Source organism: Strongylocentrotus purpuratus, unplaced genomic scaffold, assembly GCF_000002235.5.
Source record: "Strongylocentrotus purpuratus isolate Spur 01 unplaced genomic scaffold, Spur_5.0 spur5_scaffold_13, whole genome shotgun sequence".
In the NCBI taxonomy this organism is placed as follows: Eukaryota; Metazoa; Echinodermata; class Echinoidea; order Camarodonta; family Strongylocentrotidae; genus Strongylocentrotus; species Strongylocentrotus purpuratus.
The window spans coordinates 24,296,058-24,415,676 of NW_022145598.1; the positions used below are offsets into that span (position 1 = coordinate 24,296,058).

Sequence of the window (119,619 nt, forward strand, 5' to 3'; positions counted from 1 at the left end):
ATAATGACTGACAAGAGATAATAACACTGCATAATATATATTTTATATACAGAATTCATCAATAGCATGGTTACTCTGAAATACTGTACAGGAATAGAAGATGTTTAAAAGAGAAAACTTGATCATGAACAAATTGAGGCATTTTTTTCTACTCAAAAGAACAAACGAGTAAGACAAACATTCTGAAAAAAGTTCGCTCATTCAATGATACTGACTTGCTAGAAATCACATTTGCCATAATCTATATGAACATTTGTAGCGTATAGTTCAATTTGCATTTTACAAAAATGAGATATATGTACAAATTTGTTTCAATGATATTTGAATACTATCATTGCTGTACATTCAAAGACACTAGCATGTACATTTTTGTTTATATACCATCATCAAAATAGGTACATGAATGAATGATAAAAATAAAGCTTGAGGCATCATTACCTGGTTTTCATGCAATCAAGAGAATGCAATCAAGAGATTGATTGCATCAAGTTGCGAATGCAAGCTACAATGTACAATCATGATTAGCCAATCAAGCAAGATCCACCTTATTATTTACATCACACTCCTGATTGGCTCATATATGAAAAGTCATTCTTGATTGCAACTTTGCATTCAAAGAGAGCTTTAATGCAACATTTCCTACCGAAAATGTCACTGTTGATGGCAAGTCATCTGGAAATACCATCATTATAGAGAATGCTAGATTTTGAGTGGCTGATGCTTTGCAGATTATCGATAGCAAATTATGCAATGCATTCTAAAAGAAATATTTCAACAGTCCTGTCGCAATGGTCCAGGTGCATGGTCCTTAAAGTGAGTTTTCATGCATCTGTAAAAACACAAATTGCTATGTTTCTATCTACCGGTATACCTTACCAATGCTTACTGAAGTAAACGGTGGTGGAGGTATACAGGACATTACAAAGCAATGGCAATGTTTGAATGACTGGTCACACCGAATGTTGAAGTAAATCTGCGTATTTGGCCATATTTCTTTTTTTAAAGTAGCTTTGAAATACTATCATTAAAGTTCAGTACGAATTAAAGCAGAGAATGTCATAGAATTTATCTTTGCATGTTCAACTCAATTCCTTTTTTTTTTAAATGTAACTCAAATACAAACAAATTCCATCCCATGAAAAAAGAATGAGATCAAATCATTGAGGATTTAATAATGATAAATTATATAAAATTAACTGTCATGTTATCATTTTTTACATCGTGTGCAGCACCCGGTTATTGCAAACATCAGATTAAAATGATCTAAAGATCGTAAGAAAAAATATTTTGTATGAAGTTTTATGAGCTCTCATCAATACAGTAAAAATGGCTTTTGCTTTTTCAAATTTTAGAACCATTCCATCTGTAGACATGGCTTAAAATAAACATGAATGAGCTTATCAAAGAAACATACACAAAAATAAGAAGAGGGATGAAAATTAAAACTACATGTTTATGAAATTGGAAAAGAAAAGGAAATACGTACATGTATGCCTACAATGGAAATACAAGACTTTAATGTTAGAAGTAAAAGAAAAAAAATGAACATGAAAATGATTTGTTCCATCAAAATATACCGACAAGCTATCAGTGTTTAGAGACATCTATATTGCAAAAAAACAAACTAAGATAATTGGTATTCTATGGTAAAAGCTGGTTATTTTGTCAACTAAAATATAAAAGAAGTTATTTACTGTTTCAAAATCAAAAACATATTGCTCTGAATTACTGCAAACATGTAAAAGAGGCAGTAAATGATCAAACTCCTGAAGAAAATAAAGAAAGCAAACTCATCAAAATGTCTGAGACTTTGAAAGCAAATCTCTTGTCAATTAAGGAGGCGATGAAGCACTAAACGCTTGTCAAATTGGCAGTAGAACGTTACGACAATTCTTGATCTATTCTTCATCTTGATACATGTATGCAACATACATTACCAGTAATAAAGGTGGGATCGAAATGAACAACAGCAAAAAAAGATGCAAAGTTTTGTTCTTAAGCTGTATCTGTAAAATTAAGCAGCTTAAAATTTAATTTCTTTTTTTCTTCAAATCATAAGAACAAAATCAGAGCGGGTGGTTAGAAATCATTACACTTGTACATTCTGAAATATTTCATAAGTAATGCATTTAAAAAATATCAAAACATGTGAAGAAACATCAACTTAATATATAATTCAAATTCCCTGCATAATTAATGAGATTTTGTAGTTCACCTTCATTACGTATATAGCAAAATCAATTATGGCAACTAAAAATTAATTTATGCATAGAACCTTTAATAGCTTGTACAAATTATGAGCCTGGACGAAAATGTCTTCATGCAGAGCGTGATGGGAATGCATAAAGTCCGCAGATTACTTGATTTTGCTTTCATAGGATATTTCAAGAAAAAATTACATGACTCAGATTAAAAGCAGCATTTGCAATATAAGATATTTTAAAGATGGTGGATGATAAAATGTTCTCTCCAAAACAATGTACAATGTACAACAAGAATGCATATGTATAGGCACCAACATAAGAATTTGAATACATTAATTTACAAGACATGATAATACCACAATTGTATTTCTGCTCTGTATTTCTTTCATCTAATTGAATCATGTACATGTACATATTTACAAAATTTTACAAGATGCCCTGAAACACTTAAAGTATGTTCATCTTTTCATTTACATCGCGTTCCTTTAATTAAAAACAAAACATCTCTCAATCTTTGCATTCGTTCCTATTCTAAGTATTGTCTTAAAGCTTTTGAATTGTCCACTAATAAAACACTTTCCTAACCGAAAGTGTATGAGAAAGATGAAGAAAAATAAGAGAGGATTCTATAACAGGAAATATGACAACATTCTTGGAAAGAGAAGTCTTACTCTCAAAATCGTTTCCCCTCTTCGCTTTCCAGTCTAAGAAAGGAAATTTTAGATTTCAAATCTGCATGAGATTTTGAAAGAGATTTAGAAAGCAAGAAGTCTAATGTTTGAAGGCACACATGCTAAAATAACTCTACAGGCAAGCAAAAAATCTACAGATATTCGAGAGGAGGAAAAACTGATATCATAGGTTCTGTGGGAAAAAAGCTTTGATTTTACAAGTAAGGGAGACAATCATTGTTTGAATAAAACATAAGGGAGGTAGAAGAAACAGTAGCAAAGCAGTAGAGAGAAGGGGCGACAGATCAAAGCAAACAGTTTATTCATATTCAATTTTTTCCAAAGAACGTTTAGATGTCGTGGAGCTCAAAGATATATTTCTGGGATAAAATTTTTGGTGTACATATATAACATGTCCCGCATGTTAGCTTTTAAATGATGATAAGAAAGAAAGAGCGAAGAAAAGAGACGAAAGACAAGAAGAGAGGAACAAGGAAAGGTGACATCTTCAGAAAATAGATTCATCTCCTTGATCATAAGAAATAATCACATGCATGATTTAGAACAGACTGCATGTTTTTTTCATACAAAACTAAACATCATTTCTGATAATTTCTGGGAAATTAGCATGGTTTCAGAATAAAATTCCACACAAGCTACACGTATTATACTATCCATCGCTTCAAACTGAAACTGATTTGGATTATATATATTCGACAGTTATATCACGAGATGCTATAAGGGGCAAGAAAATAATCAATCTTGGCAATCTGTATTAAAAGAGCATGAGTTGAAACTCTCCGCTACACATTCTTCTCTTATTTTTGCAAGAACTACATCAACTATTTAAAACGACGTCATTCTACGGCCGTCTCAATCGATCCAGTTGAGTGATAGGCAAGGCTAAAAAACTTTAAAATCTGTAGAATTTATCTCTCAAAAGACACTTATAAGGAACACTCTCTTTTTACATGTACTTCATCACTTGGTTTATCATCACCCTCCGCGGAGAGCCAGCAGGGCATTATCAATAATAGATCGCTTTCGCAAACACGATGGAAAGCAAGATGATGGTAAAGCGAGCGAAAAAAAAATCTGCGCATGCGCGAATCAGAATTTCTGTCTTGTTGATTTTCACGACCGTACGCGGCCATGATAGCGTCAGTTCCCTAAACACGACGGAAGAGCTGTATTGCCGTAATTCTTCCATCGCCTTTGATCCGTCGTGTTTGCGAAAGCACTCTAATATGCCTCAGACGGAATCACCGCCTTCCTGGTTCTTGGGCACAACGGCCCGTATTCTTGAAATCCGCCTACCTTTAGGGATGGCTTAAACCCGGCTAAGTGCGCTGATTTCGTCCACCAATTTATGGAGCGCCAAATGTTAACTTTTTCATCCTGTATAAATGGGCATAGTTCTGCAACTTTAATAGAATACACAGAAACGTGTAACTCTGAAATAAGATTCTGGTGTAACCAACTGGTTGTGGGAGCCGAGTCTTTCCTGTATTTAGCATGTAGCGCATCAGATAAGTCAGTTCCCAACATCTTAATTTCATGAGTTTGCATCAGTTTATCAATTCCATTACACAATGACAATAATCAATGTAGAACTTTGAGGTTGACACTTGGCGTTCGCATACATCAGAAGACTATGTTACGCCGGTTTCAATTTTTGGCTGCTTTCGAGAATATGGGCAAATGTGATTAAAAATGGCCTCCCATCTCATCAGACATTAAACAATGAGAAAAAGGAGGAGGTAACTCAATGAATAAGAAATCTTTTGTGTCTGTGCCTAAGGATCGTCCAATCCAACGGTGGGAGGGACGTACGTGAAGCCTTCAAAGACGTTGTCTGCGTCCTGCACGCTTGCGCTCACGGTGTTGGGGTCGACCGACTTGCCGACAGAGTTTGGAACGGGCTCCCTGACGAACTCTGGATCGATGTTCTTCACGTCCATGCTATCGCTCTGCAAAGAAACATAATATCAGTATAATTCATACTGTAATGATACTTGTGAATAATAATAACAATGATAATGATACCGGTAGTGGGTTCTTGCATAGCGCTTACGTCTGTCAGACTGGCGCTCCGCAATTATCACCCTGGCTTTACCATGGCTGCCATTACGGCGCTCTAGCATTTCAGGAATTAATTCCTGCCAGGTACCCATTTACATCACCTGGGTCGAGTGTGGCAAATGTAGATTAATGTCTTGCCAAAGGACATTAGTGTCGCGGTGGGACTCGAACCGCGGACCTTGTGATCCACAGTCCGGTGACGTATCCACTCGACCACGACACCTCGAGCACAAAAGCAAATTAAATACTTTTGAAATACTTGATCCAACTGAGAGAATGAATATTTACAAACGATGAGTAAAGTGGGATATACTGTGTGTGATTGCATAGCATTACAAGTTGTTACGAAATGGTAAAATTTAACAGAATATACAACACAAGAAATGTACATAACCAAAGTGACAGAAGTGGGCAGAACTGTTAGAAAGGAGCGACCAGATGCGGTAAATATCTGTGGAAAGTCATACATGTAGGTTCATAATTCTTTAAGTTAGCGGTTTTGGAGATTCGTATGTCTGCAGATGAAACTATATGTTTATGTAGTTTGTAGATTTACAATGACATTGCTTGAGACAGACTAACGCTGGAATATAAATAGTCCTTGTACTTTTTTGACTGCCTTGGATTCATAATGTAATACCAGCAACTATGAATTAAATACTCTATCCAATACAACTTTTTATGAGACATTAATGAAAACAACCAGGCAAAAAAAGCTCAACCGATTTTAGCTAATTTAGATTGATCTAGTTCTTGTTTCCTGAACATCAACTCTGGAAAATAAGTAAGAATATTCTCTCTCCATCGAGCAACTATTGGATTACAGTATAAACCCCTCTCTGTCCCTCTCAGGAATGTAAAGAGACACCCCCTTACATTATTTTCTCTCTTTCTCAGATAATATCTTCTACTAAGCCTTTACCACCCCCTCCCATTCCCCCCTCTAAGCCACTCTGCCTAGCTGTACTGTATCTCTCCCTCCTCCTCCCCCCCTAAATGAGATCAAGCAGAAAATCAAGCTTACTGCTCATGATGGCGGTCTCCTGCGTTGTAAATTATCTTTTTTCATTGAAAAATATTGGTATTTGTATGTATTTTACTTAAATTTAAATGCAGAAATAAAACGAAATAAACAAACAGACAAACTCTAGGATTGTAAGGTGGAGTTATCTTCTTGGCATCAAGGTCTGACCAACTGATGGAGGAGAAGAACTCACTTTCCCCTCCCCCTCCCCCCCCCCCCCCACACAGGTAAACGACCTTTCAGTACTTACCACTCTAAGATTGAAAGGAGGGGTTATCTCCTTGGCATCCAGGCCTGACCAACTGATGGAGGAGAAGAACTCACTTTCCTCTCCCTCTCCGCCCCCTCCCTCTCCGCCCCCTCCCTCTCTGTCCCCCCTCTCTCTCCTTCCCCCCTCCCTCTCCCTCCCTCCCTTCCCCCATAAGCTAGTGCTGGTTATTTTACATGACTGCTATTAAAGAAAGCATAAATGCTTGTTGTTGTTAGTAAGCAACCAGAGGACCAATGGCTCAAGGTCCTCTCCGAGGGACCACCCCAACAGGGAAGTGACCTTTCAGTACTTACCACTCTAGGATTGAAAGGAGGGGTCATCTCTTTGACATCGAGGTCTGACCAACTGATGGAGCTGAAGAACTCACTTTCCTCTCCCTCTCCCTCCCCCCAAACTCCCCCTCCTCACCCCAACAGGGAAACAATCTTTCAGTACTTACCACTCTAGGATTGTAAGGTGGAGTTATCTTCTTGCCGTCGAGGTCTGACCAACTGATGGAGCTGAAGAACTCATGATGCTTGACGGCCTTGAAGCCCTTGTCTCCTGCACCCAGTCTCTTGGCTCTCTCCTTGTGTAACAGCTACAGGTTAAACAGAGTACAATGTGGTGTGAATATAAATCTGATTGAGAGAAAGGCTTAAAGGTACTATGTCCCTTTTGCAGCCAACCTCAAATTCTGTAGAAATTTGCAGGAATTATGAATATGTCATGTATGTCCTATCTGTGAAATCTAAACGTTAGCAGTGTCCTCATATTCAAATTATGCAAGGAAACCTGTTTACTTGCTAGACTTCACTGTCAGACACTATTGAGTGACTGACTGGCTTTTTTTCTTCTTTGGTAATAACATACATGAAAAGAGTTGTAAAGGGTACATGAGCATTTGTCTACATGTACATCAATAACCCACTTCTTGTGATGGCCAAGATTAAACTGATTGAATCTTTGCGCAGCATAAAACATATGACCATTCGGTACAATTGTCTGAAAATCAAGACTATAACTTTTGGGCTCTATAGCCCTAAAGTCGATTTGACAACTAATAGTCGTTATTTTTCCACTTGAAGACATTTTCAAGCCCCACCTTTTTTAGGGAAGTTCTAAATTAGTATTATCTTTCAAATGCAGTTGGAATTTAACTTTTTCATTTTTTTGGCCTGCAAATGGGACATAGTACTTTTAAAGGGATAGTACACTCGATATTAAAGTGACTTGGTAACATTGCCTCAGGTTCTGAAACAAAATCCTGGATTTAGCCCTTGCTGCAATGATAATTATAAATCTTTAGGTCAGTCAGAAATCTCAAGACTTTTACAAGCCAATCGCCTGTCTGATTATCAAGATATTTATGATTAGAATTCGAAATTTCAAAAAACGTTTCCCCAACGTTTTTTTTATAACACTACAGTCTATTGAGGAAAATGAGTATGATAAAACTGGTCACTCAAAGATTTTAACTTTTTTGAAGCACTTCATGATCATTTTGAAGCATAATTTTTTCTAATATGGGCCACTGGGCCACTGGGCCACTCTATTTCAAACAAAGCAGAATGAAGCAGACATGAACGGTCTTGGCTTACCCCTTCGAGGAGACCCTTGGCACTTGGTGAGAAAACAGAGCTCCTCATTCGGAGTGGCTTGTTGAGAATGTTATCATACATCTCAGCTGTGTCTCTGCTGTAGAATGGAGGCTGTAGGAAGAGAAATAGGAGAACCAGTCTCAGTGGTTTATTAAGAATGTTAACATTCATGTACAAGTCAATCTCGACTGTGTCTCTGTAGTAGGGAGGGGGGGGGGGGGGGGGATGTCACCATTCTAGCTTGCGTTGAACTGAGAATGATTCAATTATAATTAAAATCATGAAGCAGCATCTAATATTGGAAACTCAGAGTAAATTTACATTCATCTTTTCACAGCTGATAATAAGTGACATTCCCCCTTTTTCATCACATATTACACATTCTAAATCTCCCATATCTATCTATCTATCCCTCCTCCCCCCTCCTCCCCCCTCCCCCTCCCCTCCCCCCTCCTCCCTCCTCCTCCTCCTCCTTCTTCTTTTACTTCCTTTTTTCCTCCTCCTGTCGTCACAATATTTGCCATGATCTCTTCCCTCATCTCCAAAGTCTCTCTCTCTCTCCCCCCCCCCCCCCCCCCCCCCCCCCCCCCCCCCCCCCCCCGGTTCTACCTCTCCCCCCTCTCTCTCTCTCTTTCTCTGTCTGTCTCTCCCTCTCTCTTTTGGTAGATACTTACCAATCCTGACATCATCTCAAAGAGAACAGCTCCAAGACACCACCAATCCACACTTCGGTCATACTCCTGCTTTCTTAATACTTCTGGTGCCAGATACTGCATAAAAAAACACAGCCATAATTACGCAATCAACCAATGAAATACCGGTACATACAATATAAGTAATTCAATAGAAGTGTTGGGCTTCTCAATGATTCAGCTTTTCAAGGGTTTTCTCTCTAACTCCTATTAAATATAGAGATGCGTACAATTCCCCCCCCCCCCCCAAAAAAAAAAAAAAAAAAAATGTGCTCTCACCCCCACCCCCTCCCGCTTATTCAGCGGCTAGCCAAGTCAAAAACTAATAAAAACCTCTCTCCGAGCAGTTTCACAAAGTTGACAGCCCTGGATTACCGACCCTTGTCCCTTTTTTTTTTGCGCGTTCCTGACAAACCCGCTTATGATATATTACAAAGTCTCTGGGGAATTACTTACCTCTGGTGTACCACAGAAGGTTGAGGTGGTTTTCTTGGCTGCGATCCCCTCCTTGCACAAACCAAAGTCTGTCAGTCTAACATGGCCATCGTGATCCAAGAGAATGTTCTCAGGTTTCAAATCTCTGAAAGCAATCAAATCATGGTTGTAGAGTTTGTTATTATATCAAAGAATGGTATTTTTCTTTTCAATTGAAAGTAATTACAACTAATTCTCAGGGGCTTTTGAATGGGGAAGGGAGGGAAGGGGGAAATCCCCATTCTCTCTCTAAAAAAAGTTTTGTAATACTTACATACAACAAAATTATATGCTTAGCTCCCCCTCCCCCAAAGTAAAGTTTGTTATCATAGCAAAGGATTTTCTTTAAATTGAAAGTAATTATAACTAATTCTCAGGGTCTTTTGAAGGGGGATGGGAAGGAAAGGGGAAAATCCCCATTCTTTAAATTTAAATTACAAAATGATAACAAAATTGAATGCTCAGCTCCCCTCCCCCCCCCCCCCCCCCCCCCCCTCCGCACACAGCCTGCTTCTAATTCCATACAAGCCCCAATTTACATATATATACATGTATGCAGTATTTTTTGTCTCTCCTAATTGTAGTAGAGATGTGAGTTGGGCAAACAGTAGGTACAGACAGCGTGTTGCTTTCTGACACCGCCTGCAAACCAAATCCATGGGCTTCCCATTTCGTCTGATTTTGCCATTTCTTTTTGCCACTTTCCCATTCAAGTACGATTGATATGTGTCTTATGTTGCTGAACAAGTATATGGTTTAGGTTAAAAACCCTGCTGACTACTGACTCTCAAAGGCTATGTAGAGCAGGAACAATCCAATTCCCATAGGCAATGCAATACTAAGGACGTCATCCACTACCACACCTTCTCAATCATACAACACTCACCTGTAGATGATATCCAAGGAATGCAGGTACCCGATGGCGCTGGCGATCTCCGCTGCGTAGAACTTGGCCCTGACCTCTGGGAAGGACTTCTCCCTCTGCAGATGAAAGAAGAGCTCCCCGCCATTGACGTAATCCAGGACAAAGTAAAGTTTGTCGGCCGTCTGGAAGGAGTAGTGGAGACTGACCAGGAAAGGATGCTTGAGGTTCTTCAGGAGGACGCTCCTCTCGGCCATGATGTGTTTCGCCTGGTGTGGAGAATCGGTGGAATAGAGATAAATGGCCGTTAGGAAATTTCCTTTAAAATAGCAAAAAGTGAGCCTTCCCTCTATACATGTATCTGGTTGAATCTGAATCATATGTGACCCGCTACGGCAAAACCCGACGCTTCTCGGCAAATCCCATTGTGCTGTAGGCCCGTTTGAACATGAAATTTCGAATTTAGGGATCAACTGAGATTTTTGCATGATCAGAAAGTCTATTTTTTATAAATTGATTTAGAGAAAAAATGAACTCAAAAAACGATCTAGAAGTATTTTTAATTATATTTTGTATCTAATCATGTGCTCCATTGTCCAGTGAAATTAGTTGAAACAATGCGGTCAAAAGAAGGGAAAGTTCGCGATTCATCGCTTGTTGTTTTCCCTCTCAGTTGACCACGTTTGAGTCGATCCCTGACGTATTTGGTACGAAAATAACGAGTAAGGATCGGTTATTCCAAATATGGTTATATTGGGCGGTCCTAAATAAAATTGCCCAATGAAAAATGCCATGAAAGATGACATCATTTCGATGAGCTGTCAAGCAGGCCGTAAACAAATGCCTGTTGCCAGCCACGTGATCCAAATCCAGACACTTGATTCGCCAATATTCGCACATGACGTCATTGCCTTGTTGTTGTGATTGCTCAGCGGTCAAATTCTCGCATCGAAACACCAGCTTTTTTCTTCGAAAACTTGTTCAGAAGTTTGTTTTTAATGAGCTAGAGTTTCATATATCAAGTAAAATACGTGTATTCATCGAGTGGCTAGAACAATGTCGAGGAAAAAGAGGAATTTAACGGATAAAACCGTCGCTTCTTTGTTGAATGATGCATCGGCGTGCGGTATGCCGTGCATGGCTTGACCGAACACCTGGCTGACTACTTCGCGAACCCGACCGGGCCGAGCCCCCGGCCGCTGGCGAGAGAGGAACTCCTTCGTCTCCTAGCTCCGACTCTGATTCTGGTAGGTTTATTAATATTATCATTATTAAAAAGGTATTCAAGTTACTTAGTTAGGTCTACGCCCATATTATTTATTAAAGACTTGTTTCGCCAAAATGTTCGAGCAACAAAAGCTAGATTAGACATTTTAAGTGCACTATTATTTAAATTAAAATTTATTATTAAATTAGATTATGATTTATGAAGCATCTCATACCTATAGTATACAAAAATCTCTGCGGAGTCTAGACTACTTGTTGATATTAGTTTTTGAATCTCTATTTTATAATTATACTTAACAGAGTCTGATGAGTTCGAGGAGGCAGGTCCATGACCAGCAGAGCCATGTGAAAGCGGCGATGAAAGCGATTGCGTCGATGAGGCAGATGCATGCAGAGGAGCCTATGGATTTGTCAAGTGACAATGAAAGCGTCATACTGGGACCGGGTCCTGTCATTGATGACGAGGAGGAGGCGGCAGCAGCTACAAATCTGGCCCAACAAATACATGTAGATCTTGATCTGGAACCGCTGAAGGACCGCGTGAATAAATGCAACTGCCGTATCTTCAATCGAAGACGCTGTATCAAACAATTCTCTGTAGCCGAACAAGAGTCCATAAGGTATAATTGGATCTGTCACTATTTACTTGTATTTCTTTATAATAATGTCTAAGGACTGGATGTTTATGTACAAGCTGCAGTTTAATGCAAAATATACTTACATTTATTCTAAGCTAATTATATTTTCTCCTATTTTGCAGCATTAATCAGTAGACCCTAACGTATGCTTTAAAAAAAATACTTCACCACTAAACTGTACCAAGCATAATAAATATTATAATTGAGATCCTTAGGAAAACGTTGCAAAGCTCTGTCCAAATTTCAAGTGTTTTAATGAAATGAAATTTGCTACAATACATTTACTCTTTTCTTCTTCCAAGTCAACCAACTTTTACTTTATTGTGAGCTGGTGTTTTCCATTTGAGAATGATCTACTATTGTAGTGTAACAAAAAATATTTACTTTGTAAAGAAAAATAGTAGATGCGAAAATTTGACTAATCAGGAGATTTTTGTTTCGTTTTGCTTTTTCCCTCATGTCTGCAGGTCAATGTTCCTGAAGAACAGAAGACAGAGGCACTCAGGAGGCAGGAGGAGCATCTTCTACAGGACAGCCTGTCAAGCCTTACAGGCAGTCGCGATAGAGCTCTCCATCAAGAAGCTAGGGAAGAAGACTGCGAACTCCAAGCCTGTAGTTTTTCATTACAGATTCGACTTTGCACAGCAAGTGCATTATCCAGTTGACCCCCAACAACCTGGCCCTTCGTATTTCCGTACACAAAGAAAGTGCCACATCTTTGGCATGTCTTATCCTATGTACATACTATTGATCTCTTCGGCTGTGAATTTTGTATGAAACAAGATAACTCAAGAGATTCGAAACTGTTCATCATTAATTCTTGGGCACTAATGCATAATAGTTTATGATTAGTGTAGTCACTAGTCAGATTGCATTTGTTATGGGATTCGTTATTGTTTTTTCTTTACTTTGATAATGAAAGAATATATTTTATATCTGATACTGATTGACTGAAATTAATATTTTTGCATTATTAATCTCTATCTCAAGAAGACAACAGCTCTGTCAAATGGTCTCAACTGTTACTTTATTGTACATTCCTAAATGAACCAGGATATTTTTACAATACATGTATTATAGGTTATCTGTTGTCGAGTGACTTACACGATATCTTTTTTTTTCTCAAATAGTCTTGATTAAGACTAATGCTTTATATCATAGCCTTTATTAAATATGACAAAATATCAATCATTTTGAACTCGCTTTATTTGTTCCAGTAATTATCATTTGAAAAATAGATTCTGACGGGTTTCAAGTTCAACGCAATTCGTTATTTCACTTTATTGCAATCTTATTTTTAATATATTTTTTTAAAATCATTTTTATTACATCTGGTTTTGTAATAGGCCTATTATTAAGCATAAATTTTAAGAAAATGCACTATTACATTTTATTATTGCAACATTGATGTAACCTGCTACTATTTTGTGTACAAGAACAAATTCTGTACTGATGAAACATAATAAACCGTGGAATCGTTTTCCCATCAACTTTGCCTAGGATAACAAAAACTTTGAAATTCTTTTGTTTTCTATTGTTTTTAAAAATTATCATAACTTTATTAATATTTTTCCAAATCTAATGGTTTTAACAGAAATGTAAGTTGGGTATGTGTCTAGTATGCCTGTAAAATAACAAGACTTTAGCTTGTTTGGTTGATGCCGTTGCTATGAAGTGAATGTATGCATGTTTTTTGTGTGAAAATTGAACCAAATTCTTAACTTTAAACCTCAATATCTCATAATCAACTTCCGGTGATTGAAATCACAAAAATCACAATAACTTTGTCAAATTTCAATCAATTTTTTTAAATGAGGTATCATCTTAAAGGTCATACTTTACTCTTTCCAATGATACCAAGAACTCAATTTTTATTTTTACCATGAAGTGTTGGGTTTTGCCATAGCAGGTCACATATATTTTGCTTTGATTTTTTGTCCTCTATTATTATCAGAAATTCCGCATAATTCAGTTTGCAGATTCAATTAATATGAGGTATTGAACTTTCAGCATTAGTTTTGCTTTGGAATGTCTTTCTCTACTATTATCAGAACAACGCATTACATGTATCTTTGAATAAAAACTGAAAGTACATCTTTTCAATTAACTGTAAATCTAAGCATATCAGGAGCTCTTATATAGTGCAGTAGAATATATACTTAGTGCTGGATAGTTTCTGCGCTCTATAAATGTACAGTCAAACCTGCTTTAGTGACCACCTGTCTACAACGACCACATTTTTTGTTTCCCTTGAAAATGGTTTCTCATTGAAACATGCACTAAAGGAATCTGTCTACAAAGACCACTTTTTGTGTTTCCCTTGGGCGGTTGCTGTAGACAGGTTTGACTGTATTATTATTATTATTATTTTTATTATTATCATCCTCCTACCTCGTTCCTCTTGACGATGGCTGCCTTCTGTAGCACTTTGACTGCATACACCTTGCCATCGATCTTGTGTTTGGCCAACAGGACCTTGCCAAAGCTGCCCTTGCCAATCACCTTCAGGAAATCAAAGTCACTTGGTCTTGCTCTGTAGATTAGAGAAAAAACAAGGAATGGAAATAGAAGAATTAAAGGGGGTGAAGCATGGCAAATGCTGGTTAACGCCATATACGACTTCTTTTGGACAACAGCATGTAAACGAATGGACTTAATCAACGGTCAGCGTGTGCTAGCGTTCGTGAAACGGACCGAAATTCTCCTCACGCCTCGTCCGTAGTCGTATTATACCCGATTGGCCCTGAGTCAGGCCACAGGAAAGACACATAGTCTCATCATGCTACATCTCCTTTAAATGCAACAAAATTACGGTTAATAGTATTTTTATCATAATTTAGAACCTAAATAAAGAATATGAAATTTGTCAAGATTTCCTATCTAATATAAATGAGATTTCTTTGTAAATTAGATCGTAGGACGATCCTATAGACAGGCTGTTGTCACAAACGCCACATTAAATTTAATGCTGCATTTAAGTACTAAATTGTCTGGCTCTTCCATTAAGCACTTGACAATAAACAAATGAATACTCTTGCTGGTCCAAAACCTTACATATGGTAGTTACAATTTACAGTTATAGGAGGTGTTCTCCGTTTCTTCCATCAAAGGTCACCCTATTCACCTGGATATCAACCAGCTAGACAGCCAATGGTTTGGAAATGCTATGGTTAACAACTGTATTATTCCTACCCGTCGTCACTTTGATGTTTCTTAAAGATAAACTCCAGTACTGGTAAAAAAAAAAAAAATTCTCACAGAATCAAACGAAACTTACACTGAATGTTCAAGATTACAAATAAATGATATGTGCCAAACAATTTTGGAAGAAAATGTATACTGGCTGAGTAATGAGCATAGAAAGACAAGGAAATCAAGATAGTACTAGCCCCGACACCATGTGTGTAGTCTCATATATAGCTTTCTATGTGAGTGCTTGTTACTTTACCAAGACTCGGTCAAATTTATTATGATTTTGATAACTCCAGAACCTTGCAGTGCACACCAATACTTACATGCTACATGATCAACTGTTTCTGATCCTTTCCACACCTTTTCTTTCACAATGCAATCGCATTACCAGTACTAAAGTTTATCTTTAATTGTGACTCAAGATTGAAAGGTGGACTGGTTGAATAAGGGCCTTTGTTGAATATTTTTTTAGATGTAAGCTTTAGTATGTCACATTCCCAAGGAACATATACAAATTGGAACAAATCCATTTTTCACATACTTAAAAAATTATAAAAACTTTGTAAGGGTGTGAACAATTTAGTTGCAAACGGTATGTACACTTACGCCTCAGTCACACATTTGCGTATTTGGCTTGCGTATTGCTGCGTATTTATGGCAAGCCGTTTTAACATTTATTCCTATTTCTTGATATTAAGAAATCATTTTCTGTTGTAAAGCAATGGTAATTCTTGAAATAGGAATAAATGTTAAAATGGCTTGCCATAAATACGCAGCAACATGCTGGCCAAATACGCATCGGGGTGACTGAGGCATTTACTCAGTCATCTAATTTTGCTGAGCTCTAATACATTGCAGCTCGGAGATCGATTGATTTAACCATTCTTTACAATGTGCTTAAGTATATTCTGCTTAAGCAAAAACATTTGTATCTTAACCAGGCTTTTAACAAGTTTTTCCTTTGAGTGATCTTTTTAGAAGGACTACTTTATCGAAAAAAACAACGGTCAAATTTGTATTCTTCAACCTGGTGATAGGAAGAGGAAAAATGCCCCCAATTCACACCCCCCAAAATGATTGTCCCTATAAACACAACCTGAAGAAAGCAAGGTACATGTAATCATGCATGCATTTCTGGGATTAAAGTACAGGCACACTATTGCATGTGCTCCAAGCAATTTGGGGACTATTACGACTTGCTTTTATGGGAATCTGCCAGACCCGCGCCATTCTTGCATGATTTAATAGCCCTGTATCAGGTGCTTATAGACTTTTATTTCTCACCGACGTGTTATAAAATTTAATAACATGCGCCCTGACCTGAATGCACATGACTTGCTCGAACTCTTTACAGAGAACACCTTCTCCAAGTATTGAATAATTTAATCTAAATAGAGATAAAGGCTTATCATAAACAAATACTTGTTAGTATGAACCCTAATGGATTCTTGCTTTATGCTGTCAATTGCTTGTCTTTTTGTGCCAATGCGCATACGGATTAACAGGCACTTGGCATGGAACTGGCTGTCAACTTTACTTATATATAAAAAAGAGAGACTTTGCCACCTGTTGCAAATAAGGTAAAGATAATAATGAACTTTTTAAGAAAAAAAGAGAGAAATGTTCAACAAACAAATAAAACAAAAAACACCAGGGTAGCAACTCCACGTAACTCTCTTCATCTATAGCTACATGAATAAAATAGCCCAGTCCAAATTTTGTGCGACCAAAAAAGGAACTATAATGGCATAGTAGGACGTATAGTTTATTTACAAGGAGGTATTTTTTGTTGTTATTTTGGTTTTATTGGCGTTGCCTTCTTTTTGAGAATATTTTTCTCTTCAAGTACGTTTTAACCTTAGTTTTCTATTGAATTTGTGATCAAATCAACATCTTAGGGCAGTTGTTTGACGGGCGGTAGGTTAAAAAAATATTTAAAAAAATAAAAAATAAAAAAAATGTACTTCCGTAATTCTGAGAAAAAAAAACAGAATAATTTCGGGAAAAACGTAATAGCGGTAATAATAATAATAAAAAAATTACTTATAAAGCGCTTACCACCAAAGTATCTAAGCGCTATAACAAACAAAATAGACTGATAAACAATTACATATTAAACAAAACAAAAAAAGTGTAAATAAACCTACAACTTATAATACATATGAAATACACATCAATGTGAACAGAGTTAGTTAATCATCAAAAGCAATGGTTGGCAGCTCTGTGTGTAACTATTACTAAAGGTGTTTTCTTCGCAGAAAATGATGGTTGGACAGTTCTACTTACGATGGATTAGCCGATGGTCCCAGGTTGATGGTGTTCGGGTCGTTGGGGTCACTGAAGAAGTCTGTGTTGTTCTCGTCCGCCACGCTGTTATCAGGGTTATTCCTCGGATTATCGAGAGACAAGAAGTTCTGAACTTCGCCACTGAAAAATAGAAAGGGATAACAAAAAATAGAGAATAATTTCACAGAAGAATGAGGTGCACACCGTCTTATTTCTTGTTTGACCTCATGTATGTTTGATCTCACTTTTATTTTTATTATTATATATGCATGATTTATTGAATAAAGAACAGATTTATAAGTTGTGTGTTTATTATAAAGTTTGGTAAATAATTTTTTAGTCAGACTAGGTATGCTCAGAGATACCAGTATTAAGCGCCTAATAAGTATTGTGTATTATTATTATTATTAAGAATAATTTCATTGAAGAAGTTTGTTTAGTTCTCGTCCATCACGCTGTTATCAGGGTTATTCCTCGGATTATCGAGAGGTCTTCTTTCCAAAATATCCCGCTATTTGGAAATAGCGGGCTAATTTGCGCCCATCCGAGATAGTTAGTGATGAGCGTATCATATCAGTCTCGTTATGACGCAATTTCAAGCTTCGGAATAATATCCAGAGTCTGAAAGTAGCGGATTGTTTGGCAAACTCGAGCTTATGAAGACAAAACTTCATGAGAAAGGGGAAAATCCCTTTTGCTGAAAGAATCCATGTATTCGGCAAAAGTAGGTAATGTTTTTCTTAACGAGCAGTTATATTACCTCTGAGAAATTTGCCTTGGATCTGATTTCTTTGTCTACAAGTAATCAGGGAAAACCCAAAGGTGTCTAGCAACCCGATGACTACTGAATTCTCTAGTTCCTATAGGCTTAATACTGGGACCACCTGGTTGCAGTAGGAAATGGGTTAAATAGATGAGGTCATGATGGGCTACTTTTTCATTAGCTCTAGCTTAGGGGTTTAAGACTCAATTCCAAAAATAAAGGAGAGGATCTACATGTAGAAAGGTCAGCAGAATTACAGAGATAATATGGTTATATTGACATTTACTTGTAGCAAAACAAACAAAAACAGAAGAAAAGAAACAAGCACGCAAAACGATGAAGAAGAAATGACGAAGGAAGGTCCTAGCAATGACGGTGCTAGTTGACTCGTTAATTCAATAGAATTAGAGAAATGAAACAAACAAGTCACTGAAAGTCTGAGAAAAATATGATGAATACACACTGAGAGTTTGGAATATTGTTTTAAGTTTTGAAGATCAATATATTTAAAAAATTGGCAACTTGGAAACCTGCCTTTGTGAAAATATTTAAAACCAAGACAAATATCTTAAATATTGACTTTGGATATCAAAGAGCGAGTATACCTATGAAAACATTGTTCAAAATATTTTAGGGAAAAGAAATTATTCTTTGAGAAGACAAAGTTTGGGGGGAAAATGATATTATGAAATCCTCATCATAACACACAAACTGGAGAATAGCAACAGACAGACCCAGTAATAAGCAGGCATGCATATTTTGATCTTTCCGAAGACCTTAGGCAGCACACATGTGGCTATTTGAAAGAAGGCTATTATGGTGAAATTATAAAATCCCATCCACCATCGTGTGCAAAATGGATGTCGCATAAAAAAGATGATCTGATTTGCACAGAAACATGTGAGCCTCCATAACAGCCATTTAATTGTAGAAGTTATCGATTTCTCCTTCATTTTCCTCGGCAAATTAAGTCTATTTCTGGCAAACATCTACCAGGATACTTGACAGATCATTAAAACACAAGGCTTGATTTCCACTTATGAACGTCCAAGCACAAACACTAAGCTGCGACATAGAGAAGGAAAGAAAACAAAATATCAATTCCTTGTCTTTTTTGTTTGGTATTCCTTCGCTACTCCAAGTAAAGGAGATTCAGTTATCTAACGCAAAGAAAACATGGCGATGTGAAAAATTATGTGGTGTTTGTTACATATTCAAGTTTCATAAGGCAGTCTGATAAAAGGCAATATCTGAGACTTATTGCAGTCTGGGGTCTATAAAGTTAAATAAAAGAGAAGGGGCTTCTTGCATGAAACATGATAGTTCAAAGGTCAATTTGAATTTAACCCATTGAGTAATGAATCCTCTTATTCCCCTAGGCTAATATAGTATCCACCTAAAAGACAGGTTAAAGATAAACTTGAGTTGAAGTTGAGATCTGGTAAAAAAAAAGAACATAAATTCTCACAGAATCAAACAAAACTTACAATGAATGTTCAAGATTGCAAATAAATGTCATTTGCCAAACACTTTTGGTAGAAAATGTATATTGGCTGAGTAATGAGCATAGAAAGATAAGGGAATCAAGGTACATGTAAGTAGCCCGACACCATTTGTGTAGTCCCATATACATCTTCCTGTGTACAGTGCTTGTTACTTTACCAAGACTGGGCCAAATTTATTATGATTTTGATGACTCCCGATTCCCGAACCTTGCAGTACACACTAATATGTACATGCTACATGATCAACTTTCTCTCTTCCATTCCACACCTTATCTTTCACAATGCATTCGCATGACTAGACCAGAACTCAACTATTTCTTTAACCAACAGATTCAAATCGTATGCATACTTTTTAAACAAAGGTCATTCTTGGCGACCTAAAAGCTTGCCCGAGGCAGTACTATATGCAGACTGGATTGGAGTTCATTCGTTAATAACGGGTTAATGGAATAACTCGTCAGAAGGTCCCGAGGGGAGGAGGATCCATAAATTTGAATATGTTGGTAAACCAAAAAATCTATTTCCAGAGGCATAGAGTTCATCCAAAGGATGAGGGTGACCTTACCAGACCTTAAAGGGATTGGGTATCTCTGTCTCGGATTCTGAAATAAAATCCTGGGTTTAGCTCATGCTGCAATCATAATTATAAACCTTTAGGTCAGTCAGGAATTCCATGACTTTTACAAGCCCATCACCTGTCTGATTATTAAGATATTTATGATTAGAAATCAAAATTTCAAAAACCGTTTTTTATAACACTACAGCCTACTGGGAAAAAAAGTATGGTAAAACCTGTCGCTCCAAGATTTTTACGCTTTTGAGGCACTTCATGATCATTTTGATGTACAGTTTTGTTAGGGCTTCAATATTACACCATATCGCAGACACTGATAACACATTGGGCCATTCATCTCAGTTTTGTAAAACTACCATGGAAACATTGTTAAACAATGCCTTTAATTATGCAAAGTCAAAAGTTATGTAATAATTTCCACTCTGCATGCATGTGCATTGAAACAAATGCGGTATACAGTGTATACTCTGCACAAAAACTGAGTATTGCCATGGAAGGTTTAACAGCATTTTTCTTACTACATCAATTACTAACCCCTACCACAAGGGGGGGGGGGGGGGGGGGGGGGAGGGGGGGACAGATTGTAAGAATCAGATTATTCAATTCCTTCCTCGAATGACTCAGGATGCAGGATGGTTTCACTTTGTATGATGTTATGAACAAATGAACAATTTCCTTTCATGTACTATTGTATACCTGCATTAGTATCATTTCTTTTTCTATGAAAGGATAGTCAAAATAGGGTGGTCAAAGGAATTTCCCCCTTTTTTGTCCAGTACCAGCACCCTTGCTTAATACAGACATGTTTGATTGACCAAGAAATTGTTAATACAAAATAATAATAAAACAAGGGAAACGCTTTCGGCAGTCTCGCCTGCATTACGCGATTCGATATGATGAAAAATTGAGGGTGGAACATTATTTATAGGCAGGGTGGCCCATTAGCAGGCCCCCCAAAATGAAATCCTCTGAATATAATCAGCAAAATTTTGAAGTGCATATTAAGAATCATGGACAAATAAAAAAAATTGATTCATTTATCCTCATATTAAATTGTGAGAACATAATCCAAGTTTGTTGACCTAAAATGACCTTTGACCTTAACTTAGTGACCTTTGACCTTAACTTAGTGACCTGAATTCTGCTCACATGATTGGGGATACTTGATAACCCTATAGTCCAAGTTTCATTGACTAAGGACTTATACTTTCAAAATTATATCAAAAATTCAAAAACTTAACCTTAGGTTAAGTTTTTGATGTTGACGCCGCCGCCGCCGCCGCCGTCACCGGAAAAGCGGCGCCTATGTCTCGCTTTTTTGCTACGCAGGCGAGACAAAAAACCTTACTCCCACATTTTGAACTGAGTAGAAACGAGTTCGGAAGTATTAACATTAATATAGCCAGCATCTTTTTAACTGCAGGCATATCTAATAGTACTTCATTTAATGATTCTGATGGAGGAAAAAAAAACCTTGCTTGATACCACAATTTCCACCCACGCCATAATCAGAGAGAAAATATCAGAGAAATCTGATTTCGGAGATAGCGGGCTAATTTGCGCCCGTCCAAGCTTCGGGATAATATCCTGCGTCTGAAAATAGCGGGTTACTTGGCAAACCTGAGCTGATGAAGTCTGGCCTATAGTGGACTATTTCGCCCTTGAAACTAAAGATATTAATCACTTCTACTATTCCAAACCAACCTAAGGCTCATTCTCGAAATAGTAATGTCTTTTACCAATGCTTGTGAAGACGCACTTGCACTAAAATATGCTTTGTAACTGAAGATCATCCCTAGAGGGAACTGGATTGCTTGACTCAAGCCTACGGAGACGAGGAAATGAAAACTCAAAGATTATGTTTTTGTTTAATTTAAAAAGGGAGTTCTGACTTGCATAATTTCACAAGTTTGTGCTTAATTGTTCTGCCTAATGGAAATTACCCTATATACTATGTGTTACTTATTAACAGTGAACATGTATTGTGTTCCAGTAAACTATTTACAAAAAAAATGTGAGTTTTAGAATATAAAGTCAAGCTTAAAAAACACTAAGCAAGCAATTTTAATACGGGCTAATGGGTAATAAGGAGTATGAAGAAAACAAAGGATAGCATCATGGTGAAAGAGAGATAGCATACACCCCTGCAAAACAGTACACAAGTTGGACTCGGTTCCATACAGGCCATATTGTATGAAAACGTGCAAAGGTACGTTGAGTGGTTTCCTTACAAGTAGCTCCAACGTGAAAATCGTGAGTGGGCTTGAACTTGCAAAATCTCTTTACAGACTGCAGTAATATTTGAAGCTCATATTTTGAGTACCGGTATAATATAGTCACAAGAAACCTTTTAAGATACAGAGTAAAATATTTTTAGGTGATCGGTACACTTTAATCGCGATCTTTTGTGGGGGCAACAGATTTTGAAATTCACCAACATCTTGAGAAATAAAAGGTTGCAGAGGAGTAGACAAGACCAAGCCATCATAAATCCATTTGATCTTCTTCTGACTTGCTATTAATCGCGAGTGGGCTTGAACTTACAAAATATCTTTACAGACTGCAGTAATATTCTAAGCTCATATTTTGACAATGGTATAGTCACCAGGAACCCCTAATACAGATTTAAATATTTCAAAAGGTGATCGGTACACTAAATCGCGTTCTTTCGTGGGGGCGACGTTATCACAGATCTCGAAATTTACCCACATCTTCAAAATAAGAGGAGGCAAAGGAGTAGACAAGACCATGCCATCATAAATCCTTTTGATCTTCTTCTGACTTGCTATTATGGAAATTTGACATTTAAGCCTACACATAATTCGGAGCGAGGGATTTAGACGCTGCATCCTCGTTAATTGGTCGTCGTTGTTTAATAAAAAAGAAGCGAGTGAGTGGAGGTTTTCTTTCCATAAATTTTATCCTCCCTCTTAACCCTTGCTCTCCTACACAAACCCCTGTTCAACTTATCAAAATATTACTGCATGGCTTTACAAAAATTGTATAGCTATACTAAATTTTGTCCTCGTCTGAATGAATATCGCAAAAAAAAAATGTGTAGCGTAACAAAATTTTGAGCGTCGTTTTGAATGAAAATTAAGAAAAGAATGAACATTGTTTCATACAAAAACCATGAAAGGGGGTGGGGCGTATCGTAAGCAAACCCCAATGATTGGTCTGATGTCATGTCAACTCTCCAAAGTCCAAAACTAGTTTCTTTATAGTGCACGTCTCGTTTTGCTACATGATGGTTCTTTAAGTTTCTAGTTTATAAATGTTTCATATAAATTTCCTCTCATCTGAGCACGCTATAAATTATACCACCTCTTCCTAGTCTCTTTCAACCTGTGACCTATCTCTATCGCTCCCACGTGTTCTCCATCTAACTGTATAATTGTCTCAAATTGACTTTCTTGCTCATAACAAACTTGGTAAGTTGGTAATGGTTTTTATATGAAACTGTAGGAATGAACTACATGTACATGAAGCCTACGCTAAATTTAATAGCATTCACCCACGTGATACTTTAAACTTTATTATTGTCTCAAAATTGACTTTCTTGCACATAAATTAACGAACTTGATAATGGTATTTATTAAAACTGTATGAATGAACTACATGAAGTCTACTCTAAATTGAATAGCATTCACCCACGTGATACTTTAAACTTTATTATTGTCTCAAATTGACTTTCTTGCTCATAACGATCTTGGTAATGGTATTTATTAAAACTGTAGGAATGAACTACATGAAATCTACACTAAATGTAATAGCATTCACCTACGTGATACTTCTAATTTTATTCCAAATTGTCAATTAACATTCTACACGTCGTGTATCCCCAGAGTATAAGATACCAAAATTCTGTTTCAAAACCGAAAGTTCTCAATTATCGTACAGTGTAACATTTCTCTTGAGAGTTCGATTTTTTTTTAATTTCCTGAATTAATTGGTTTTCCCTCCTCAAAATGGCAACAATTAATCTAATTTTTTTTTAAATTTATATTTTACTTCTTCAGAGTTTGATCAAATTCAAAAATGTTAATTAAATGGTCCAATGCGGAAGAAAATTGCAAACTTTAACCCCCAAAATGGCAATTTGTACACAAAGTTAATGAATTTATAGTTTACACTTTGTTGCCGATTTAGAGACTTGATTAGTTGCAATAAAATTGCTATTATTCGAGAACGGAACAACGCACTGCATTGGGAATTGACTCAAAATTAGAATAAAGATATGATTCTCATGATTGTCAAGGTCTTTAAAAGTAGCTTTAAAGGTACTATGTCCCATTTGCAGGCCCAAAAAATGAAAAAGTTAAATTCCAACTGCATTTGAAAGATAATACTTATTTAGAACTTCCCTAAAAAAGGTGGGGCTTGAAAATGTCTTCAAGTGGGAAAATAATGACTATTAGTTGTCAAATCGACTTTAGGGCTGTAGAGCCCAAAAGTAATAGTCTTGATTTTCAGACAATTGTACCGAATGGTCGTACGTTTTATACTGCGCAAAGATTCAATCAGTTTAATCTTGACCATCACAAGAAGTGGGTTATTGATGTAGACAAATGCTCATGTACCCTTTACAACTCTTTTCACGTATGTTATTACCAAAGAAGAAAAAAAGCCAGTCAGTCACTCAATAGAGTCTGACAGTGAAGTCTAGCAAGTTAACGGGTTTCCTTGCATAATTTGAATATGAGGACACTGCTAACGTTTAAATTTCACAGATAGGACATACATGACATATTCATAATTCCTGAAAAGTTCTACAGAATTTGAGGTTGGCTGCAAAAGGGACATAGTACCTTTAAGTGAATGTGGAAGAAACTACATGTGCATAAATTCTATGCTATTGAGACTGTGTTTAAAAGCCATTTCATGCTATTAAAAAACTCACGATTTATTTACCGGTACAAAATGATTGGACCCTCGGGGAATGATATAATTTGCTTTCGCTACAAGCCTAATGAAATGTAGTCACAGTGGAGAGTGATGATATGAATGGCCTTGCAATACCCAATTATCACAGATTGGACAATATGCCTTAAAGTTATGTAGTCTAATCAAATGAGAAGGGGAAAGTGTGAAGTGTGGAAAGCTGGATATGAAGAAGGCAGAGAGCAAGAGAGTGTGTGTTTGCATGTGTGTGTGTGAGAGAGAGAGAGAGAAAGAGAGGGAGAGAGAGAGAGAGAGAGAGATAGGTGGGTGAGAGATAGATAGAAGAGAGATAGGCTGCATTCATGCTTAAATTTTGAAGGCAGAATGAGCGATCTGAAACGCTCATCGTAAACGCTCATCGTGATCACAGTTCCACGATGTAGTGTTCATGCTTACTTCTCTGGCTCCCCAGGCAATTCTCCGTGTGTGGCCTTAATTGGCCTTCCAGCTGGATTCGCAAACCTTCACTGTGCATGCTACGTAGACCCACTAGAGGTCAGTGCGTTGACCCCATTTAAACGCGTTTACAAATTGTAAACGCATCTTTTTGTGAGTTTACGATCGGTGATCGTGATCGCCGTTTTTCGGTGAGTCTACAAAAGTGAGCATGAACGCAATCGTGTTTTAAACTAAACGCGTAACAGATGCCTGATTCTGGCCGTCAAAATCAAGCATGAACGCGCCCATAGAGAGGCAGTGGGAGAGGCAGAAAAGGAGAGGGGGAGAGAGAGAGAGAGAGAGAGAGAGAGAGAGTGTAAAAGAAATGGAGAGTGAGGGGCAGAGAGAGAGAGAGAGAGAGAGAAGAGAGGCAGTGAAACGGGCAAAAAGAGAGAGAATTAGAGATAGAGAGAATTAGAGATAGAGAGAAAGAAGTGGCGAGAAAGAAGATCGAAGGAGGGACAGAGAGCGAACAATTTAAAGAGGCAAAGACTACACAGGCTTCAAGGCAAAGTCATTATTTCATCCTTATATGAATGGGCTTTTCACTCAATCTTGAAATAAGATTATTTCATATCTTTAATATATTGCTCTAAGCAGGGATGAGATAGCCAGACGGCTTCTTTTCATATGACAAACAATATTGGCATTGAAATAAAGCTTAAATAAATATGCAATTATAAATTTCATTTCCTGTAGCTGCAGCTAGGAGCAGCTTACAAATCCTTCTTTCACAGTTCCATTCATAGCTCATAATTTGTTGTCCATTTTTTCACAACCTGGGATAAATACTTGACATCAACATAGCCTTGACTTACTTTTGTTTGGGACTTAATTCATTGTAAATACCCCAAAAGTGATTTGAATGTATGGATATAGGATGATAGATAGATAGATGAAGATAGATAGATAGATGGCAGGTCAATTCAATTTCTGTTGCTCTTATGGCTTCATCATCTGTAACGAGAAAAGCAGCATCTCAATTATAGGGCCCTGTTTCACAAAACTTGTCATCAGTGATAAATGACGGTTTATGTTATAAGCTAGTGAAATCCTTGCTTCGGATTGGTTATCAGCAGATGTGTCACTGATTTTTGTCATTTGTCATTGAATAAAGCCTTTGTGAAACAGGTCCCAGGATCTAATGCCCTTCTGGCTCTCTATGGGTGCGTTCAATCGAATTTTCGAAGCTAGAATCACAAACATGAATCACAAATCAAAACGCCGTTACAAAAAACAAGGTCACTGCGGTTAGCGTTCAAGCGATTTTTCATCAACGCTGATTCTAGCTCATTTCGAGCCCAGCCACTCCGCATCACACTCGCAGTTTGACCCAGGAAGTATAGGTCAACTTCGGCGCGCGCTTTTTGGAATTGTTTACGGCCGACTGTCGACTGCTGTTTTGAGCATAGATCGCAATAATAAAACAAAGAATGAGAAGGTGATGGAAGGAAGAAACAAAAAATAACATAAGGAAAGACAGAAAGAGAAAGTGATAGAGTTATTAAAACGAAGAATAACGTAAGAGAAGGTGATATAGGGATATAAGGAAGAAACAAAGAATGACATAAGGAAAGGCAGAAAGAGAAAGTGATAGAATTATAAAAACAAAGAATAACATAAGAGAAAGTGATAGAAGGAAGAAACAAAGAATAACATAAGGAAAGACAGAAAGAGAAAGTGATATAATGATTGAAACAAAGAATAACATAAGAGAAAGTGATAGAATTATAAAAACAAAGAATAATATAAGAGAAGGTGATAGAAGGAAGGAACAAAGAATAACATAAGGAAAGACAGAAAGAGAAAGTGATAGAATGCTTAAAACAGAGAATTACATAAAACAAAGCTGATAGAAGGAAAAAACAAAGATTAACATAAGAATAGAAGGAAAAAACAAAGAATAACATAAGAATAAAAGGAAGAAACAAAGAATAACATAAGGAAAGACAGAAAGAGAAAGTGATAGAATGATTAAAACAAAGAATAACATAAGAGAATGTGAGTGAAGGGAAAAAACAAAGATTAACATAAGAATAGAAAGAAGAAACAAAGAATAACAAAAGAGAAAGTGATAGAATTATAAAAACAAAGAATTACATAAGAAAAGCTGATAGAAGGAAAAAAAACTAAGAATGAGAAGGTGATGGAAGGAAGAAACAAAAAATAACATAAGGAAAGGCAGAAAGAGAAAGTGATAGAATTATAAAAACAAAGAATAACATAAGAGAAAGTGATAGAAGGAAGGAACAAAGAATAACATAAGGAAAGACAGAAAGAGAAAGTGATAGAATGCTTAAAACAGAGAATTACATAAAACAAAGCTGATAGAAGGAAAAAACAAAGATTAACATAAGAATAGAAGGAAAAAACAAAGAATAACATAAGAATAAAAGGAAGAAACAAAGAATAACATAAGGAAAGACAGAAAGAGAAAGTGATAGAATGATTAAAACAAAGAATAACATAAGAGAATGTGAGTGAAGGGAAAAAACAAAGATTAACATAAGAATAGAAAGAAGAAACAAAGAATAACAAAAGAGAAAGTGATAGAATTATAAAAACAAAGAATTACATAAGAAAAGCTGATAGAAGGAAAAAAAACTAAGAATAACATAAGAATAGAAAGAAGAAACAAAAAATAACAAAAAGAGAATGTGATACAAGGAAGAAACAAAGAATAACATAAGGAAAGACAGAAAGAGAAAGTGATACTAATGATTAAAACAAAGAATAACATAAGAGAATGTGAGTGAAGGGAAAAAACAAAGATTAACATAAGAATAGAAGGAAAAAACAAAGAATAACATAAGAATAAAAGGAAGAAACAAAGAATAACATAAGGAAAGACAGAAAGAGAAAGTGATAGAATGATTAAAACAAAGAATAACATAAGAGAATGTGAGTGAAGGGAAAAAACAAAGATTAACATAAGAATAGAAAGAAGAAACAAAGAATAACAAAAGAGAAAGTGATAGAATTATAAAAACAAAGAATTACATAAGAAAAGCTGATAGAAGGAAAAAAAACTAAGAATAACATAAGAATAGAAAGAAGAAACAAAAAATAACAAAAAGAGAATGTGATACAAGGAAGAAACAAAGAATAACATAAGGAAAGACAGAAAGAGAAAGTGATACTAATGATTAAAACAAAGAATAACATAAGAGAATGTGAGTGAAGGGAAAAAACAAAGATTAACATAAGAATAGAAAGAAGAAACAAAGAATAACAAAAGAGAAAGTGATAGAATTATAAAAACAAAGAATTACATAAGAAAAGCTGATAGAAGGAAAAAAAACTAAGAATAACATAAGAATAGAAAGAAGAAACAAAAAATAACAAAAAGAGAATGTGATACAAGGAAGAAACAAAGAATAACATAAGGAAAGACAGAAAGAGAAAGTGATACTAATGATTAAAACAAAGAATAACATAAGAGAATGTGAGTGAAGGGAAAAAACAAAGATTAACATAAGAATAGAAAGAAGAAACAAAAAATAACAAAAGAGAAAGTGATAGAATTATAAAAACAAGGAATTACATAAGAAAAGCTGATAGAAGGAAAAAAAACAAAGAATAACATAAGAATAGAAGGAAGAAACAAAGAATAACATAAGGAAAGACAGAAAGAGAAAAAGATAGAAGGAAAACAAGGTATAACATAACGGAAAAGGCCACGATAAAGAGCATGGTATAGTAAACGCAAATTGCATGAAAAGCAGGCGCGCGGTTTTTGCCCAAACCGGAACAGGCTCCGTCATACAATCATGATTGAAAACTCCGTCCGTTCAATCGAATTTTAGCGACCGTGATTCTGCAGAATCATGATACAAAACGCATCTTTTTCAGCGTTTCATGTTTGTGTTTTCAAACACGTTTATTTTTACGACCGACCAAAAAATCGCTTGAACGCATTGCGTTTTAAACTAAACGTCTTTAGAAACCGTGATTCTAGGGTGAAAAAGTGTCGATTAAACGCACCCTATATATGACATTCAGTAATTTGAACTTTGACCTCAAGTTACGTTTATCATGGATTATATTTATCATGTAACAAACAAGTCGAGAGCTACAAGTTGAGAATTTCAACATACCCCTAATATCGAGAGCTAGACAGGTTTTACTAAGGGCGCGTTCATGCTTGATTTTGAAGGCAGAATGAGCGATTTGTAACGCTCATCGTAAACGCTCATCGTAATCGCTGCACTGTTCATGCTCACTTCTCCAGGCAATTCTCCTTGGGTGGCCTTCAGCTGGATTCGCAAACCTGTGTGCGCAAGCTACGTAGACCCACTAGAGGTCAGTGCGTTGACCCCATTTAAACGCGTTTACAAATTGTAAACGCATCTTTTTGTGAGTTTACGATCGGCGATCGTGATCGCCGTTTTTCTGTGATTCTACAAAAGTGAGCATGAATGCAATCGTGTTTTAAACTAAACGCGTAACAGATGCCTGATTCTGGCCGTCAAAATCAAGCATGAACGCGCCCTTATATAATATTGACTGGCCTTGAGGGAGCGGATATCCGGAAATATTGCCCTTACTGAAATCATAGGTGGATTTTATCAATTTGCTGGTACAGTAGTTGCTTAACAACTTCCGACAAAACACTGAAATTTTAGAAAACTAAGGAAAAATATGATGGTAATATCATCGCTGTTTTCACGAAGTGACGGTAGTGAAAAAAAAAAGCATTCACTTTGCGTGACGATTTTCCTCACTACCGTCACTTCGTGAAAACAAGGACGATATAATGAACATCATCACAGGCAGACTAAAAAGTTATATAAATTCAATGTTGCCTCCCTGCAATATTGATTAAAACTATACCGGTGTCTGAAAGTGCCTAGAAAGGTGTTATAATTTAAGAAACGGAAGAGAGAGATGGGATTGTCATTTTCTTGAGACAAAGATGATAATCGATGTTGGGTGGGGAAAAATTCATTTACCCTGAACTTAAATTACAAAAACATAAAGAGTAAATAACATTTCACAAAGAAAAACAAGCAAGCAGAATAATAAGTAATCACTAAAGACAGAGGTGGGTGTCCTACGTAATCTGTATACGTGTGCTGAAAGGAAATTGTAAATAAAGTGAAAAGAAAAAGGAGGAAAAAATATCTTGAAGCTCAGTAAATGTCATTTTGCCTCAAACCTTGAATATGGATTTGTAACATTTTTAAATATATTAAAGTATTGATGGATAGTTGAATCATAATATAATTTTTCATTTAAATATTGTGGGAGATTCTAGTAACATGTAGATCAAAGAGGGTAGCAGGCAGAAGGGAGGGAGGAAAGAGCTGGGGGAGGGAGGGCGGGAAGAGATGATGAGGGGAGAGATGATGAGGGGAGAGAAAGGGAGAGGAGGGGTGAGGAGGGGAGTGGAAGGGAGAGGAGGGGAGAGGATGGGAGATGAGGGGAGAGGAGGGGAGTGGAGGGGGGAGGAGGGAAAGAGGAGGGAAAGAGGAGGGAAGGAGGGAAAGAGGAAGGAAGGAGGGAAAGAGGGAGGGGGAAGGATGAGAGAGGAGGGAAGGAGGGAAGGAGGGAAGGAGGGGAAAGGAGGGGAGAGAAAGGGAGAGGAGGGGAGAGGAAAGGAGATGAGGGGAGAAGAGGGGGAGGATGGGAAGTGCAGGGGGGAAGAGGATGGGAAGTGCAGGGGGAAAGGAGGGGAAGGGGGAAGAAGGGGAAGGGGGAAGGGGGAAGAAGGGGAAGGGGGAAGGGGGGAAGGAGGGGAAGGGGGAAGGAGGGGAGAAGGGAAGAACAGGAAAGAAGGGAAGAGCAGGAGGAAAGGGGAAAAGGATGGGAAGAGGGAAGGAGAGGAGGAGTAAACAGCAGGAGGAGAAGGGGAGAAGGACAAAGGGATGAAAGGGATCGAGAGGGAGAAGGAGGGAGGGGAGGGAGAGTGAGGTTGACAGAGGGGAGGGATATATATACTCACTGCTGTAATATCTGCTGATTGTTGATGATTTTCTGGATGAAATCATGGAGGCCTTCTCTTCTCTGACGGATGAATTCTGGGTCAAAGTTGTTGCCAAAGAGCTTCTTGCCCGGCAGCTTGAGGTCTGCACCGGGAAACTTCTTCTTCAGCTGTATAATGGAGTGAATAAGGGAGAGATGGAGGAAGAGAGAGAAAGAAAGAGGATGAGAAAGAGAGAGAGAGAGGTCCAGACAGTGACAAATAAAGAGAGAGAGGGGAGGGAGGAAGAGAAAGAGAAAGAGAAAGAGAAAGAGAAAGAGAAAGAGAAAGAGAAAGAGAAAGAGAAAGAGAAAGAGAAAGAGAGAAAGAGAAAGAGAAAGAAAGAAAAAGAGAAAGAGAAAGAGAAAGAGAAAGAGAGAGAGAGAGAGACAGGCAGACAGATACAGATAAAGAGAGAGAGAGAGAGAGAGAGAGAGAGACACACACACAGACAGAAACAGAGAGGGAGAGTGATTGAGAGGAAAGGAGAGATTGAGAGGAAGATATATAATGCAGACATGCACAGCGAGAAAAGGAAAGAGGGAAAAGGAAAGAGGGAAAAGGAAAGAGGGAAAGAAAAAGAACATGAGATGGTAAAAATTAATAGAGAAATCAAAAACAAAACCAAGTTTATTTTGGTCTAGCATCATATACAGTGGGTGGATTATTCAATAGATGTTGAGAACAACAACATGTCAGAGGCCAAAAATGATAAATCACATTGAAGGTGTATATATATAGAACATTGCAATATTATATGACCATGAATATATCAAAGTGTGAATCCAATGCATCCAGCTTTCACAAGAGGCCTGTTTTCATCAGACCGAAGTTGCAAAATAAACCCGCTATTTTCAGACTCGGGATATTTCCCCTAAGCTCGAAACTGCATCTTCACCAGCCCGATACGCTCATCACAAACTAGATGAAGTCTGGTGCAAATCAGCCCGCTATTTCCTAAACAGCGGGTTATTTTGGAAACAAGACCAAGATTTCTCAGGATATTTTATCAACCAAATATCTCTCTAATTGCAACTGCGGGCTGATGAGGGCACAGATTAGCTGGCTATTCGGAGATCGGGCTAGTTAAAATAGCAGGTTCTTTTGCAAATTTGGTCTGATGAGGACAGACCTAAGGATGAATGTCTCAGAGAGAATGAAAATAACACGTCTTGTCTAGAGGACATGCTGTCTGGGATTTGAACTTGCAACCTTCCACGACAAGAAGATTTATTACAGACATCCGGTCAAACCATCTCCCAGGCACTGTAAAAGATCAACGCAACAAGAATAGGCAATGGCTTTGGCTTTGATTGAATTACAGCCCTTCTATACATTATTTTTTCTTTCCACACATTTCACATTATAAAGGCATTGTTTAAAGATAAAGACCAGTTATGGTCATGCGATTGCATTGTGAAAGAAACGTTGTGAAATCGATCAGAAAAGGTTGATCATCTAGCATAGATGTACGGCAAGGTTCTGGAATCATCAAAATGATTAAGAAATTTGGCCCAGTCTTCATAAAGTTACAAGCACTGTACACAGAAAGATGTATATGGTACCACGCACGCATGCGCAACATGTGCGTTTTTATCTCTCACATCCCAATAGATAAACTAATTTACTAAATATATCAATTTGTAGGCGGTTTCCCGGGAAAATTGTTATCATCATGTATTATTCAAAACATATTCTTTCACATGATTGGTAATAAGAGCTTCCATTTCATTTTTTGAAATTGGGGCGTTCCCAATACTGGTCTTTACCTTTAACAATGTTTCCAGTTTTACAAATCTAAGATGCATGGCCCTATGTGTTATCAGTGTCTGTGATATGGTGTAATATGATGATACAATGTACTCTAGAGTCGATTGTGGACTGCTGAGATTATTTCTAGATGAAACATAAATGCTGGATCATCCCAGGGTCTATTTCAGAATGTGCTGTCATCAGCATTAATTCAGCAATACAAGATGGCATCACATTCGATTCTATTATCACAAACAATTCTATTATCATGAGCGATTCTATATCATGAGCGATGAATCAAGAATTGAACTTCAACATAACATTGAACCGCTCAATATAGAACTGTCATTTATTACTATACACTTGATTTATGAGTTCCTACATGTACCTAATACCTTAGAAGTTCATACACAGTTTGTCCAAACAAAAACAAAATCTGTTGTGCAAGCATCATCCACAATACATTTATTGCAGACATGTTGCGGCACACCTGTATGGCAGGGGAAAAACCCAAACATAACATAAAGAAGTTCTTTTCTGACTCGGGTTTTTGTTAATGCTGAATAAACTTTGACATACAGGTACGTGTACAACTATGAGTATCATACATGTATGAAAAGCATTTTGACATTAAACAGTAAATGCACAGATTCAGATAGATCATCTTTAAAGGCATTTGTTTTCAGTAACAAAGGCTAAATTGTCTACGTCAAAATTGCTCTCGGCCAATCAAATGCCCAATTTCAGTAGCTTGTAACAGTTCCTGAAACTTGTTACTGATAACAAGTTTGATGAAACTAGCTGGCCCTGATGTACTTTTGCACTCTGTATCAATGTACTCTCTGATATTATCTTACCATATCCTACTGCAAATGTCTAATCTTAGATTATTAATAGAGCAATAAGATATGAGAAATGGTTTAAACTAGCTTAAGTAGAAATTCCCAGTAACTGTCATCAGAAAACAATTAAAATTAACATGACCCATGTATGACCCATGGCTGATATAAAAAACTGTTGAGCTTTTGTAATTTTCTTTTTCAGAGAAAGTCACATTTTTTCTTATATCAAGTCATTAGCAGGGGCTAGAGTGCTACAAAAGTAGAGAGAGATCATTAAAATAAGATCATACAGTACTACATGTACCAGTATATCTTGATCAAAGGTGGTTTTGAGGCCGCCATCCTAGTCAAGCATCGCTTATGATTGCAGTCTCCTGCACTTTTTCACAGATAGTTCGGATGATACTTTAAATTTATAATAATATGATATAGAAATATTAAGTTTGTTATCATACATTTTGACATGAAGTTATTGTTTGCATATTTTATATTATAATACTAGGACACTGCTAGCGTTTAAATTGCACAGATAGGACATATTCTATGTCGTGTGACATATTCTATGTGACATATTCATAATTCCGGCACAGTTCTACACAATTTGATGTTGGCTGCAAAAGGAATACACTACCTTTAATGCCCTTCAAACAAAACAAACACATTATAATAATAAACCAATCAAGAGCCTGAGCAATTTATGTACATGTAGCTATATTAAATTAAATACCTATTAATAAAAGCAATGTTGTAGGCGTACATACTGTACATGTTAACTATAACGGAGGTGTCGAAATGATTTATTTTACGAGGCTTTTATTTGCACAGTATATCGAAGGGCACAAGTTATCAAATCAAAATCTCGTTCTAAACACTTGCACATTCACATGCAAGTTATGATGATGGTGCAAGTGAACACAATGTACATAACATTGTATGTCACAGTACATATACTTTTATTAGCATGTGTTTTTCACATACATGGACCGTTAGGTACAATACAAATTTGTACAATAAAATATTACATGACGTGTATATGCCTGTTCCCCCATGTATAATAACAAAAGGATATCATCCTTTTGACTCTAAACAGACGATACACAGTTCTCATTAATAATATTTTTAAAATTAAAGTTTACATTTTTAATGAAAATATTTGACTTTGAAGAAGACTACTCTGAAGTGGGTAGCAAAACGTATGCACATCATTAAAAGGTGTATTTACTTAAAATTCTAAGATATTTTTGACTTGAGTTTCAAAGTTCACATTACACGTGTTACACAGCGAGCAACTTGCTTACCGGTACGGTCACAGATAATTAGGGTAAAGTTTCTCCATTTATTTTCTCTGAACAAAGGTTGAAGTGGGTGTGCTACCAGTATAAGTATCTTACCCCATTCAGACTCTGGATTTCATTGTATAACTATACGATGCATGGTATACATTGTCCTTATTACATTTTTCCAGTCCGAATGTCGTATCTAACGAAAAGTCATATGTAATACACATATGTACACGTAGCATCATTGAGCATCATTTCAATCGAAAACTTAATCGAAAACTTGATCGAGAATCAGGGTCCCGTTCTAGTCTAAAAGTTGCATTGCACTTAAACTTTTCAATTGGGTGGGGCTTATCGTGAACACTCCTTGATTATTGGCCAGCCGACCTCTTTAAAACAACATTCTCTTTACGAAAGTTTCACTTTGTGTATACCGGTATGCCCCCTTTCACAACATGATGATTCTTTATACAACGTTTCTTTATACAATTTTTGTATAGATTTCTCCAGTTTGAACAGGCTTTTTAAAATAGTGTTTCTTATCTCATACAACGATTCTTTATACGATTTTTGTGTAGATTTCTCCAGTTTGAACAGGCTTTTTAAAATAGTGTTTCTTATCTTATACAACGATTCTTTATACGATTTTTGTGTAGATTTCTCCAGTTTGAACAGGCTTTTTTAAATAGTGTTTCTTATCTGCAGCATATGATTCACAATTACAAACATCAAACGCTTTGTAAGATGTTGTTGTTTCAAGAACTAGAATGCTTTCAGAATAGTAAGACAACATGTTTGTTTACAGAACATGTAGTACCAGTAACCCCTTTTCATGACAAAGGCATGTTCACTGTTTGTTCACAGTTACTGGTAGATATATTTCTTCAGTCATAATATCTCGCCTTGGTCTAGCATAATGAAGCCATACGTTGAATATTGTATTGTAACCATATTTTCATGTGTGTAAAACAACATGTTTTTTTTTAAAGTGTATATATTTTGGTTCAATTTTGTTTACACTATTCAATTTCATTGTAAATCAACTATCACGACTTCCTGAACTTTGAGTGTTGATGGTTTTTAAACCGAATAAATATTAAATAAATAAATAAAATTTAGTGAAATACATGTTCATTGACAATGTGTGCACTACATCTGGAGCAAAGGGAAAGATATAAATCTTTAAAGAAACATGTATGCCTACAATCATGTGAATGCTGATACTTCATTTATAACACTTTTTGGTCGGATGTTGTTAATTGATTGTTTCATCTCTCATTATATATAACATTAAAGAGAAGGTTGAGTTCTGGGGAGAGGTGAAAAATACTTTGTGAGCATCATCATTGTTATTATGCAAGTGTGGAAGAACATCAGATAAAAAATGTTCCCTGAAAAGCATGGATCTTCAAATGCCTTCATATTCAGTATACATGTAGTATACAAATCGGGACATATATTTATGCCACATGTTTGTGGAGTCCCATATATATTTTTCTGTGTACAGTGCTTGTAAATTTACCAAGGCTGGGCCAAATTTATGATTATTTTGATGATTCCAGAACCTTGCAGTACACACCAATACTTACATGTATATGCTAGGCGATCAACCTTTTCTGATCGATATCGAGAAATTATAGTATAGTATTAATGACTGCTTTGAGAGAAATAGTTGTTTTATTACGCTCAAGGGAAGGTTAGAATTGTGCTATTCCCCGAGGCTTGCCGAGGGGAATAGCCCAATTGTAACCTTCCCGAGAGCGTATGAAAACAACTATTTCTCGAATATTAAAGCAGTCATTAATACTTTTATATGCCGAAAAAAAATAGACTAAAAAATGAAAAATTAAAAATATTTATCATTTTTGTCGAAGACGGGATTCGAACTCTTGCGTACAACAAGAGGTGTACCGAAAACCAACGCTTAGACCACTCGGCTATGGCCCGCCGTTAACATGCTTGGCAGTTTTCTCCGATATATACATTAAAATGGATTGAAACCGGCTTCGCGTGTGATGAATGCTTCGCAAAAGCTCCATATACGGACTCTTCTTTTACTTTTGCAATGCATATTGGCACGAACTTAGATCAAGATCTATCGGCAGATGTTGTTTTTTTGTTTTTGGAAGTTTATTTTCGTCTTCATGTCAACAATGCAAGATAATATTGTCGGTAAGATCGATCGAGATTCAATTGTATTGAAATTACCGACCAATCCTTCGCACACATACGGCATCCTCCATCGCTCAAACCATTTTTTAACATGTAAACCTATGGGGTAACCATGGAGGCTGACCAACTATTTTTAATAACCATGGTTATTAAAAATATTGAAATGTTTTAAGCATGGTTACCGAGAATTTTACAGGAACAGTTGAAGTTTATGAATGCAATTCGACCAATCAGATGGCTGGATTTCTTAAGTGAGGTATATAAATATCTATAATAAATCTCTCGTCTCAGGAATATTTCCTAACAAACTTAAAGTGGCCAAAGTTATTCCGTTATACAAAAAAGGACCAGTAGGTAATATAGAAAATTACAGGCCAATTGCACTGTTGTCAACTTTTTCAAAATTACTCGAAAAGATTATGTTTAAAAGACTTTATACATTTTTGTTAAAAAATAATTCCTTAGCTTCAGAGCAATTTGGTTTCCGGAAAAATCATTCCACGTCTTTAAGCATATTTAACATTACAAATTATATAGCGAGTGCATTTGATGAAGGGAAATTTTGTTGTGGAGTATTTATGGATCTCTCCAAAGCATTTGATACCATCGACCATCACATCCTGCTAAAAAAATTGCATTATTATGGTATAAGAGGTGTTCCTCTAGAATGGTTTAGGAGTTATTTATTAGGAAGAAAACAGTATGTGATGGCCGATGGTACAGAATCTGATTGTTTGTGTATTAATACGGGTGTCCCACAGGGATCTGTGCTCGGGCCACTGTTATTTCTGTTGTACATTAATGATATTTTAAATTCCTCAAGTATTTTAAAATTTTCATTATTTGCTGATGACACTGCTGTTATTTCTTCTCATAAAGATATTAATTTACTAATTAGTAATATAAATTATGAATTAAGGAAAATAAGTGAGTGGTATATTTGTAATAAGTTGTTTCTTAATGCCGAAAAAACCCACTATGTAATTTTTCATTCTAAACAAAAAAGGATTCCTAGTCATGTTGCCCCGGTGCGTATTAAAGATGATGTTCTTAAGAAAACTGATATTGTTGAATTTTTAGGTATCAAACTTCATGAATCACTTGACTGGTGCCACCATATTACCCATATTTGTTCAAAAATTTCAAGGGGGGTTGGTATCATGTCATTCTTTAAAAAGACGTTGCCGAAACATATATTATTAACTATTTACAACAGTATTGTTTTACCGCATATCAACTACTGTAATATTATTTGGGGTAATACTTACAAGACTCATTTATATAAAATTCATATTCTTCAGAAACGTGCTGTTCGTATAATTTCTAATTCTAACTATTTGACTTCAAGTGCTCCTTTGTTTTATGATTTAAAATGTTTGCCAGTCTTTGACCTCATAAAATTAAACAATTTAGTCTTCATGTTCAAATTTCATAAACAAGAGCTCCCATTAATATTTAATAACATGTTTAAAACAAATTCTTTTTACCATTCTTACGAAACCAGAAACAAATCAAACTATCATTACCCCTTTGTACGTACTTCCTTGACCCAACACACTTTAAGATTCCAGGGTATACATGATTGGAATTCCTTACCTTATCATTTAAAAAGTAGTTCAACCCTATCAAAGTTTAAATATTCATGTAAACAGTTCTTGTTTAAATCAAATAAAGTGCACTGAGTAAATTTTTTTTTTTTTTTTTTTCTTCTTTTTTTTTTCTTCTTTTTTTCTGTACAATGTTCTGCCTGCGGTGTGTTGGTGTGTCTGTATGCATGTGAATGAATGAGGGTGGGTGTATGTTTGTTTTGATAAGTTTTACAATATTTGTTATAATAATTTGCTTGTATGATTACTTTTGTACAGGGCCCCATTCTCACAAGCTTTGCTTTTCTTGGGGTCCTGCCGATTTTGCTGTTAATTTGATATGTATTTTATTTTGAATTTTAATGGAAAATAAATGAAATGAAATGAATGAAATATATGTATGGACGTATTGCAAAAAGTTTTTAACATATTATTGACCAGTTCATTCAGAATCAAGATGGCTACTTACAACTTCATAGAGTTTGTGGAATTCATTGTATCTTCTGAAGATGAACCAGGTCTTCCCTGCAGCCACGACAACCACCTTGTAAACCTGTGACAAAGGCAAGAAAAATAGTGGCACATTTTAGTAAAATTACTTAAAATAAAGGATATTACACATTGTACAAAAACACAAAGTAAAGCTGTGGAGAAAATGGAGAAAAGGGATTTTGGGGATTTTGTTCTGCTTAAGTTACAAATTTCAAGCAAATTAATGACGTCCTGTACATGTGTATGTAGGTTTGATAATACAGTGCTGAAAACCACTCACAGTCACACACAAATTCTCTCTCTCTCTCTGTCCTCCTCCTTTCCTTCCCCTCCTCCTCCCCTCCCTCCCCCCCCCCCCCCCCCCCCCCCCCCCCCCTCTCTCTCTCTCTCTCTCTCTCTCTCTCTCTCTCTCTCCTCCTCCTCCTCCTCCTCCTCCTCCTCCTCCTCCTCCTCCTCCTCCTCCTCCTCCCCCTCCCCCTCCCCCTCCCCCTCCCCCTCCTCCCCCTCCTCCCCTCCTCCCCCCTCCTCCCCCCTCCTCCCCCCTCCTCCTCCTCCTCCTCCTCCTCCTCCTCCTCCTCCTCCTCCTTCTTCTTCTTCTTCCTCTCTTTTCCCTGTCATCCCACTGTACTCCACGTGGAAGAGCTTGGTGTTGATTGACATCACTTGCTGCTGGTTGACATCAACACAAACAAGGCAGTAATATAAAGAAAACAGCAGAAAAAGGTTGTGAAAACAAGAGGCAAGTCAACCTTGCACGTAATGTGCATAGATCTGCATGTGACAAGAACTATTGTATAAAAATAAAGTCATGCACCGCGACACGTAACCCACATGAGCAAAGATGTAGTCATTTTCTATTAACGCAATTATTGTCATCTTACCACTTTGAAAAGCAACATTTGCATGGACCATTAATCAGCTCAAGCCCAAGGCCTTTCTTATAATGTTCTCCTTTTCTTTGTATGTCTTTATGATTTATCATAATGCAGGGGGAAAAATACACAGGGGCTCGGGGCAAATTAGCCTGGAAATGCCAAAAACAGCTCCCAAAGTCATAAAAGAGCCCCCCAATATTTGTATAGAGTTCAACACAAAACAAATTAAATAGTGTTATTTTCATACTAGCAAGCTTGAAAAATAGCCCCCCAAATTTTTAAATATTTTTTCCCTGATAATGTGTCAGTTCATTTATTGCTGAAGTATCAATAAAGTGATGGACCAACAACAACAAAAATAATAATAAAAAGTAACCGGTAATGCAAAAGTACACATACAAATCAATAGGTTTATTTCTCTATCTTTTGTAATATATATTATTTTGACATGCAATGTGCAAGACACGCGCCCAAACCGCTTTCTCAATCCACTTTCCTAAACAAACAATCGCTGTTTTCAAATTCCCTCATCAAGTCATAAATCCTGAGATTCTTATCTTGACAGATTGTCTCAGGACATAACATCTCTCCATTTATCTTGACTTACAATCCTGTCATCTTCATATCATCCTTTCATCCTCCTCCTCCTCCTCTATCCCTCCTTCGCACTTTACATTTGTTTTGTATATATATATATATATATATATATATATATATATATATATATATATATATATATTTCTGCCTCACATATCCCCTTTTCTCCCTCCTTTCTCCTCCTCCTCCTCTCTCCCTGTAGCCATCTCTCCTCCTTTCCCTCTCTCTATCCCCCATCTCCCTTCTCTCTCTCTCTCTCTCTCTCTCTCTCTCTCTCTTCCTCCCTCCTCCACCTCTCTCTCTTCCTCTCTCCCTGTCTCTGTAACCCTTTCCCCTCCTCCCTGTGCTCTACTCCCAGAGTCCTACTCTCACCTCCTCTCTCTCTCTCTCCCTCTCTTTCTCTCTCTCTCCCTCCCTCCCTTCCTCCTCTCTCTATATCTTTCTCTTTCTGTCTCTCTCCATCTCTCTATCTCAAATATACATGTAGCTCTCATAGGTCCATGATCTCTCTATAATATTCAACCACCCTACAATTCATCTCACTCTATCTCTCTCTCACTCTCTCTCTCTCTCTCTCTCTCTACCTCTGTCTCTCGATAACTTAATAGATCGACTTTAATCCAACAAAGGCCTCTGGAATTAGTCTTTCGTCAGCATATGCGGTTTGAGAGCACTGAAAGTGAATATTTGAATATTTATGTGGGAGGGGATGATTGTAGAGTCCGTATAAAGGCTACAAATTGGCATGCATGTCAAGTGATAGTGAAGTGGGCATAATTTCCCTTGTCTCGATGCTCTTCGGCAGAGGTTTACATTTACAATTACAACAACCTTAATGCAAATGATGGTTCAATCAGAGTGGTGTACTAGCATATCCTCATCAGAGATGGAAACTTTTCTTGCATTTTTTCTCTTGAAAAAAATAATCAGGTTGCCTTGGATTTTATGTAAGGTATATTGGCCTTTCCTCCTACTCCTAACAAAGTAACCATTGCCATCCTTCAAAATAAAAGCAAGAGCCCAGAGGTTCTGAATTTGAGCCACGATTCCTGCATACAGTACATGTAGGACCCAGGGGGGGGGGGGGGGGGGGGGGGGGGCCTTTCACAAAACTTGTCATCAGTGACAAATGACAATTTTTGTTATAAGCAACTGAAATCCTTGCTTCTGATTGGTTATCAGCAGATATGTCACTGATTTTTGTCATTTGTCATTGAAAAAGGCTTTGTGAAAAAAGGCTTTGTGAAAAAAGGCTTTGTGAAAAAGGCTTTGTGAAACAGGCCTCAGGAGATGATGGATGCAGCGATTCTTAATACGATACATAATTAATTTCTCCCTCTCTCCCTTAATTTCTTCTTCTCCAGCAAAAAGAAACTGCCCTCTTTTAAAACTGCGTGAGCTAGTAGTGTGCGATACACTTTAGAAAAGGAAATACTGGACAGATACATGTATCATATGGAGGCCAAATTACAAGTACATACATCCTAGCCTTAAAGCTAAACTTTAGTACTGGTAATGCGATTGCATTGTGAAAGAAAAGGTGTGAAAGGATCAGAAACAGTTGATCATGTAGCATGTAAGTATTGGTGTGCACTGCAAGGTTCTGGAGTCATCAAAATCATAATAAATTTGACCGAGTCTTGGTAAAGTAACAAACACTCACATAGAAAGCTATATATGGGACAACACACATGGTGTCGGGGATGGTACTACCTTGGTTTCCTTGTCTTTCTATGCTCATTACTCAGCCAGTATACATTTTCTTCCAAAATTGTTTGGCACATGTCACTTATTTGTAATCTTGAACATTCAGTGTAAGTTTCGTTTGATTCTGTGAGAATTAAATTTTTTTTTTTACCAGTACTGGAGTTTATCTTTAAAGAGAAGGTTGAGTTCTGGGAAGAGGTGAAAAATAATTTGTGAGCGTTATCATTCTTATTATGCAAGTGTGGAAGAACATCAGATAAGAAATGTTCCCTGAAAAGCATGGCTCTTTAAATGCCTTCATATTCTAAATATGTCATGTTCATCGTAAAACTCGGGGGTAGGTTTTTTACGCCACGTGTTCGTGTAGTCCCATATACATCTTTCTGTGTACAGTGTTTGTAACTTTACCAAAACTTGGCCAAATTTCTTATCATTTTGATGATTCCAGAACCTTGCAATACACACAAATTCTTATATGCTAAATGATCAACCTTTTCAGGTCGATTCCACACCGTTTCTTTCACAATGCAATCGCATGACCAGAACTCAACTTCATCTTTAAAATTACTTTTACATGTACTTTGAGTCTGAACTCTGAAGTAATATGATTCCAGTCATGAAGGACATTCAGAATTTTGATGGGTAGTTATATGAAATCTATATCAGCGAAACATTTTATGTGTATGCTGTTGTCCTGTGTATGATGATTGTGATCTACATGTATATCAAATTGAAGACTTCAAGCTTTTCAAGTTTATTTGTTTTACATTTCACAAAACAGAATTCACCTAATGACAAAATTTTAACACAATATGAAATATACTCAAAGTATGACATTATATAATCAAGTCTTTGTAAAGACGTCAAAATCAATTGTTTTAAATGGTAGGTTATACAGGGTGAAATGTGAGGAACAGTATTAATAAACAAGACAACAAGACTTTGCCATTTTAAATTTGATATATAGACCGTCACTCATTTCCCACTCTGCACTCTTTAAAATGTACCTGCTAACAAAATTAATGACAATCATTTCATATTCTATTAAAGATGTGCAATTACATGTAACTCAATCAAACTGATAGATTCTCTTAATCTCTACTATTTTAAAACTGATCGAAAACTGTAACAAAAAAGTTTTTCTTCTTTCGTCTTCCTCATGTCTAACAGGCGCTTCCTTAATCTGCATCATTTCGACAACCATCATCACCATGATCTCTCTAACTCTCTCATAAAGCCCCTTTTAAGTACTGACTTGCAATTTAATGAAATGGATTTATTGGCGGCCAGGGTAGACAACGATTGCAAACGAGGAATCGCCGCATTGGCATTCATGTCACGTTTAGAAGACGACACGGCGCACGCGACCTCCCAGGCCCGACTCCATCCGTCTCAAATTCTTCCAGGGAAATTCATTTTCCTCGCCTACATGTACATGTATTTTTTTTTCTCTCTGCTTCTTTTGCAACACACACAAAGTCCTGATTAGGGTACTCCATGTAGTAGTGTATTGTGTGAATTTTTTGGAAGAGATGGAGGCAGAGTTTTCGAACTGCTTGGAGAATGAATGTACATGTATAGATCTACAATGTATGGTAGTGGGGATGAAGGAATAGGAGGGAAAGGCGTTTAAAGGGATTGGGCATCTTTGTCTCAGATTCTAATGAAAATCCTGGATTGAGCTCATGCTGTAATGATAATTATTTACCCTTAGGTCAGTCAGGAATCCCATGACTTTTACAAGCCGATGCGTGTCTGATTATCAAGATATTTATGATTGGAAATCGAAATTTCAAAATTTGTTATCGTAAACTTTTTTATAACACTACAGTCTATTGGGGGGGGGGGGGTACAGTAAGAACGGTCACTCAAAGTTTTTTTCTTTTTTGAGGCACTTCATGACCATTTTGAAGAGCAATTTTTTTAGGGCTTCAATACAACACCATATCATAGACACTGAAAACAGGTAGGGCTATGCATCTCATATTTAACGATGCCTTTTAAGTATGGAGAGAAAGAGGGATGTTTTGATAAATTATTTAGGATGAGTTCACAGCAGAATAGAAGACATAAACCCTCAGCTAGGCGCCAGAAGGGTGTTCGTGAAACGGGTCCCCGACGTGTTCAAACACAGAGCTAACAACACGTCGGGACCAGTTTCACGAAGCCTTTTTTCAACGACAAATGACAAATATCAGTGACGAATCTGCTAATTTACCAATCAGAAGCAAGGATTTCACTAGCTTATTAAAAAAACTGTCATTTGTCACCAATGAAATGTTTTTTTAAATGAGCCCCTGTTCTCGCCCTTAATTCTGGCTCCTAACAAATAAAGTACAAGGGAGAGAAATAGAGAGAGAGAGAAGGAAATAGAGTCAAATAAAAATGTATGTATTCTAAACATCAAAATATGTAAAACACTAGAAAATCCTCTTGTATAGGAAAAACTAATTTTCATCTGGCATACATTTACATATCGTCTGTTTGCAGTCTCCTATCTCTTACATTTACCGGTATGTAAATAGTTTAATTGCAAATGTTTATAAGATCAAACTGGTCAAACTATTCCAAGGGACACTGTTAAGATGGGGCTTTATGCAAGTCCAAATGCTGTAACTACTGAATTCTCTCCTTCACATAGACAGGAGTCACCCGATCCCATAGGCGAGGGGTTAAAGATAAACTCCAGTTCTGGTAAAAAAAAGATAATTAATTCTCAGAGAATCAAACGAAACTTACACTGAATGTTCAAGATTACAAATAAATGACATGTGCCAAACAATTTTGGAAGAAAATGTATACTGGCTGAGTAATGAGCATAGAAAGATAAGGAAATCAGGGTAGTACTAGCCCCAACACCATATGTGTTGTCCCATATATAATTTCTGTGTACAGTGCTTGTTACTTTACCAAGACTCGGTCATATTTATTATGATTTTGATGACTCCAGAACCTTGCAGTGCACACCAATACTTACATGTACATGCTACATGATCAACTGATTCTGATCCTTTCCACACCTTTTCTTTCACAATGCAATCGCATTACCAGTACTAAAGTTTATCTTTAATATTCTATGGTTGATAATCCGCTATTAAATTACACTACATATGGACCTTTTGCTTAAATATCGATCTGCTTATTCCCATAATGCAGGCAAAGCCTTCTTTATTACAAGATTATAATCATCCATGCAGAAGTGAGGGGTCAGTGTGACGCAGCAAGCCGATGCATTTAATGGACATTTCAAAGCTAAGCATCTCTAAAAGGCCTGTCCTCAACAGCTTGAGTTAGCCAAATAACCCGCTATTTTATGACTCAGGATATTATCACAAAGTAGCTCGGACGGGCGCAAATTAACCCACTATTTCCCCAATAGCGGGATATTTTGGAAACAAGATCAAGATTTCTCAGGATATTTTCTTGACCAAATATCCCGCTAATTGCAACTGCGGGCTGATGTAGACGCAGATTAGCTGGAAAATTTGCGATGGGGGTAGTTACAATAGCGTGTTATTTGGCAAACTCGAGCTGATGAATACAGGCCTTTTGATGGACGTTTCGAAGTTAAGCATCTCTAAATGTGACGTCCATGAAGAGCGGCTTGTCTCTAGGGACCCAGCTGTGTCTACATGCACATATCGAGGGGTCAGTGACACAAAGACGTAACTCCCTTTTGAGGAAAAGTGGTTAATGTGTCACTGAGCCCTTTGGCCTTAAGGAGTTAAATCTGTGTTTCACTAGCCATCGACTTCAATGGAGTGTTGGTGGAGGTAAGTCTTTGTGTTTCCTAGAAAGCCCACATTTTCCCGAACTTTTTGATATCTAATACTCTTTTTGACAAAATATGGAGTTACGACTTTGTGTCACTGAACCCTCGACATGTTCATGTATTCTATCAAGTTCTCCCACACATGCATACAAGAGCAGTTGACGCAGGTCAAGACTACATGTAGAGGAAGCACCAAACAAATACACGCAAATCTGCCACAACCACACATGACAAGGTTCTACTGTGAGGATGTACGGGTTGACAGGAAAAGGATCTCCATTTTAAAGTGCTCCTTTTTATAATCTGATAGTTTGTGTAGGAAACAGTTAAAGCCCCACTGCACTACTTGTAGCTACTGCACCCTCTATATATCAAACAATGCCTAATAGGTAACGTTGGTCCCCCATGGTCCCTTTGTTTCTTATGTTAAATGAGAGCTTATTTGATGAGATAACCACCTGTCAGTGGCCACGCTTGGAGGTACATGTTGTATAATCCCTCCTGGCCAAACTAGTGTAGACAGGCTTTAAATAATCTTGAAGCCTTTACTTTATCTATCCTAAATATTTGCAGGGAGATAGTTTGAGTGAATATGATGAGTTAAATAAGATAGGAAAAGAACTGTTGCAAGAGAAAAACGGTACGGTACCTACATAAACACACTCCTTCCACATCTTCCCTAGATGTAAAAATATACATTGGAAATACACCATGGAAGTAGGCATTTAAAATTTTAAAAAAATGATTTGCCTTTCGTTGACATTAGGATGAAGAATCCATATTGGGACACATGTTTAGGGGCACTGTACAGCAGTTGACGAACATGGACAAGGGAAGGACTCTTCTGGGTCAAATTGATCTTTTCTTGACGGCCAAAATTTCGACAAATTGGATTTAAAGCTATTTGGTGACGTGCTCTCCACAACTACAGAAGAAAGATTGTTCCATTCATTGATACATCTCTGAGAAAAGGAGCCATGTCTATTAAGCTTTGAGTAGACTTGCTGCTTATGAGATGCATTATGAGATAGAAAGGACATAAATTTCTGCACGCACAGCATCCGTTTTGTTGCATGAAGATGCTGCATTTGATTCTATAAATTTTAATCTGGAAAATAAGCTTTAAAATCTTTAAATTTGCAACACATTAAAAAGTTCAAAATTAATGTAATTAAACAGGAATTGGTGATTTTTTTTCAACTTTTCAACTAAGTTCAACTTCCCACCCATATATATTTGTTTTCAGAGACATTACATTTATCACTACATTGTAGCAATAAAAAAAAAAGAGAATAAAAGAAATATATTAATTTTGCCTATTTGAAGAACAGTATATGATCAATTTATCCCTTTAAATAAATGCTCTCCTGGAAGGGTTAAAATGGAAAGGGAGTACAGTCTACAAATACAGGTAAATATAGATACTTTGTTTACATCTACTATGGATAACCTCATTAAACTTGAAGAAGTCATCTCCCTTGCATGTTCACTTCAATATATAATATGCCAGATTGATACTGATAAGATATTTGTATGCATGGAAGCTCTTTAGATGCTCCTTAGTTTTACAGAAAGGGTGTCTCTGTCTCATACATGTACATGTACATGTATAATTCTTTCTTCCATGGAGAGGTACAAATGTATATCACCGCCAATGTCTGTGCATTTTAAAAAGAAATTACTGCATGTTGTAATTGCTGATTAATCATGACCTTTAAAGGTTTCAATAAATCAACTTCAAAAACAAAATTAGCAGCCCTGCTACATTTATCTATGCATTATCATAAACCATTCATTAATTACATGTATACAGCAGAGTAATGTAATTTAGGATTCTGACGGTTGTTCGGCGGAAATCGGATCAGACTTTCTATTGGGGGTACTTGCGTAATTCTTGGCCTTCTGTATAAAAGCAGCACAATTATCATTTTCATACTGGCATTGCTCTATTAAACATGATCCTGGTAGTATAAAGTCAGTTGCATCCTAGCAACTCGACACAAAGGCTTTTGTCTGTAGGTCTGTATTTTGATTAACTCGGATCGAAGAGTGAGCATTCAGTCGCTTAAAAATAGATTGGAGCCCAGGTCTTCAGACCGCTCCGTCTTTTGATTTGTTCTTTGAGCCGCGCTTGCACAGCCAGCGTCCCTCCGAAGTACATAGCCTCGGTGTGGATTTCACGCTGACTGGACCGCAACGTACGTCATTATCCCATTCAAATATATATGAGGAGAATTATAGCCCCGAGGAGCTGATATCTAATATCCAGTAACAAGACGAGACACTGGGATGGGAATTGATGAAATGCAAAGAGAAGCAAACGAGATGAAAAGTATGCATGGTGTAGAAAGCAGAGAGGAGCAAATGACTATAAGATAGAGAAGGAGATAGAGAGAGGGATAGGGAGAAAGAGGGAGAGAGAGAGGGAGAGAGAAAAGGAGCTTTGAAATATGGAGAAACTGGGAATGCCAATTTGGAAGAAACACAAGCCATGCATCTGAAATCAAAGATTATATGGAGAAAAAGAGATAGACAGATATAGGAGATAGATAGAGGGAAAGAGAGAAAGAAAGAATGCATGAATGGGAGAGAAAGAGTTTAAAAATAGAGGGAAAGTTAGAATGCCAATTTGGACGGAGCACCAATCACACATCAGAAATAAAAGAGTAGGTGCATATTAACAAAATACTGTAGGAGAAAAAGGGTGTAAAAATAGGGGGAAACTGATGTCAATTTGGAAAGGTAAAACCCTGCATACTTGGAATAAGAAAAAATCTTTACTCTAGATGTATTTAGAAGATAAATCCGAGAAAATAAATCTGAGCAGAACCATTAAGAGCTGCAGGACTTGCATGTGATTTTTCTTATTTACATTCTGTTTATAAAAAAAACAATCATTTTGTAACATGGTGGAATATTGGTCATGTAGTCCTTCTCTCTTCTTCTTGTATTCTCTCTCTCTCTCTCTCTCTTTATCTTTGTCTCTTTCAGCTGTATCTTTCTTTGTCTTAATTGGTTATAGATGTATTTATACAATGTGCTGGCATGTCTAGTTGAAGCTATCCTGTTCCCACACTGGGGTATAGCCTTTATGACCCTATTGCCATTCACAGGATCCTGTTCGATACAATACTGATTACTAGTGTACTAGACCCTAATGCCATTCATAAATATGTAATAATAGAGATTAAGCTCTATGAAAGGGGATTTAGATATCAGACGGGCTCTTTGTGGTCATTCATGCTTTGTGACTATTCTTTGAAACGTGCTCTTTGAAGAACACCTCATAGGACTGTGTCTTTGGCCATGAGTGGTGACCTTGAACCAATAAGAGTAGAGTTTTAGATTAGACCCCTTCCCCCTTTTTAAAGTAATGACCAATAAGATGATCGGAGGAAAAGTCAAGTATGAATGTTTAATGAGGTATAAAAGTAGTTTGCATGGATATTTTGATCACTTGGCTCCACCCCGACTTGGTCTCCTCTACCTGTACCCCTGTCCTCCCATCTCCCTCAAGCTGTCCCTGAACTAACAACTAATTGCTGCATGTGAAAATCAACAAGTTCTGGACTCACAAAGTTATCGAAGTACAGCGTTGTTCCAGAATCGTTCAAGAAAGCCAAGTCACTTCAATCACCAAGTCGGGAATATTCAACTAAATTATACAACATACTTCAAGGGAACTTAATCTGAAAGTGTCAGGAACTGATTCATAAGGAGGAACATTGATAGGAGGAACACTGATTGCAGAAACGTCGGTAAATAGGTACCATTAACCCTATGCCAATTTGATGCTGTGTTCCTGATTTTGATCCTGAGTTCCTGAATTTGATCCTGTCGTCCTGATCCCGCAACTGTGTTCCCGATTCCGTTCCCGTCTTCGACGTCGTCATCTTTCCTGTTCCCATACCCGTAGCATCGTTGTCCATCTCTTCATCTCGTCTGCAACGGCCGAATCGGTACATCCACTCGAATCGCGAATAGTCTACCGCGCTGTATGTAAGTGGCCACAGTACTAACAATTTCTAACTAACCTCCTTCTTCCCAACCCTTAATGTCCCATTTATTTAGATTAACAAGTTAAGGCTTTTAAAGTGTATTTTAGCTTAAGGTGTATTTTGATATGAATGTATGTTGAAGAGAAGACAGAGATCTTCTGGATTATTGATACTATTTTTGATGACATTGTTTGATAATAAATACTGTTAGAAGAATAGTTGATACAAGTCAGTGATTGGTAAATAAACATATATGACACCTTAAATACTATATCGTGTCCCAGCGCTCTTATTCTTTGACTTTATTTTAAATCGGTGGTTTATTTGAACTAACCCCTCCCCCGAGTGAAAGTCATAGCTAGCGGACCAATACAAAAACCTGATTTCACTCGGAGCTCGATTCTACTATTTCATTATAATAGAAGACGGCGTGGGGTGGGCGGTTAGACGGAACCCACAACCTTATTTCCGCGTTATCAGCACGATTTTAAAAGCTCTCCAAATTCATAAGAAACTTTTTTTTAAATAATAATAATTGCAGGTTTCCAGAAAGACTGGTATGATTTTCCTGGTCAAGTTCAGCGCTTGGGCATGAAGTTTAGCTTTTACGTACATTCCCTAATAGTGACCTTGTTTCCTTTTAGTTGATAATATTTTATATCATTTGAATTGTGTTATTATATTTCATGTGTGCAGAGGAATAGTTAATTGGTTCGGAAATTAATGATATCCCATTATGATATATTGCAAATCATTTTCTAATTAGATGCTAACCTTGTTCTCTATTTATTTGGGAAGAAATTACATTCTGATCATCTGATATCACCACACTATCTGACGAATGGTTGAATATTTTGGGTGACTGGACTTGAGTGTATGTGTTGCTGAAACAGATTTGCTTGCTAGTGATTGGCAGAGTGTTATATTTTCCGCTTAGCGTTGGTTTATACGATTTTGTTAAGTCACTATTCTTGTGTTTACATATACCGTAGTCAATATCGCAGATAGGGACTAGACTGTTCTTGTTTCTGTTGTAGCTTTAATAATCTTATAGTTGTTTTTCCTAAGATCTATTCCTTTTCTACCTCTTTATTTTTCTTTCATACTTTTTTCCCCCCTCCTTACTTCTTTAAACAATGGCTTCTGTTAAGGGAGATTGTGTTGTTCTGGTGAAGGGATTGAGTCCTTCAACTACTGAGGGCAGTCTCAGAGAATTTTTAGAGAAGATTGGGGAAGTGTCCCACTTAAACTTTGGCAAAGATTCTTTAACCGGCGAGAGCACCGGTAATGCTCACTGTGCTTTCGCTAGTAGTACCCTTGCTTTACGTGCAATAACGGAACTAAATAAACAAACATTAGATGACAATGTAATTGAGGTATTGGTAGTACCCACATCTAATCTCGTACAAGTTAAGGCTTTTAAAGTGTATTTTAGCTTAAGGTGTATTTTGATATGAATGTATGTTGAAGAGAAGACAGAGATCTTCTGGATTATTGATACTATTTTTGATGACATTGTTTGATAATAAATACTGTTAGAAGAATAGTTGATACAAGTCAGTGATTGGTAAATAAACATATATGACACCTTAAATACTATATCGTGTCCCAGCGCTCTTATTCTTTGACTTTATTTTAAATCGGTGGTTTATTTGAACTAACCCCTCCCCCGAGTGAAAGTCATAGCTAGCGGACCAATACAAAAACCTGATTTCACTCGGAGCTCGATTCTACTATTTCATTATAATAGAAGACGGCGTGGGGTGGGCGGTTAGAATTTATTTGAAAAGAATCTGTGCTCTTTTCAGGAATAAATTGTTCTAATAAATTCAAGGCAGCTTTTACGAGCCCCAAGTATTTTGCCCTTCTTTCGAGTACAAGTTTGATCTCTCTCTCCCTCCCTTCCCCCTAAACCTGTCCCTCTCTCTATTTCTCTACCTCCTTCTCCCTATCTCTCTCTCTCTCTCTATCTGTCTCTCTGTCTTTTCTTCTCCATCTCTCCCTTCTTCCCTCTCTCCCTTCTTCCCTCTCTCCCTCCTTCCTCCCCTCCCTTCATCCCTCTCCCTCTCACTCCCTTCCCCCTCCCTTCCTCCCTCTCTCTCTCTTTTGTTCTCTCTCTCTCTCTCTCTCTGAGTTGACAGGGATACAGTGGCATGGCCTTGGGGATGTTCTTGCACGAGGCAGTGAACATTTAATGACATTAACTCGCACAAAATTAAATCAAGAGCCCGAGGTTGATGCCATTCGTGTGAATACATTTAAAGCAAAGAATGAGTTCCAGTACAGGTGACAATATTTTGTAAGCTTTCTTCTTATTTTTCAAATGTCAGTTTAGACTTTTAATAGAAGAAACATAAAAGCAGCAATGTCCCCTGAAAAGGATTGCTCTTTATATGCCCTCACATTCTACATGTGATGAACATCACAGCTCTATGAATTCTTGACGGAACTTTTATGCTACAAGTGAGTATCATCCCATATAACCAATTCTAAATGTGCAGTACATTGATTTTCAGCAAAATTAAGTAAATTTCTTATAAGTTTGATGATTTTGATTCCCAAATATCACATTGTACACCTCTTCTACACGTATGTACACGTATGTACTGAATAATCAACCTTCCTCATTTGCTTTAAATTTCTTTCACAGTGCAACAGATCGCACGACCAAAACTCCACTTCATCTTTAAGATGAAGTGCGATGCTTGATGAGGCCAAGATTCTCCATATATTTCTCTCTCTTCAATTCAAGAGTCGGAGGCGCGGATCGAGAAGGCCATGTCGCCTCCGAGATTATGATGCAGTCAAGTATTTTGCATGTTTCTCTGCCCCTAATCTCGTCATCACGGGGACCTGTGGTTTAATTGGAGCCCTGGGTGTGAAATTTCATCGGTCAGACGGTGTCGGAAATGGCACAAAGCCCCTCCGTCGTCGTCGATGCTTACTTTACGATCAAAAAATAGAATAAAATAAAATAAAAAGAACATTTCTGTCGATGGAAGCACGAACAGGGGAAATTCTGGCTTGAGAGAATCTTTGAGCATTTGCGAGCAAAATAGACCGGTTTACTTAAACATATTCAAATTTATGGATATTTCTTTCCTGGGGACCTAGTGACAACTTCTTCCGTTAACCCGTTATTAATGAATGAACTAAAATAAATTGGAATCCAGTCGGGAAAGACTATGGCAAGCTTTTGGGTTGTCAAGACCAAACATTATTTTTAAAAGTATACATTATAAGCTTTAATAAATAGTAAATCTGTCTATTACCGTAGGCAATCTGCTTAAACAAGTTCATGCTCATGAACCCCATAGCAGCACCTTTCCTTTTGTTAGCAGAATTTCTATTTTTTTTATATTTTTCTGGAAAGATGTGTATATTGTTAAGTACATGTACACATACAAAACAAAAGCCATGCTCTTGAACATTAAACAAGCCCAGTTTCTTAGTTTAAAGGATGCATACCCTTGGGAATGTTTATTACCCATACTGTACATACTCAAACACTAGGCCTTTTACCTGGGCAAAGGCACTCATAACAGGCCAGCAAAATATATACATGGACAGTTTGCTCATGTTTAAAGCTAAATGTGATATCTTGGTGTATATAATTGAGCCATCACATCAACTGAACTGCATACATGTAAATGATGACGAGAGGCCTGTACTGCAGAAGGGGGCGGTAGGTGAGGATGGACGGACAAGGGACAAACTGGGTTAAGGGCATGAATGCAGCAGTCACGACTGTAATGTGTTACCCAAGACCTCTCACGCCGAGGGACGTCCTCGCATCACATAATGGGTTTGACAGACTATGGGTGCGTTTATCATCCCTTTTCTGGCCTAGAATCAGCGTTTTCAAACGTGTTTCAGGGAAAATTTGCATGGCGATATAAAACGCAAGCTTGTTTTGACCTCCGAGCAACTCTCTTCTTCCCGGGTCAAACGGCGCAAAAGCGCAAAGCAGTTTCGCAGAGACAAGGCCTTTATTTTGAATCGTGACGAGTTGATAAACGTGACATCCCGCAAGTCTCGTTCGTCTACAGTGTACTTGAAGTAGGGTTCTATATGTATGAATAGAAATGCTGTTTCTGAGTGGTAAAAGATGCACCCTATACTGACAGAGATGCCAACTCATCCTAATGGACACCCCGTCGTCGTTGGGAGAGGATGAGCTTTGGTGGTAGGCCTGGGTGGTGTTTCACTAAGACTAAGATCAACTTTAAGCTGGACTTAACTATGACAGGCCGTTCATGCCACTGTTTTCTCTCACCATTAACAACTTTCGATAATGTTATTTCCTTCAATAATGCATTATCAAAAAATATAAATTCTGTAGACTTGTGACCATAATTTGTATGTCCTTTGAAAGACCAATGCCAGTAAACGATGAGAGCAAACAGTGGCATGAACGGCCTGCCATAGTTAAGTCCAACTTGAAGTCGATCTTAGTCTTTGTGAAACACTCCCCTGATGCCACTGTTGATGCTAGCCATGTACATGTAACTCTAGAGGATAGAGTGTCTAATCTATGTCCAGTGTTATTATGCAGTTGTACATTCAGCCCGCCCCATGTGGGCATTCATCCTGTGGCTACAGAGTCACTGCAAGCAAGCTTGGCACCAGAGTGTAAGTGTATTTGGAACATACTGTATTGATGTGGGAAACGCATCTACAACTCAATAACATGACATACAGTACTTGTAGCTATTGTACATGCACATTATGTTTACATGATATACATGTATGTATATAATTGAAATCCAACCAGTACATTGTAAGTACTTGTATTTACTTAAATATTTAGACTTTATCAATTATTTCAGTTTTGCCTCCATGTACTTGCAAATGTACATCTAAATTCTTTTTGAAAATTATTTCTTTGATATATTTTTCTTTGTTTGCAAGAGTGCAGAGATGACTCGTAAACCTGGAAGCGGTGAAAATCACTTTTTGTTCAGCTTCTGAACGCTTGCAGCACTGTATTGTTTTGAACAATATTCTCTTTCCATCTAGGATTGTTCATCTTTCTCCATCTTAAAGATAACGGTGAGTTCTGGTCACCCGATTGCATTGTGAGAGAAAAAGTGTGGAATGGATCAGAAAAGTTGATCATGTAGCAGTCAGTATTGGTGTGTACTGCAAAGTTCTGGAGTTATCAAATTAAATAATAAATCTGGCCCAGTCTTGGTAAAGTAACAAGCACTGCACACAGAAGGATGTATATGGGACTACACAAATGGTGTCGGGGCTACTCACCTTGATTTCCTAATCTTTCTATGCTCATTACTCAGCCAGTATACATTTTCTAACAAAATTGTTTGGCAAATGACATTTATTTGTCATCTTGAACATTCAGTGTAAGTTTCGTTTGATTCTGTGAGAATTCATTTTCTTTTCTAAAACCACAACTCACCTTTATCTTTAATACATTTACAGCGCTAGCTCTTACCGTGTATTTCTTGTTCCTCTCCCACGTCTGGGTGTCTGAGACGTGGACGCTGGTATGACCGTTCTGTGTTGCCATGGCAACTCCTGGTTCTTCACAGACAGTTCAAATACTCTTCACTTTCTTCAAGAGCCCTTGCTGTCTTCCTCAATTTCTCCTTTCTTCTCTCCCACTCTTTATATCTCTCCTGCCGTTTCCTATTTGGCTTCTGTTCTTTTCTCCGCGTGCATGCACCTCCAAGAACCCGACGTCTCTGGTTTTGGATGCCTGGTGATCAATTTCACCTGCAGCTTCCGGCCACGCACAGGGTGGACGCGAATGGAGGGGGGTAGGGCTGAGAATGATTACCGGTCTCTCCTTGTGATGATAGGGCCGTTGGAGGAGGATGTTCTGGCCGAGGAAATGAACAGAGTAGTGGCGGTGGGCTGAGCAGACTCGATGGTGATTGCTATCTCATCACAATGCCCATGTCTGTGGATAACAAAATAAAAAGGATAAAACAAATAATTAAGTGAATTACACAGTCAAAGAAAAATATAATTGTACAAGTCAGAGAAATAAGAAGGCAATTTGTCTTAAACAACTTAAAAATTTGATTTTAAATTCCAAGTAGCAGATACATTGAGGAGGCACGATAGCTCAGTCGGTAGAGTAGTGGTCTCATATTATGCGATGACCCTAGTTCGAAACCAAGTCGATGCGCTAGTGCCCTTTGGTAAGGCATTAATCCTCATTACCAGGTCACTCAAAGAGGACCTAAAGCCGTCGGCCGTCTGGTTGCTTTTACTTCCAAGCATTTATGCTCTCTTAGCAGTCAGGTAAAATAACCACCACAATCAATGTTATTCAGTTTATTTCCACGTTTCATCCACAGCTTGGAGCATTTAATACAGCATGACATAACAATATTTACATGCATATTTTTGTAATAGTCCGCACACAATAACAAGCAGCTGACGAAGTATATTAGGATCATAGTCTGAATTGACTTAGCTCGATGATAGGTGAATCTTAACACCATCATCGGGACTGCTCAATTAGCGCCAATTATCTCTCATTACCACAGCCCCCTTTGTTTTGATTCTTTCCGAAAGACTTCCAAAACAACAACACTGTATCATACAGAGTAGGCTTACGGTTGCACCATGTGAGAGAGGGGGGAGGATTGGGGAGCCCCTTTCTCAAATGGTGCATCCGTAAGCCTACTGTGTATCGTCCCTATTTTCACGAAGTGACGGTAGTGAGGAAAATCGTCACGCAAATTGTCCTCATTTTCCTCATTACAGTCACTTCGTGAAAATAGAGACGGTATGTCTACATCACCATGCAAGCCGATACTTACAAATGTACATGTTAAAGCAGCATCTATTAAACCATTGACCTACTATTCTAACACAGTTTTACTGTGCAATGTATTGCATATTCAGATACGGTAGGGGGGGGGGGGTGGAGAGGGGTTGTGTGTCCTCATGCTTATAACAAAAATAAAGTCAACACTTTTGCCTTTGAATTTGACGAAATGTATCCACATCAAATAGCACTAACCATCATCAAATGTATCTTTCATAATATTGTCTAACAAACATGTATGTCTTATAAGAGATTTATGGAATATTGTGTGTAAACTTCTTCAAATTATAGTTTTAAATCACGTCTCCTGACACACAACGTCTGGGTACACATGTACATCTGTCATATGTACATGAGAATATTATCTGTGACAAATGGTGGTTTATCTCAAACTTTATAGTAATAATTCTCAAATATAGATAGATACAGTATGTACAATGTACTTTGGAAAGCTCAAAAGTGAAGATATACATGTATATGAACTCTATTTACACTAGATACTGTGCACATCTCTTGATACACCAGTACAACAACAACTAAATACCCACAACTTTTTTTTCTTTTTACCTCAAACCGCAAATATTTATTTGAGCAAGTTTGGAATGACATTGCAATATGACGTGAAGCTCGGATTACAATATAACAATTTCATGGCTGAATAAATATACCGTGTCAGCTGATTCTTCTGTGTGTATGCTTAAACGTGACCTCTAGGCGATTGTCAAAATTGACTTAATTCAGCTTTTTTAAAGGGTAAGCATATTTGAGGGATTCTGTACAATGTGTCTCGACATGATTCATCCAAAAATAAAGAATGTCTTGATACGCCCATTAATGATTCTTTCTGGTATTTTGAGCTTCAAGTAACACCTGGCTGATATTGCTCCCCAGGGAGTGGCGATAGAGCACACAGTGTGGGCAGGGAAGTATTAAATCCAATGACCGGGGTAAAATAGTATATCTGTAAAGTGCTTAGACACAATGTAGATGTACATGTACATGTAAAGTGGAATATATTATTATTATCACTTTAAAATGGTCTTTTTTTTTCATCCTAAAATGAAAATCACTTGATAGGGCCATTGACTAAAGCTTCTTTCTCAGATCACTAACAAATAAATGGTCATGTCAATTAAGAGATCTTTCATTTTTGGATGGAAATAAATACAAAATATGACATGTCGTACATGATACATTGCATAGAATCACCTATTTGATGACTTGAATGTCCAAATGTATACACTGTAGGATAATCAGCAGAATTCTGTAAGATACATGTACATGTACATGTACATTATTCACACTGTACATGTATATGGTCTGTTTACGGCCGGAAGAGATAAAATAACAAGAGATAATATAGATCATTTGTTGGGGTATGTGAACGGAATTCATTGAATTGAAGGAGGCGAGTTGGCTCAGTCGGTAAAGCGTCTGCCTGTCGAACCAAAGATCCCGGGTTCGACTCCCATCCAGGCGGATGACTGAAGTCTGCGTTGTGCCCCTTCCCTTGTTCATAGACGCAGGTTATGTCAAGTGGAAAACACTCCGTCCCTCGGATAGGACGTTAAATGGAGGCCCCGTGTACAGGAGAGTCACCACCCTTGCACGTTAAGAACCCATTGCACTATTCGTGTAAGAGAAGGGGGAAACCCCGGTGTAATGGTCCACCTGCACACCCCAATCAGGCCGAGTATACGGCATCTGCAAGAATCTTCAGTATTGAAGGAGGCAGATTATCTTGAAGAAGAAGAAGAAGAATTCATTCCTTTAATAGATCCTGTACTACAATTACCAGATTTAAATCAATGAACAAATAAAGGTATTTTTCAAAGAATGATATATCCATGGCTGAGTAGGTACATGTACATGCACTTCTTTTTTCTTTTTCTTTTCTACTTTCATTTCTTTCTACTCTATTTTTCTCTCATTTGTGTGTGTTGGTGTGTAAATGTAAATGTATGTGTGTGATACTGTGCTTGTACGTGTACTAAAAGATTTGAATTGAGATATAGAAACAGTAATACATGTACATGTACAAACATGAAGATATAATCTTAAAATATCACTTGAAGCAGCACGCGATTTAGCTCTGAAAGTATCAAGCGTAGATGAAATAAATACCTGTATGCAAAAAAAAATTTTAAAGAAAATATCTGATATAACAACTGCACCATGGGAAATGGGAAATGGCAAAATTGATTAATGCTTCTATTAACAACAAAAAAGTCTGTTTTAAGTGAGCACAACAAGTACATTGCAAGTTCATAGTACATCCTTTCTTTAGCTCAAGTAAACGGTATGAAAATTGGAGTTACAGTATGCCGAATATACACGTGTACATCACTGTAGACTTAAATGCCATCCCTATTGGAAAAATCCTTCATTAAAGCTTTGGGCCTTACGAACAATAGTTACATGTACATGTACATCTCGTTTATAATTCTGCCCTTTAAAACACTTTGCAAGCAATGCCAAGCATACAAAACCATGAACAAGGAGAACTGTCATTTTACCGAACCTCTCTGGCCTATTTCCATGGAAATCGCTCACCCACGAGAAATGGCTGAATTGCCACCCTGAATTAAATCGAGTCGCATGAAAAGGTTTCTGGCCTGAAAAAGTAGTTCAACTAAGGCAGCCTTTGAGTCCTGCCACCCACGTAAACCTTTCACGTACTGTGGGATGAAAATCGAGCGAGGTTAAAATGAAAGACCTCATTAAAATGGAGTCATTACGATGGGTTCGTTCATTATCAATTTGAAAATCTGTTGGGTTACTTGTGTCTTTAGCAATACCCATTTTATATACTCAATCCAGTTTTCATAATAAGTCATAATACAGTATACAATGTACACAAAGTGTAGGGGCGATGATGGTACCGTTGATTTGAAAAAAAAAGATGTTCTCCCAGATTCACGGTCTATTTCTTTATCAATATTTGATTTTGTTATTGTGATTGAATACATGTACATTGTAAGTGGGACATGTAGTAGTAGTAGAATGGTTTTATTAGAACAACTGCAAAATGCCAGCCCGAAAGAAAAATTACATTACAAGTTTTGTAGATGTACTGTATGATCACAATGGCACTGTGATCGCTCATGAAGTTTTTGTATAGTACAGTCAAACCTGCCTTTAGTGGCCACCTTTGTATAAAGGCCACCTGTCTTATAGTGGTCACAGGTAGTGGCTCCCTCTACATTTTGTAGAAGGAAATGTATGTTGTAGAACCTGTCTATAAAGGCCACCTGTCTACAGTGGCCACTTTCTGTGTTTCCCTTGGGTGGCCTCAGTAGACAGGTTTGTGTGTACATGTACATATATTATAGGCCTACAAAACATTCTCCATGAGGGCCTTACATTTAGGAAGAGTCAAATTTGAATAATTTTTCAAAAGCTTACTACTGTCAAAAAAATTTACGTTCACAATTTTCACATCCATACAAAATGTAAATTTGGATCACATAAACAAAAATTGAAAATTGATCGCACTTAATACATGTACATGTAAGAGATACAAAATTTAGCATCATGCACCTTTCAAAAAATCAACCATATGTATAGGCCCTACCGCATTAGAAGATCTATCTCATCTTCACAAGCAATTAATATTTCAACTCTTGGACAGATTTTTTTCTTTAATAAAACATCAATATTAATATCTCCATGTAGCCAAGGTACATGTACATGCACCTTCCTCCCTCCATCCCGCAGTAAAAAACTCCTACCATCTGCCCATGCAGGTAGAGTTTGAAGAGCTTTCTTGACAATCAATAGAGATCGGTTGTCCTTGTCCGATGGCTAAAATCTCTTCCTCCCGCCCACTCTTTAGGCCTGTCCTCATCAGCTCGAGTTTGTCAAATAACCCGCTATTTTAACTATCCCGATCGCAAAGTATCGAGCTAGTTTGCGTCCTCATCAGCCTGGAGTTGCAATTAGCGGGATATTTGGTCCAGAAGATATCCCGAGAAATATTAGTTGTTTCCAAAGTATCTGCTATTTGGGAAACAGCGGGCTAGACTGCGCCTGTCCGGGCCAAATTGCGCCCACCTGAGCTAGTTTGTGATGAGCGTATCGGTTAGGTGAAGAAGCAATTTCGAGCTTTGGGATAATATCCAGGGTCTGAAAATAGCGGGTTATATTTGGCAAACTCGAGCTGATGAAGCCAGACCTTTTAACATCTTGCAGGAAACCTTGGACGCTCCTGCTGTACCGTCCGATATAGATAAAACAGTTGTAACTAGGGGCAACCATTAGTCAATATCATCATGGTTGCTTTAATAGCCTCCCCCCTCGCCCGCTCCGTCTTTTCTTCCCCTTCTCCTCATCTCAGCTTTCTCATTCTATCAGACGTTCCCTTCCGATCAACTTTCTTGCACATACAGTTCACTGTACATTCTCTTTTTCTCTACCGGTATATTATTTTAATACATTTATGTTTAAATATTCATTGGTTCTTTCCCTGAAACTCCTCACTAACCTTATTCCGGCCTCATATTCTTTCCACATGCATGCCTTTCTAGGCCTATACATGGCCCCCAAACAAGAACACAAATCCTATTTTCTCCTCTCGCTTTCGATCTTATTTCTCTGAAAATTCATTCCACGTTTCCTCTGCCCGGCTGGCCGACCTGCCAAAGCGACCGACCTTCAAGAGCTGCTCAACCTTTGGTATTTGATTGTGGAGTCGATCTGCCGATTATCCAAGACATTGTTTAGCAGTGAGTGATTAGGTACATGTAGGAATTTAGTTTAAGAACTAGAACTTAATGCGGCTTTCCTCGTTCATCCCCATCACGAGTTGAAGTAAAAGCAGGTAATTCTTTCAATTCTGTATGTCACATGAAGATACTTCTTCGTGTCATAAGCAAATAGGTTAGCCTTTTCAAGGTTGTTAATACATGTATATTGAAAAACATTTTTACTTGCCTGAAAATCAGTAATACGGTTCTTTTAATACCTTGGCTCATTTTTAAAACATTTCCTTGAACTCTTTCAAACATGTATGTAGCTTTCCACAACCAGATGTAGATTACTCACCTCTCGTCTCACATTTACTGCTTGTGCATCGAGATTGTGCAATGGTCTTCCCAAAATCCTTCGCTCTTGTCACCAGTTATCAACTTTCAAACCTCAACTGAAGACATAGATGTACATGTACCTATTTCAGATAGCTTACAATTAGTCACTTCTTTTTTGTCTTTCCCAGGTAGAATCATGAACAGACATTTTGGGTAGTTTTTCAGTCTCATCAGCGCCTTTGATTAGGCAAATACAGTAGATATTGGCGCTTTATAAATTCCTCGATAGGATTGGATTGGAATTTAATTTTTTGCTGCACCCCACCTTTCATATACATGTGATGTACCTAAACATACCACCGCACCATCTGCATTCTTGTCAGCTTATCCCATATCTTACCCTATTTCTTACCCTACTTCTCTCCCGCTATCACCCCTCCCTCCATACACACCATCCCTGGATCAGGAATTGGGTCAGGATGTTGGAAATGCAAAACCAGCTCAACATACTTTATACATACAGCTCGAGGTGGAAATGAGCAGAAGATCGACGAACCAAAATAGACCCAGATATATGACATTAATGACATGACAAGCTACATGTAGAGGAAATGGAGGCTGTGGTAGCTTGTAATGTGAAAACCTTACTATCCTCCCCCATTATTAAGCTTAATACATTAAACACATCCTTAAAGGCATTGTTTGTTTAACAAAGTTTTCGGTTTTACAAATTTGAGATGCATGGCCCTATGTGTAATCAGTATCTGTGATATGGTGTAATATCGAAGCCCTTAAAAAAAACTGCGCTACAAAATGATCATGAAGTGCTTCAAAAAAGTAAAAATCTTTGAGTGACCGGTTTTATCATATTCATTTTCCCCAATAGACTGTATTAATATATAAAAACATGTATCCGATAATCACTGGGCGATCAGCTTGTAAAAGTCATGGGATTCCATATAATATTTTGTCTTTAAATTGTGTAATTAAGGTACATTTCTCATCTACAGTGTACAGTACTATTAAAGCCTTTTATATTAACAGATGCCTGGATGGTACCAGACAAAATTGACTACATCTGTATGAGGACAAGACAAAATGTTTGGTTTGTTATCAGCAGTAGATTTGAACATGTCAAATAATAAAACATGTACTGAATATGTACTCCACAAACGTATAGATACCGGTAGATGGATTTCGACTTGAATCATGATTGCATGTCCAGAAGCACCTTGTCAAGTCACGGTCAAAATTCGTCCAGATGTATTCAGGTGAAAGCTAGGAATTTAAAAGAATTACATTTACATCTGTACACCAGCTCAGTTGAGAATGAAACTCAGAAAAACATGGACCCCTTTAATAATCACCGAATGTACCGCACACAACCAAAAGTGTTTGAAATTGTTATATACAACATCAGAAATATTCACTAATGTCAACTGAACCACATGTACAATGTACCTGCACATGTACAGGGGTATATCAGTACATATACAACTGGTTTTGTAAGCCAGCTTGCGCCCATGGGGTTAAAGGTACTATACAGTCATGTAAAACATTTTGGCAAAGTCTGGTTTGGTCCTGAAAAGTGCTAAGAACAAAATATTATTATTATCATAAAATTAATTCTAATAACAGGAGCCTATTACAACTATAAAGAGTACTGTACAGATACATGTATGTATTTTATAGATACGGTATCTATAAAATACAGATCTGCACAGTACTGTTTGTATCATCTTTAATAACAAAAAGAGGAATTTGGAAGAAAAGAAAAAAAATCTTTTTCATCATTAATTTAAACCTGAGCACTTAATACCTTCGGACTAATTTTTCAACCAAAATATCAATAATGGTCAGAAATGCTGAATCTGAAGGTACTATAATTATGATGAACTGCATCAACTAACTTTCTTCACATTAGTTAAAAATGCAACACAGGGAGAAAAATACTGTAATCTGAATGACCCTTTACCTTTTCAAATAATTGTATTCCTTTATAGCGATGTGAAATCCTTATGAGTAGCAAGATCCATTATGAGTCATTTTTTAATGTTGTAGTCTACAAGCATCCATGTAAATGTTATCCGAATGACCCTTTACCATTTCAAATAATTGTATTCCTTTATAGTGCTGCAAAATCCTTATTACTAGCAAGTTCAATTATAAGTCGTTTTTTAATGTTGTACAAGCATCCATGTAAATCTACTTCAGTATAAGACTGTAATCCAAATGACCCTTTACCTTTTCAAATAATTGTATTCCTTTATAGCGTTAGCGATGTGGAATCCTCATTACTAGCAAGTTCCATGATGAGTCATTTTTAAGGGGTCTATTCGCTATTCATAAGGACAGCTATTCATAAGGTCCGCTATTCATAAGGACCGCTATTCATAACGTGCAAATTCCCGTACTTCCGGGTCCGCTATTCATAATGGCAAAAGAGGGTCACTATTCATAATGAAATAAGGTTCGTTAATCATAAGGACCGCTATTCATAACGTGAGATAAGGGTCGCTAATCATAATTCATATTAAGGGTCATTAATCATAAGGACCGCTATTCATAATATGAAATCAGGGTCGCTATTCATAATACGACGAGAGGGTCGCTATTCATAATACGAAATAAGGTTCATTACTTATAAGGGTCGCTATTCATAACACGGGAAGAGGGTCGCTATTCATAATAGGAAATGAGGGTCGCTATTCATAATAGGAGAAGAGGGTCGCTATTCATAATAGGAGAAGAGGGTCGCTATTCATAATAGGAAATGAGGGTCGCTATTCATAATAGGAGAAGAGGGTCGCTATTCATAATAGGAAATGAGGGTCGCTATTCATAATAGGAGAAGAGGGTCGCTATTTATAATAGGAGAAGAGGGTCGCTATTCATAATAGGAAATGAGGGTCGCTATTCATAATAGGAGAAGAGGGTTGCTATTCATAATAGGAGAAGAGGGTCGCTATTCATAAAAGGAGAAGAGGGTCGCTATTCATAATAGGAGAAGAGGGTCGCTATTCATAATACGAAATGAGGTTCGCTATTCATAATAGGAGAAGAGGGTCGCTATTCATAATAGGAGAAGAGGGTCGCTATTCATAATAGGAAATGAGGGTCGCTATTCATAATAGGAGAAGAGGGTCGCTATTCATAATAGGAAATGAGGGTCGCTATTCATAATAGGAGAAGAGGGTCGCTATTCATAAAAGGAGAAGAGGGTCGCTATTCATAATAGGAGAAGAGGGTCGCTATTCATAATATGAAATGAGGGTCGCTATTCATAATAGGAGTAAGGGGTCGCTATTCATATCATATATTCATTTCTCTTCAAATCCTCTTCTTTCTCCAATAATTTAATGAAACATCAAAGCTTCCACGTTTTGCGCGGGAGGGGGGAAACTGAATTCAGACAAGGATTAAGAGTCGAGAATGGAACAACGAATCATCTTCTTTCTCTAATAATTGCATTAAACAATGAAAGGTCAAAGCTTACGCGCTTTGCGCAAGAGGGGGGATTAGAATTCAGACAATTATTAAGAGTCGAGAACGGTACAACAAATCGTCTTCTTTTTCTAATAATTAATAAAAGTTCAAAGCTTTCGCGCGTAATGGGTGGGGGAGGGGAGGGGGGGGGGACAGCAAGCTGCCCGAATATGAATTTTTGATATCTTTTCTCGTTTATCTTGGTGATAAATAACACTTTCACAAAAAACATATAATGCTCAAATTTTTGCTCGCTCGTTTCGCTCACAAGCAGAATTGTGAACTAGAAAATTATCGGGCAAGAGGCTTTAGCCCCCCCCCCCCCCCTCCCAGATGAAAATGTCAAAAAAATGTATATCTTAAAAACGGGGAATGTTGATATCGGACAAGAGACGTGAAGTGAGCTTGCACCCCTTTCCAAAATTGTTCCTGCTTCTAGGTACCCGTATCGTGCTTCTAATATGACCTTGTCAGTATTGGTATGTTGAGTTGAAAAAACGGTCTGCGCATTTTTCAAATTTCCGTCCCCCCCCCCCCCCATTGGAAAATTCTGGATCCGCGCCGGGGCGTACTGATGGGGGGGGGGGGGGGCTCGGGGATCGGTAGATACTGGGCTTAGGTCCAATTGTCAGGTCCAATTCCGCTCAGTAATTTGTAGGTCCATAAGTCCTAATAAAAATTACTTTCTACAAAAACATTATTGTCGTATAAACAATTACTAGTTTCTTAAATAGCAAGCTAAAATGGATAATGGGCCTGCTTGGCGTACTTAATATCTCAGTGGCGTAGCCTGGATAAGATCAGTCGGGGGCAGGGTGATGGGGCAAGATTTCCAACAAGGAGGAAAATTTACGATAGGATTACATGTGTGTTATGTTTTACTTTTTTTTCGTCACCACATGAGCGGGGGTTGGCTCTATATAATTATCAAAGATAACAGATAAAATATAGTTACTTTAAAAAGAGACAACTATTCAGGGCTATATATCGCCCCCCCCCCCCTACAGGACCAGGAACGTAGCCGAGGGGGGGGGGGGTATTATGAATAGCGAACCTCATTTCGTATCATGAATAGCGACCGTCTACTCCTATTATGAATAGCGACCCACATTTCTTATTATGAATAGCAACCCTCATTTCGTATTATGAATGGCAACCCTCATTTCATATTATGAATAGCGACCCTTATTTCTTATTATGAATAGCGACCCCCTACTCCTATTATGAATAGCGACCCTCTTCTCCTATTGTGAATAGCGACCCTCTTCTTCTATTATGAATAGCGACCCTCATTTCTTATTATGAATAGCGACCCTCTACTCCTATTATGAATAGCGACCCTCTTCTTCTATTATGAATAGCGACCCTCTTCTCCTTTTATGAATAGCGACCCTATTCTCCTATTATGACTAGCGACCCTCTTCTTCTATTATGAATAGCGACCCTCTTCTCCTATTATGAATAGCGACCCTCATTTCTTATCATGAATAGCGACCCTCTACTCCTATTATGAATAGCGACCCTCTTCTTCTATTATGAATAGCGATCCTCTTCTCCTATTATGAATAGCGACCCTCATTTTTATTTATGAATAGCGACCCTCTACTCCTATTATGAATAGCGACCCTCTTCTTCTATTATGAATAGCGACCCTCTACTCCTATTATGAATAGCGACCCTCTTCTTCTATTATGAATAGCGACCCCCTTCTTCTATTATGAATAGCGACACTCATTTCTTATTATGAATAGCGACCGTTATTTCTTATTATGAATAGCGACCCCTACTCCTATTATGAATAGCGACCCTCTTCTCCTATTATGAATAGCGACCCTCTTCTTCTATTATGAATAGCGACCCTCATTTCTTATTATGAATAGCGACCCTCTACTCCTATTATGAATAGCGACCCTCTTCTTCTATTATGAATAGCGACCCTCTTCTCCTTTTATGAATAGCGACCCTCTACTCCTATTATGAATAGCGACCCTCTTCTTCTATTATGAATAGCGACCCCCTTCTTCTATTATGAATAGCGACACTCATTTCTTATTATGAATAGCGACCGTTATTTCTTATTATGAATAGCGACCCCATACTCCTATTATGAATAGCGACCCTCTTCTCCTATTATGAATCGCGACCCTCTTCTTCTATTATGAATAGCGACCCTCATTTCTTATTATGAATAGCGACCCTCTACTCCTATTATGAATAGCGACCCTTTTCTTCTATTATGAATAGCGACCCTCTTCTCCTTTTATGAATAGCGACCCTATTCTCCTATTATGAATAGCGACCCTCTTCTTCTATTATGAATAGCGACCCTCTTCTCCTATTATGAATAGCGACCCTCATTTCTTATCATGAATAGCGACCCTCTACTCCTATTATGAATAGCGACCCTCTTCTTCTATTATGAATAGCGATCCTCTTCTCCTATTATGAATAGCGACCCTCATTTCTTTTTATGAATAGCGACCCTCTACTCCTATTATGAATAGCGACCCTCTTCTTCTATTATAAATAGCGACCCTCTACTCCTATTATGAATAGCGACCCTCTTCTCCTATTATGAATAGCGACCCTCTTCTTCTATTATGAATAGCGACCCTCTTCTCCTTTTATGAATAGCGACCCTCATTTCTTATTATGAATAATGACCCTTATGAATAATAACCCTTATGAATAACGACCCTCATTTTGCATTATGAATAGCGACCCTCATTTTGTATTATGAATAGCGACCCTCATTTCGTATTATGAATAGCGACCCTCTTTCTGTGTTATGAATACCGACCCTTTTGTAATATTATGAATAGGGACCCTTATGAATAACGACCCCGTTTTCCTATTATGAATAGCGACCCTCTTCTAATATTATGAATACCGACCCTCTTCTTTGATTATGAATAGCGGTCCTTATGAATAATGACCCTTATGAATAATGACCCTTTTCTCCAATTATGAAAAGCGGACCTTATGAATAGCGGTCCTTATGAATAATGGACCTTATGAATAGCGGACCTTATGAATAGCGGTCCTTATGAATAGCGACATTGACCCATTTTTAATGTTGTACAAGCATCCATGTAAATCTACTTCAGTATAAGACTGTAATCCAAATGACCCTTTACCTTTTCAAATAATTGTATTCCTTTACAGCGACGAGAAATCCTTATTACTAGCAAGTTCCATAATAAGTCATTTTTAATGTTGTAATCTACAAACATCGATGTAAATGTACAAGCATCCATGTAATCTACTTGAGTATAAGAATGTCTCTCTACAGCACAGAGACGGATCAATCCATGATGATGAGCGAGCAAATCATTAGCTTGAGCCACATCCGCTTCGACCTCCTATTTAACATTCCTCCTTGCACTGGACAATCTACTACCACGACGCGGCTTAGCAATTTGTCAGCGTGCGTCCAACGCTCGCTCGGCTGCCTCGGCACACCACCGTCGCAACTGCAGACCCGGGGAGAAAACTAGCGGCCGTGTGTTTGTTCAACGTAAATTGCTCATGACGTTAGCACAGTAGGCATCTGTGGGGGAGGATGGGTGAGTCGAGTGGAGTAGGGGGGGGGGGTGTTGGAAGAATATGACATGTATGCCTGTCTGCCTGGTTGACGGTTTACACTGCAGGGCTGAAAGCGAGCAGTAAGTCGATGCAGTGTCGTAGCGCTAGCGTAGGAGAAGAAGTCATTATCCAGTCCGAGGTTTGCTATAGTAGTGCCAGCTGGGATTAGCGCTGCATACCCGTTGGCAGGTTTCCCGTGATAAGCTGCTCATAATTTGCAAATAGATTAAAGGAAAATCTAATACTGCAGCCGAGACGTGCACGCATTCTTATGAAATTCTTATGAAATCCACCTGGATGGGTGACACTGCACATGCATATTAGATAAGATGCTTTTATAAGAATTTGAATTTAAAGATTTGAAAACCTTTACAAACAAATATTTTCACTTCCCTTTTTTGATTTTATACACCTTGCAAAATGCATTTTTTAAACAAGCCTTGAGAATTGCCTCTCTTAAAAGATAATATGTGTAGATTCTAAAGAAATGTTTACTTTGAACAATATCTAAAATATACATACATACAGGTATATGCAAATGGGTACATGTACATGCAGCTAGAAATATTTCAATATTTCCAATGTCTTATCAATTTCAAAAATGTCTGAATTCTTGGACTGAAGGAGAGGGGGGGGGGGGGGGAGGGGAGGTGAAATCCTTGAACACTTTTTTGTTGTTGCAATCATAGTACAATGCCACATTTCAAATGATTTTTACCTTCCAGCTGTCTGTCTCCCTCTTTTGCTCCGACTGACAGTGTTGACTTAATCTATAGCACTTTCCATGATCAACAAATGTAGCACAGTTGACAGCCCATAATCTTTTGCTCCACACACTTCTTCTCCTTATTTTTGTTGGGGTGGTGGTTTTTTTTCTCTCGAAGCAGTCACATCTTCCCGCTTTCTTAAAGGTCAGCCAGCCTTGGATCGTGCAAACTCTTCAAGGAAAAGGCACTACCGCACCGACCGCTTTGAGGGGGAATCGTGTGGGGTTTTGTGTATCTATGACGCACTACACGTAGGTAGGCCCTATATATGTAGGTTCGACCAAGGAGAGCAAATTAATGATGGAAGATGATAACAAAAAAAAAAAGGGGGGGGGGGTATTGTGAACATTGGCGCCTTGGAGATGTTTCAGATAAATTGTTTGCCATTCTGAATCCATTGGTAGGCGTATTGTACCAAATGATGAGAGATAATTTACAATAAAAGGATGGGGGCAGTAGTTAGGGACATTATTGTTATTTTAGGGACGTTAGGGACCGTATTGGTATATTTTACAAGTTGCATATTAATATGCAGATTATTTTGATTAAATATTGGGAATCCAAAAGTTAAAATGCTAGAATTTTCTTAGAAAAGAAAATGTAGAAAAAAAGTGACATTTCAGTATGTCTAGGTTTTTGTTTGTTGGTGTAGTTAAAAGGTTTGTTTCATTTCTCAAACATTATTTCTTAAATGATAATTTCTTCAATGATTGGTACATTACACTTAAAATACACCTACAGTGTACACAGTCACTGTACTACAAACGAAAATCCTACCGACCAGTAATTTTTTCAGTACATGACCTTTTGCTTGAGACCTAAATTATGCAATGGAATACCATAAAATCACTCGCTTTACACTTTAATACATGTACGGTGCAAATGTCACGGATAAAAATGAGTGCTGCTCATCTAGCTATATAGCTACATGTAGCTAGCAGCGTGACCTATTTGCAATCTCCCCATATAAGGTCACAATCAGTTAGCCGGGCATGAGCTGGTCTCCTCTCTTTCTTCTCAGCCTCCTCGGAGAGTATTCTGTCTCTCTGTTTAAGTGCCTCGTCTGAATGTCAAGAACCAGATGGATTTCTCTTAATTTTTTCTACTTCTCTCTAGGCCTGTCCTCATCAGCTTCAGTTTGCCAAATAACCAGCTATTTTCAAACTCGGGATATTATCTAGAGGCTCCAAATTGTGTCTTCACCAGACAGATATACTCATCACAAACTAGCTCGGACTAGCGCAAATTAGCCTGCTATTCCCCAAATAGCGGGATATTTTGGAAACAAGACCAAGATTTCTCAGGATATTTCCTCAACCAAATATCTCGCTAAGTGCAACTGCGGGCTGATGAAGACGCAAATTAACCAGATCAGGATAGTTAAAATAGCAGGTTATTTGGTAAACTTGAGCTGATGAGAACAGGTCTTCTTTCAGTTTGTAACAGAAGGCCTGTTTTCATTATCCAGAGTTATACAATGCTGATCCAGGAGATTAGCTTGATTATTTACCAGCTGAAGCCGGCGGGAAAAAATACAGAGGAGAGCAATTTAGAACTATTATAAAAAACGATAAAATACTTTATTATATCACTGTGAGAAAACGCACTTAACATCAAAACCTAAAAGTATGTTTACACTGTAATTTGCGATGAAGATGTAATTCGCTGGTTAATTTTTTTTTAATCCAACTGTTTGGCATTTGGACCTACTGTAGCTTAATCTTTATCCTTGGTTTGAGCTTAACTTTAGATCACAAATTCTTGTGTGAACCTGGTTAAGTTAATTGGTAAATGCTTGTAAGATCTCAAGCTAGTCCAGGCTAATGAAAAGGCACCCACTGCTGAGTGAGGGCATCTCAAACAGTAGAAATACAAAGCTTGTATGTATGTAGCTTTAATAAAAGCATTGAGATAGAAAACAAATCTACACATGTACATGTACATACACAATAGTGACAAAGTGCTCCAGCCTACTGCTCTTAAAACTACTAGTACATGTACTACCATGTTTTTTTTTTTTCTGTTTTGTTTTTTAATTATATTTTTGATATCAAATGAACACTATGATCCCTTAATCATTTTTTCATCCCCAAACCCAATTAGCCAATAAAAAACAATACAGTACATAAAACTAAGTAATTTTATAGCGCTTTAGAGACTTTGGTGGTAAGCGCTTTAGAGACTTTGGTGGTAAGCGCTTTATAAGTAACGTTTTTATTATTATTATTATTATTATTATTATTAAGGTGCAAATGCTCAACCCGGTTGTTTAAGTCTGACCTATTATGTTTCAATAGATGCATAGAAGTCTTACTGAAAGATATTCATGTTCACATGCATATACATGTACATTACATATCCTATTGTATAAGTTATGAATTTGGTTGGTGTTTGTGAACAATAATGCTATAGATTTATTCCAGCAACATTTTTACTGGTACTATCCCTTTCAACTGCACACCTGGGCATCCCTTTGTCGCCACACACATGCACTTATACATGTACATCTGCAAGAGAAGGAAGCAGATGCTCTCTCTTGAAGAAGAAGAAGAAGATTTTGTAGAGAAATCTAAAAGCAAGGTCTGGGGGACTTGATCATGCCAATGTTGCTCGGAGACAACAAAAACAGGCTGCATTCAAAGACGCTGTATCCTGATCCCGCTAATATTAGTAACAAGCCGGCGTACAAGCTATTTTGGGAGGTCTATATTTAAAAACTTGGCAGAGACACTGAGGGAAAGGGATGGAGGCCATTGTACGGAGAAAAAAGACAACCCATAAATATATCCTCCTGATAAAAGTGATATACTCAAGGTTTTATGGGATTTACCAATGAAGGAAGTCAGCGGTAAATTTGGTTTCGTGACTAAGAAGCTCTAGCAGTATCAGATGCAAAGCCACGCTTGTTTTGAAACTATACAGGAACTCTTTCATTATTGTCCTTGAGCAATCCATATGCAGGGTATAATCTTGTATTGAAGGTTAATTAACACTTTCAGTCAAACTTGACTCTATCTATGAGTTACAATGTACATGTATTAAAGGTAAAGACCAGTTACGGTCATGCGATTGCATTGTAAAAGAAACGTTGTGGAATCGATCAGAAAAGGTTGATCATCTAGCATCTGCAAGGTTCTGGAATCATCAAAATGATAAGAAATTTGGCCCATTCTTCGTAAAGTTACAAGCACTATACACAGAAAGATGTGGGACTACCCTATATCTCTCACAGATCATGAGAGAAATAAATTTACCAAATATATCAATAAGTAGGCGGTTTCCCGGCAAATTTTTTTATCATTATGTATTAGTCAAAACATATTCTTTCACATGATTGGTAATGAGAGCTTCCATTTCATTTTTTGAAATAGGGGCGTTTCCAATACTGGTCTTTACCTTTAAGAATGAAAGGGGCGTCTCCGGCTTACATGTAGGGTTGAGGGTCAATCAATAGCCTTTACATTATTTTCAAAACAAAATTAAATTCTAAGCAATATTTTAAACATTCCACCAAACAATGGTTTTTGAGCAACCATGAATCAAACACAAATTCTACACAAGATTTTCCTAACAACAATATTACAGCAACCATGAAGCAGTTTTATCTCAGACATAATTTGAATGGACATCCTAAGATGGACATCCTTAATAAGATTGCTCACTATCCATGCCACATCCTGTTATTTCATACGAGCTCCAAGCATGAATCACAATCAGGAGATCCGACTTTCTTAAAGGCATCGTTAAACAATGTTAAAGGTACACATGTAATACAAAGTTTTGGAATGGGGTCATGAATTGGGTTCAAATGAACATATTGGAAGTATATGAGATCCTACAATATTCATTGATCGTTGTCGCGGTTGAAGAGTTTGTAGATAATAAACTCTTTATGTTGTATACCTGTAACTCCCTCTCAAGGTCAAGATATTAATTCAGCTACACCTGTATGAAACAATGTTTCTTGACTAAAATCGGCTGATTAACTATTCCTGTTTGGAAATTATATATCACAACTACATATTCTGAGATTTTCATGGTCGAAGCTACCATTGTACGGCCATAGGCGGTATTTGAAATTTATCAAAATTTACTGGGAGCACCAGTAAATTTTTATATTCAATTTTTCTCAAAAGCAGAAGTGTTTTAGGGGCTAAATTTTCTAGTACTTATGATACATCTACAGTGTACAGGGGCATCCAAATATATCAAAATTGGAAAGAATCACTATCTGTCCAGCTTTCAAAATTTCCCAAAACTTTGTATTACTTTTTAATTCTGAGATGCATGGCCCTACGTATTATCAGTGTCTGTGATATGGTGTATTGGTGAAAGGTCGAAGCCCTAAAAAAATTGTGCTTTAAAATGATCATGAAGTGTCTCAAAAAAGTACGAATTTTTAAGTGACTGGTTTTACCATACTCATTTTCCCCATTAGACTGTAGTGTTATAAAAACTGTTAGGAAAATGGTTTTTGAAATTTCGATATCCAATCATAAATATCTTGATAATCAGACAGGCGATTGGTTTGTAAAAGTCATGGGATTCCTGACTGACCTAAAGGTTTATAATTATGATTGCAGCATGAGCTAAATCCAGGATTTTGTTTCAGAATCTGAGGCAAAGATACCCAATCCCTTTAATCGGGGATTTTTTTACTGTACTGTACAAGCTCTTCAAATACAAAAGAGTGTCACAGACAAATATCATGAGTAAATTTTACCATGAATTATTCAAACTGGCAGAGTTAAGTTATACTTATCTACATTACATGTACAGTGTATGTATATATATTTATAAATTTTGCTTTCACTTTAATGCCATTAATATTATTATTTCTTGAAGATCAAATTTCATTGTATGTTTGTAAGCCTATACAGTGTAGTTCATTGTTTGGGGATTCGTACAGGGCGTACATGTGTAGAGTAATGGTCAGAAATTACATGTACACACTTTTGACTTTTTTTTTTAATTTGAGAATGATTGAATGAAAATGATAGTAGAGACATTGTAAAGTGCTACATAAAACCCAGAACATTATCATCATTGTTATTTCTTTTTTAATTGAAAAATATGTACGGTATATCGATTTTTCATGGTATGCAGATGTAGCCTACTTTTACTAACATGACCGTTTAAAAATGAGGAATTTTGAAAAAGTAGAACTGCAATCATTTTGTCATGAATCATATTTGACAGAATACGACTAAGTTAAGAAAAGCCATTCAAATACTTGGTCTTAATAAACAACAGAGTGACAGTGTATACATGTTACATGTACCAGACTATCTAGAGATTACTAGTACTACAGTGTCCATGTACATGTACATGTATGTCATGCACATTAATGCATGTTTATGCGCAGTATGGACATCGCTGTATGCTTTAAACATCATTACAAATTTGACAGCTCGTCGTGTTATAATGATACCCACAGAGACATGCTCTGAATATATAACAAGTCCGTCAGCATCCAGGCAACTAGCTATGCGCGATCGAGTCACGAAAATCCAATATAATGGCAGCGCCACTCGGCATCTTAATTGTAAGTTACGCTCACGACCGACCGACCGTCTGTGGCATTCAAAATATAAACACAGTGGCCATTCATTCAGCCCATGCAGGCCCCTTGCCTGCATTTTTTCCCTGATCCACTGAAAACTAAATACCAGATTCTGGCTATGGTAAATTCAAAAAAAGTGAGATGGAGAGACAGTGAGATATATGCACATATGGAAAGGTTATCGAATGTACAGTACGTCTACAGTACAATATTCCCACCCACACATAGAAATAGGAGACCTTTTTCAAAGGATCTTTATTTCCTCAATGTTCGTAATATCATAAATATTCACTGCACAAACTTTAAGGTACTTTACCATTGAAAAATTAAAAACATGAGCAGGCAGTGGTTTTAATATGTGTCTATGGATGAATAAAGCTCTAGAAATTAACTAACACAAAACACATACCGGTAATGTCCTTTTTAATACATGGTATAAGGTTTTTAAAAAAATTTAATCTGCCGCGGGATACATACATACATGTATATTGTACATGAAGAAGCCTCTTCTATTTATGATATGATGATCTTCTCTCTTCTGAGCCCCCCCCCCCATAAATTCTTATCAAACTACATGTACATGTATGCATTCCTTGTGCTAACTGCTATACCTGTAACTACAAGTGTATGTACATGCACAATGTCAATCTACCAACTTTGTGCTTGTGCTTTAATAGTTAATACATTAATTACTACTACAAGTACTACTACTACTACTACTACTACTACTACTACTACTACTGTACAGTACACCTCCATCCTCTCCAAACATTCTATGATTCATACTTCACATCTATAATGCACAAGAACCCAAAGGAATTGTGATTGAGAGAGATAGAGAGAAGGGGGTTGGAGTGGAGAGAGAGAGAGAGGTGGAGGGAGGGTGGAGGGGTGAGAGAGAGAGAGAGAGAGAGAGAGAGAGAAATAGAGAGATAGAGAGGGAGGGAGAGAGATAGAGAGGGAGGGAGAGAGAGAGAGGTGGAGGGAGGGTGGAGGGGTGGAGGGGAGAGAGAGAGAGAAAGAGAGAGAAAGAGAGAGAAAGAGAGAGAGAGAGATGGGGAGGAGAGAGATGGGAAAGAGTACCCAATTCACACCTCAGAGACTCATTCACATTTTTCCACCGCCTTTTGGTGTTGCAAAACAACTTAACAGGTTTTCAATCCATTAATAGCCTCACAATTTTATATGACTGAACCAATTTGCTGGACTTTACACTAGATTCCATGGTATCTTCAATTGTTTTTCTACTGTACCTAGCTGATCAAATACTCTGAGCAAATAAAATAACGAGGATACCGCCACTCAAGTACAACTCCACAAAATAGCTGTATAAAGGTCGCCTTAAAATAGAATTTTACAATAATACAGGTACAGGTAGGTTCCAGGCCGTGGCAGAATAGAATATTTGCAGTTCTTCTTTTGAAAGAGATGGGCCTTGGGGTTTATACTACATGAAGGATATTATTTCAATGCCAAAGTAAATAGAGCCCCTTGCCAGTATTGCCACAGTGTACTAATGTAAGGTCACTCAATGTAATACAACGCCTTGATAGAACCTGGGAAATGACGTACACGCTGTGCATGTACAATATTAGAGACATTTCCCTGAAATTGGAACATTATGAGCACTTTTAAAAGCATAATGACCATTTCCTTATACGGGTAGACATGTAATGTGTGGTGTATATTTAGTGGTCTAATGTGAAATATTTCCCCATATGTATCAAGATTTCAAATGTTTTTCATAATAGTTGTTTTCTCAATTATATCTGCAACCAGGATTATGAAGATGTAATTTCTTATTTGTCAACTAATACTTCTTCAGACTTGCATGGACCAACCAACATGTAATTTATTCAAAATTTTGGCAACTACATCTTGATGTTTTAAAGCTCGTAATTGGTGAGATCATGATGTATTGAGAATAGTATACAGATAAGAAGGGGAGAGAATGCCTGATGTGAAATGGTGCAAACTCCCCTCCCCCCAGTAAAGAAAACCATGAATAATTTACACCATCAAGCAATTATTTAATACCACAAGGCAAATTACAGCTTAGGTCAGTGATTACAGCCTGCCTTACAAGTCCATTGTGTGGTAATCTCTTCCTCCTACATGTACATAAAATATCAGGGCCATGTTTCATCAAACTTGTTGTTATCAGTTGCTGCATTTACACTGCACACAAAAATCCTCAAATATTCTTATATTCCGGTGTTTTGTCGGTAGAAACTGGTCAACAAACACGGTGAAAAACCTCATTTAAAAAAAAATCAAGAATCGTATGAATGAATTGCAGTCAAAACAATGCTTCTGCAGTTCAATAGGCCACAGTGATCATCTAGAATATCATTTAACAAGATTCAAATGATTGGATTGCAGCCAAAACAATGCTACTGCAGTTCAATAGGACCCACTAGGCGAGTTTTTCATCATCTCAAGATTGCCAAATAGCCCACTACTTCTGATTTGGGGAATAATCCCGAAGTTACAAATCGTGTCTTCATCAGCTCGAGATTCGAGCTCGAGATTCGACCTCGAAACCTGAAACTCAACCTTGAGGAATTAGCTCGAGATATTTCGCTCAGCGATCGCCATAGTGCGAGTCTTCGGTCTGGTGAAAAAGCACCGGACAAATAGCTGGATATTTTGCTAAATAGTGGGATATTGTGCAAACTATCTCAAGATATTTTGGGATGACAATCCCGACCAAATATTCCTCTGATTGCAACTTCGGGCTGGTGAAGACGCAAATAAGCTGGATAGTTTGCGATCAGGACAGTTCAAATAGCAGGATATTTGGCAATCTCGAGCTAGTGAAGACAGGCCTACTATAAAGTCACTGACCATCTAGATATTTAAATGAATGTATTGCAATCAAAATTATGCTACTGCTGGTCAACTAGGCCACAGTGAGCATCTCGCTTCTACCGAGATTTGAATGCACAATAAAAACTATGCTACTGCAGTTCAACAGGCCCCACAAAAGCATTAAGATTTGAATGAATGGATTACAATCAAAACAATGCTACTGCAAATCAATGCAATAGGCCCCACATAAGGATTAAGATTTGAATGAATGGATTACAATCAAAACAATGCTACTGCAGTTCAATAGGCCCCACAGAAGCATTTAGATTTTAATGAATGGATTACAATCAAAAGGTTGCTACTGCTGCCCAATAGGTCCCCCAGAAGCATTCAGATTTGAATGAATGGATTACAATTAAAACAAGGCTACTGCTATCTAATAGGCCACAGTCAGCATCTCCATCCTAACAAGATTTGAATGAATGAATTGCAATCAAAACGATACTACTGCTGTCCAATGGGCCCCACAGAAGCATTAGGATTTGAATGAATGGATTGCAATCAAAACGATCCTACTGCAGTTCAATAGGCCCCACAGAAGCATTCAGATTTGAATGAATGGATTACAATCAAAACGATGCTACTGCTGTCCAATAGGCCCCACAGAAGCATTAAGATTTGAACGAATGGATTACAATCAAAATGATGCTACTGCTGTCCAATAGGCCCACAGAAACATTCAGAATCAAATGAATGGATTACAATCAAATCGATGCTACTGCTATCCAATAGGCCAGTCAGCATCTCCATTCTAACAAGATTTGAATGAATGGATTGCAATCAAAATAATGTACACTGTACTACTGTCCAATAAACCTGTGCGAATCTCCATCCTTACAATATTTGAATGAATAGATTGCAATCAAAACCATGCTACTGCTATCCAATAGGCCACAGTCAGCGTCTCCATCCTAACAAGATTTGACACATAGCATCCTATCGTAATAACTCTCATCTTGAATGGGACAGGAAAGGGCTTCGTCGATGACCTAAGCATGGATTGGCTAATGAACTCCATACCATGATCACACGAGATTGGTCATGCTTCTTTTTCAGACCTTGGCCTGCTTGCCAGAAATAGCAGTGACTGAGCTGAGGGCCATAATTAGCCTCGTCCCTCCACTACAGCTTAGTTTTAAATAGATATTTTTGTTCAGTGTTTAAAAAACAACAACATGTGTGCCCTTGTTTTTTAAATAGGAGCATAGTGCCTTACCAATCATTTTTTCTATCTACATGTAATACTAGCTTTTTTACAATTCAATACAGATGCAGAGAATGAACATTTGCATTCCCCCCCACCCCCCCCCCCTCCTGATAAGCATGTAATGATATATTAAACCTGGTTTATGCGTTCCTCTACTCAAGATACTTAGTTCTACTCCTTGTCTTGTAGTAGTCTCGGAATTCAATACATAACATTACATCTGTCACATTTCAGACATCACTCATTTTCTGATGAAACAACAAATTGAGGAACATGTCAACAAAATATTACAATCCACATGAATTCACATCATGCAGAGAAACATTCCTGGAATACATGTCTATGTAAAAATTAGGACTTACTAAAATAGTCTAAAAGTAAAATACACATAATTGTTTACAGATCTCCAAATATTAGCATACCTGTCTTAAAACAATCATTCTACTAGGGTGTCTGAACGATTTTTCAATTTTCAATTTGGGATCGTTTTTCACCATTTTTGTTGGATATTGGAGTAAAAAATGTAATCAGAATAATACCTTTCAAATTTCAAGACTCACCGATGTTTCTATCAAAAGATACAGCCCCTCAAAAACTGTGCAATATTCATAGCATTTTGGTCAGAATGGACAGAAAAGTGGTTCACGCAGAGTTATAATTTCTGCTCAAAAGCTGCACAGCTAATGCACAGCACGATATGCAAAGCATGGAGCAAGGGTATTTTCAAACTGTTGTAACAAATGATCCCTTGGGACTAGAGAAAAAATAAGTGCATGGATATATTCTTTACAGCTGGCCCAACTTATCCCTCGGGGGGGCAGTTCGTGAAATTGGTAAATCTCCGAGTTACCATGGAAACGATGTTTAAATCGCTGTTTTGAGCAAGATATATTTAGAATTCCGGGGGTGGCCCCCTATGGGGAATATGGAGAAAAACCTGCTCTTTCATATGACACCACATTTATTGAGTTTCACCTTCAGGATCATTTGTTATAAAGGTTTGAATTTCAAATTTTTCATAAAATCATTGACCAATTTTGCTTGGTCGCGCAATGCATGTAGACCACATAGGGATGTGTGCAATCTCTATGGGAAAGATTTTAGCACACAACATTGGGTGCGCGATCAGACACCCTAATTCTACCTGCCCCTCTCTCAAGGCTCACCCTCCCTCATCCCCCCCCCCCAAAAAAAAAATCCACGAATGCATTGGCATGGACATAACACATCGGAACTCACATCATCTCATGTTTCTCTGAAGGAAATGCAAAATTATCTATAAGAAAGGCCTACAAAATTGTTAGTCCTTTTGAAAACCTGAAAAATTTTAAGAGTCATACTGCTAATGACTTGTTAACTGAAGTTGAAGTTGAAATACGAGGCACTAGGTCTAGTGTAGATCTAGTTTTCGTATTCATTTTTTGACTCGTAACTCAGGCATGGAGATACCCTACTACACCATACCGAAAAATCAATTTAATCTTCATCAATTGTTCAAATAATGGTCATGATATAAAGTCGTACATTTCTTACCCCTTTTGTGTCAATTTTTAAATCTTTTTTGGAGTATTTTTCCGAAAAACGAAGACATTAAAATATTCAATTTCTCACAGGTTCCATGGCAAACCGCTGCAAAACCGCGAGCGTGCATTGAGTTATCGACTGTAATCGACTTTACGCACGCTCGCGCATACAGGTCAAAAATGGATACGAAAGTACGACACCCCTCTCAAAATGGTGCACAAGAACAACTTAGAATAGATTCTAATCTTTAGTTTATGATTACAATTGAAAATGTTTCAATATAGCAAAACTAAATTCACATGTTCTCTGAAGGTTGTGGGTTTTTTAATGTAAACATCTAAATAGATCTATAATATTGTCCGCGAGTACATGTGTATGTAACTAAAGTGTAACTGCATGTGTACCGACAAGGACCCGGTACATGTTAGCCGTTAGTCCAGATTCAGTCCGTTCGTTCTTTTTATCCCCCACACACAGCGCGGTCTCTCCACTGATCGCGCAATCCCCAAATTTTCGTCCACACGAACGTCCAGACGAATCTGCCAGTGTCGGGGGTCAAAGGTTCACGCTAATGTATGCTGACGTAGTGCCTTCGCTTATGCCCCAATGAATATGCATTACATCGTCGAGCTTTGTTTGCATTAGGATTAGGTCAGCCCTGCCTGAAACCTTGGACCATGCTGAAACTCTACACGCACTGCCCCAATGCAGTGGAAAACACTAAAAACATTGAGTGGAAGTCCATGGTTTTAGCCACTTACTGGTGTTTGGCCTACTACCAGGGAGCCCAACTCCCTGATCTCTTCACATGCATGCAAACGGTATTCTTGTCTGAATTCAATAAGATTCTGACTTGCAATCACTGCCATTTTCTCTCGTTGCATGAATAAATCAGCAGTAAATTTAAGATGGTGGTCTCCTGCATTTGTCAATTAAGTTGAAATTACATTTTTTATTGTAATGATATGATCATATATATATATTGACTTTTGTTAATGTACCTCGTTTAACGAAATAATGATACTATCAATTATAATGATAATAATGATAATGAAGGTCACTTAATTCAACACAAAAACGCTCAGGCATCTTTCGTTCATGACTCGTACTTGTTTTATATGTATTTGTTATACGGGGCAAACTTTCATATTTTCTTTGGGGAATATTGAGCTAGTAGTAGGAATTTGGACCACCAAGATTAATATCATTCTTACGTTTTTATTTTTCCCGAAGGACGGGAAAAGGGGAAATCTTGTTTGGGAACCGATGATCTGAACAGGCCACAAGGGGGTCGGAATACTTTAGGTGTAAAATAAGAACGAACATCAGTGGACGAAAGACATTCGTGGTTTTAGAAGAAAAAGAGTGGGCTAGCTATTCCCAATTCTTTTGGCTTATTATTTTATTTGCATCTATAGAGAGTGAGCAAAGAGCGGCAAAAAGTCTGATGGATAGTCCGTGGATAGTCCAATACGATTTACTTTTGGCTGTGAGCGCGCAAGTGACATCAATCAGATATTGTACGAGAAGTTTTTAAGTCCTAAATTATTTATTTGCAAAAGTTACTTTCATTAAAACTTTTAACCGTATATTCGATTAATGAAGCTTTAAATACTTAAAACAGTTTAAGTCTCAAGAAGGATTTGGAATTTAAGTTCTATGCGATATAAAAAAAATATTAAGCCTCATGATATTCTTCATTAAATCTGAAAGGTTTGTGCCCGGTTCAAAAATCTCTTCGATTTAAAATAATAAACCATTCGCGCTTAGAAATAAGTCTTATTTTGTAGAGCATTATTCATGTTAATATTATAACGGAAAACCTAGTCTGTGAACAGTATTGTAAATGTTGCCTTGTTTCATTCACTTAGACTTTTATGAGGCAATATATTGAGTGGGAAGTGGTGAAAATAGGAACGAACAGATATCTGCGGACGAAAGAGACGGATGGAGGAAGAATAATATGTAAATTATATCTATCTTGGACATGTTTATTTTGACGTTCGTAGAGCATAGTTCATGTTCTAATTAAAAGGTGGAATAAACGTAAATTGCGAATAATAATAAGATTAATAATAATAATGATAATAATGACAACAACAAAAAAAGATTTAAAAAAAGTAATGATAATAATAACAATGATAATGATAGACGTTATATTCTACATCATTTATCTTAATGGTGTTATATTGTTCTTTATTTAATCAATGTTGATTTTCATGTTTCGATATGGGGATCAAGTATCCATGTGTTTGTTGTAGTAAGCCAGTGAAACGAAATCAAAAAGCTCTTCGGTATGTTCAAAGTATGGGGAATGGGTTCACATTAAAGAGAAGGTTGAGTTCTGGGAAGAGGTGAAAAATTATTTGAGAGCGTTACTCATTCTTATTATGCAAGTGTGGAAGAACATCAGATAAGACATGTTCCCTGAAAAGTATGGCTCTTCAAATGCCTTCATATTCTAAATATGCATGTAACATCGTAAAAATCGGGGGGCCTGCTTTTTACGCCACGTGTTCGTGTAGTCTCGTATACATATTTCTGTGACCAAGATTTGGCCAAATTTCTTATCATTTTGATGATTCCAGAACCTTGCAATACACACTAATTCTTATATGCTAGAGGATCAACCTTTTCTGGTCGGTGCCACACCGTTTCTTTCACAATGCAATCGCATGACCAGAACTCAACTTCATCTTTAAGTGTGACAGAATTCCACGAATACAAAGTCATGTTCATACTATCACACCCAACTGCAAAGTATGATGATTAAGCAGTTTCTTGGACAATTTAAAGAGAGAAACAAACGATGAAATCATCCCTAATAATCTAATCACAATGTAGGGGTACAATATGGCAATAATTGTATATTTGTGCTTTGAGGTTTCCCTTTGTATAGGTGCCCGTTTTTCCGTAAAGTACCCTTTTTGTTGGTGCCCCCCCCCCCCCTACTTAGGAAGTTGCTCCGCCAAGGCACTTGTTCACGGTAAGAGGAAACTATTAAATCTCGAAGAACAAAACCTAATCTCACATGGCTATACTCCTCATATAATGTCTACAATTTCCATTTGGTATTTTTAAATTCATAAATTGGTTGTAAATTGCTCTGATAAATGTCATAAAATGCACTAAAATAAGGTTTATATTGCACCGGAGAGAATCTAGGATCCCAGAGCTCCCAAGGCCCTGGACCCCAGCATAAAGGGACTTCACACATCGCGCTGGTGATGTGATTCAGGGTGAGAGCTTCCGAGTCAACGCCCCGGCTTCCCCAACTTCAAGAAAGCTTCCTACGCCTATAATCTACAATGTCTATTTTTATTAGGAACCTATAATCCACAAGCACCATTTTTTAATATAGGTTCCTCACATTTTACTTGAAGTTTTATTTATTCCACATTCACAGAAAAACAGTTTATATTCTTTCAATTTTTTATTTTTATACAGGCATATATTATTATAAGAGTAGATTTCACACAAGAAGAAAAACAATTCAAGATTTCAAATCAAATATAATGTACGGAAAATAAGTACGAAATTTCGAAATATGTAGATATAACGGGCAAGGTAGAACAATGTAAAATGTGGACAGTGGAGAGCCTAAATAAATAGCTTGTATGTGAATAGGCTCCCGTACTTAATCGTACATGTGAATTGAGTTTCTTTGTAACTTGATTATATACCATTACCATAGCTATATGATTTCTATTTCTATGTCTGTCTCTATACTGTAAAATGTGGAGAGAGCAACAAATAAAAATTAAAAATTTGAAATGCAGGAAAACCACAGGTTTTTTAAAGCAGGGATATCGAAATTCACGACGTTGGATGGAATAACCCCTTCCGACCACTTTCCTGTTCGGTTGCTTCGCTACCTCGCGGGGTCAAATTAACGATGCCATCCAATTTCTAAACACCCTCCTTGATAAAAAATCCTTACAGGTATGGACGTGTGACCATAGTTCGCGTGTGCCCTCAGTAATTCGCAAAAAATCGGTAAGGTTTCGAAAATCCGATATAGGCCTATAGTGGAAAGAGGAACATAAATTAACCAGAGATGAAATTTTCTTTTGATTGGGTGCGAAATTGAGAAAATATTGACAAAAGATCGGTAAATTTTGCAGTCATTATTTTGTGTCCGTTCCGAAAAATTATCTACTTACCGATAAGGGTCTGGAAATTTACATTTTGAGAGCAGATATCCTCAAAATTGTAAGTAAAAAGTGCTCCCAAACTGATTGTATGATATATTGCCTTGCAAATTACGATATTATCTTATTTTTGTATTAATTGCGTTTTTGATAAATCAGCTGTAAAGCCCCGTGCGCGAAGTAAAGTCTCGTTGTTTTTATAACCTTTTTTAGTTGCAGAGCGCACGCCGATCCGAAATGAAAAATGATGAGTCATCTACATAATTATGCAGGAAACAATAATTGTGATAAATATGATCAAAATATAGGTAAAGGTTAGGAGAAACAAGAAATGGTGAATTTCCATATTGAAAAGGGATGGAAATTACCCATGTTAATATCAGAAGCTTAAAAAATAAGGTGAACGATGTTCAGTATTTTTTGACAAAATAATACATACGATTTGTTCAGTTAGTCCGAAACATTGTATGAATCAAATCAATTATGTGCCTGGATATAAATGTGTGGTTAAACATAGAGCTAGAGGCCGGTTAGTTGGAGGAGGAGTGGGTTGCCACATAAAGGAAAATATATCTTACTTAAGAAGAACAGATTTGGACTGAATGTCACAAGATTGAACTGGGGGGTGTTTCATAATGCTGTTCGTAAAGTTACGCATGACTTTACGAACGACTTGTATAGGAAAAGCCAAATAGGATGCTCAATCATTCTTGATTATTATTTATTAAGTTGAACTGTGCAGATGTAGATTAACATTCTCATTATAACAAACATTTTTAATGCAAAGTATATTTTTTGCCATAATTTAATTGAGGTTATTGGAAATATCAGAAAAAACTTTGGGCATCCTCTCTGGCACTTCATACACAAGTCGTTCTTTAAGTCATGCGTAACTTTACGAACTCTTTATGAAACACCCCCCAGATGTGTTTAGAAGTAAAAAGGCACCAAAGCAGTCCTATTTTGTAGATAAAGATCCATCCAGTGATGCAACTCTTCAGGGCTCGAATTACCCACCGGCAATCGGCAATTTGCCGCCATGCCCCTCTCACTGGCCGGAATGCCCTTTTCAAAATCAAACCGTTTACGGCCACAATATTTTAATCCACAAAAGTTTTGCCGACATTATAGTCATCGTAAGCCAACCCCGACTTGTAATGTTCAAAAAGGATTTGTTGCCCTTACGGAGCTCTAAAAACAAAAATAGTCGGCAAGGTTTTGTTGCCCCTCCGGAGCTCTAAAAACAATAATTATCGGAAGGTTTTGTTGCCCCTCCGGAGCTCTAAAAACAATAATTATCTGCAAGGTTTTGTTGCCCCTCCGGAGCTCTAAAAACAATAATTATCGGAAGGTTTTGTTGCCCCTCCGGAGCTCTAAAAACAATAATTATCGGCAAGGTTTAGTTGCCCCTACGGACCTCTAAAAACAATAATTATCGGAAGGTTTTGTTGCCCCTCCGGAGCTCTAAAAACAATAATTATCTGCAAGGTTTTGTTGCCCCTCCGGAGCTCTAAAAACAACAATTATCGTAAGGTTTTGTTGCCCCTCCGGAGCTCTAAAAACAATAATTATCGGCAAGGTTTAGTTGCCCCTACGGACCTCTAAAAACAATAATTATCGGCAAGGTTTTGTTGCCCCTACGGAGCTCTAAAAACAATATTTATTGGCATGGTTTTGTTGCCCCTCCGGAGCTCTAAAAACAACAATTACCGGAAGGTTTTGTTGCCCCTCCGGAGCTCTAAAAACAATAATTATTAGCAAGGTTTTGTTGCCCCTCCGGAGCTCTAAAAACAACAATTACCGGAAGGTTTTGTTGCCCCTCCGGAGCTCTAAAAACAATAATTATTATCAAGGTTTAGTTGCCCCTACGGATCTCTAAAAACAATAATAATCGGCAAGGTTTTGTTGCCTCTCCGGAGCTTTAAAACAATAGTTATGGGAAGGTTTTGTTGCCCCTCCGGAGCTCTAAAAACAATATTTATCGGCAAGGTTTTGTTGCACCTATGGATCTCTCAAAACAATAATAGTCGGAAGGTTTTGTTGCCCCTCCGGAGCTCTAAAAACAATATTTATCGGCAAGGTTTTGTTGCACCTATGGAGCTCTCAAAACAATAATAGTCGGAAGGTTTTGTTGCCCCTACGGACCTCTAAAAACAATAATAATCGGCAAGGTTTTGTTGCCCTCCGGAGCTCTAAAAACAATAATAATCGGCAAGGTTTTGTTGCCCTTACAGAGCTCTAAAAACAATAATCATTAGCAAGGTTTTGTTGCCCCTCCGGAGCTTTAAAAAACAACAATTACCGGAAGGTTTTGTTGCCCCTCTAGAGCTCTAAAAACAATAATCATTAGCAATTAGGTTTTGTTGCCCCTCCGGAGCTCTAAAAACAATAATTATCGGAAGGTTTTGTTGCCCCTCCGGAGCTCTAAAAACAATAATTACCGGAAGGTTTTGTTGCCCCTACGGAGCTCCAAAAATAATAATAGTCAGCAAGGTTTTGTTGCCCCTCCGGAGCTCTAAAAACAATAATTACCGGAAGGTTTTGTTGCCCCTCCGGAGCTCTAAAAACAATAATTATCGGAAGGTTTTGTTGCCCCTCCGGAGCTCTAAAAACAACAATTACCGGAAGGTTTTGTTGCCCCTCCGGAGCTCTAAAAAAAAATAATTATTGGCAAGGTTTTGTTGCCCCTCCGGAGCTCTAAAAACAATAATTATCGGAAGGTTTTGTTGCCCCTCTGGAGCTCTAAAAACAATAATTATCGGCAAAGTTTTGTAGCCCCTACGGAGCTCTAAAAACAGTAATAGTCAGCAAGGTTTTGTTGCCCCTCCGGAGCTCTAAAAACAATAATTATCGGAAGGTTTTGTTGCCCCTACGGAGCTCCAAAAATAATAATAGTCAGCAAGGTTTTGTTGCCCCTCCGGAGCTCTAAAAACAATAATTACCGGAAGGTTTTGTTGCCCCTCCGGAGCTCTAAAAACAATAATTATCGGCAAGGTTTAGTTGCCCCTACGGACCTCTAAAAACAATAATAATCGGCGAGGTTTTGTTGCCCCTCCGGAGCTCTAAAACAATAATTATCGACAAGGTTTTGTTGCCCCTACGGAGCTCTAAAAACAATAATTATCGGCAAAGTTTTGTAGCCCCTACGGAGCTCTAAAAACAATAATAGTCAGCAAGGTTTTGTTGCCCCTCCGGAGCTCTAAAAACAATAATAATCGGCAAGGTTTTGTTGCCCTCCGGAGCTCTAAAAACAATAATAATCGGCAAGGTTTTGTTGCCCTTACAGAGCTCTAAAACAATAATAATCGGCAAGGTTTCGTTGCCCCTCCGGAGCTCTAAAAACAATAATAATCGGCAAGGTTTTGTTGCCCCTACGGATCTTTAAAACAACAATTACCGGAAGGTTTTGTTGCCCCTCCGGAGCTCTAAAAAAAATAATTATTGGCAAGGTTTTGTTGCCCCTCCGGAGCTCTAAAAACAATAATTATCGGAAGGTTTTGTTGCCCCTCTGGAGCTCTAAAAACAATAATTATCGGCAAAGTTTTGTAGCCCCTACGGAGCTCTAAAAACAGTAATAGTCAGCAAGGTTTTGTTGCCCCTCCGGAGCTCTAAAAACAATAATTATCGGAAGGTTTTGTTGCCCCTACGGAGCTCCAAAAATAATAATAGTCAGCAAGGTTTTGTTGCCCCTCCGGAGCTCTAAAAACAATAATTACCGGAAGGTTTTGTTGCCCCTCCGGAGCTCTAAAAACAATAATTATCGGCAAGGTTTAGTTGCCCCTACGGACCTCTAAAAACAATAATAATCGGCGAGGTTTTGTTGCCCCTCCGGAGCTCTAAAAACAATAATTATCGACAAGGTTTTGTTGCCCCTACGGAGCTCTAAAAACAATAATTATCGGCAAAGTTTTGTAGCCCCTACGGAGCTCTAAAAACAATAATAGTCAGCAAGGTTTTGTTGCCCCTCCGGAGCTCTAAAAACAATAATAATCGGCAAGGTTTTGTTGCCCTCCGGAGCTCTAAAAACAATAATAATCGGCAAGGTTTTGTTGCCCTTACAGAGCTCTAAAACAATAATAATCGGCAAGGTTTCGTTGCCCCTCCGGAGCTCTAAAAACAATAATAATCGGCAAGGTTTTGTTGCCCCTACGGATCTTTAAAACAATAATAATCAGCAAGGTTTTGTTGCCCCTACGGAGATCTAAAAACAATACGAATCGGCAAGGTTTTTGTGCCCCTACGGATATCTAAAAACAATAATAATCGGCAAGACTTTGTTGCCCCTACGGAGATCTAAAACAATGATAATCGGCAAGACTTTGTTGCCCCTACGGAGATCTAAAAACAATAATTATCAGCAAGGCTTTGTTGCCCCTACGGAGATCTAAAACAATGATAATCGGCAAGACATTGTTGCCCCTACGGGGATCTAAAAACAATAATTATCGGCGAGACTTAATTGCCACTATGGAACTCCTAAATTAATAACTATTGGCGGGACTTAATTGCCGATACGGAGATATGAAAGAATGTCTTCATCCAAATGACTGAAACGTTTGGCACAAAAACCGTAATGACTCAGGCTTAGTTTTTCAATCCATCCTTTTTATTTGGACCAATCAATATCGGGAAGTTTTGTTTACCCATCGTTGGTTCAACATCTTCACTTCGCGTTGTGACCTTTTTTGGTGCGTTTTCACAGTTTTTAATCTGTGAAAAACTTGGATTTTTCTCGGGAGGAGGGTCGGGAATTAAATCAGGAAAGGATTAAGAGTCGAGATAATGGTACAAAGAATCGTCTTCTTTCCCATACGTTTTAATTAAAACGTCATAGCTTCCGCCCATCGCGCGGGAGGGGTGTGAATTGAGTTCAGAAAAGGATTAATAGTCGAGATCGAGACGAATCGTCTTCATTCCCTAATAATTTATTAAAAACGTCTAAGCTTCCGCGCTTCCCTTAGAATTCAGAAAAGGATAAAGAGTCAAGAACGGTACAACGAATCGTCTTCTTTCTCTAATAATTCAATGAAACGTCAAAGGGGGAAACTCCACACTCCCTCCACCCACCCCACAGGCGGATCCAGCCGGCGGCAGGGGAGGGGACCAATGAGGGGGCATAATTCGTGGGAGAATATTTAGCGGCGAAAAATCGCGCCGGCCGATAATTCGCTCAGTTGGGGGGGGGGGGGGTGCACATATCCCCCTCCCCCCCCCCCCCACCACGAAAACAACGGCGTGAGGTGATTTTACGCGCACTTTTCACATTGGCCTTAGTGCCCCTTAGGATAGATTTGTGCCCCTTTCAATGGATTTGTGCCCTCTCAAAAAGTGGCCTTGACCCAAATTTGATGTAATTCGAGGCCTGACTCTTCAATTTTCTTTAATATACTATAACAAAATATTAATGATGTATTTTCTGTCACAAATAACACTATTGTGTTTGGTGATATTATAATATGATTATAAATTATAATATGATGACCATTGTCTGTTATGCGACCTATCGTATATAATGCTCGCCATTATATACCATGCACCCAAAACCTTCCACAAATACCATTTCCTAAAACAGAATACATAAAATTATCCTTTTTATTCACCGGAAATTGCAATTGTCCGTCTAGAATTGCAAGTCACAATTTCAAGAAACAATGTAAACAGTTCTCTAACATGCTTAAAAAAACACGACAATCTGATTACTGTGGGGGAAGGGGGGTAGGGGGTAGGGGGGGGGGGGGGGTCTCGCCGTGCATCTCATGTGCGCTCCATGTAGTTTAATCAAAATGTATACATGTTTTTTTTTTTATATATTGAATTGTATTGATGTTTTCATTCATGTTTTGTTTTTATGTTGACTGATTTTGATTGTATCATTTGGTGAGGGAGGGCTCCGTTGGAAAGCAGTTTCTTTTAACTTAATCGAATACCCTTCACTGTTTTATCCATTGTAATAAATAAAACATAAATAAATGTTAGATTCGAGAGTCATTCAGTCCCAGTTTCGTAGCTCCATATTTCAAAGCTTCGGCAATCTTCTCCTCCGTAAAACGATGATGATTATCCACAGACGTTCTTACAGATTATGGTAAACAAACGATGATAACAACAGTTACAAAAATCATGAAATGTAAATGTAAATCTCAGAAAACCAACTCGATAAAGCCAACTCGAAGAGCACAGTTTGTGTAAACTCGATATCAGGCGTCGGGACGTCAGTATTTATAGTTCAGTTTGTTTTCAATTTGCAATAGTCAGTTCATGTTTTGTTCCACAATCTTTAAACTTTTATTTCTTTCAACAAACAGAGGATTTTTTAATCGTATACAAATTTAAAATGCATTAACGTAATAAACACTCCACCCTAAATGTTTTAAATAAGTATAGAATCCTTATAATGAGAATAGTAGCTTCGTGACGGCGGCGGAGCATTACGTAATGCACCAAAGTGATTGTCAGGTTTTTCGTCCAATCAGCGTACATCGAACGTGTATAGCTTTGTGGGCGGAGTTAATCTCCCCCGGAATTCCGGGGGAGAATGGCAGATTCGTCTGGACCGTATTCAGGACCCAGATTTAGAGGAATGGCTAGGTCTACTTTCAACGTTGAGGGTGTGTTATTTTATCAGCTGATTGGGTGCGCTAAACGAAAACGGTACAGAGGCTGGACTAGTTAGCCGTAGGATCGGAACACGCGATCCTATCGACTACCGGTGAACTCTCGACCCGCACTCGCTGGCTATGGCATCCCCTCCTCGGTGGGGCTGAGGCTGTAGCTGGCAGCTGACTCGACTGTGCGGCTGGGAACTGCACTGCGTTGCACTCCGACCTTTACAAACACTGTATTCATCAATCCTAAGACAGAAACATCCACGAAACTTACCTGAGAAAGTAGAAGTACCTTGTGCCTAAATCACAGAATCAGTCATCTGGATACGGTGAACAACGTAGATCTATTTATCAGTTGTTGGGCGGTCTACCTCCACACAGTACGGATACAGAGTAAATCGGCAAACTGCTAGCTTTTCTTTAATAGATCGTATACAATAATGTTACGTTGTTGATGTTGCTAATAAATTTCGCCTTGAGATGGCGCTTTTCAACATACAGTGCAAACAGATTAGATACAGTATTGCCATCAAAACAATCTCACCAAACGGCTTGCGAAAAATCACCACAAAATCTAAAAATATACCCCAAAATAGAAAAATAAAGGTTTGCCCGATATAATTCCAATAAATGGCTCAAATTTGTAAAAAATGTATTCAATTTCAATTCAGATTTTGTCGCGAATTTCATATGTTTTAAAATAGATAGAAAAACTCATATTTTGATGGTGCCCCATCAATTCCCGAATTGATGACTGCTGGTCAAAAACTAAGTTCTTCTCTTACATTTTTTTGTATTAATGTATATGATTTTATATTTACGTAGTTTAATTTTCCAAAACACAAAAATATTCCCTGAAAAATCAACATTTTGGATTTGGCACAACTGTGTTGAATTTGTCCTCACCAAGGCTTTTGTTTTAATTAAGTCGCACAATTGTCAATACTTTTTGATAACACTTCTTTACAATCTTTGATATAAATGTATTTTGTAACCAGGGAGATGGGAGGACATGATCCATGTTGTAACCAAAATCCTTTTCGCCACTCGTATAGTTCCCTTCTCAGTTCACACGTCAGTTTGGTGATGTTTCCTCGTCGGTTGGGTTCGGCTACTCTGGCTGCCTGCCTGGTCAATGTGGATGAAAATTAGTCGATATTTTTTTCTTCTGTTATTTACATAATTATTATTTTTCTCATTAACACCTGGGTGGAGAGTGGCAAATGTAGATCCATGTCTTGCCAAAAGACAGTTAGCGCCGCGTTGGTACTCGAACCGCTGGCCTTTTGATCGACAGTCCGGTCACGTATCCACTCGACCTGAACATAATATGCCTCTTCCCTTTAACGGGGGTGGCATTCTCAACGGAATTTGAGGTCTGCGCACCCCCCCCCCCCCCCCCCATCAACCGACACGAGTGCCCCTCATTGGCTGGACCATAGACTAGCTACCACCACGCTGGACCAACACCATGGTATAGGTCTTTGTTCTTACTCTCCTTTAATTTCCCCCCATTTTTGTAATCCTTTCCTGCTTTCACTCTTTTTTTCTTCTTCTTCTTTTCTTTTCATACTTCTTTTTCTGGTTCTTCTTTTCCTTTTCCTTCTCCCTTTTTTTTCCTTCTTCTTCTTATTTCCTTCTTCTTCTTCTTCTTCTTCTTCTTCTTCTTCTTCTAGTTTATTCTTCTTCTTGTTCTTGTTCTCCTCCTCCTCCTTCTTCTTTTTCTTCTTCTCCTTTTTCTCCTTTTTCTTCTTCTTCCTCTTCTTTTTCTTCTTTTTCTTCTTCTTCTTCTTCTTCTTCTTCTTCTTCTTCTTCTTCTTCTTCTTCTGCTTCTTCTCCTTCCTTTTTCTTCTTTTCTAATTCGTTTTCTTTTTTCTTCTTCTTCTTTACTTTTTCTCCTTCTTCTTCTTCGTCATCTTTTTATCCTTCTTATCCTTCTTATCCTTCTTATCTATCAATCAATCTTTATTATCTTTCAGACTATAATATTTGGGGCCTCTTCCTGTAAACGACAAGCTCTGAACCGGGGATGGAGTTTGCCGCCCTCTATCTTCAAAATGGAGACACTAACCGAGACACTGGGGGGGGGGGGGGGGGGGGGGGGGGGGGGGGGGGGTGGGGGGGGGGGGGGGGGGGGGGGGGGGGGGGGGGGGGGGGCACCAGGAAATACAATTATAGGGGGAGTATAAAAGACACACACATAAACAAATCTTTCCCTCCTTCCCCCACTTCCTATCTGCGACCGTCGGTAAATTCGTTTTTCGTTCAATATTACTATTCAGGTTGTCGACTTCGATAATATGTTTTTTAAGGTGCCTCTTTGCGATTTGCTGTTGGGAGCACAAAGTGGTACTAAAAGGGCAATCCAACCCTAGTTATAATTTGATTAAGTTTGAAAGCAGAAACAGAATCAGAATGGCAAAAATTTAAAATGAATCGTACCTATTGTAAGAAAGTTATGAATGTTTGAAATATTAGCTCACTAATCTATGCGAATCTCATTAAAAATCGTTTGTTTGGTTAGTGAGCACAATTTTTTTTTTTGGTCCTCGAAAATTTTAAAATTTGCACCCCCCCCCCCTTGAGCGCCAGGGGGGGGGCCCAACCCCCCAAAAAGGTAAAATCGCGTGATTTTGCATGATTTTTTTCTCAAGGGGGGGGGGGCCGGCCCCCCTGGATCCGCCACTGCTGAAACCCCACCACCTCTCTCTCTCTCTCTCTCTCTCTCTCTCTCTCTCTCTCTCTCTCTCGATTGTCTTTTTGCCTCTCCCCTTTTTACTCGATCGTCTCGTTGCCTTTTGTCTCTGTTTGTATGTCTATCTGTCTGTCTGTCTGCTGTCTCTTTATCTCTCTGTCTCTCTGTCTCTATCTATCTATCTCTCTTTTCGTTTGCCAACTGTTTTTTTTCTCTTTGTCTGCCCCCCCCCTCTCTCTCTCTCTCTCTCTCTCTGATATCTCTCTTTCCATCTATCTCGTTTTAGCGCAATGCAAAGGTTTTCACTTTCAACTAAGAACGTCATGCATCCCATTTTTGCTCACAAACCAAACAAAGAAAAGCAAACATTCAGTCAAATTCTTTGTGATTTCGATAATAATGTTTTAATTATTTTTCTTTACATTCATTGCAAATCTTGAGGTATGCGTCTTTTATTACAAAATGTAACATTATTTTGTTCATGTTTGAAAATAGAAATAAAATATGAAAGATTACAAAATGATATAAACATCAAGCTAAGTTTGTATTAGTCTCCATCATATCAGGTAGGAGCCATGACATCTGACCTTTTCTCCCCTTTATTAATATAGTCTAAATCAGAGTCTAATATAACGTCACTACATTTCTATTTTTTTAATATTAGCGGATTTGCAAAGAGGTTAAGTGATGTACGTTTAAGAAAGACTGAGTGTCCAGATTTCCTTTTATTTCGTACCCTTGTACCGGGATCTTATACCTGTGCTCACAACATTTCCCATTACAGAATATATTCTATTTATACATGACTAATACCACAGGCAAACTAGAACGGACAATATAGCTGCAAAAGGGGCGGAAGACTGAATTTTACAATTCAAAACGACCGCTGTTGAGCCCAAGTCCTGCCCCAAAGCGCTGGCTCCGACGGAGTTCTCTGGTGTACGTCTTTCACTGTTTAAAAAGAGAATTTTACAGAAAGACAACAAACAAAATCATTATGGAAGCACTTCCAAAAAATAAGTTTTAAAGGGATAATTTTCCATAAAATTGTGATGCTATTTTTGTACAACTCGACCAGTCAAAATATCGCCCGTTAAAAACTTTCGGACACAACCGATACGTGGTAAACGGACGTAGAGGTCGGTGGAAATTGTCCCTCTATTCAAGAACATGCGATATGTTGCTTTTGGTTGAGGTTAACATTTGCATAGACAAATTTGATAAATGAAAATATGTTTGAAAAGCAGTTGCATTCCTCTCCGTGTAATCGAGGAGCCTGGATATTTTGTTTTATGTTTTCATGTTAACTGCAATAACAAGAAGAATCTTGTTTAAAGATATTATGTCCCTTTTGCAGCCAACCTCAAATGCTGTAGAACTTTGGCAGGAATTATGACTATGTCATGTATTTCCTATCTGTGAAATTTAAAACGTTAGCAGTGTCCGAATATTCAAATTATGCAAGGAAACCCGTTTACTTGATAGACTTCACTGTCAGACATTATTGAGTGACTGACTGGCTTTTTTCCTTCTTTGGTAATAAAAATACATAACATGAGCTGTAAAGGGTATATGAGCATTGATCTACATCAATAACCACTTCTTGTAATGGCCAAAATTAAACTGATTGAAACTTTGCGCAGCATAAAACGTACACCATGTGTACATGGTCTGAAAATCAAGACCATTTACTTATTGGCTCTATAGCTCCTAAGTCGATTTGACTAATAGTCGTTATTTTTCCAACTTAAAGACATTTTCAAGCCCCCTCCCTTCTTAGGGAAGTTTTAAATTAGTATTATCTTTCAAATGCCATTGGAATTACCTTTTCATTTTTGTTGGCCTGCAAATGGGACATAGTACCTTTAAAAGAGGACAAAAGATATCTGCGTGCATGTTGCGAGAGTTGTTTTGAAAAAAACATACTCCACAAGAGGCGAAGTTTGACCCGTAAAGATATCTATATTGAACTATATGGTATTCCATCCTGGGGTAACTGCAATAGATTTAACCTAAATAAAATTCACCTCTTGAAATAAAGAGAAATAAGAATAATTGTTGACAAAAGAGGTCGTGCTCACAATACTATATGGTATTCCATCCTGGGTAACTGCAATAAATTTAACCTAAATAAAATTCACCTCTTGCAATAAAAGAGAAATAAGAATAATTGTTGACAAAAGAGGTCGTGCTCACAATACTATATGGTATCCATCCTGGGTAACTGCAATAGATTTAACCTAATAAAATTCACCTCTTGCAATAAAAGAGAATAAAATAATTGTTGACAAAAAGGTCGTGCTCACCCCGCCAACCCGTTATTCCTCCAAAGCAAATCCATTGTATTGCACTAAAATACAATGCACCTCTTTCATTACTCACGGTCAAGGACGGCTTTATCCCCATGCTCAGGCGCGTACACGGGGGGGGGGGGGGGGGGGGGGGGGGGGGGGGGGGGGGGGGGGGTTGAAAATTTATGCCCATGGCTGACCTCAGTAAAAAAGGTTACCTTACCCCCCCCCCCAACAAAAAAAAGTCAAATTTCCAATTTCGAGACCTCCCCCCCAAAAAAAATGTCCTCTTACCCCCCCCCCCCCACACACACACACAGATTTAGCAGTCCATGCAAAATAAACACTCGCAAATTATTATTCAATACAATCTGAGAATGTATACTATTATTTAGATCTATTAGGAATAAATCATTGTCAAAATCATTCCATAAATTGGGTAAAATAATTATTCCACCTTTATGACCAACAGTGTATGTTATGTTCAATTATGTTATTTTCGATAAAGTGGAAACAAATAAACTTGAAACTTGATAACACAGCCATATTCAGCATAACTATGATAGAGCCAGCGTCCCCCCCCCCCCACCACCCAGCTCCCGGTCCCCCGAAAGTAATAAGCTGGACAAACCCCCCCCCCCTCCCCCCCCCCAAAAAAAACACAACACACACACACACGCAAACACCCTCCCCCTCCAAAATTAAGTATAAAGCGCGCCTCACAAATTCATGCAAACTTTAATGTTCATGTTGGTTTTTCGGAGAAGCGTAACTTATAACATACCCTAATACTAATAAAAGGGACAATCGTCAATCACCTTTGATCAGTCACTATATACGATGTCGCAATAATTTGGCGTAGGCCTACCTACGATTGGCCTACAATAATTTTTTTTTTTTTAATTCATGACAGAAAATTGAGGATAATCAAAATTGGGAACAGCTCATGACTGTATCAATCAACCTATACATAGGACCAAATATGAATAGACAGTTCAGTGCACAATTCTGCCACAGCTTGATCAGTCACTATTTACGATGTCGCAATAATTTGGCGTAGGCCTACCTAGCGATTGGCCTACAATATATTTTTTTTTTATTCATGACAGAAAATTGAGGATAATCAAAATTGGGAACAGCTCATGACTGTATCAATCAACCTATACATAGGACCAAATATGAATAGACAGTTCAGTGCACAATTCTGCCACAGCTTGGAGCTATCCTACCGAACTAGCTGAAATCCCTCGAGTCCACACCGCTAAACCGTCTTTAAAGGCCCACTGCACTACTCGTAGCTACTTGCGCCCTCTTACAACAAACAATGCCTAATCGTTGACCATTGGTCCCCCATGATCCTCTTTTTCTTATGTTAACTGAGAGCTGAGTTGATGCGATAACCACCTGTCAGTGACCTTGCAGGCGCTCTAATCCCTCCTGTAAACTATGGCAGATAAGCTTTAAAGAAAGGCTTCCAAAGGGGTTGGCCTAAGTGCCGTAAAGATACTTAAAGGGATAGTTGAGTTCTGTTGCAGAGGGCGCTATACACAAAACATTTTTTTTATGAGATAATGAAAAACTGAGTGTCAAATTTGAAAGAACATAATATTTAAATGACAAAATCGTCTTGTTTGATCAAAATCGGTTTCAGAGACGGCTGAAATAAATGATAAATTTGATTAATGAAAATATGTTTGAAAGCAGTTGCATTCCTCTCCGTGTAATCGAGGAGGCCTGGATATTTTGTTGTTATGTTTTCATGGTAACTGCAATCACACAGAAGAATCTTGTTTAAAGATATTATGTCCCTTTTGCAGCCAACCTCAAATGCTGTAGAACTTTGCAGGAATTATGACTATGTCATGTATTTCCTATCTGTGAAATTTAAACGTTAGCAGTGTCCGAATATTCAAATTATGCAAGGAAACCCGTTTACTTGATAGACTTCACTGTCAGACACTATTGAGTGACTGACTGGCTTTTTCCTTCTTTGGTAATAAAAATACATAACATGAGCTGTAAAGGGTAGGCCTACATAATATGAGCATTGATCTACATCAATAACCCGCTTCTTGTAATGGCCAAAATTAAACTGATTGAAACATTGCGCAGCATAAAACGTACAACCATGTAGTACAATGGTCTGAAAATCAAGACCATTACTTAATGGCTCTATAGCTCCTAAGTCGATTTGACAACTAATAGTCGTTATTTTTCCAACTTAAAGACATTTTCAAGCCCCTCCCTTTTTAGGGGTTTTAAATTAGTATTATCTTTCAAATGCCATTGGAAATTAACCTTTTCATTTTTTGTTGGCCTGCAAATGGGACATAGTACCTTTAAAAGAGGACAAAAGATATCTGCGTGCATGGGTGCGAAGTTGATTTTGAAAAAAACATACTCCACAGAGAGCGAAGTTTGACATAATTGTTGACAAAAGAGGTCGTGCTCACAATACTATATGTATTCCATCCTGGGGTAACTGCAATAAATTTAACCTAAATAAAATTCACCTCTTGCAATAAAAGAGAAATAAGAATAATTGTTGACAAAAGAGGTCGTGCTCACAATACTATATGGTATTCCATCCTGGGGTAACTGCAATAGATTTAACCTAAATAAAATTCACCTCTTGCAATAAAAGAGAAATAAGAATAATTGTTGACAAAAGAGGTCGTGCTCACACCCGGCCAACCCGTTATTCCTCCAAGCAAATCCATTGTATTGCACTAAATACAATGCACCTCTTTCATTACTCACGGTCAAGGACGGCTTTATCCCCATGCTCAGGCGCGTACACGGGGGGGGGTGGGGGGGGGGGGGGGGGTTTGAAAAATTATGCCATGGCTGACCTCAGTAAAAAAGGTTACCTTACCCCCCCCCCCAACAAAAAAATGTCAAATTTTCCAAATTTCGAGACCTCCCCCCCAAAAAATGTCCTCTTACCCCCCCCCCCACACACAACACCACATGATTTTAGCAGTCATGCAAAATAAACACTCGCAAATTATTATTCAATACAATCTGAGAATGTATACTATTATTTAGATCTATTAGGAATAAATCATTGTCAAAATCATTCCATAAATTGGGTAAAAATAATTATTCCACCTTTATGACCAACAGTGTATGTTATGTTCAATTATGTTATTTTCGATAAAGTGGAAACAAATAAACTTGAAACTTGATAACACAGCCATATTCAGCATAACTATGATAGAGCCAGCGTCCCCCCCCCCCCCCACCCCAGCTCCTCGGTCCCCCGAAAGTAATAAGCTGGACAAACCCCCCCCCCTCCCCCCCCCCCCAAAAAAAACACACACACACACACACACGCAAACACCCTCCCCCTCCAAAATTAAGTATAAAGCGCGCCTCACAAATTCATGCAAACTTTAATGTTCATGTTGGTTTTTCGGAGAAGCGTAACTTATAACATACCCTAATACTAATAAAGGGACAATCTTCAATCACCTTGATCAGTCACTATATACGATGTCGCAATAATTTGGCGTAGGCCTACCTAGCGATTGGCCTACAATAATTTTTTTTTTTTAATTCATGACAGAAAATTGAGGATAATCAAAATTGGGAACAGCTCATGACTGTATCAATCAACCTATACATAGGACCAAATATGAATAGACAGTTCAGTGCACAATTCTGCCACAGCTTGATCAGTCACTATTTACGATGTCGCAATAATTTGGCGTAGGCCTACCTAGCGATTGGCCTACAATATATTTTTTTTTATTCATGACAGAAAATTGAGGATAATCAAAATTGGGAACAGCTCATGACTGTATCAATCAACCTATACATAGGACCAAATATGAATAGACAGTTCAGTGCACAATTCTGCCACAGCTTGGAGCTATCCTACCGAACTAGCTGAAATCCCTCGAGTCACACCGCTAAACCGTCTTTAAAGGCCCACTGCACTACTCGTAGCTACTTGCGCCCTCTTACAACAAACAATGCCTATCGTGACCATTGGTCCCCCATGATCCTCTTTTTCTTATGTTAACTGAGAGCTGAGTTGATGCGATAACCACCTGTCCAGTGACCTTGCAGGGCGCTCTAATCCCTCCTGTAAACTATGGCAGATAAGCTTTAAAGAAAGGCTTCCAAAGGGTTTGGCCTAAGGTGCCGTAAAGATACTTAAAGGGATAGTTGAGTTCTGTTGCAGAGGGCGCTATACACAAAACATTTTTTTTTATGAGATAATGAAAAACTGAGTGTCAAATTTGAAAGAACATAATATTTAAATGACAAATCGTCTTGTTTGATCAAAATCGGTTCAGAGACGGCTGAAATAAATGATAAATTTGATTAATGAAAATATGTTTGAAAGCAGTTGCATTCCTCTCCGTGTAATCGAGGAGGCCTGGATATTTTGTTGTTATGTTTTCATGGTAACTGCAATCACACAGAAGAATCTTGTTTAAAGATATTATGTCCCTTTTGCAGCCAACCTCAATGCTGTAGAACTTTGCAGAATTATGACTATGTCATGTATTTCCTATCTGTGAAATTTAAACGTTAGCAGTGTCCGAATATTCAAATTATGCAAGGAAACCGTTTACTTGATAGACTTCACTGTCAGACACTATTGAGTGACTGACTGGCTTTTTTCCTTCTTTGTAATAAAAATACATAACATGAGCTGTAAAGGGTAGGCCTACATAATATGAGCATTGATCTACATCAATAACCCGCTTCTTGTAATGGCCAAAATTAAACTGATTGAAACATTGCGCAGCATAAAACGTACAACCATGTAGTACAATGGTCTGAAAATCAAGACCATTACTTAATGGCTCTATAGCTCCTAAGTCGATTTGACAACTAATAGTCGTTATTTTTCCAACTTAAAGACATTTTCAAGCCCCCTCCCTTTTTAGGGGAGTTTTAAATTAGTATTATCTTTCAAATGCCATTGGAAATTAACCTTTTCATTTTTTTTTTGGCCTGCAAATGGGACATAGTACCTTTAAAAGAGGACAAAAGATATCTGCGTGCATGGGTGCGAAGTTGATTTTGAAAAAAACATACTCCACAGAGCGCGAAGTTTGACCCGTAAAGATATCTATAGGTATTCTTTCCTGGGGTAACTGCAATAGATTTAACCTAAATAAATTCACCTCTTGCAATAAAAGAGAAATAAGAATAATTGTTGACAAAAGAGGTCGTGTTCACACCCGGCCAACCCGTATTCCTCCAAAGCAAATCCATTGTATTGCACTAAAATACAATGCACCTCTTTCATTACTCACGGTCAAGGACGGCATTATCCCCATGCTCAGGTGGCGTACACAGGGGGGGGGGGGGGGGGGGGGGTTGAAAAATTATGCCCATGGCTGACCTAAAAAAGGTTACCTTACCCCCCCCCCCCCCCTCAACGAAAAAAATGTCCTCTTACCCCCCCCCCCCCCCCCACCACACACACATGATTTAGCAGTCATGCAAAACAAACACTCGCAAATTATTATTCAATAAAATCTGAGAATGTATACTATTATTTAGATCTATTAGGAATAATCATTGTCAAAATCATTCCATAAATTGGGTAAAAATAATTATTCCACCTTTATGACCAACAGTGTATGTTATGTTCAATTATGTTATTTTCGATAAAGTGGAAACAAATAAACTTGAAACTTGATAACACAGCCATAACTTCAGCCATATTCAGCATAGAAGCCAGCTCCTCCTCCTCCCCCCCCCCCCCCCCACCCCAGCTCCTCGGTCCCCCGAAAGTAATAAGCTGGACAAAACCCCCCCCCCCCCCAAAAAAACACCCACACACACACACACACACACACACACACACACAACACCCTCCCCCTCCAAAATTTAATGTTCATGTTGGTTTTTCGGAGAAGCGTAACTTATAACATACCTTAATACTAATAAAAGGGACAATCTTCAATCACCTTGATCAGTCACTATTTACGATGTCGCAATAATTTGGCGTAGACCTACCTAGCGATTGGCCTACAATATATATTTTTTTTATTCATGACAGAAAATTGAGGATAATCAAAATTGGGAACAGCTCATGACTGTATCAATCAACCTATACATAGGACCAAATATGAATAGACAGTTCAGTGCACAATTCTGCCACAGCTTGATCAGTCACTATTTACGATGTCGCAATAATTTGGCGTAGGCCTACCTAGCGATTGGCCTACAATATATTTTTTTTTTATTCATGACAGAAAATTGAGGATAATCAAAATTGGAAACAGCTCATGACTGTATCAATCAACCTATACATAGGACCAAATATGAATAGACAGTTCATTGCACAATTTGCCACAGCTTGGAGCTATCCTATGGAGCGCCAAGGGGCCAATATCAACAGTCACAAAAACAAACAAAGATGCATTCAAACAAACAAAGAAGCATACAAACAAACAAAGGACAGAGCAAAATAGACAAAGTACCCAGAAGAAAGGACCAATTAACAAAGAATAAATCAAAGGTCAGAGCAAAATAGACAAAGTACAGGTCAGAAGAAACAGAGGGCGTTTTGGTTTACGGTAAGCAAATAGACATCAGGCACGAAAACGAGAAAGGACAAACTCAAAAGGACATCAGCTCAGCTAGGAACTGACCCTCAAAGGACAACAGAGGGCGTTTTGGTTTACGGTAAGCAAATAGACATCAAGCACGAAAACGAGAAAGGACAAACTCAAAAGGACATCAGCTCAGCTAGGAACTGACCCTCAAAGGACAACAGAGGGCGTTTGGTTTACGGTAAGCAAATAGACATCAAGCACGAAAACGAGAAAGGACAAACTCAAAAGGACATCAGCTCAGCTAGGAACTGACCCTCAAAGGACAACAGAGGGCGTCCTCGAGGTTTTTTTCTTTTTAATCTAGGGCCTACTCCAATATAATACGCTGTAGGTCAATACAACAAATATGGGCTTTCATCGAAAGGGTGCGGTGCGGTGCGGCGCGGTGTGGTGTGCTCAACGCACCCATTCGATAAAAGAGGGGGGCCTTTTCTCGAAAGGGTGCGTTGAGAGCGGAGTACCATTTTAACACACCCTTTCGATGAAAGCGGGGGGGGGGGGGGGGGGCTTTTCTCGAAAGGGTGCGTCGACTAGTCTTTCGCATCAGTCGTTTAAAATGAAGATCTCGGACAGAAGGTAATAGTTGCCAATTTAAGTATATCGAAAATGTATTAAATGAAATGGAATGGTCTTGATTACAGAGTGGTCTCTTTGATGGGGGAGACAGAGAGAAGGAAAAAAGGGAAAGGAAGATAAAAGGAAAGAAATAAGAGGAAGAAGAAGAAGAAAAGAGGGAAACGGGGGCGAAAGGCTCTTGCCTCCCCCCCGCCAAAAAATAAATAAGAGAGAAAGAGAGAAGGGAAAGGGAAAGGGAAAGAGAATAAAAAGGAAAGGAAGAAGAATATGAAGAAAAGAGGGGCTCTTGCCTCCTCCTCCTCCCCCGCCAAAAGATAAGTAAGAGAGAGAAGGGAAAGGGAAAGGGAAAGAGAAGATAAAAGGAAAGAAAGAAGAGGAAAAAGAAGGAAACGGAGGCGAAGGGCTCTTGCCTCCTAGCCCTTCTTCCCCTCCTCCCCCCCCCCCCGCCAAAAAAAATAAATAAGAGAGAGAGAGAAGGAAAGGGAAAGAGAAGATAAAAGGAAAGAAAGAAGAGGAAGAAGAAGAAAAGAGGGTAACGGGGGCAAAGGGCTCTTGCCTCCTTTCTTTCCTATTCTCCCGCTTTTTTCGTTTTTCTCTTTCTTTTCTTTCTTCTCTTTTCTTTCCTTTCTTTTCTTTTTTTCTTTTCTTTTTCTTTTTTTCTTTTCTTTCCCTTTTACTCTCTTTTTCCCCTCCCCCTTTTCTCTTTTTCCCGACGGCAGCGCAATTTTTACCGACAATATCCTGACAGGTGGGGGGGGGGGGTGTCGCACCCCCACAACCCTTTGGAGACGCCCCTGCCTTCGCCACTGTTGGCGACCACAAGGCTATCAATACAAATTAAGACATATTAATGAAGATTCTTTTTTAATGTTGCAGAGAGATAAGTATTTTCTCTATGAACTTGTTTAATGGAAAATAAATAATATTAAAAACATGAATACTATAGCGGTATAATGATGAGAGAGATGATTTAAGTCATACTTTTTTTCAATGTGATTGGAGTGGACTTGAGGGTGGGGGGGGGGGTCCTCCTAAGATCTCGGCCGTTTCACAGCCGATCGCCGCGAAAATGCATATTTATGGTAATTTATGCAAACAAGGTCAGAGAATTCACATTTTTACCCATAAATCATATATAATTCATATTCGAGCGTTCTTTTTCACTTCATATATTCGTTAGAATAATAATACGACAACAAAGTTGGAAGAGCCAGTTTATCCCTATGTTATCTCTTGTTTTGATTATTTGTATTTATGTATTATATTATTTTGTTATTTCATTTCATTTCTAACCACAATTCAACTATTTTTACCCAAAATCAAACAAATTTATTTGAAACAAGACCAAATAACCAATGTTTTCTCTTTTTTTAAAAGAATAAATGGTATTTCCATATGTTTGGTACATAAATCACAAAAATGAGCGATTTTAGATTTTTTTGACATGCAAAAACAAAAGGTCACGTGACTCCGCAATTATACGTCCGATTTTCAACAAAAAAATGTTTCAAAAGATGCGTAAGACTCGAAAGAAAAAGTCATGAAAGAAAAACTGCCGCGGTTCCGGAGTAGTCGCGAAATTACTAGAGAGCACTAATCTTTTTTGGGGCCCTCAAAAATTTGAAAAATCGTACCCCCCCCCCTTGAACGCCAGGGGGGGGGGGGTATCTCCCAAAAACGGTAAAAATTAACGTGTTTTTTTTACACGTTTTTTTCACAGGGCGGAGCCCTCAGAAGCTCAGGGGTATTAAACATCAAAATTAACGTCGGATGAGCATAATTTTATACCTTATTTGTGACAGTGGCAGGACACAATTTGGTGTTGGGTCCAGGGGGCGGAGCCCCCAGAAGCTCAGGAGTTTTGTCCATTAAATAATTATTATTTTATACCTTATTTGTGACACAGGGGTCACGAATTGGCGTGGGGTCCAGGGGTGGAGCACCCAGAAGCTCAGGGGTTTTGGGCAATAAATAACGGTCAGATGAGCATATTTTTATATCTATTTGTGACACTGGAAGGACACAAATTGGTGTTGGATCCAAGGGCGGAGCCCCAAGAAGGTGAGGGGTTTTATACATCAAATTATCGTCAGATGAGCATATTATATATCTATTTGTGACACTGGCAGAACACAAATTCTTCTTCCTCTTCCTCTTCTTTCTTTCCTTTTATCTTCTCTTTCCCTCTCCTTCTCCAACATAAGATGCAAGACGGATATATATCGACTCACCTTCTTTCCAAGAACCATACGGGCCTGGAATTTACTCCCCCCCCCCCCCCCAGCATCTTTGCCTGCGACGCAGTCGAAACCTTCAAAGCCGGACTCTTATGGGAAGCCATCCAAGGGGGTAATATAATCATAGTCCCTCCCCACAACTGCAATGTGATGGGACTTAATTCTAAAATGTTCTAGAAGCAACAAACACTCTCTCTCGAACGATAACGTTCTTATTGGTCATCTTTATATCCCTCTTGAGGATCAGGACCAGGATCAGAACAGATTCTCTCTCTCTCTCTTATTTATTTTTTGGCGGGGGGGGGGGGGGGGAGAGGAGGCAAGAGCACTTCGCCCCTGTTTCCCTCTTTTCTTATTCTTTTTCCTCTTCTTTCTTTCCTTTTATCTTCCCTTTCCCTTTTTTCCTTCTCTCTGTCTCCCCCATCAAAGAGACCACTCTGTAATCAAGACCATTCCATTTCATTTAATACATTTTCGATATACTTAAATTGGCAACTATTACCTTCTGTCCGAGATCCTCATTCTATACGACTGATGCGAAAGACTAGTCGACGCACCCTTTCGAGAAAAGCCCCCCCCCCCCGCTTTCATCGAAAGGGTGTGTTAAAATGGTACTCCGCTCTCAACGCACCCTTTCGAGAAAAGGCCCCCCTCTTTTATCGAATGGGTGCGTTGTGCACACCACACCACGCGCCGCACCGCACCGCACCCTTTCGATGAAAGCCCATATTTGTTGTATTGACCTACAGCGTATTATATTGGAGTAGGCCCTAGATTAAAAAGAAAAAACCTCGAGGACGCCCTCTGTTGTCCTTTGAGGGTCAGTTCCTAGCTGAGCTGATGTCCTTTTGAGTTTGTCCTTTCTCGTTTTCGTGCTTGATGTCTATTTGCTTACCGTAAACCAAAAACGCCCTCTGTTGTCCTTTGAGGGTCAGTTCCTAGCTGAGCTGATGTCCTTTTGAGTTTGTCCTTTCTCGTTTTCGTGCTTGATGTCTATTTGCTTACCGTAAACCAAAACGCCCTCTGTTGTCCTTTGAGGGTCAGTTCCTAGCTGAGCTGATGTCCTTTTGAGTTTGTCCTTTCTCGTTTTCGTGCTTGATGTCTATTTGCTTACCGTAAACCAAAACGCCCTCTGTTGTCCTTTGAGGGTCAGTTCCTAGCTGAGCTGATGTCCTTTTGAGTTTGTCCTTTCTCGTTTTCGTGCCTGATGTCTATTTGCTTACCGTAAACCAAAACGCCCTCTGTTTCTTCTGACCTGTACTTTGTCTATTTTGCTCTGACCTTTGATTTATTCTTTGTTAATTGGTCCTTTCTTCTGGGTACTTTGTCTATTTTGCTCTGTCCTTTGTTTGTTTGTATGCTTCTTTGTTTGTTTGTATGCATCTTTGTTTGTTTTTGTGACTGTTGATATTGGCCCCTTTGGCGCTCCATACTATCCTACCGAACTAGCTGAAATCCCTCGAGTCACACCGCTAAACCGTCTTTAAAGGCCCACTGCACTACTCGTAGCTACTTGCGCCCTCTTACAACAAACAATGCCTAATCGGTGACCATTGGTCCCCCATGATCCTCTTTTTCTTATGTTAACTGAGAGCTGAGTTGATGCGATAACCACCTGTCCAGTGACCTTGCAGGGCGCTCTAATCCCTCCTGTAAACTATGGCAGATAAGCTTAAAGAAAGGCTTCCAAAGGGGTTGGCCTAAGGTGCCGTAAAGATACTTAAAGGGATAGTTGAGTTCTGTTGCAGAGGGCGCTATACACAAAACATTTTTTTTTATGAGATAATGAAAAACTGAGTGTCAAATTTGAAAGAACATAATATTTAAATGACAAAATCGTCTTGTTTGATCAAAATCGGTTCAGAGACGGCTGAAATAAATGATAAATTTGATTAATGAAAATATGTTTGAAAAGCAGTTGCATTCCTCTCCGTGTAATCGAGGAGGCCTGGATATTTTGTTGTTATGTTTTCATGGTAACTGCAATAACACAGAAGAATCTTGTTTAAAGATATTATGTCCCTTTTGCAGCCAACCTCAAATGCTGTAGAACTTTGCAGGAATTATGACTATGTCATGTATTTCCTATCTGTGAAATTTAAACGTTAGCAGTGTCCGAATATTCAAATTATGCAAGGAAACCCGTTTACTTGATAGACTTCACTGTCAGACACTATTGAGTGACTGACTGGCTTTTTTCCTTCTTTGGTAATAAAAATACATAACATGAGCTGTAAAGGGTAGGCCTACATATGAGCATTGATCTACATCAATAACCCACTTCTTGTAATGGCCAAAATTAAACTGATTGAAACTTTGCGCAGCATAAAACGTACAACCATGTAGTACAATGGTCTGAAAATCAAGACCATTACTTAATGGCTCTATAGCTCCTAAGTCGATTTGACAACTAATAGTCGTTATTTTTCCAACTTAAAGACATTTTTAAGCCCCCTCCCTTTTTAGGGGAGTTTTAAATTAGTATTATCTTTCAAATGCCATTGGAAATTAACCTTTTCATTTTTTTTTTGGCCTGCAAATGGGACATAGTACCTTTAAAAGAGGACAAAAGATATCTGCGTGCATGGGTGCGAAGTTGATTTTGAAAAAACATACTCCACAGAGCGCGAAGTTTGACCCGTAAAGATATCTATAGGTATTCTTTCCTGGGGTAACTGCAATAGATTTAACCTAAATAAAATTCACCTCTTGCAATAAAAGAGAAATAGGAATAATTGTTGACAAAAGAGTCGTGTTCACACCCGGCCAACCCGTTATTCCTCCAAAGCAAATCCATTGTATTGCACTAAAATACAATGCACCTCTTTCATTACTCACGGTCAAGGACGGCTTTATCCCCATGCTCAGGCGCGTACACAGGGGGGGGGGGGGGTTGAAAAATTATGCCCATGGCTGACCTAAAAAAGGTTACCTTACCCCCCCCCCCCCCCTCAACGAAAAAAAAATGTCCTCTTACCCCCCCCCCCCCCACACACACACATGATTTAGCAGTCATGCAAAACAAACACTCGCAAATTATTATTCAATAAAATCTGAGAATGTATACTATTATTTAGATCTATTAGGAATAAATCATTGTCAAAATCATTCCATAAATTGGGGTAAAAATAATTATTCCACCTTTATGACCAACAGTGTATGTTATGTTCAATTATGTTATTTTCGATAAAGTGGAAACAAATAAACTTGAAACTTGATAACACAGCCATATTCAGCATAACTATGATAGAGCCAGCGTCCTCCCCCCCCCCCACCCCCAGCTCCTCGGTCCCCCGAAAGTAATAAGCTGGACAAACTCCCCCCCCCTCCAAAAAAAACACACACACACACACACACACACACACACCAACACCCTCCCCCTCCAAAATTTAATGTTCATGTTGTTTTTTCGGAGAAGCGTAACTTATAACATACCTTAATACTAATAAAAGGGACAATCTTCAATCACCTTGATCAGTCACTATTTACGATGTCGCAATAATTTGGCGTAGGCCTACCTAGCGATTGGCCTACAATATATTTTTTTTTATTCATGACAGAAAATTGAGGATAATCAAAATTGGGAACAGCTCATGACTGTATCAATCAACCTATACATAGGACCAAATATGAATAGACAGTTCAGTGCACAATTCTGCCACAGCTTGATCAGTCACTATTTACGATGTCGCAATAATTTGGCGTAGGCCTACCTAGCGATTGGCCTACAATATATTTTTTTTTATTCATGACAGAAAATTGAGGATAATCAAAATTGGGAACAGCTCATGACTGTATCAATCAACCTATACATAGGACCAAATATGAATAGACAGTTCAGTGCACAATTCTGCCACAGCTTGGAGCTATCCTACCGAACTAGCTGAAATCCCTCGAGTCACACCGCTAAACCGTCTTTAAAGGCCCACTGCACTACTCGTAGCTACTTGCGCCCTCTTACAACAAACAATGCCTAATCGGTGACCATTGGTCCCCCATGATCCTCTTTTTCTTATGTTAACTGAGAGCTGAGTTGATGCGATAACCACCTGTCCAGTGACCTTGCAGGGCGCTCTAATCCCTCCTGTAAACTATGGCAGATAAGCTTAAAGAAAGGCTTCCAAAGGGGTTGGCCTAAGGTGCCGTAAAGATACTTAAAGGGATAGTTGAGTTCTGTTGCAGAGGGCGCTATACACAAAACATTTTTTTTTATGAGATAATGAAAAACTGAGTGTCAAATTTGAAAGAACATAATATTTAAATGACAAAATCGTCTTGTTTGATCAAAATCGGTTCAGAGACGGCTGAAATAAATGATAAATTTGATTAATGAAAATATGTTTGAAAAGCAGTTGCATTCCTCTCCGTGTAATCGAGGAGGCCTGGATATTTTGTTGTTATGTTTTCATGGTAACTGCAATAACACAGAAGAATCTTGTTTAAAGATATTATGTCCCTTTTGCAGCCAACCTCAAATGCTGTAGAACTTTGCAGGAATTATGACTATGTCATGTATTTCCTATCTGTGAAATTTAAACGTTAGCAGTGTCCGAATATTCAAATTATGCAAGGAAACCCGTTTACTTGATAGACTTCACTGTCAGACACTATTGAGTGACTGACTGGCTTTTTTCCTTCTTTGGTAATAAAAATACATAACATGAGCTGTAAAGGGTAGGCCTACATATGAGCATTGATCTACATCAATAACCCACTTCTTGTAATGGCCAAAATTAAACTGATTGAAACTTTGCGCAGCATAAAACGTACAACCATGTAGTACAATGGTCTGAAAATCAAGACCATTACTTAATGGCTCTATAGCTCCTAAGTCGATTTGACAACTAATAGTCGTTATTTTTTCCAACTTAAAGACATTTTCAAGCCCCCTCCCTTTTTAGGGGAGTTTTAAATTAGTATTATCTTTCAAATGCCATTGGAAATTAACCTTTTCATTTTTTTTTTTGGCCTGCAAATGGGACATAGTACCTTTAAAAGAGGACAAAAGATATCTGCGTGCATGGGTGCGAAGTTGATTTTGAAAAAAACATGCTCCACAGAGCGCGAAGTTTGACCCGTAAAGATATCTATAGGTATTCTTTCCTGGGGTAACTGCAATAGATTTAACCTAAATAAAATTCACCTCTTGCAATAAAAGAGAAATAAGAATAATTGTTGACAAAAGAGGTCGTGTTCACACCCGGCCAACCCGTTATTCCTCCAAAGCAAATCCATTGTATTGCACTAAAATACAATGCACCTCTTTCATTACTCACGGTCACGGACGGCTTTATCCCCATGCTCAGGCGCGTACACAGGGGGGGGGGGGGTTGAAAAATTATGCCCATGGCTGACCTAAAAAAGGTTACCTTACCCCCCCCCCTCAACGAAAAAAAATGTCCTCTTACCCCCCCCCCCCCCCCCACACACACACACATGATTTAGCAGTCATGCAAAACAAACACTCGCAAATTATTATTCAATAAAATCTGAGAATGTATACTATTATTTAGATCTATTAGGAATAAATCATTGTCAAAATCATTCCATAAATTGGGGTAAAAATAATTATTCCACCTTTATGACCAACAGTGTATGTTATGTTCAATTATGTTATTTTCGATAAAGTGGGAAACAAATAAACTTGAAACTTGATAACACAGCCATATTCAGCATAACTATGATAGAGCCAGCGTCCTCCCCCCCCCCCCCACCCCAGCTCCTCGGTCCCCCGAAAGTAATAAGCTGGACAAACTCCCCCCCCAAAAAAAAACAAAAAACAAAAAAAAACACACACACAAACACCCTCCCCCTCCAAAATTAAGTATAAAGCGCGCCTCACAAATTCATGCAAAATTTAATGTTCATGTTGGTTTTCGGAGAAACGTAACTTATAACATACCCTAATACTAATAAAAGGGACAATCTTCAATCACCTTGATCAGTCACTATTTACGATGTCGCAATAATTTGGCGTAGGCCTACCTAGCGATTGGCCTACAATAATTGTTTTTTTTATTCATGACAGAAAATTGAGGATAATCAAAATTGGGAACAGCTCATGACTGTATCAATCAACCTATACATAGGACCAAATATGAATAGACAGTTCAGTGCACAATTCTGCCACGGCTCGGAGCTTTCCTACTGAACTAGCTGAAATACCTCGAGTCACACCGCTAAACCGTCTTTAAAGGCCCACTGCACTACTCGTAGCTACTTGCGCCCTCTTACACCAAACAATGCCTAATCGGTGACCATTGGTCCCCCATGATCCTCTTTTTCTTATGTTAACTGAGAGCTGAGTTGATGAGATAACCACCTGTCCAGTGACCTTGCAGAGCGGTCTAATCCCTCCTGTAAACTATGGCAGATAAGCTTTAAAGAAAGGCTTCCAAAGGGGTTGGCCTAAGGTGCAGTAAAGATACTTAAAGGAATAGTTGAGTTCTGTTGCAGAGGGCGCTACACAAAACATTTTTTTGGTGAGATAATGAAAAACTGAGTGTCAAATTTGAAAGAACATAATATTAAATGACAAAATCATCTTGTTTGATCAAAATCGGTTCAGAGACGGCTGAAATATAACGATTTCTAATACTTGTGTACCACCACAAAATGTTGAAAAAACGAAATAACGCCTTAATTTTACGTCGTATTTCAGCCAATGCCGATGTTGGCTTTTTTGTTGGCATTTTCGTGTTGCTTACAATTATTACGCACAACCAGCCGGCCCATGCATTGTTATTTTTAATTAAATAGTTAATTAAAGGTCACCGTATTTTTTTTAAAAAGTGGAGCTGAATTGGTTTTGCTCGTACTGGCTAAATTTCACACATTTTGGGGTCTAAAAGGGCACTAGAAATGTCATAGATAATGAATAAGAGCAATAACCATGCACTTTGAAGGCATTTGCAGTCTGAAAACAGAACTCAACTATCCCTTTAACAGAATTTTATTTATTTTAGGAATTCTTCTTTGAAAAGGAACAATCGTTTTTTTTAGCCAAACAAACACCATTGCTCTATCACAAGTTGAAATCTTACCCAAGATTTCGAGTCCGGAGTCTTCTCCTAGCTTGAAAGAAAGACGACGTCTTTCGTCACGCCTCTCGTCACGTCGGGTGTCACGACGAGTCTCACGGCGCATGTCACGGCGCATGTCACGGCGCATCTCGGTACGGCGAGTTTCACGACGAGTATCCCGGCGGTCAAGGCGAGTATCCCGGCGTTCCTGACGACGGACTGCATCTGACATTAGAAGAAATAAGAAATTTAAAGGAGTTATATTTCCGTGATAATATTCAAATCTATGCATGTTTTTTCCCAATCGACATTACTTTTACTTTTTAGATAATAATTGACCAAATATATCAAATAGTAGGTGGTTGCCCGGCAAAATTTGTATCATTACTATTAGTCAAAACATAATTCTGGCACATGATGGGTAATAACAGCTTCCAAGTTCATTTTTGAGAAGGGCCGGGGCGTTTCTAAGCGTGAGACCGTTCACTTCTATCTCTCCCCGCCAAATAATCCGAACATAAGATCAAACATAATCATCATAATCTACAGGGTGCAACCAAAAATTTCTTAACAATTGAAACTTCTTTCAGGAAGCCTAAAAATAACTGTTTTGGTTCAAAGACGCTGAACAAATAAGAATAATAAAACATGAACGACTTTAAGCTTGAGACCGTTCACCTCTATCTTTCCCCGCCAAATAGTCCGAACAAAACAGTCAACCAAGGGGAATCAACTGTTAAACGAATTTATCATGAGTCCTGGAAAAATAAATTAATACTGCTTGTCATAAACATAGCAGTACCACCCCACCCCCCGAACCACCCCCGGTTACGGGCTTGCATCCCCGCCCCCCCCCCCCCACTCAGAGGTCGGAATGACCGCATGCGTGTTGCCAAAATGTCCGATAAAGGGGTACTTTTCGTGCTACAAAGTCCGGCCCGAGAATTGTAAAAAAAGGGGTGTATTTGACTTTTCACCCGGAGATTTCTTTAAAAAGGGGGTGTTTTTCCTTTTTTCTCTCATCTCTTTGGATTCCTGAGAAATTATTCCGAATTTAAGGGGGTACATTGAGCATTTTACCTGATTTAGGGGGGTCTCCAAGGCAGGAAAAGCCCGCGAAAAGCCCGCGAAAGGGGGGTTCGGAAATGTTGGCAGTCCTCAGATAGGGGGTGCTTTGAAAAAGAGGGTACGAGCATATGCGTACCCCAAATAACACTGAGTGGGGGGGGGGGGGGGGCCGGGCTTGCATCATCAAGAGAGAGAATATATATTTCGAGAGAATGACCTATGAAAGCTGAAAATTAGCTTATTTCCTTATAATCATATTATTCTTATGATAATCATACCACCGGCTAAATTTGTCGGGGAAGTGGCCCGTGCCCTCTTTAACATAAATACGATATTCATCAAGTATACAAAAGAAAAAAAATTACATTTCTTTCCCCGAACAACCTCAAATGAACCTCGAAAATTCAAACAACTTTTAATCACTTTATTTTGTCTGTTTTCAGCAATTTTCTGTCGCGGCCTGACAGCATATCTTCGTGCAATTATCACCTAAAAAGCTGATACCCCCTCTCTCTCTCTCTCTCTCTCTCTCTCTCTCTCCCTTTCTTCTCTCCCTCTCTCTTCTCTCATTCTCTCTCCTCCCTCTCTCCCTCTCTCTCTATCTCTCTCCTCTCTCTCTCGTTCTCTCTCTCTATGTGTTTGACAACATTTTTTTCAATATTAAAAATGGGATACTCCCCTGCTTGAAGCTTACCTGCCAGTACAGCTCCAAAGACTAGGACGGTGAGCAAAATGGCACAAAGTTGCTTCATTTTGATCGAAGTTCGGTGGGTGTGTCAATGAGAAACAGAAGCCAGCGAGATCGAGAAACGAGTGGATGTGCGTCGTTCAACATGCGGTTGAAGAATGAGCATAAATAACTGGGTACGGTGGGTACTCAAATAGATCGCATCACCCTCGTCACACCAACGAGCCCGACTTCACACCGCTAATACACCGAACAAAGAAATTGTCCGAGTTGGTCTTGGGTGTGACTGAGGTAGACTACCGAAATCCTGGGCCACACCTATCTGTGTGACTTGCAATAAGCCACTAAGGAAATACTTTCTGCGCATGGGCAGATACGGTTCATTATTATCTTGAACAAAACTGTAAAACCCATCGAGGCTATTAACTGCTTGATACATGTTTGTGTATTTGGAATCAATGAAAAATGCTTTGGAGGAAGGATATTATTTGTCTGCGGTACGATTATATAACAGGCAAATGTTGTTTGTATCGTTAATGAATGCATACCTATGCAGGGGCGGATCCACGTAGCGATTTTTCCGGCCCGCCCCCCCCCCCCTCCAGCCCCCCACAACGATTTAAAAAAAAATAGGATAATAACGTAAAGTTAACCTTTATAAAAAAAAATTAAAAAAAGCGCCCCCCCCTCCCCCGCTTATTAACCCAAGACGCGAACTGCGTTGGACTGGGCTGATGACTATTCTCTTTTATTTGTGCTGTAGATCACAGTGACTGGAAATTCATTTGAAATTGACCTAGTATATAGGTGCATTTGTATTTTAGTTGACTACACACCGTTAGAATTTTAAGGATAAATGATTAAAGGATAAAAGATTCGTCCTTAACGTTACGAGATGGCCTGGACCCTGGAGGTCCTGGAGTGAACTCAAAAGGTCGGGAAAGATGTCACTGCCCCAATGAAGATACTTTGGTTTTGTAATAACTATTAAAAAAAAAAGATGTGGTATTATATTGCCCTTTAGGTGCCAGAACCTGGGTCAGCCGGTCGGTCGGTCGGTCGGAAACCTCTTTTTTTTTTTCCCCTCAAAACAGCGACCATCGCCAAAAAAACTCAAAACCGGGAACGTCGTCCGAATTTCGCTGGTTTCTAGCTGGTGCAGGGCATGGTATACACATGTACACGAGGCCGGGGTCTACTTGTTTACGCTCGCAGGATTTTGAAATTAGGGCAGAAGACGAGTGAGAATTTGGAAATAAGTTGATGATGTTATACATTTATATCTCATTTAAACAAACAAAGTATATATATATTATTTTTATTAAACATTTTTTTTCTCAACATTTTTTATTTTATTAAAAAGCCAACCGTAGATTTTAAGATTTATGGGTCGGTCGCAAACGGGAATACAACATTTTTGTACGCCTTAGGGCAAGTACAGTTGCGGCCATCTCTGAAGGTGTGGAAATTACGAGTCAGATGTTGCCTCTACTATTCAAGTCGTCGAAATAACCTCTGCGACGCATTAGTGGTCTTTTTTCCTTACCACTAATGCGTCGAAGAGGTTATTTCGACGACTTGAATAGTAGATGCAAAATCGCAATTGGCCGCAATTATACGTTTTTTTTACAGGCCCTTAATAACAAATAAAATTATTTTAGCCCTCATGCAAAGGCCATTTTATTTAGTAAAATAAATAAATTACAAATCAATGAAATAAAGTCTTTCTTTAACTCAGATAAAAGAAAAATACTTTGATCATACAGATTAATGTTGCAGTGACTGTCATTTATTGTTATACAAAAATTGTTATACATACCAGATATAGAATGAATATATCTCTCGTCTTCATAATTATTGAATAATCTTCTTCAAAGAACTAAACATTTGAATTTTGTTATTAACCTATTGTACGAATAGCTGATACTTAATCAAAGTCACCATGCAATTCAAAGCATAGTCTTTGTCGTATTTATTACAACTCCCAGGTCTCTACACCCGTCCGGGGCAGTTATCTTTTTCGACTCTTTGAGTTCACTCAAGGCCATAGAATCTCGTAAGGACGAATCTTTTATTCTTGAAATTCTGACCCTGCATGTCGTCAGTGGCGTGCGCAGGATTTTTCGAGGGGGGGGGGGGGATGTGAAAATCGCGCCGAAAATTTCGCAACGATTCAGCCAGCAGCTAAATAAGCAGAAGGAGGGAGGGGGGGGTGTAAGAGGACTTTTTTTTTGTCCCGAAAATTTGGAAACTTGGCCGATATTTTGTTCAGTTGGGGGGGGGGGGGGGGGGGGTAAGGTTGCCTTTATTGGTCACCCTTTAGGGGGGGGGGGGAGAGTTTCCTCCAAAACACACACATTTAAAGGGAGGAGGAAGTCAGCAAAAAAAACGAAAACATTCTGCTGATTTTTGTTCCCCTTTTTTTCTCGTTTGGCTTATCAGAAAATTCTAAGTAAAAATGCACCCCAAAAATGTTGATGAACTTTTTGTTTCTTCTTCCTTTTTCTCTTTTGCTTGTCAGAAAATTTTCCCGAATATTGGGCCCCTCCCATCACAAATCCTGGATCCGGCGCTGAATTGGGTGACCTAACTTCGAGCGCATTTTTATTTTTTAAGGAATCCATAATTTCCAAAATTATACTGAAAACAATGTAGATTGATAATTACGAAATGGAAAGGACAATTTTAAGCTACGAATGGATACAAGAAGAAAAAGATTTTCGACCAAGAATTCCAGATATCGCGGGGGGAGGGGGGGGGGAGGGCTTGAGGAGGGCAGTTGCCCCCCTCCCAAATATTATTCAAACGTGGTTTATTTCTAATTCGATACCACATGATTTTCAAATGTGGCTGAAATGACATGATTTTCTGAGATTTTGTTTGTATATCATACTTTTGTATGCGTTTGTTGGAAAATGAAAAATTCCCACATTTACAGTCAGCTAAAAATGTGCGTATTTAGTAGCCTACATGTCGCGGCCCGCGGAACGGGTGTTCCGCTCCCTGAACCCCACAAGGGGCGCTAAGACGTGCCCCTGGATACTCATCTGACCGTAATCAAATGCCTTAAACCCCTTAGCTTCCGAGCAGTGGCGTACCTGGGGTACTCCGTCAGGGGGGGGGGGGGCAAGCGACCGAAACAAACAAAAAAGGCGATGCTAATTTTCACTTCTGGCGAGCGAGCAAGCAAAAAAAAATATCTAAGTAACGTTTGGTATATAAACTGGTATTGTTGCAAGTTGGGGGTGGGAACATTCACTTGTAAGCGACGTTAATTTCATTTTTTTTGCAAACGAGCGTAGCGAGCAAGCAAAAAATCACTTCTTTTTTAATAATTGCCACTTAAACTTGGTTCAATTGTCCCATGCAGGGCGCGGGAACAATATTGTGTTTAGGGTGATTTTATACCCTTCTTAGCTAGCGAGCGAAAATACATCTTTCTCTCAATTAATTGCTATATAAAATTTGTTTCATTGTTGCAGGTCGGGGGGCACAATCGTGTTTAAGGCAATGTCAATCCCATTTTGGCGGGCAGGCAACCCCCTACATTTCTCTTTTTAATGATATTGTAGCAGGTTAGTGGTGGGCACATAACTCCAGGAGCTAGCGAGCAAAAAAAATCACTTCTCTTTGATAGGGAAAATATGGTACATAAAACTTGGGTTCATTGTTCCATGTCAGGGACGTGATTATTAAAAGCGGTGTTATTTCTATTTTGGCGAGCGAGCGTAGCGAGCGAGCAAAAAAAATCACTTCTCTTTTATAGGGAAAATATGGTACATAAAACTTGGGTTCATTGTTCCATGTCAGGGACGTGATTATTAAAAGCGGTGTTATTTCTAATTTGGCGAGCGAGCGTAGCGAGCGAGCAAAAAAAAATCACTTCTCTTTTATAGGGAAAATATGGTACATAAAACTTGGGTTCATTGTTCCATGTCAGGGACGTGATTATTAAAAGCGGTGTTATTTCTATTTTGGCGAGCGAGCGTAGCGAGCGAGCAAAATTTTTGTAATGATAATTGGTTCATAAATTTCAGATTTGTTTGTTGCAGGTCAGGGCTTACACGATCATGTCTAAGGTGATGTTAATTCCGTTTTGGCGAGCACGAGCACACCAAAACTTCTTTGAAAAACGTTTGGTACATAATTATTAACTGGTTGTTGCAGGTTGGGGCGGGCACGTTAGCGGTGTCAATTCCATTTTGGCGAGCGAGCATAGCGAGCAAGCAAAAAAAAATTAATAGAAATTAATAAATAAACTTGTTTTTATTGGTGCAGGTCAGGATGGACGCAATCGCGTTTAACGCGATTCAATTCCTTTTTGGCGAGAGGGCGAAAAAAACTCTTCCATTTTTAATGATATTGTTGCAGGTCAAGGGTGGGCACAATTGTTTCCAAAGCAATGTCTATT

At 38.2% G+C, this 119,619-nt stretch overlaps 4 protein-coding genes across 4 annotated transcripts; 1 reads left to right on the forward strand and 3 right to left on the reverse strand.

Moving 5' to 3' along the window:
• Window positions 1-4,100: 4,100 nt before the first annotated feature.
• On the reverse strand, window positions 4,101-17,355 carry LOC115923060 (serine/threonine-protein kinase Sgk1-like). Its single transcript, XM_030983207.1, has 8 exons — window positions 17,204-17,355; window positions 14,117-14,258; window positions 9,885-10,129; window positions 8,981-9,104; window positions 8,507-8,602; window positions 7,833-7,943; window positions 6,692-6,832; window positions 4,101-4,845 (listed from the first exon to the last, which is right to left on the reverse strand). The coding sequence occupies exons 3-8, from the start codon at window positions 10,115-10,117 to the stop codon at window positions 4,672-4,674; spliced, it is 879 nt and encodes a 292-aa protein (XP_030839067.1). The 5' UTR covers window positions 10,118-10,129; window positions 14,117-14,258; window positions 17,204-17,355; the 3' UTR covers window positions 4,101-4,671.
• On the forward strand, window positions 10,253-13,225 carry LOC115923061. Its single transcript, XM_030983209.1, has 3 exons — window positions 10,253-11,107; window positions 11,388-11,707; window positions 12,193-13,225. The coding sequence occupies exons 2-3, from the start codon at window positions 11,394-11,396 to the stop codon at window positions 12,500-12,502; spliced, it is 624 nt and encodes a 207-aa protein (XP_030839069.1). The 5' UTR covers window positions 10,253-11,107; window positions 11,388-11,393; the 3' UTR covers window positions 12,503-13,225.
• Window positions 17,356-31,336: 13,981 nt separating the features above from the next.
• LOC115923062 (serine/threonine-protein kinase Sgk3-like) lies at window positions 31,337-56,400 on the reverse strand. Its single transcript, XM_030983210.1, has 3 exons — window positions 55,915-56,400; window positions 39,488-39,571; window positions 31,337-31,517 (listed from the first exon to the last, which is right to left on the reverse strand). Exons 1-3 carry the CDS (start codon window positions 55,987-55,989, stop codon window positions 31,365-31,367), a joined length of 312 nt encoding a protein of 103 aa, XP_030839070.1. The 5' UTR covers window positions 55,990-56,400; the 3' UTR covers window positions 31,337-31,364.
• A 35,774-nt stretch (window positions 56,401-92,174) lies between these two features.
• On the reverse strand, window positions 92,175-115,527 carry LOC105440258. Its single transcript, XM_030983641.1, has 3 exons — window positions 115,215-115,527; window positions 113,474-113,677; window positions 92,175-92,290 (listed from the first exon to the last, which is right to left on the reverse strand). The coding sequence occupies exons 1-3, from the start codon at window positions 115,270-115,272 to the stop codon at window positions 92,175-92,177; spliced, it is 378 nt and encodes a 125-aa protein (XP_030839501.1). The 5' UTR covers window positions 115,273-115,527.
• Window positions 115,528-119,619: the final 4,092 nt, after the last annotated feature.

Excerpts from the sequence above, each read along its gene's own strand:
- LOC115923060 (XM_030983207.1), bottom strand. The coding sequence starts at position 10,117 with ATGGCCGAGAGGAGCGTCCTCCTGAAGAACCTCAAGCATCCTTTCCTG. Across the intron at positions 8,603-8,980 it reads CCTTCTGTGGTACACCAGAG|TATCTGGCACCAGAAGTATT; the intron begins GTAAGTAATTCC and ends TTTTTTATGCAG. Across the intron at positions 4,846-6,691 it reads CACCTTACAATCCTAGAGTG|AGCGATAGCATGGACGTGAA; the intron begins GTAAGTACTGAA and ends GTTTCTTTGCAG.
- LOC115923061 (XM_030983209.1), top strand. The coding sequence starts at position 11,394 with ATGAGTTCGAGGAGGCAGGTCCATGACCAGCAGAGCCATGTGAAAGCG. Across the intron at positions 11,708-12,192 it reads GCCGAACAAGAGTCCATAAG|GTCAATGTTCCTGAAGAACA; the intron begins GTATAATTGGAT and ends TCATGTCTGCAG.
- LOC115923062 (XM_030983210.1), bottom strand. The coding sequence starts at position 55,989 with ATGGCAACACAGAACGGTCATACCAGCGTCCACGTCTCAGACACCCAG. Across the intron at positions 39,572-55,914 it reads AGAGGAACAAGAAATACACG|GTTTACAAGGTGGTTGTCGT; the intron begins GTAAGAGCTAGC and ends CCTTTGTCACAG. Across the intron at positions 31,518-39,487 it reads TCCACAAACTCTATGAAGTT|CTGAAGAAGAAGTTTCCCGG; the intron begins GTAAGTAGCCAT and ends TCCATTATACAG.
- LOC105440258 (XM_030983641.1), bottom strand. The coding sequence starts at position 115,272 with ATGAAGCAACTTTGTGCCATTTTGCTCACCGTCCTAGTCTTTGGAGCT. Across the intron at positions 113,678-115,214 it reads CTTTGGAGCTGTACTGGCAG|ATGCAGTCCGTCGTCAGGAA; the intron begins GTAAGCTTCAAG and ends TTCTAATGTCAG. Across the intron at positions 92,291-113,473 it reads CTCCGGACTCGAAATCTTGG|GATTGATGAATACAGTGTTT; the intron begins GTAAGATTTCAA and ends TTTCTGTCTTAG.